Below are 121,896 nucleotides of genomic sequence, written 5' to 3'. Positions count from 1 at the left end.
GCTTTGGCGTTTTAAGAGCACGATGCCAATATTGTATTGGTACTAGTGGCCAGAATTGAGTTTGATTTTCTGGGACAGGCTCACGACGGGTTTACGTTCAAACAGACCTGTTTGCATTTAATTGTGGGAGTCAACATTAGGCTCCTGTATTACAAGGAGATTTACTGTATAACACAGACCATAAGCACTACCGCCGCTGGTTTTATTCATCTTAGCAGAACACTGCATATGCAGATCTGCATGCCCTCAAACAGACATGAGCTAATTATATATTCTCCTGCACTTGCTCCATGTGGTGGGCTGAGGGACGGGTCTCACCTCTGGACCTGGTGGGGACACATTTCAAGGACACTTTAGCAGAGCAAATATTGCTCAACAGAGGATCTTCCTAAACTCTTCAGCGTGGCGTTGTCTCTCTCCCTGAATCTCCTCCCTCGTCGCTGAGGGTCCTGCTGAACCCGGAGAGCCTTCTCTTGCCTACACTCCTCCTCTCATCCCTGCCTCTTATTTCCCTGCTTGGCACTTCCACGGTAAAGTGGCTGTTGCTGTCCTCTGCTTTCGAGGGCTCAGAAGGTGAAGTCACCTCGAGCCCCTGAGGGTGCGGTAGGGTTGTGGGTGTCTGGGAGCTGCTGGGAAACACAAGGGGTGAGATAGGGGACAATGGCCCCAAGGGGGAGTGGCGTCTCAAGGAAACACCCTTTAGGTTTTCAGCAAGCTCCAGGACCAGTTTCCTAGATGCCCTGGTGGGGCATGGGGGTACATAGGCTTCCTGGGGAGTGGGAGGGGGTCCGCTATGTTCTGAAGAGTCGCTCTGAACAGGGGTGGGGGGCTCAGACTGTGTCACCCTGCTGTGTTCTCTGCTGACGGGCGACAGTTCCTCCTCCTCTGGGCTGTCCATTGACTGAGAGGAGAGCGGTGATGCAGGGCTCTCTGGCGTGCAGGACTGCGGGTCCATGGAGGCTGAGCAACAGTAGCCCGGCATGCCCACCAAATCAACCTCATCCCGGCGCCTAGCTCCGGACCTGGCCCGGGGCCTCTGCACACCCACAGTTCGGTAGCTGTGGAGCCCCAGTGCGATCTGTGCAGGTCCGGGGGAGTCGAGCAGAGGGGCGTGGCCTCTGGTCCGCCCTGCACCGTGGAACAGGCGACTCCACAGATGCCCGAGGCGGCGACGCGAGGAGGAGGAGGAGGAGGAGGAGGTGGAGCGCCGTGTCGAGTGACGTCTGATCTGCCTGCGCATCGCCAGCCGCAGGTTCTGTAACACGGAGGCCTGGAGGAGAGGAAGATCCAGAGAAACTATAACTCTCACAAGATATAACATGTCCATTAACCATCTTTAGATGTGCTGGTACGCGGATATTGTTTCCTTATTATCCAGTGCTTATGCTAAGCTAAGCAAATTTCAGTAATTGCTGAAACATAAATTAAATTCAAAAACAGATACCACACCGGTATGCTCAACAATTCAGGAAAATAGTTCCCAGAGTGAATCACTGTGTGTGTGTGAACGCGCTACCTGAGTGGGGTTGTACACTGGGAAATCCTCCACCGGAGGGATGAGACCCTGGGCGATTAACTGACCATACGAAGGGGGGGCCTCCCTCTGGACAAACTCTGCCTCCATGCGAGTCATCTGAGTCTCAAAGGCTCTGCAGGGGAGAGAGGGAGAGGAAGAGGAGGAAGGAGGAGAAAGTATTGAAGCGATGAAGACAGAGAGTGAGCGAGTTTAAGGTGATTAGGAAAACAACTTAAGGAACCTTGTTAGTAGTATGCTCAGCAAAGTCTGTGCCATCCATCAACCACAATAATATGTGACAACAAACTGTGGGACAATATGCTTTTGGACCCACGTATAGGCGGAGACTAGATTTATTCAGAAACAAAGCATTGAATAAATGAAATGGAGGATGAAAAACAAGTACATGACTTGCAAAAGCAGTGTAAGGAGGGCGACCGGTGATAAACGCTGCTTATAGAAATAGACTGAGTGGCCGTGTCCCCACCTGTACTCTCTGCTCCTGAGGGAGTGGAGCTTGAGGGCACAGCCGAGGGCAATGACCAGCAGGAGACTGCAGACCAGACTGCCGATCAGGGCGGCCGTGATCACTTTCCTGGGCACCGCTGCCAAGCAGCCCCTCTCGTCGCTCCCGTCCAAGCAGTCCTCCTGGCCGTCACAGCGCCACGTCTCAAAGATGCACAGGTTCGTCCCGCAGTGGAAGTTTCCGGGTTGGCAGTCGTAGCAGTTCTTCTCGTCCGAGCCATCCGGGCACCTCTTCTGGTTGTTGCAGCGCTCGGCGGCTGGGTAGCACACGCCAGCGGCCCCCTCGCAGGGGAAATCCCCGTCTGGGCACGTCGGGCAGGCCTCCTCGTCGCGGCCGGATGGGCAGTGCCAGTAGCCGTCGCAGCGCTGGCGCTCAGAGTAGCAGCCCTGATCGCTGCCACAGGGACGCTCGCCGGGGAAACAGTAACCTTTGACCTGGGAGGGCAGAGGAGAAACGTGTCACTGTCTAGACACAGGGAGCGCTTGATTGATTGTGGTCTCTGCAACAACAGAACAGCGGCACTCTTCTTTCAAACACACAAATAAGAAAAGGGGGAGAAATGGTGAAAGGAACCCAAAATCAGACGTTTGAAGCATATAAGAAAGCTTAAAGAAGGAGGTTTAAACTGCAAATTGTGAGAGACGGAGATGAATGAATGGTTCACATCTGGAAACAGTGGAACTCGTTTTCAGTTTGCAGTACCTGGTATGTGGCGTTGAAGCCATGCCCCGGGCTGTGAGGCTGGGCCATGTACAGAACACTCATCTGTCCCCGACTGGACTCGAGCAGCGCCGGGCGCCTGTTGTTATGATACGACAGCACCTGTAAGAGGTGCTCTGCATGCTGCAGCAGGCCATCGTAGACATGCAGCGAGTCCCCGGGCCCCAGCTGCAGGTCCAGCTGCAGCACGATGGGCTTGGGGTCCTGGGTGTCCAGCGACCACGAGCACCTCAGCTCCGCCACAGCGCTCCTGTTGGCCCGGAAGTAATCTGGGGAAGCGAAGGAGCCGTAGAAGTTGCCCAGGCGTTTGCCGCAGGCGGTGTCGGGGCAACCCAGCTCGTCTGTGCCGTCGGCACAGTCCCGCGCTCCGTTGCAGCGCAGGGTGGCCGGCAGGCAGCGGGTGGACTGGGCCTCGGTGCACGCAAGGGAGCCGAGGGGGCAGAGGCCGGGACGGGCCTCGGTGGGAGGGGGGGAGCAGCTGCGTTCGTCCGTGGCGTCGCCGCACTCGTCCTGACCGTTGCACTTCCAGGAGCGAGGAAGACACTTCCCGTTCCCACACAGGAATTCGTCCGACTGACAGCTGCTCTGACCCAGGTGACCTACAGAGAGAATACGTTGGCAGATTGCAACACCAGCGGTTAACGCTCTGCAGATCCTCCCATACATACACATTGCATAAAGAAATGCACTTCCTTATCACTGCCTAATGGGGTTAGTTTACTCCCCACTTGTTCATGTTGATACTCTCTGTCTGAGTTAATAATATTCCTGATCCAGTGTCTCAGGCCTCAGTTGTAATCTGCAGGGCCGCACAAAAAGAGACTATGATTCCTGAAAACATGCAGACCAGTGACAGCATGCATTTTTCACAATTTCATAGAGTAAAGCAAAAAAAAAAAAATGGATATAATAATAGAGTACGGGTGGGATAGGCTTATAGTATTGCTTCGCCCCAAGGCCACAGCATGGACCTGGAAGTCAGCTCATAGTGGCCCAAAACTGACACACATATTGTCACATTCCGACAAAAGAGTTGAGCAAGCAGCCTCGGTCGAGCCAACACTGTCGAGTGACACTGTAACACATTTCTATGCAACATAACAGGAATATAACTACGGCTATGATGAGACACAGGGACTGAGAGGGCATTGCAATTTAGTAAGTGTACTAAATGACTGCATGTAGAAATGACAATATGGCATTTGAATCCATCACATGTAAAGCTCTTGTCATTTTGCTTCATCTTTACAGACGATTTCCGTATTTATATTTGAAATCACATTATTTTTCCAGTTTACCTCTGATGTAGGAGAGACGAAAGCCCTGGGCCTGCCCGGAGCTGTTGGCCTTAGAGTGGAAATAGAGCCAAACACGCCCCCTGGTGGAGATGAAGGGCGGAGGCAGCATGGAGCCACACAGCCTGGATTCCCCGTTCCTGGTGGGTGTCAGCAGGAGCCAGTCTCCCAAACAACTCCCCGACTCCGTCACGTCAAAATTACGGAAACTAGAAGCAGAGGATTGGGGTTATCAGGCGCTTCCTCCCCAACAAATGCCATGCGCAGACTGTCTGTGTGAGGGGCTCTACCTGATGGTAATGACCTCTCCCTGGCCTCCCTGGATATGCCAGCTGCAGTTGACTCTGGGGGGGTAGTTTAAAGGCCACGAGGGGCTGTAGATGACCCCCCTCCGCTCTGTGTGGACCTCCACCCGCTCACTGCAGCCTGCTGGGTCGCAAAGACACAGAGGAGGATGGGAACACACGCATATGAATGAGGTCGGGTCCTACAAGCCTTTTGTGGATGTTTGTGTGTCATCACCAAAACACGGACCTGGAAGAAGTGTTTGTTATTTCACACTGTTAGGTCTTTATGAATGATATAATATATAATAATACAGTATAATGCCGTGAAAAGATCAAAACTGACAATGCGTTAGTCCATCTCTCAACACTGTTGCACCCAAGCTTATTTGTTCCCACTGAAGTTGTACATCGTTGAAAACTACTCACAAATATCCAGTTTCATTTTTGAAGAGGCGAAATGATTTACTCAAACAGATTGCCGCTGTAGATTTGGCCAATGTTACTGAAACAAGAGTAAATAGTGTGACCATTGGGGGACTATTTTCCGGTGTGGATTAATATACGATATATCAGGCTTTGTGGTAGCTACACAGGTTTTGGTCTCTTCAAGGGATTTGTTGAGAACGAGAGAACTCCACAACATCACCAGACTTTGCACACATACTGTATCTGTAAACCCGAGACCTTTCTCTTAACGGCGCCTTTTACGCAACCACAAGGCATCCGTATCATCTTGAACCCTGAAGAGGGAAACTGCATCAACCTCTCACAAGAGAGATATGGTCTATTCCTTTATTCATGATGAACTAAGGATTCTGCACGCTCAGCAGGATCCACCCTGCTACTGCAAGAATACACTCACATATTACTTCCTTCCTTTCAACTCATGACCTTAGCATACCAGTAGCAGGAACGGTAACGCTTCCGCCACACTGCTGCTGAGTTCTACTAAAACGCATACGGTTTTTATTTGATTCCCCTATTTTGTCTCGGATCAAAGCTGTAACAAACGATTCCTTAAAAAAAACAATTGACCTTAGTGCCTCTGTGCTGATCACCACATGGGGCCTAAAGCAGAAGCAGCAGTCCAACCGGCAGCTAAGGCGACAGCGTCGCCCGCTGCCATCGAACCATCGCTCCAGGGACCAACGGTGAGCTGGCCAAGAGGAGCACCGGGAATAACGGCCCGAACTCTTTGGAGTGCACGCCATGGGTCCTCTTTGTTCTCCAATGAGTACAAGGTGTCAGGTTTGTCTCACAGGACGTCTTGATGTCGAGGACAGGGATGCATTAATAAGGGAAATCGTGACGTAAATATTGAATCATTTGGTTTTAAATCATCTCTTTACTGCTTAATGCCACCGCAGGAATGACAGGCGTGCAGGAGGAGGCTGTCTAACAAGCCTCTTAATTAACCAGAACCACAAAGACAGAACATTAGCTTTAACGATGATGATCCAACATCCACACACAGCAGAGAGTCTGCCCACCTCTGCTGAATATGTCTGTGTGTGGTGTGTGTGTGTGTGTGTGTGTGTGTGTGTGTTTGTTTCAGGCTTTCTTGATGAGTCAGTTAAGTCAGCAGAGGGAAACAAAGAGGGGTGGGGGGATTATTTAGAGCTCAGTGATGGATCTCCACTACCCAGACACGGCTACCGAAGCACACGCACACACACACACACACACACACACACACACACACACACACACACACACACACACTGGACCAAGCAGTCTGGCAGTAGAGCTGCACAATGTTGCTGTCTGATGGTATTTTTTTTATTATTACAGCAGATGCCTTACATTTGATTTTCTATGATCAACTACAAATGTAATGACCATTCTGTACGAGTGCTACTGCAGTTCCCCTCTGCTTCCAAATTCAAGGGTTGCCCAAAACAAATCGTCGTCGTCATGTGTAGCATCAGAAGCTAAATAGGATTTGAGTTGGTTGGGCTACTGTCTGTACTTTCTGCCAAACCTATGCATAAATGCTGGTCCGGCAACAGTTTGAAATCAGATCACAGCAACAGTTACTGTGAAGGAAAAGAAACAGCAGTTTCTCTACTCACAGCAGCCTCAAAGGACCAGCATGCTCTGCGGCTACGAGACAGCAGTAGTTGAGTTTCTGAATACGGGGTGCGATTCTGGCTTTTCTCTTAACTGAAGACTCTGCTCTTTGCTCCTCTGATGTGCTGTTTATTCTTCTGGTATGTTCAACCTGATTCAATAAACTCAGCTATAATTAAAGTAAATCACAACAACAGACGAATGATACTCTGTTGTACTGCATATGTATATTGTATCAGTCAGCGGTGGAAGTATTCAGACCTTTTACATCAGTATAAATACTAATTTAACAACAAAATAATCCATTACATGTAAAAGTCATGCATGCAAAACTTTAAGTAACAGTACAGAAGTAATATCAGCAGAATGTACCTGAAATATCAAAAGTAAAAGCACTCATGCAGAAAATGTGAGCGATATATCATAATAAATTACATTATTTAGATTATGTTACACGTTTTCATCGTGTATTTTTAGGTAAAATACTAAATTTAAAAGGCAACGAGTAAATATAGCTGTTGCAAATGAATGGAGTGTAATACAAAATAACATAAACCAGAAAAGTACTGTACAAGAGCCTCAAAATAGTACTAGTAGTAGAGTACATTGAGTTCCACCACTGACAACAGTACGGAGCACCTGAGGCACGAACAGGTGGATTAAGTTTTGCGTTTAGAGTTCATGTTGCTGTGATGCAAAATCAATCCCTTCAAATGTTCCAGCCGTGTTTTTGGTTGCACAAACAAAATGTCTGAAAGTTTGTCTGAAAACAAAAAAAGTGAAACTAAGAGATACTGGCTTCACGAACATAAACATAAGGTTTTTCTGCTTCCTCAGCTATAAAGCTTCACAACTGGAGAGAGAGAGAGAGAGAGAGAGAGAGAGAGAGAGAGAGAGAGAGAGAGAGAGAGAGAGAGGCTTTTCTGTGTGTGTGTGTGTGTGTGTGTGTGTGTGTGTGTGTGTGTGTGTGTGTGTGTGTGTGTGTGTGTGTGTGTGTGTGTGTGTGTGTGTGTGATATTTTCAAAGCCCCCAACACTCATCCCACCGTCAGCCTTCATCCTTTATTTTCATGCCAAATAAAGTACAGGATATGATAACAGGGAAGGGGGGGGGGGGGCGGGGGTGTCTGCAGAGAGGCAGTGATGTAATGCCGATAGCAGCATCACATTTGTGAAAGAGCATCCATGTTTCCACGCAAACCCTGATCGTTTACCCACCACAGATCAATACCCGCAGAGGACGACATCCTCGTATTCTACCTCCATCCGATCACAACAATGAAAACACTGTTGTCTTCACCATCACATCACTCTTTAGCGGAGTGACACAGGAGGGAGCAGCGAGCACAACAACATCCACTCCTGTCCGGGTGTGGACACCAGGTTTAATGAGAGTGCTCTGCTGTGGTAGTCAGTGATATACAACGGTAGTGATGTTAGAAGCGTTTTAAACTATAAGAGCTTCAATGGTGATAAGAACCACCAACATACACTCAATCCACTCACTCAGATTCCTTGGTGATTTGAATGTCTGGCACACAACCATACAGCACTGGTAAATAAACACAATGTGTGCACAGATTTCCATTTCAAAGATTACAGCCCTGTAGATGCATTGTTGTTTGCTCACCTGCACGGAGCAGAGCGGAGCGGAACCACAGCAGTCCGAGCAGCAGCTCCGTCAGTCCCATGGTCCGGCGGGGACCAGCTGCTTTCATGTCGGACACAATGTCCGCGGTTTGCTCGACATGTGTGTCCTCCAGCGAAGCTCCCGCATCTGTTTGCAGCTCTCAGACACACACCAAAAGGTCCTCCGCACCGTGGAAAGGCATTGTGTCCTTTGCAGCGGTAGCCAAGACACCAGGGTCAAGCGCTGCGGTGAACTACGCGATTTCCGGTTGACGTCTTCAAAATAAAAGCCACACGTAATCATCAACGTAGCACATTGAGAAACTTCAAACATTCGCAATTAAGATAACATTTTGAGTAGCTACATACTTTTATGGGAACTCATATCCAGGTGTTTTCTCATCAACTGAACCTCCACACAGGTTAGTGTGATGAATCTATGTAGCTTATTACGGTAAATATACCCTAAAATATACCCTGACTGATTTACATCAGGCTAACGTTACTATAATAAATGGTGACAATAATCGACAACAGATGTGTTCAGATGCACAGTTCTCAGTCTATGTGGACGGGTTTGACCTGCTTTGCACATCTGCATGGATATCATCATGTGGAAAATCAATAGCATTGAAAAGAAAATATAAAAAACATCATCACAAAGGCAAAATGTCAAAGTGCATAAGTGTTTACAAATCAATGGTGAAAAAAAAACGTAAGGAAATGTAATAAAGGAAGGTTTGTTGCCAGCGACAAAGGTCGAACACTTCACTTGACGGATATCTTGCAGTTGTAAAAGTTTGATATCAGTTATGAAGGATTTGGTCCTTTTAGCTTTAGGTCACAAAATTGCATGGTGCAAATGTATACAGACTAAAGTAATCGGTTTTTGTATTTTGAAGACATATCAATCTAACTTCCGCTCTGATGGTGGGCCCCTCTGTGTTCAGCTTGCCGCATCTAACAGGACAAAGTGGTCCTGATTATTCTTTGTTTTTATGTTTTCTTCGCTCCTCACTCCCGGATTGAATGTAACAAACAGTTGTATAGAAACTGTAGACATCGGCCTGAAGTGTAGATTACAGCAGAGACGGCGTTTGCTTGTGGAAATGAAGAGTACATCTAAAATACGGTTGCTTCATGATTTTCTTCACCCAAGCCCTCCATTGTAGTCTGACGGATTCTTGGTTCAGTAGGCAGTCTCGCTGACACCCCCATGTGGCCAGATGGGTGTACTACAACCCCCTCTGGCAAAGTACTTTCAATTTTGTCATTTTTCACACAAGCCACGGAGCCTGTGTCTCGAGAAAATAAAATAGCATGTTTATTAGTGATGGATATACTCACTGTCTGTCAATATATGTCAGGAACTTATACGCGAGGAGAAACCGTTCAAAAGGCACCGCTGGGATTCGAACCCAGGATCTCCTGTTTACTAGACAGGCGCTTTAACCAACTAAGCCACGGCGCCGGTACACCCTCTAACGAAAAAGGCGTTTATGAACGCACATAAGACACCACAACGTTATAGTTTCATTTTGGGTTTATCAGGCACATTTCGAAACGTTTGAAGAATCACATTTACATCGAAAATGTGGTCATGATATAGCGGGAGCTTGCAAGACTGGCATTCCTACGGATATTAGTAGCGTACGTCAATTATGCTAGCTAATTTCTCCTGCTTGTTAGCATCCAGCTAAAGCCGACTTCTACATCGTGTATATTATATATATATATACACATATCAGTCAACAGTCAGCATTAACTCGAATTGCTCAATGCAGAACACGTTCGTCAGTGCATATGACGTTGCCTCTTTCTCGAGAACCGACGTCACAGTCGACACAGCGCTTTTCAGTCCGGGCCGTCAGCAACACAGCTGTCATGACTAGATTAGCATCACCCACCCAAGTGTGAAATACACACCGCTTTAAGAAAAGACCTGCCGCGCCAACAAAAGGTGTGATCTCATTCACCTTTCTGGGGTGAATGACTGATGATGGAAACCTCGGAGAGATTCTAAAATGAGCGTCAAGGCATTTGGGTCAGATGGCGTTTGCCGTCAACAACCATTTCTGAGAACAGTTGATGACTCACGCCGACACTAAGTGTGGATTAGCTCTGGTCAGTGACTCATTGCTTGAGGAAAGGAAGTTGATTATTTTCCAGTGTAATGCTTTGAGCAACACAATCCAAACTCTATGCAACTCCTATTGTGTGTTGGTGACAGCCGAAGTGTCAGAGCAACATACAACTAAGGGCATTTACATGTTCGTGATTGTTCATGAGAATAAAACAAAGCAGGTGACGCCACATGATATTTCAACAATTTATTCAACAACTTTATAGACATTTTCGTAAGAAGTGTGCTGCTTTATTTGATGTTTCATAAGTGCAGGAACCAAAGCCTTTTACATGCACATGGTCTGCACAGATACAGGCTCTAAGATTTTCATCTTCACTTTCATTTATTTTTTTAAAATCACAGCTTTGAACACAGCAGCTGATGAAGCTTGCCAACAACCAGTCCAATGATATACACAATAACCAATTTTTCTGTTTTATTTAAAATATAAAGCAACGAAAAAAATAAACAAGTAAAAACCTACAAAGAAAATAAAGCTGTAAAAATCAGAAACAATTCCTACGAGTCCGAGGATCTGCACGTCACATTGCCCAGCTGCTTTGTCTGTGTATGCACATTGGTTAGTTCTTAAATGAATTTTTGTAAATACTATGAAAACAAAATGCAAGTCACACACACTCAGCAAACAAGAAACATTCCTTTCTTCGACTTATCTGGAGTTCCCACTTGGGGGGGGGGGGGGTGACGGAGGAGATGAGGGGGGGGGGGGGGGTGGAGTTCACCTTGAACACCAGATCAGAGTCCTACTGGTGTTCACCGGGATAACCATTTGTTTAGATACATCTTAAATACATTATATGACTTCTACCTGAAGTTGCAGTTTAAAGTGTCTAAATCTGTTTCAGGTGCAGTGTAATAAGTCTCTGGCTGCCCCAGTGAGAGTTCTTCAGACAAAGATCAAAATAATCCCAGCACACAATAACATTAACCAACAACTCCAGGAGCCATAATTCAATATGTTTATTTGATCCGTGTCTGAAGAACTACCGAGCCTCTTCAGTCTGACCTACCTCCTTGTTTACTTTGCAACTCTTGCATTTTCTCCCCAAGTAGAACGTGTGTGTGTGTGTGTGTGTGTGTGTGTGAGAGAGAGAGACTACTGGTGGGCACACTGAACCCCCGGCCCGTGGTGGCCGCCCTCTTCGTCGGAGCTGTCGTTGTAGGCCTCTCTGCGGCTACCCGACGTCGAGCTCTGGCTGACGTCATAGTCCTGCAGGTCGACCTCCTCCGTGTCCGCCGTGATGATGGGCGGCTCCGACCGTGAGGGCAGCATGTCCTCCAGCTCCTACACGAGGAAAACAATCATCGTGATGCAGCTGTAACGGGGCCAGTAAGTCTTCAGTGTTTTCTAACAGCGGTGTCAAATGCAGTGATATCAAATTAACCATGTTCCGTTCACTATCACAGACGACTAAGAAAGCAAGAAAATATCATTGAGAAGCCGAAACCACTAACATTTTGCTTAAAACCGACACTTAAATGATTAAAAATAGTCTGTTCTGAATGTTTAAATATTCACTGCAATGAATCAAAGAATGAAGACGACGATAGACATTTAAGTAAAAGGAGTAACGCGTCATACCACAAGTTTCTCAGGGCTGATCCAGTTGTTGTCGGGGAACTGGACATCGAACTTGACGTACAGATCTCCCTTCTCAAAGGGGTTTCGGTACTGTGGCATGCCCTCTCCTCGCACCACCCTGACTGAGCCTGGAAAAGACAGCATGTTGTAAACCACGGTTCATTCACAACGGGCTGTTATGAAATGCCACAGATGCAGCAAACTATATTACAGCCGATTCCACATCCGATTTCAGGTGTGTAGTCCTACGTGTACAGGCATACAAGTGGACAACAGAAGCCTATGACTGCAAGCGTTCGACACCCTCCATCGCTTTGGGGGAGAAGAGGGAAGAGAGACGTGTTCGACTGGTAACTTCTGACAGTCTTTCCAGAAGTCCACTGAGGATGTTGCCTTCGCTCGCCCCTCATTTATCAACTACCATTGATGTGTCCTTGACTAAAGGCACCCAAGTCCAGCACCCCTGGAGCTGCTTAGTGCCTCCTAAAGGGTGCCTCCTTGTTGTATTCGGCTCTCAGCGGGAACCCAGTGCGTCATCATTTTCATTCTGAACTCTGCCCGATGCGAGTAGAATCTAGCCACCCATGACTTTGCTGTAGTGATGCATGGAGAAGAAACTCTTCACACAAACGTTTTGGCAATACGGCAATAAATGTGTGCTTTGGTGTGAGGGCACGTTAGTGTAACTAAGCTTTTACCTTATTAATACATCATGTGTACATTGGATTGATAATTATTAAGGGTTAACCTGGTTCAATGACTTTGCCAGCGGGGTACTTCACAACAATCTGTCTTTCGTCCAAGTGTTTGAGCATAAACTGGAAGCCGCACAGCGCCTCCACCAGCCCGAGCTTGTGGTTCATGAACAGGTCGTTGCCGTCTCGCCTGAATGTCTGAAAGCAGAGGAAGAGAGCGTTACAAATACAAGCTGATGACCTTTTTCACACCAACATTATGGGCCATTTGTCAATGTCTAACAAATCTCCATTGTATCGTTAGTTCCGAGGACAAAGGAATTGAATAACTGACCAGTGTTCACACAATCCAGTCAAACAGACAGCATCTGCTGGTGAAAAGCAGCATTGCAAAGACAACAGAGTGAAATGAGAGTTCAGCATTATCATATAATAGGGGTGCAACGGCTCACAAAACTCACTGTTCGGATAATTTTTTGGATCAGCAAAGAAGGGGGGGGGGGGGGGGGGTTGGACATATATAACTTTGCTTTCCATTTATTGATTAAAATAACTTCAAGAACACTTAAAGCAAATCACTTTAGGCTATAGTCCTACATGAAAACCACAATATTTAAGGTATTTATTTTCATAAAGATGAGAATTTATCGAAATTATCTGGGGAAAGGGTGGCACCAGATGTGTGTCTGTGTGACTCTTGGAGGGGGCGTGTCTACAGCACGGACTATGAATCTCCACTCCTCCGTGATGAAGTGAGCGGTCAGTCTTTTCCTCTTCATAGAGGAACGATCTTCATACTGAAGTGGGTGCGTGAGGGCATTTCGTAGCGTGGCTCAGGCTCAGGCCTGAGGCGCTAGACCACTCAGTCAAGATGTGTTGGTGGACCCGCCCTCAGCTGTTGCCGATTTGACTAATGTCCCGTTTTGTGTCGTGCAAAGTTAAAACGCCATCACAAAAACAAATATTTACGAGGGGACGTCTGGACCAACAACAGCTAGAAAATTGCAAAAAGTTCTTTGAAACTTATGTTGCATCTGAAATCATGAGTGCTGGGCTACTATAGGTTGGCCAACATTCATCATGCAGGTATCCACTCAAGTTATTCCATGTCTTAAGATTGTACAACACACAGCTCTGACAGCTCCCCACTGTCAAGACAATCTGGTGTCTTAGCACTCAGACAGTGGAGAGGTTTGAAGCACCACCAGCTGGACAGTGCCAAACGGCTCACTGGACGCTGTAACCCAGTCGCAGGAATTGTAAACAAGTCATATTTTCCTGACCTGCATGAGGAAAATCTGATTTGTAATATAACTGCTTATGCACACTCAAAAAAAAAAAAAAAGTATACATTTGGGTTATTCAACACATGTGAGACCATGCGTGACTTTTCAGACTCAAAGCAGTTACACTGACTTCTTAAAAAGATTAAATACACTACATTAGCACTCCCTTAAACACTGCGTATAAAGAAACTAGGAAGGCAGAACAGGGATAATAGATGCGTCACCTGTCGGTTGTATTGTCCTAAGCTAGCTTATTGGAGCTAACATGTACGATACAAGCTGTGAAAACTCTGCCGAAGGCTCTCCTCCCACTGCTTCCCAATGTAGTTTATTCTACAGGACAAACCTGCCATCTCTTATCCAAGTCATGTTGGGAGGGTTCTCTTGACAGACAAGTAGCCTATTTTGACTTTGTTTCACAATCTGTCACACAAAATACCAAATACTACCAAAACAGCAGCATTGCTCTCAAGTCGTCGTGCCAAGACAGAAGAATGTCTTGCCCCTCTAAATCTAAGGCAGGTTATGCACACGTTTCTTAAAGTGCTTTAGCAGGAATGAGGAATAAAACAATAACAACCACAAAGACCAAGCTTAACGCATCAAAGGGACAAAGCAAAGCTTCAGAATAGCAGACAACAGCTGTCAGAAAGCATGCTGGAACTACGGCGTTTGTGATCTCAGTTGAGTTTGGCTTTTACTGTGAAGCAGCTTTTGAGAATTGTTGAACTATATTCATCGATTGTAATAAAGGTTTTACACAAAACGGACTTGGAAAATAAAAATCCTACAGGAACGTTGACACTTTTTTTATGAATCCAAGATATAGACACTTATTTTTGTAGACGTCATGCAACACGATGAACCTTTACCAGACAGTTCTTTGGGATTTTTTTGATGTATATTAAAGAAACAAATCCACTCCTATACAGCTATATACACAGTTGTCACCTTTTCATGGACAGGAAATAATGAGTGGCTGACTTGTATGGCTGAGTGCATATGGGAAACAGGACAGGCCCTCCTACTTCGTTCTCTTTCTCCTGCAGGACGAGGACTATATCCCCCGGCTCGACGCCAGGTGCCTGGTCAGCCTCCCCTCCGAAGGTAATTTTCTGGCCGTGCTTCATGCCTTTATCGACGTGTACCTCCAGAATCTTCACCTCTTTCACCACTTTCTTCCCCTCACATTTTTTACAGCGGTCCTTCTCGCTGATAACTTCACCTGGAGTTGGTTAAATGAGACACAGTGAGGGATGTGTGCAGGCCAGGCCACAGTAATACACAGACTACATGCTAGATCTCACTTCAGATCACTTACCTTCTCCGTTACAATCGGTACACACAGACTGCATCTGTTGGACCATTCCTGGGGCCAGCTGTCTGATCATGATGCGCATGCCACGCCCCCTACACGAGGTACATTTTTGAACAGCGCCCGTCTTGCCTCCCTGCCTGCACGCAGACACACCCAGAAGTGGATTCATGTTAGAAGAAACATCAACACTGCAATAGACCTCATGATCAAGCAGATATCAACACCATGTTGGTTATACAACTTACCCATTACAAGTGCTACACAGTACATTCTTGCTAAGTTGAAGTTTAGTTGTCTTCCCGTTGTAAACGTCCTCCAGTGACACCCTGTAGAAAAAGTGTGGTTTTAGATACTGCTAAGTGACATAAAAGACAGTACAACATTGGCTTGTAGTGGACACCAAGGACTTTTTAACTAAATCCAATAGAAAAGCATTTTGCACATAAAGAGCATTGAACTCAATTAGCAGATACACGAGTGGACAATCTTAGTCTTACTTGAGTGGATGGACCATGTCCTCTCCTCTCCTCCGACCTCCATTCCTTGCACGACCCCCCTGGCCTCCCATGAATCCAAAAAGTCCACCGCCAAAGATGTGGGAGAAGATGTCGTCCATCCCCGGGCCACCCCCACCTCCTTCCCGCAAGCCTTGCTCTCCATAGCGGTCATAAAGTTCCTTCTTTTCAGGGTTGGTCAGCACCTCATAGGCAAAACTGATTTCTTTGAACTGCGTTTTGAGAGGACAAAAAAAAAAAAAAAAGAAATGTGACAAGTTGTAATTTCAACTGTAAGATTGGTTTATTTTCTGACCGATAGTGGACCCTCTTTAGCCGATTATTAACTGGCAAGATCAGTGCCCTGCATGCAGGGGTGCTGTGGTAGAAACGCCTAACAAGCCGCCCAGCTGCAATGATAACCGATGCACAGACCTGGTTAAATCCATCATTTACCACCAGCTGCTGTGTATGTGACAAACAGGCAACAGAGTCCCTCGTTCACCTGTCTGGGAGAGTTAGCAGCCATGGTGTTACGTGTATTGTTGTGGACACATGCAGCCACTTTCCCAGAAAGTCTCCATCGCATCAAATAGTTTAGCTTTAACATTGTCTGCTGTGTGTGGAGGAAACCCAGACAGAGTATGCCAGGCAGTGTATGGAAAGCAAAGTGTAACATTAGCTAGTGTCTGAACAAGAGAGAGTGAGCGTATGTGTGACGATGAGTATGAAGTTAGCAGTAACCTTATAGCTGTGAACCTCTATGCAGTGTGTAACTTTACAGGTTATTTGTCAGTGAATCAATGAGACAACTCCTTGTTGGTTCCTACTGATTAAAGTGAAGGTGGTAGCAACAACTCTGGCTGAGGCTCAATTAAGGTGGACCAGCTGTTCTCCTTTAATTGACAAGACACTTCTCGGAGTCTAAAAATAAATATACATTTTTCTTTTAACAGATTGCATTAATTTGTCAAAAATGATTATTATCTGTAAGCTGTTAATTATCAACATCCCTACCGTCAGAGCAGCAGAGCTGTCTGACAGCAAATGAACCACGGTTGAGGACCTGCAACGATTTACCATTTATCCTTTACCTCATCGCTGGTGGGAACAAAAGGGACTGCATTCCCAGGGAAAGCGTGCATCAGGTGGCAATATCCTTACATAGGAGTCATTCCACAACAATCACATGCCTCATCACGCAACATCCCATAAACTCTTAAAAAGGTCCTGGAGTTAGAAACCATTAAGACAAGTAAATCTGTAAACTTATTAAGAATTTGAAAACTAAATGTGAATCAATTTATACATATAACACAACCTAATTTGAACCAGTCCTTTCATGAATGATTAAAGTTTCAAATGTAAAGATAGAATTGCATTACATGATTAAATCAGAAAAATCTCAAATAAAACAAAATAAATCCAGTCAACAGGATGACAATGCCTACAATCAACAACATCACTGCAGAGTTGAATCATCATCTCTCTGACATTAGCACTGGACACTATGAGCTGGATAGCACTCTTTATTAGTTAGTTTGAAAGTGTTTTCCACAGTACAAATACTGCCTCCAGGCTAGTTCTCCTACGGTGACATGTCCTATTGCCAACAATGTGATCCCCTGCAGAGAAAATGGCACTGAAACGATGGAAGAGAGGCCCTCAATTCTTAATGTTTCCACCCATTTTCCAAAAAGCTACATTATAAGTTAATAACAACATTATGTAGAGCTGTGGGAGGTCTGTGATGATAGGGGGCAGACGAAATTGAAGCGCATGTTGAAAAAAACAAAAAGAAATGGTTACAGAACATAATATCAATGCTTTAATCTTATTGGAAAAGACAGATAACACAAAAAAAAAAAAACAATTTAAGCCACCGTCAGGACGACAGAACCCATACAAAACTCTGTTCTATAAAACCTCACTCCAAACACAAATTTGTAATTTAACACATTAAAAATAGCCCGAAGAGTAGCTCCAGAAAGTGCCTTGTTCAAACCAACAGCGATCATACACAGCACTCTGAAACATATGCCTGACATATTCTTGCTTGCTCCCCATTTCAAAATTCAAAACGGAGGGGAAGGTCACACAGGTCTTACCTTGTCACCAGCATTAGGGTTCTTGTCAGGGTGGTATTCTTTGGCCAGTTTCCGGTAAGCCTAGAAGTACACAACAGAAGGAGCCTTATTGGCGAATACCATTATCATTGTAGACATGCCTCCTTTACTGGAATCACACACTGCTATGACACCAATTCATATGAATGACCTTTATCTACTGTTTGCGCAATCACACGTGCCTCCCTGACGAAACCAGATGTTCCAGCTGGCAAAAACACCACCGTCACCTGTAACTGCGTTACACATGTTAATTAACGTGATGTTTAAGCCCAATGGTTATGAGTAACGGGCTATCAGCTTCCTTGTATTACGTCAGTTACTCAGTACTAATAACTAACGTTACATTATACCCAGAAGTTAATTACGATTGTCAAAAAAAAAAAAAATGGTACATCAACATGTCCGACTTTTTAAGTGACTAACGTTAATGTAAACGTGCTTGTGCTAATTAGCATATATTGCTAACAATAACCGCAAAGTGACAAGCGTCTGCCCTCTCGCTTAACGTCAATAATGTTGAACAAGAGCCTGTAAATAGATGCTAAATACAGAACTCCCACGTGAAACCTTAGTTATAACTTCATGGGTTAGCTCACAAGGAGATGGTTAAAATGGCAAGTAATGTTTAACTAGCTGGTTTATGCTAGCGGAGGTCTGACTAAACGTTAACATTGTAACTTTATTTTGAGTGTCACGTGTAGTAGACCGGCTTGAGATGGAAAAACGTCCAGGCCCCACTTCAAGTAGTGTTGCCAGTCAAAGATTAACCGCGTAGGGTAACGTTACTGTACGTTAACCTTACTAACGATCGATACTCAACTCACGTTAAACGTCAGCTAAAGCTACTAAAAACAATGTTGTCACACTCACTACACAAACGTTTGTCTGTCAGGTGGCCAACTGTTAGAAGAACAAACCAATGTTAGGTTACCTCATTCCAGAACCTTCGACCGGCTTAACGTTAGCTAACTACATGACAACCATCTGAGCTAAAGCTAACGTGAGGTCAATAGCTAACGTCACAATCAAAGTTAACTCAACCTTCCTTATGAATAATGTAAGTTTCATATTTAAGAAAGACAATGACAGGGTATGTGTTGGTTGTATCTCCGATAAAACAAACACCGGATTTGACAGAACCCATAATCGTTCAACGTTACAACATCATCGTCACATGAGCATCCAGGCCAGTTAGCGTGTTAGCAGGCTAGCCCAAGCTAACCTAGCTGCGCATAGCAACGCATTTCCTGATTGTAGCATTTTTAACACTTTGGAACTCGAGACAGAAACGTAATGTAACTCTGTAGTCTGTTCAGTCTTTCGTGTGTAATTACCTTCTTCAGCTCATTCTCAGTAGACGATGGAGACACTCCGAGGATGTCGTATAGTTTTGTGTCTACAACAGTCGCCATGGTGTGGCTGTGGATGTCGCTTCAGCAGGAGGTGGATGGACAAAGAGAAGGAGCCGGTGGAAAATGTTTTACTCGCCTCGTGTCTCAGTTTCCGGAAAGTTAGACGCTCCGCGTGTACGCTGCTGCCTCCCGGCTGCAGGTGTGATGAATGACTGCTAATTTACCTACCGCCACACAGACTTCAGCTCGTGTCTCAAAAATAATATCACCAATCGGCTCAACGTAAGTAAATACATCGAGAAAGTATTTGATCCCAATTAATGTTCTTGCAGATTAATAATGTTTTTTCATGTTTCCTTTAAGGTTTTTAACTAAGTTTAAATACTCGAGAGTCAATGCCACTACAACTTTTGCAGATGTTTTTATAAAAAATATTCAATCGCACGTTGCAAGATCTGCCGAATTAATATCATTAAAATTACCATCCTCTCGAAATTGTAATGTTTGTATCAATGTATTTCAACACGTATTTTTAGTTGTTGTTCCAGCATGGATACAATTATCTCGGAGTTCATTTTGAATTTAAAAAGAAAATCCAGAACAAGGAAGGCACTCTTACAGAAACCAAAACCAAAAGAGGAATGGGGTTGCCAAAATGTCAGCCATATTATAGGTCTAGTCAGGACGATGACCTACTGGCTAAAAAAACCCCTCTATATGACAGAAACACTTTTAGTGACAATTTGTTTTTAATATGCAGGTCATCAACTTTGTTGAACACAATAATCCATCAAATCTCAACTCCCAAAAAAACAGACTTCCAGTGACTTTATGCTTTGGTGAGATCCTCACACTTAAGGAGAAATATCAAATATATGAGAAACTGCCTCAGAAGACTTGTTAAACAACTATGGACCACTTGAAATCAGCTTTGCAGGAAACATTATCGTTAGCCAGCCACTACCTTCACACCACATAAAGCGTGGTGTGCAATAACAATTCTGCCTCCTTGGCCATGGGGAATTTAGCTGAGAGTTGGATGGCTGTGATGCTTTTTGAATGGTTTTGTTGTGTGCATGTGGGGCTGTAAAACAGCTGTTAAGTTGAATACCCTCAGGTGTGCTCTGCGCACCTGCTCCTGTTAGTGCTTAGGTGTCGGGGAAATGATGTAATGCGTTTGTTCTGTATTGTATTCCACTCTTTTTTTTTTCTTTATTATGAAATGCAGATTGAGTTTGTGAAAGATCACTGAATAACAAGAATATGGTAAACGGTTTATTCGCATGTTATCTTGACCAGATTAACATTCATTTATTTACGTTACTTACTTCACAAAACACTAGGCCAACTCATAACTCATTACACCTCAAAATGACACATTCTTAATATTTCCAATCAATACGCATGAAGTTTTACGGGGTCTCCAAATAAATATAAATTCGATTTTGGATTAAGTTCATGAATTCAAACTAGCAATGCCTGACTTATAATAAGTCAACGTTAAGATGTCTCCACTTCTAACTAGTCCTAACTGATTAAGGATACTTTTCATCAATCAAATAAAGATTTTTTTTCAAACATTTTTAAGCTGATGTTCTGACTGGACAAGTTTTGAGTTATATCGTTTGACAAATCTTATGTATAACTGACTAATGGGAAAGTATTTAAAGTTAAGCTATTATCTATCTGACTCATTCAAATGCTGTTCATCTTAATATTGTATAGAAAAGCAGAGTTTCATGTCCAGACTGTTGATTGGAGAGCAGTTTGTCTGCAGGTGACTATCATCCCAGCATAATATATTATAATATATTGGACCAAATCATCAGAGCCGGATCCAGTTTCTGAAGGTCACATATTTTGAAAGGGTGCTTTGATCATTAGACAGGACAAAATGCATCATGCCAGCAAAGGAAAGGGTGAGTGGAATATGAGAGTATAAGTGAGTGACCGAAAAATAACAATATAAACCCGTTTTCATCGTGCAGTCAAGACGATCAGCACCATCTCTACGCATTTTGTTTATTGATATTTGAGGCAGAACTGATCATATTGCAACAGCTGGAATGAATCATGCTTACATTGGGAACATCTAACCCTAAACTACATCTTGAGGTGTACAATGCTTAAAGCATCTTTGATGCAAATAGGCTACTTCTTTTCTATCTGCGTGTCAGTGTGTGTCTTACCTTGCTGCCACATCTCCAGCCTAGTGGTGGTGCCATTTCCATCTTTCTTGGTTAAAGTGAACAGAAAAGCTCACACAGGGAGGTGAGTAAGCTCTCATTTAATTCAACAGAATGAAATTATACAACCAGTGGGTTAAAATCATAAATGAGTCCCGTATAGGCTACATCTCCGTCTCATCAGGGTAACAGGTTGTGCTTGTTTTTACACACTCAGTTCATGGGGACAATGAGAAGGTACATGTTCTCCTGGTAAGGGTGGGGTTTGGGAGGGTTTCTATTTTGATTCAGTCAGAGTCTCACAACCAAACATTTCCTGTTCCATAAACGATCACTCACAGCCTGAATGTCCATATGCTATGAAGCTCAACGAGCAGAAATAGACTTTTTTTCTCTACTTCTTACCAAAATAAGACCGAGTCTCTTCATGTGCTCTTCCTGAGGAGAGACTGAACAGAGCGTACCCTCTGTGTATGTGTGAGGTAATCATGAAAACCACAGAATTATTATAGTAATATCACATCTTTAACATCATATTTCTGATCATCAACAACAGCAACTCCACCCTCATCAACACCATATTTCATGGACAAGTCATCTTCATAAAATCATCTGAGCAAAAAGATTAAAGAGTTAAAAGCCAAGCATCATCATGAGGCTGGATATATACTGGTTTTAACAGTACAGTACACTGACAAAAATAAAGAGTCAAATTATTAGAAGACGCACTTTATATCATATATCTGTGCATGTCAGGTGAATAAATGTAGAAAGTCAGTCCAGGGCATTTCTCCATCTTATTCTCTCCTTGTTTCTGAGCAGTTACCTTGTCTTCTAGGCTCCCAAAGAGAGAGAAGTCTGGGTCTGCATGCGAGAACCCTCTTCTTATGTGTTTTATGAAAAGGAGAGATTAAAAGAGTGTCAGACTGGAGGAGAGACTAGATGTCTCCACCCTCCCTTCGCTCAGTATCCTGAAGAATAGAACCAACAGTCCAGTTTTATCCCCTTTTTGATTCTTGGTTCGTATCTGCCAATTTCCCAAACTATCAGACCAGACTTTGAGTGCAATACTTTTAATACTGCTTTGAAAGCAAAGGCAGAAGAGGAGTGATCAATTTAAGATTATTGTGACTCTCCTGTCTACTCTTCTCTCCTGACATGAAATATGAGCTCTCTCTGGGTTCCCTTTCTCCGGTCACCATCTAGAAGTCCATGGACATGGAGCGCTGCTGTGGGTCAACCATGGTGGTACTGTTACGAGCGCTGTTTCCACGGACACTGAGGGTTCCGCAGGCTCCTGCCATCCCCCCGCCGATACCTCCAGTGATGCCACTAGGCCCCGCCATGCCCACTCCTCCCACCATACCCAGTCCCCCCGTTATCCCCACCGCTCCTCCGATCCCTCCTCCTGCAATCCCTGACGCTCCTCCTCCTCCTCCCATTGCGCCACCCATGGCTCCTCCTCCCACCCCTCCTCCTCCTCCTCCTCCACGGCCGTAGATTTCACACGGGATTTCCTCTGTGACGCGGTCCTCGATGACCTGCTGGTCGCAGTCGTGAGTCTGTGCGTGCTGCTTGTAGCCGTAGCAGCTCTTCTTGTAGCTGGCGGTGGAGTTGAAAGTCTTCATGGGCGGCGGCTTGGAGAAGTCGTGGTAGGACAGCTCCATGGAGCTCAGGGTGGTGCGGCTGTGCTTCATACTGCCGCAGCCCGTAGCCACCGAGGCCTGCGAGCCGCAGTGGTGCTCGTGGACACAGCGGGACATGGTGGAGGAGCGCCGCAGCTTTTGGAAGCTGTCCAGCTCCTCAGACAGGTCAGCTAAATCTGACGATATCTCCTTGTCACGTAGAGAGAAGAGCTCGTAGTGGGGAGGGTCGAAGACCTCCTGGAAGCCCGCCTTGTTGAAGACACCGGGCCGGCGAGCTACGACCTTGAAAAGAAGAAGATCCATTCAGACAGTTCAATTGTAGTGGTTAGAAGGCCACTAGTTCACACAACACGTTCACAGTAAACCTGTGGGTAACGGTGTGAATTCAAACAAAAACACCTGCTTCGGTTTAGGCAACAAAACCACTTGGTTAAGAGAAAATATCATGGCTGGGCTTAAAATACCGACGCAAACTTAGTAAAACCTAAAATACAAAATTAATATGAAAAGCATGTCACTAAAGTAACTTAGAAATATCTCAGAATACTTTGAGACACAAACACCGGCCTCCTTGTTGAAAGTCCTTTGTTTGAAATGCACAATACTTGTTTGCGCATTATTTACACACATTTAAAACATGAGCTGCTCGGTGTCAAAAAAGCCAGAGGTCCTTTCTAGAGTCACCATTTTGCCCAATATTCAGCAGTCATACATGGAGAAGTCCACTACAAAGGAACACCAATTGTTCTTACAGAGAAGTCTCAATAGATGAGCAATAAATGTGTTTTTCACAAACTTGACTAAGAAGAGATGAGGCGGGTTAACAGTGGTTAAACCAAAAAATGAAATCACCTTTAACTCTACGATATACTGCAGTTATATTTGATGTGGCGTGTAATGGTGTAAAATCTACGGGTGGATTTTGTCTTTCTTCCCCGTCTCCAGAGCAACTATCGTGGCCCCACGTCGTCTAGAATCCCACCATCGCGTTCAGTTATGTGTCTTCTTTCCTGCTCGACAAAAAGTCAACCACAAAAGGATGAGCTACCTTTTTCCTTGGCTGCTTCATCTGGACCAGGATGGAGATGATGAGAAGAACCAGAACTATGCCTGATGAGACACCAATGACGGTGCCGTGGGTCTTAGTGATCTGATGAAAAAGCCCCTGAGATTGCTTCTCTGGAGTGGGAAGGGGAGAGGAGAGGAAAGAATAAGAAAAAGAAATACAAATATATGTTAAAAAAAAAAAATGGAACAGCAACCCTGAAAACCTGCAAGAATAAATCCCAATTAACCATAATAACCTCAATTAGTAAAAGCTGACAAAAAGAGGTTGATCACCTTTGCAGTGGTTCTCATCCCACGGGTACACACAGTTCTGAACTCCATTGCACACCAGGGAGTTGTTTATGCACATGTTGCTGTGGCAGAAGAATGAATTGCCTGAACAGGGCGCTGCAGGCAAAAGATAATACAGAGAGATAATATAATTCAGAAAACAACAGGAAAACAGTTGTTTAACTGTGAAAAGGACGGGAAGCTATTTTGATAATAAAACAACAAACAACAATAAAAGATTGATAAATTGGCTGTAGAAATCTGTTGAAGCGTGTAATAAAAGACTAGAGAGGTCTAACAAAGAGTCCATGCATCATCATTTCCTGCAGACACAACATCAGGGGGCAATGAGGGGAGGAGATGGCAGCGTCACCGCACTGCAGCCTTAACGGCAAAGGAGTTTGAGAAACAGGAAAGGGGGGGGGAGGGGAGTGGCAAAACTGGGAGTAGGCAGAGGAGAAACATGGAAAAGAGGAGAAGCTGAAAAGAACGGCAGGTGGTGGTAGAAATGGCTTCATGTGGTGTAAGTGGTCAGGCTACAGTGCCGTGAGACTTCCCACATTAAAGTGACCGTCTGCGATGGCAGAGACAGAGATGACTGGTAATTGATGCTGGCTGCTGGGCTCCAGAGATCGATGCACTGCCAGTCAGGAGGAAGAGCTGCACGGCTCAGAGCAGATGTCTGGGTTTTGCGATAGACAGTCTGGGGCTGGAGATGCGGAAGTCGGTTGAAAAGCTGTGACATAATATTTCTTGTGTTCTGTAGTTTTCCCCCCATTAGACCCGAGGATGTGTAGCAGGCCGGCACAACGTTTACTATTGATCATTAACACTGTGTTGTGGTTGTTTTGCTGCTTTGGTATCTTGAGGGAAAAAGAAGAATCAAACACGGATCTCCCATTTAACAGGTGAAAGTGTATTGAAACTATCAACTGAGCCACCGGCCATGTTTATTAGTTTGAAGACTATCTTTATTTACCTTGAACGCAAAGCTTTATTAGTCCTGGAGATGAACTGGACTGGTGTGATGTCTATCTTAAGTCTAATGCTTTGTTCGGTCAAAAAGACAACATCTTTGTCAAACCATCTCCGGAGTGTCTTTTTGATGCATTCTGTAGAATCACATTTCCACTATGTGGAACTAAAACAGCATTTTATGATCAAATTGTTTTGCTATTTTGCCTTTGCCAGGTGTTGACAACAACAAAATTCCAATTTGAGACATATGACTAATGAGTATTTTTCTCTCCATTTTTTCCATCTCTTCAATTGAGTCAAGTCCAGCCAATTTTACTGATATAGCTCAAAATCCTCAATCACAAATTTCACAAACTCCACCCCAAAAACCCTTAACAGGGAAAAAAAACAAAAGAAATCTCAGACAAGAGGGATCTCTCTTCCAGGAGCGGCAGACATGCAGTAAATGGTGGGTGTGAAAGTGGATCGAAATAACATGAAAATATAGTGCGTAGTGTGTAATATAGTGCGTGTGTTGTGACGGAGCGTCCACCCCATCTATCTCCCAGTGAGCCTGTAGATGGGGTCACTCCCCTGACATGGGATCACTTCCAAATCCATTATAAGTGTCCCGCCTTCAAAATGTAGCATCTCACAGGGTGTCAACAACGCTTCACCCACTCACCCCTACACACACACACACACACACACGCACGCACGCACGCACACAGCGAGTGAGTATTCAGGAAAGTCTTACGGTAATACATCTGCTTTACATGTCAGAGGGGGCTCTGTTGGAAGATTACTGCACATTAAGCGACGATGGAGTGCAGAATGCAAAACTCATCTTGTTCTCTGAGTGACAAAGATGAATGGTTCCCTCTGACCTCCAAGTCGACTCTCAGCCAGTCGCTGACTCTGACCAAATAAAGTTTGGGAGGTACTCAAGAGACTTCAGACTTCCCGGAGATGAACTGTGTGATCAGAATTAACGAGGATCCAAATGGTCTTAAGGACTCGGAGTAAAAAAACCAACCCCTGCTGAATATAGAAGGCCATTAAATTCTGACTGCAATGGTTATGGGTTTGCTGAAAACAACATTAGCATTCGCCCAGGGTTTGGAAAGTGTGCAGGAGAATGTGACAATTAATATCTGAGACTATTCAGGCATTTCATGAAAATATTACGGTGCGCCAACAGAAAAACTGTTTCCTGCAATTCCTGCTACTTTATGTGAAACCTTGAACAGCATCTGTTAGAAAGTTTCTTGTCCTTCAGAAATGATGGCGCTTAATGCATAATTACTTCCAGTAGAGCCATTAACCCGACTCAGCTTTTCTTTTCACCAAAACAGATACATTCCTGTGGTAAATGGCCTATAATAGGGACAGTATCATGCTGCGACATGCGTATCAAAAATGATTTGATGCTTTCAGTAATTAAAAAATGCTGGAGTAAATAATTAGTTTTCTCATATCTATGCTCCAAACATGGCCCAGTGTAATTAGCTTCCCATGCTGAAAGGACACTTGACACACCGTGTCCGTTCGTGACTACTGACGCAGACGGAATGCAGGACCTCGTGAATCAACTGTTCTTGGGTCTGTTTTCTGTGTGTGGGTGGATAAAGTCGTGGCTGTTGCAGTAAAGTGGTGGCATATGGTGCTTTTGGTCCATTACAGAGAGTTACACAGTCACAAGGGGCAAAGTAAACTGGAACAGAGCTTTTTTTAGTGAGATTAGTGAGCTCTATTCTTTTGAATTGCACACAATTCAGACCAAAACCGCAACAAGGACATGGAATCGGATCTACCTCTATCACAAGACCTATCATCTTGCTTCGTCACAATGTCATATGTTGAACGAGATACAGGCCAAACAGATAAACAAAGAGTTCAAAATCAATACGTTTAACACCAAAGAGGCACTCAGGCTATGTCGATCTTCCTGTTGTTGTGGTTGTATTAAATTAAGAAAGAGCTACAGAGAGCCACAAAGAGAAGATACTGAAGTGCTAAGCAATAGCATAGCATCAAAACGGTAACATATAATGAATGAAAATGATACAAGGCGTAAGAATGACACAATTCAACAGATATGGTGGAACAAGATGGGAAAACAGGGTCAAGGCTGAGGTATGTGGTCAAGAAGAGTGTTACTCACGGTCAACAAATGAGGTGAAGAGCATGCGGAATCTGCTGAGGCGGCTCTTCTCATCAGCCCACATTCGCACTACTCCCACGCCGTTATCCAGCATCACATCATTGGCCACGGTGCTGCAGAACTTGGCCTTGAGGTTCTCGATGGCGCTGCTGCCATCGTACACGGCCACGAAGTTCTTCTTGCACTCATTGGAGTGTTCCATCTGGTACTCCATGAAGCGCAGGTAGATCTGCAGATAGACGGGAGATGCAAATGAATGAACTCCACAGCAATCCTTGCTTGTTAGCGGTCGAACCATAGCCAGCAGCTGCACTCTTTATGAACGCAAATACGTGGAAAATATTACATTAAATCAGTAAAGCAAATTGACTTACTAAATTTAAAAACACAGATCAGGAAGATAATGGAAAAGATCAAAGCAGAACCCTGTGGTAGACTGGAGACCTGCCCACCTCTTCACCAGAGCATGCTGGGATAGAAACAGGATAAACAGCTTCGAAGATGCATTAATGGACAATGGAATCAAATCAAACAAATCTAATCCAAGTTGTGAGGCAGGCACACACACCATTCATACACCAATAACTTGCTACTTAGAAAAGTCTGTCTTTGAAAATAATTGTGACGGTGCTGCTCTGTCTCCCACACCCTCCTCTCTTCTCTGAGATGTGTCTCCAGTCAGAGAATGCTCCTGGGACTGGAGGCTAGTGAGCTGAACCTGCACCTCCTCCGAACACGAGAGAGTCTGGCCTCAGACTGAAAAGACGTGCTTATAAAGTACTACTCTCATGCGATATTCTACTGACTTAAGATTTGATGGAAATATCAAAGAACTGACAAAAGTACACCAGTGTGTCCTCCAAATCCAGGAAAAAGGCCCTTCCTCACAGGTGTAACTAATAATGTTAACGATAAGCCACTTCAGGTAGCGAGCATGTTCAATAGGAACTGGCTGATTTTTTTTTTTAAAGTGTTGTTGTTAACTGTGCTTTTGTTACTGTCAAAATGTCTTTTGTGAAAATTGAGATACAACTTGTGTTTGTGCACGTGTCCTGTGTTTGAATAGACCTTTCTCACAGCGGACATTTTTTTGTCAGAGCAGGAGAAGCACAGCTGTTGCTAATGACATTAAAGATGACTGTTCTATTGTGTCCCAGTAAGACCTGAGTGTGACAGTGAGACTGCATGCACAATAAATGACAAGACCCCGAAACCGACGCAGCCAAATGTAATTTAGCCATCGTTAAAGTTATGATTTACACCTGTGCTTTTCCTACTGAGGCATGTCTAACTGTCTTTGTTTATCAGGCCAACGACAGAGCATGTGTGTGAGTCATGCGTGAACATTTACATGCGTATAACACTACATATGGGTGTAAAATGTGTAAAGGTAATTGCTTACAGTACTCCGTGACAGTATATTGTGTAATTTGTGACTGTACATCTGCTGTTTTCATTCGATGTGCATGAATTTGTGTGTGCATGTGTGTCATATACGGTATTGTTGTGGCAAGTGAGTAGTATAGGAGCGTGCTGATGACTCATTTAGTCATGAGGCAGAAGCAGAGCAGCAGTGAATCAAAGCTAGGCAGTTTATGGTTGTAATTTCAATGGGGTTTCAGATACCCACTCATAAATATCAGGATTTATGAGAACACATCACTGGGCTTTCACTCTTGGCTTGAAAATGTACTTATGAATCTCCAGGGCTACATTTTCTCAACACAATCTGCCTGCATTGCTTTTTCCCATGCTGCCTCTTTGTGTATTTGCACTGTTCATTCCCATTATGTGTTAAATTACAATCACAACAGTGACATGGCCACTGGGAGGCTTTGTTCTCAGTGACTGGAGAACACAGCTGTATGCTGTATGCATTCATAGAGTATGTGATAATAAGAATAGGAATTCTCCATTGAAACACGCACTGACAAACTGAAAAGGAATGATAATGGGAACATGGAGAACAGTGTCATGGTGAAGTGCTGGTGCAACTCTACAAACTGCTGAACGAGCTGTTCTTCAGAGCATCTCCCCAATTCAACTCTATTTATATCAGACTTCATGGTTCATTTCTCAATGATTTCTCATCAGATTTCTTATTTCGGGTGACTATTTATATCTGGGATAGACTGCATGTGTCACCAGCTAGATGATATTTTGTATCACTTGTGGCCCATAGCTTTGAACAAAAAGCAACTCCATGCAGGTTTTCACCATTCATACTGATTACAATAATTACAAAACATCAGCAATGTGACCGAAATAAGCATTCAGCTTTAGAATGCACTCAGAGGGATGTGCAACAACACATGTCAGGGTCTACCAGGGTAGTGAAATGGTAGAAAATAACTGAGATAACTGAGTGTTAGATGATTCAGATGTAAAACAAATATCCCTCAAAGATGAGATGAATACAATTAAATACTTTAATATATCGGGAGTTCTCAGTGTGTTTTAGTAATTTACATCATAACTACTTTGAGTATGTTAAGGAGTGCGTTTGTGAGCTATTTTGTACTTTGAATTTAAGTCAGCCAAAGAGTCATAGACCAGGCCGTGGGTTGGTCTCTATTTCAAAATGGAGAATTCTCAGAGTACCAAACATGGGTTGAAGGAGAGGATAGAAGCAACACATGCCGGTATTCCTGATGACTAATACGGTCCTTTGTACTGACCTTGGACTGAGGAGGAGCCCTGATGGTCCAGATACAGTCCAGAGCATCACCAGGCTTCACTTTCTCTTCATCCTCCACCTGACTGGAGCGAATAATCCCATCCCATCCACCGGTTTCAAACTGACAGTCTGTACAAGGACGGAGGAAATAAGAGAAAGAGAGATGTAAAGGACGGGGAAGGTGAGAAAGGGGTCACACGGAAGCACATGAGAGAAGTAAGACAGAAAAAAGAAGAGTGGGGAAACAGAGAGAGGGAGAAGAAAGAGCAGAAGATCAAGGGGAAGGATGAGAAGAGGAGCATGACAGACAGGGACAGACGAAGGATTTTATTGAAAGAAGGAAAGGATTTAAGGTGGAAATGAAGGGAGCACAGCGGATTAGGACAATAAGAGGACAGAGGAACAAAGGCAGAAAGATCAGGATGAAACGTGAGTGTGTGTGTTCCTTCATGTGTTTTAATGTGTCCATGTATGTACGTCCTCTCACTTGTTGTACAATTGTGTGCTTGTCAAGGTACATTTGCACGTTCAGCATTGACGTCGGAGGCAGAGATCGCCTCCGGTAAGCTTCTGAGCGAAAAGAGCTCTTCAAATAGGATCGAACACAAATCGGCGAACGACTGAAGAGCTTACCTGGGATGGGATTCAGCAGTCCGCCCACGTGCAGATGGAAATCAGGGTCTGAAATTATAAGATTCGGGAGGCACATTACTCTCACACAAGATAAGATCCCATTAAGCCGAGCCAGATGAAGCAGAGAGGGGTCTCTTTGAAGCTAATATCTGTCGCCTGATGGCAGACACTGATTTCTAGGCATATTGGGTTTAGATTCAGGAGGTTCTGATGTCTGCTGTAGGGCAAGAGAAGGAAAGGAAAGAAGGCTATGATATTGTTGGAGATGGGTGGATTCTTACCTATATTTTGGGGGACTTTGTAAAAACAAATGAACCAGATTCCGTTCTTTACATATATGACCCAAAACCTTTGATGCAGACAGAAATCAGCTTGAAGAATCTGAGATTGCACTGTGGAATTACAGTACATTAGCTGCCAATATACAATTTGGGTGTCCCTACCTGCAATGAAGGTGTACTTAATGCGGAAGCCCAGGCCTTCCAGCTCCTCGTCGCTGGTGAACTTGATCCACATGAAACGTCCCGTCGATGTAACCAGGCCCGGGTTCTTTCCCCCACAGAGGCGATCGATGAGCAGCGAGAACCCAAATGGCCCATCGCGGATTTCGATGTGATCGAAGCGGCACTCGAATGATGGCTCGATGTAGTAATTCTTATCAAAAGCTAGCTGAATCCTTTGTCTAGGAAGAGCTTTGGCAAACAAGGGAGTGGGGAGAGAAAGGAAACAAAGGGGCTAAATCCACCACAGGAATAAAATTAAATGTTGCTTTTGCAGGACAAAGAAAAATCTGGATGGTATTTGAATGCATAAAGTAGAGTCAAATATGAGTTCATCTGGATTTTGAAGCTGAGCACTCGGGCTATTACGTCTAACCTTTTAACCCCTCAGCCGACTGTGTGGAGAGAAAACTTTTTTAGAAGACTTAGGCAAAGGGTACAATAGGTAAGCAAAGCCCCTTTTCAAACATGGAATTCATGACATTGCTGATCTTATCCATCTGTTAAAATGATGGCCTTTTGTCATTTAGACACAGCTGACTTTTACTGTATGTAAATGTTCCCCACAGCTTTAATCAGCCATTCATTATGGAGCAACATTTTTGGCACCTGGAGCACGAGAGGAAGCATGCAGCGCTAAAGAACAGCACTGATTTAAAAAGGTATTAATATAAAGGAAGGAGAGTTGTTTGTCCTCTCACTGGCTGCCTCACTGACCATTGTGAGCACAGGGGACGCTCGCCCCACTTACATGTACTTCACATGTTCAGCGTGTTGGATAAACCAAATGAAGTAGCTGCTCCGCCTTAACTTCCTAGCAAGATTCTGTCTCGATGCTCTCCCTAAACAGCGCATCAAAAAATCTGATTAACATCGATGTTTGACCTATAATTGAATCACCCTGACTGTATTTATACTTTGGTTTTGTGCTTTCCAATTGTAGTTGACAGCATTATAAGCACATCTCTGCATCTATCAACTTTGCATGCATAACGCATGAGAGAGCAGAACAAGATTAACACTGTCATTTTCTTTACATTTAACATAAACACAAAGGTACATATTCACATATGCACGCATCAGCAGCAGCATTCACTATGCACACAAGCATACACAAACATACACAGTCTGATATGTCAGCACTGCTATCTCTGAGTGAGGGAATCCAAAACATTGCAACCACAGCAGGAACTGCAGTTCACAAGTTCACCTGTCATGCAAATCCACAGAATGTCTACGTAGTGCATGTCCAGAGCTCTTCAATACCATGACCCCCACACACAGAGGAAGTGTTTATCAAGGGCAATTCATGCCTGCCTTGGGGGATGAATACTACGATATAAAGATGCTGAGGACGGGGCTCTGAATCATCTCTGGCATGGAGAAGCCAAGCATGCCCCGCTAGAGGGGGGAAAAGAGGGCAGTACATGTGTATGTTACAGTGTGCGACTGGATTTTGTCTCTGTTCTTGTCTTTGAATTTGAGCCAGAGTGTTCTACCTTTCTGCTTGAGCGGGCAGCTTGTACGTCTGCACTTCCTGCTATCAGTGTGTTCATTCCCTGGTGCGCTGAGTCTCATTCTCTGTATAGTACACACACACACACACACACACACACACACACACACACACACACACACACACACACACACACACACACACACACACACACACACACACACACACACACACACACACACACACACACACACACACACACACACACACACACACACACACACACACACACACACACGATCTATTGAGCTGATGAACCGGGGGACATGACATAATCAATGAGTCTTACAAACCACTAATTATGAGTGCCAAACGTGAGCATCTCTCTGTCTCTGAGAGGCAGAATAAAAGGCTGAATATGAACATGACTATGAATATAGTCATTCAGACCAAGTAATGGCAAATGATAGGTTCCGTCTGTCGCCCTGCAGACCCACTGCGATGTGCTCCTGCACACACCAGTAGCCTGGGATGGAGTCAGGTTTTATTCATCAACAACAGGTCTGGGCTTGATCTGTCCACAGGGGGAGCCCTTGAGCCATGTGTGAAATCTCTCCTCCACCACTGCAAGCCAGTACCACACACATCTCACCAAAAGGTGGACTTTAACTTCACGGACCGTACATCAATTTAGTGTGAAAACCAATCAACCAATATGCCAGACCTTATCTCCTATAGCTGCTAATGATGCTACTTCATTATGTCTCCCGCGCGGCATGCCACCAGATCACTGATGGATGTGGTATTTCTGGTAAACACTAAAGCGTTGACAAGGGAGCCGGCAATTCAGCTATTTGCCACCGAAGCTCAGCTTTGTAGCAGATGTTCGTCTGTTTTATGTTTCATTCAATAGCGGAGTCTGCTGGCACAGCCTGCCAATAGAGATGAACGCAGCACTACACTGATTCGGCCAAAAGTCAGGGGCTACCCACAATGCGCCACTCGCCATCATTTTCAAAGGGTTATATCTGTGGGGGTGAAACAAACTCAGGATGGCTCATTTGAAAAATGTCAAGCTGATTGCCCGCCAGCGAAGGAACAGAAAATCCGATAGGGGCGAGGTTATATGAAACAATGTCAGTCAGACTAATGACATTCACTGAAGAAGGCAATATGCTGAAAGGCGGGAAACTGTGTCAGCTGTTATGACGACAACAGCCATCGAGCAGAAGATGAAGTGCTCAAATGAAAAAGGAGCCTGCTTTACCTTCCAGAATATAAACACACTCCTTGTTGGGCGGGTAGGTGTTGGGGTAGTTTGGCGACGTGAACACCCCGCCATTGATGTTGCGGACCCACGTGCCACAGTCGTTCTGGTTGGGGCTCTGGCCGCCATGTTCGCTTGGGGAGTCTTGAAGCAGAAAGGGTTATTGAGTCAGGGGATCAATGAGGGAACGATTGGAAGGCAGGGAGAGTGGAGAGAGGGTCGGCGGGCGCCAGAAAAAAAAAGGGAAAAGGCAAGCAGGGAATAAAGAGGGAGGAATGGCAGGACAGAATTAAGTCCTATGATTCAAGTGGAGATAATGCCCCTTATTCGGGAGAGACAACATTCGTGAAACAGAGGAATATTTGAGCTGTGGCTTACCTTTAGTTCTCTGTGCCAGAGCGAAACCCTCTTCTATTAGAAAGAAGAGTATCCACACTGCAAAACAGAGATATAACACATTAGTCACAGGTGATATAATACTGCATTTATATCCTCATGTTCAGAAACGAGAACATGAGAATCCATTCAACAGCCACAGAAAATGTATGCGTGTGATCGGCTGCAATATTGATTTCACCTGGCCGTGACGAATAACAAGTTCAATATACATTTTATATTTTCAACTGAATCCCTGGTTGAATTGGTACATTTCAAAAATGTATTGCTGAGGAAATGAGGAGAGCTGTGAGGGAAAACATAATTCATCATATCAATTCATGATATCATTATATCACTGTCAAAATATTTCGAGGATAATTAATATAGTCTCATATTATGGTTGCTTTAACATAATATGTAGTTGCTGGGGAACTGCAGAGACACTTGCACTAGTGGTAGGTTAGTCATTGCTGTCAGAATGAGCACATGCACAAGCAGTACTACCACTATAGATACAGCAGGATTATTGGAGGTAGTCAAATAAGTAATAGAACAGAAAGTGTGCAGAGGGAATTGGCTCTCCGTAATAGCAGTAATAGCAGTAATAGCGGGAGCAGCAAGAAGTAGCTCATTAAAGATAGTTTTAAACCATCAACTCTCATCCAAACCACAAGACTCCAACCTGCTAATCTGCGGCCTCTAGGCACCAGAAACATGACGCATTAGCAGAAAAAACAGGATTACAGGCTCCAAGGCTTACGGCACCGATGAAGGGACCCGCTCACATCGAATTAGATCGCGAGCCTGGCACGTTGCATAATGGCACACAGGAAGGAGGGATGGAGGGGGGTCTAATGAAGAAGAATGCATGGTTAACATAACATAAGCAGTGAACACAACCGCACCAATGAGCAGGCATGTTCGAATGGACTCGTTTTGAAATGCACACGCATGTGCGGCCCCCCAGGCCCCGGGTTCCTCATTACTTGCTTCTCCATTGTCTCGCAATGAAGTATCCTCGGTGGGAGGATGAACGACCACAGGCACATTTAGAGAGCAGACCACCCAAACAAACTCAAGAACCAATAGACGCTGTAGGGTCTCACTGAAGCTTTTTTATTTGTTTGTTTTGTTTTTACATTATAAGCCAGTCATTAAATCATGTAGACAGCGAAGACACTGTACACTGCTGCGGCCCTCAACGAAGCTAGGAATCTTGTCATCCTTTCAAATGCTTTAACAAGCAACGCTTATTTTACCTGTAAGAGTTATACACTGAGTAAGAGCTGCCTCGAGCTGCAGTCGAAGAAAATGTGTATCAAGCATATCAATATTTAATCACCTTATTTGGCAAAAGTTGCATAATTAATGCAGGCATTTGTAACATATTTTGTAATATGAATAAATCACAAGCGAAATAGAGTTGCAGACATTGTCACACCAAGATAACAGCTTGTGAACGTTTATAAGAATGGATGATGAATGATAAGTTATTGACAAAGAACGTCAATGAACAGGCTTTCCAAAAAGCATCCCTCTTAATATCTGTTGCCCCCCCCCCCCCCCCATGTCGATACACTGTATATCCTGTAGGTTGCAGCTGAATTCCTTAAAATAAATATTCCCGACATTTAAATGCTTCATCGCATCCCACTGAAAGCAGTTTTAGCTGACCTCTGGTCATTTAACAGGAGGGGGACATTTGCCATGGGGTCAACCCCACGATTCTAGGTCACGTCATTTCATTTTTACATCACTTCTCCTTACAAGCCAGATTGAGGCTGTAATGTGGTTTTTCCACCTCTCGAAAAAAAACCAGCCTTCTGTAACACAGGACTAAAGGACTGTGATGATATCATAGGGTCCAACGTTAAGATACTAAAGATAAAGCTTCATATTCCAGGTCCATAGAAACATGACTTTATTTTTCGTCGGTCGACATGCTTTGTTACAGCTCAAATTAAGAATGAGCCATTGTGGTTTGTGACAGATCGGCTACACCTGTGGCCACTTAAGCTAATTAGGCTATCATTAGGCCGAACGGTGCACATATGAATAGTTAGGCAAACTATCTAGTTCGCCTAAAGAGTGGGCTAGGTAACGGCCCACGAACACACACTTTACACCCCACGGCTAGTTACTGCAGTAAACTGTCCACACCAGGCAAAGACAACGCTTCACTGAACTCAAGAGGTGTTGCAGTCGTGTTCTGCAACTGGCGCGTGCCTCAGGTGTTGATCGCGCGAGACAGCGGCTGGAGCCGGACAGCATGCGATACGCGCGCACACGACACCGTCTGGCTCAGAATTTGGGAGGAGAAATAATTCATTGTTGTAGGACCACAGTTGCGAGCCGTTTGAAGTGGTGTGAGCCGCTGTGCATTTTATTCATAATTAAATTTTAAAGAAAATATTCGAAGAGACATGATGGCACCTATTTGCAGTAAACAGCTGCAAACGCGCTTCACATTTCTGAGGCCAGTATTGTGACAGACACGATGTTTTTGTCAGTGAGATAACGTTAGATGAACACGGTCAAACTGTCCGCTGATGGGGAGCACTCAATGCAGGTGGACTTCAGATAGTATTTGACCGTCGCTGTCCATTTCTATCATGAATCACAAATAATCTGATCGCACCCACGTAGGCTGTACGGACAGAGACACACCTCGCAGTGCCCAAACTGCTAAACCTCTCTGGTCCTGGTCCCCTTTTTACATTACGCTGAAATGACCCAGCGTACCGGACCATGAGAATGAAGGATCCTTTTTTCTTCTTCTTTATTTAATGACCTGTTCAAAACTAACATGCGACGTTTAGGAACCATTTGTTGTTTGGCTATTTTAGTTGATTTTCATACTGTTCAAACCAACCAGACGAACCGGTCTGGCTTTTGCTGAATCTTAGAAAATTGGAAGCCGACCAACAGACGCTGGAACTTGAATTGGGCAGTCAGTGTTTATTGGCATGTCAATCAGTGGGGTGGGCAATAAAAAAGAAGACTTAAACAGGCACGAGAGGGCAAGTTGATACCATAAAGACCAATACAATAGACAGAAAGAGAGGTGTAGCAAAGAGCGGTGGGAGATTAGTCAGTTTGTATTTATTTACCTGTTAATTAGCGTTCTCATTATCAAAGAAATACATTTAAAGTTGAGTAAATCTAAATCTGTTCTGAAACTGAGCCATAGTGAGCATTTTTATAATTTCATGCCCTAATTGCTCTGGACGTGTTGAAATCCACATCACCTGCAAACAAAACATCCTCCGTGCAAAAAAAAAGGGGAAACGGTAAAGCGGTAGATACATTTAATTCAAGCTTAAAACAAACTGTCGATTCTCTCTGCCCAGTGCACCGGACCTTGACGCGCATCGCGGATTCTCGAGCGGCTCGTGTCCAACTCACCTCTGTGCATTTCCTCTCACGGTGTGATTCCAAACCCAAAAGCACCTTTCAATAAAAACGCACTCCTTTTATGTCCATTTTAGGGGTCCACGGGGCTCTTCACGAAATCCAACTTTTCTCCGACAACCGTAAATCCATTGCGCAGAGCCACGCGCCAAGGAGGGAAGCAGCACCAGGCTCCTCTTCGGTCGGCGGGTCCCGCTGCGTTTGGCTGGAGGATGAACGTTGCTGCGAGCCTCTCAGCTGGGCATCGTCACCGCGAATGCAGCTTCTTCAGGCGGGACTACCGTGGAGATGTCATGTGGAGGATGGACTGATCCAGGCGGGCTGACGCGCTCTAGGAGAGGCAGGTATCCAAAAGACGCATATGGATGGGTGGTGTATGGAGAGACAGAGAGGGAGAGAGATATGGAGGAAGAGTACGGAGGAGGAAGAGTACGGAGGAGGAAGAGGAGGAGAGTCCGTCGCTGTCTGCTCTCCGTCCGTGTCTGAACTAAGAAATGCTGCTGAACGAGGCTCATTTAAGCCGTGGGCGCTGCTTATATCAATGAGTGGCTTGTCACGAGCATATAGTCAAAGTGCACACAGTGAAGAAATCCCGTTTCCGGTCCTTTCTTTCAAAGTAATCCACACTGCCAAACTTGTTGCAACAAAAAAGTGAATTCTAGAAATAATGCAGGCACTCAAAGAAAGATGAAAACATATATGGCACACAAAGTAAATCATAACAGTTTTTAACGAAACTGTTATGATTTACTTTGTCTTGTCGTAAGTTAATTATTCGGAGATGTACTGTCTAACTAGGGTTTGTTGATGTTCCTTTGGAAAATGCACAGGTTGCAAATCAATACATTTGCATCATGCATAAAGGCAAGTTAAGTTTATTTGTATAGCACATCTCAACAACAAGGTAATTCAAAGTGCTTCACATAAAACCATTAAAAGCATCAAAACATAAGGCAAAAGAATAAAGGGAAATGCTGGATAATTTGGCTTTTATTAAAATAAAACAAAGTACAACAAATATTTTGTCCATGAAGTGCTATCCGCCCACTGTTTGTAGCCAAGTTTTGTGATGAATCAAGGCCTCACACAGGCTGCAATATAAACCAGCATCTATGCACTACACCAAAGGTGTGGCTGTCAAATGTAATGTAATCAATATATGTGGACACTGTTTCATCTCTCTTTTTGGGTTCATTTATATGAAATATTGTATTCTTAACGAGCAGATGATCCCTAAATGCTCCGATTATAATAAGACGATATATATGTTCAACAACACTCTCTGTATGGTTTTGAAGTTTTAGTTCTGAAGGTGGAATTTAAAGACAAAACTCTTCTGTGCAACTCAACGCTAGCTTTTTTTCTTTGTTTGTTTCTATGCTTTTGTTTTTGAAGCTCAATCATCTCGTTTCCGGTTTAGTTCTGTCTCTCTCTGTCCAGCCTAACACAGCGTGTACCCTGCTCCTTGCTTCAAGTCTCTCTCTCTCTCTCGCTCTCTCTCTCTCTCTCTCAGCAAACACACACACTGGAAGCTATTGACAGTCAATACCGTATGTATTGATTCCCCCCCACCCCCGTGTGCTTTGCATCACTTGTGATCAGCTTAAAGCCTTCCAAACTCTCATCTGCCATGCAGGGAAGGTTTACTCTCACCATGCATTATTTAGCAGGGCGGGTCCTGAAGTGGGGCTGTCGAAAGTAAGCATACAGAGTTAATTTAAGCAGGAAAACCTTTATTTCCAACCTCAGTAAGTAAACACATTTAGTAGCTTGAACATTCATTTGTAAAACAAATCGCCAAAAGGAAATAAATTACAACCCGCAATTAATGATTCGTTTAAAAGTGCAAACCGCTTGGAAAGGCATGAGCTCATTCTAGTGAAATAAATATCTGAACACACTAAAGCGCTTCGCCGGAAATGAAAACCCCGTCTGGAGTGAACTGTGCCTTATTCAGCAGTTCAAAATGTGACCGGTTGTGGAGACTATTTGCTGAGCCTCCATGCAGGAGCATTAGAAATTAGCGGGATGCAACACAGAAACTCATTTTTCTTTTTCCTTTTGATACGATCAACTGACAAAAAGACAAATTTGCACTCAGCAGACCAGAAGGCAATTCATCATGTTTCGGTGAGATTGGTAGCAGAGCGATGTTCCACAGAATCACAAAGCTCCGTGTGTCCGTATCGTGTTCACTTTGCAACCAGTTGCTGCTGCGGTTGCAAAGGCTGAGATTGATATCACAGAAGACAGTTTAATTTCACAGCTCATAAAATCTGAAGAATTTCTTAACTATATCTCAATAAAAGGAAAAAGACAGACACGGATTTCAAGTAACATTACACATTTTAAACACTCGGTGCCAAAGGTGCTTCCCTTCCAGTGAATAAACAAACAGCTTACAATATTGGAGTCAATTGTCGGACGTTTCAACAGAAATCTGTGTCATATTTTCAAAATGATCCTCGAACAAACACCACGGATCATCATGCTACAGCCGGTCCAAAGAAATCCCTGCTTTATCTCCATGAGGATTTGTTGGAGCTCCTGTACGTCTAACACCGGAATGAATACATTAAATGGAACATTAATATTTCACATCTGACTGAAGGACTGAGAAATATCAAAAATAAACGTTTTGGATCCGTTTATTGGCCCTTGAAACGAGACAGAGAAAATGTGTGTGTGACGGGGGAAGGACGGTGAGACGTAGGCGGAGAGATGACGATCTCCCATGATGCAGTTCTCCTTCACATGGCATCGAAATGGAAGCGGTGGGCTTCCTGCCTCTTCTCCCGGTCGTCCGCTTTCTGAACACACACATAGAGAAACAAACACAGTCAAGAGTTTGTGGTCTAACACTTCATTCAGAAAAGATCTCCTCTTCTTGATTTAGCTGCGTCACCCGTTGCACACTTAATAAGCAGCATCTTGCGTTTCGGTTATGTTACGTACCAGTAAGGCCAGCTGACGTTACGGGTTCTTGCAGGGAAAATGCATTGATGATTCGATGATTCGTTGAATTAACCGACAGACGTGTAAAACTGAGTTTCTCCACAAAAGAATCACCAATTAGTTGACTGATGGACTCAGAGGGAGCAGCTCTCGTAAAGTTATCCAGTTGAGTTGAGTTGGCTTGCTCCCGTGTTGCTATCTGAGTTCAGGATTTAAGTCGGCTCTCAACTATCTAAACCTCCCCTCATCACTCGTGGACCAGTTTTGCATTAATTTATCCAAGATTTTGTAAAAACTTTACAGACAAAAATTCAAAAAGCACAACAAAACATTTTACTGACAAAAGCTAAACTAAACGAATAAAGACAAATGACTACAGTGTGACGAAAAATAATCAACACTTTTGACATGACATGACTGGACTAAAACCAAATCAAAACCAACTGCCAAAATGAACACTGGCGTGTACGTGCGTGTGTACGTGCGTGGTACTACATTATTGTTCCAAAACCTCAGGCTGAGAAAAGAGCCAAACAAGCTGCAGCATGCCATTCAGTGACGACTTTAGGCTGGAACGGCAGCATCTTCAATCAGTCAGGACTAAAGTGCTCAGTGCTGAAGCCAGTTGTGATAGGCCAGGCCATACTGTCATGTGGCCACTGATTACACACGGCCGCCTAGCTTCATGGACCCACAGGTAGATTAATGGAGTATCAAGTCCCTTTTGCTTGTGTAACAACCATAGCACAAACTAATTCATTGGTTAAAAATGGAGAAAAAAAAGGTGTTGTGGGAGCGAGCAAGAAATAAAGTATGGTGAACTCTGTGGTCTAATTATCACATCGGAGAAACCAAACAGATGCTCAATTACAGCTACAGCCAGAAAATAAAGTTATCTGAATGATCATCATCTCAGTAAATCCAAGTCACATACAGACTCAGGAGGGATTGTAGAAAACACGGAATATAATAATAAACCAGCTTAAAAACACACACACACACACTTATCCATACATATTTTACACGATTGGATCATGACTGACGTGTTAGCAGTACGGTACTTTTAAGTTCACATCTTCTTCAAGTCTGTTTTAACACATCACTCAGATTCCCACATGTACATTGAAATAGCTATTGTAATCATTCATCTTGTCCATCAAGGTCGTACAGTGAAATGAAGGAATCTTCCCTTTCAAACCTGACTCCAGTGTAAGTCATAGAGTCTGGCTTAATCAAACCAAGCAAGTTTTTTACAAAGTTACAAGCTTTTTAGGGTAAATTTCCATTGGGCCCGTGCAGCAACATTCTCTCCAATTTCTCTTGAATTTTCTCTTCTGTTGAGAAAAAATAGAACAGAAGTCAACTCCAGATTCACAACATGTTTTGTTCTCACCACTCGCAACATTTGCTCTTACCTAGGAGCAAAAATAAGAAAACAGCGGTGGATCCCAGAAATCAATGGCTGCTTATCAGAATAAGGACAAGTCGTGGACACAAACAAAAACAAGAGGTAATTTGTCCTCATGTCGCTTCCTGCATGAGGCCCAATGTTTCCTCGCCATGGCAAAGAGAAAGTAACACAAAGAGGGCATTTTACACTTGATTCCACTAACTCAGACTCTTATTAGCTTTTGCTGAGCTTTGCACTAATTCCACAGAAAGAGGACTGAGTATTTTGCCCTCCATCTCTTATATTGTAGTTAAAATAGAGGATATTTTCACACCCAGTATGGCTTTCTACATGACGGCTTGTGAAGATCTGTAGGTGGCCCAGTTGGAGCTAACTTTACATACTTTATATCCTCAGTAGATTCAACTATAACAATGCATCATATTTAACAGATGACGTGTTTTATAATTAAAATATAAGTATTACGCAGAGTAACTTGCAACTATAGCCGTCAAATGAATGCTCTGGAAAACACTTTCCTCAGAAGTGTGGTAGAGTAGATGTAAGTAATGTACAAGTAACTCACAATTGTACTTACGTACAACATTCCCTTTCAAAAATACAGATTTAACGTTTCATGAGAACTTTTAGTCCCTTTAGTTTCCACGTCTCAGAAAAGAGGGGCCATCAGTTCATGCGGCGGGACGTTGTAGTGGGTTCTGATGGGGACCAGGACTAAAGCAGTGAGGCACGCCGTCGTGCTGTTTTTTGCCTTTTGACAGAAGTTGAGCACCAAAGAAAAATAAAGATCCCATACCATCTGCACTGGTGACAGTGGAGTCAATAATGCGTTCACATCTGTTATTTGATACCAGAGAAGAACCGACGATGGGGGAGAAAATGGGCATCAGAGTATCTGAAAGGAACAATCCCTTTTTCTTAATTCATTCCCTCAGCATTTACTGTTGCAGGAGAGCAGCTCATGTTTTGTTTAGAACACAATCTCAGCACACTCGTAAAGGACTTTTTGACTTTTAAAGGACAGCCGATCCGTCCCTGACGTCGACTAATTTGCTGCAACCAAAAGACGGGCGGCAACACATTTGCTGCATTTTACTTTTTCATCCCGTCAGTTTTGATTTTTAATAAAGCCTTCATCTACCGTCAGGGATACCAGCGCCTCATATTGATTGATGTTGTGCATGATTTATTTTTATCCACTTGTTTCGGGCAACATATTTCTAAGGAGCAGATGGATTGATGCAATGTTCTTTCCTGTGGATAGCTGAGCCACTGGGCTGTGCCGCTGCTGAAGCCTGGTCTAATTGACTATCAAGGGGATCCTACACCAAATTGTCATCCTGAGGCCCGACTCATCACGATGCAGCGGAGCATTGATTTGTGTCCACCTCAAGGTTTTAATGACGATGCGGTGGCGACTGTGTCTGAAAGCAGGTGGAAAGCTACCGTGAGGTACGGCGTAGTCTCTCTGGGCTCTAATGTCAACTCATTAAGTCTGGCCTGCATGAAGACCACGAATATTATATTGTCTTGCAAGTTCCCGGGAGTTGTGTAAAAGCCCTGTTAGCTTGTTAGGCAGGGCGGCAACGTCTCTGCCTGACTTTATTATTAGAAGAGGAAATACCAGAAGTGGCGGCGCAAACATGCAGAAATGCCAAATGCCAATCAGCGGGGCTCGCGCTGACCTCACCGGACGGCCCGCCGCGAAGAAAGAGCTGGAAGAAGACGAGATATCAGGGAGGATGCTGGCGACACAGGATTCCCCCTCTGGATTGTTGCCGAACGTTTCGCCACATCAGCCTGTCGGTGTGCCGGTCTTTCGGTGATCAATCAAATCAAAAAGCTGTCAGCGGGCTGAACACAGTGACACCGGAGGTCTGTCTGTCCGACCCCCCCAGATGAGACAAAACCGCTGCAGCACCGCTTTAGACCGACGCTGTTCGACTGCTTCAACTAGAAACGGCAACGTTTTGATTCATGGGTGTTATGTTTCGGTTACAGGGGGGGGGGGGGGGGGCGCGCAGTATATCACAAGTCTGTACCGATAACGAGAGCGGCAGCATTATGGATTCTATTACAAGCTAAACAAAACTAATGTTATTATCATTATGACGAAGTGCCCTTTTTTGAATCTGCATTTAATGAAAAGTGCTCATCTCTTTTTCTCCGAAATGAAATGCTTCCAAATCCCTTATTTATGTGCTTTTAATGTATCTCATTGCTCTTTTTATCTGAGCCTTAATGTCTTGTATTCACTTGCAATGAGAATATATAGCACTTTGTTTTCAGGGCATGCCTCGTTGACACACAGGTCCATTTTGGGTAAAGACGTCCCCTTTACCAGCTGATGCTGTTTACGGATTAAATATGATGTCACCCATATCCATAGGCGCACCCATTGCCTCTCCACTAGTTTATATGAGTGACCTTACACTACATAACCACATACCAAACCCATCATCATTCATCCATGTGTGAATACCCAATTGGCCGCTTTGCACTGTATGTGTATGTACTTCGGGTGTCTGTGATTGGTTGTATTTTATATCATTTTCTAGTGTTGGGCAGGAGGTCCAGAAAGTCAAAGTCTCATTTACTCTTCTGCACAGGCAACGAGTGGCGAAGTTGGCAAACCTCCACGACGTGGACGGGCATGAGACGAAGAGATGAGGAGTCGTGTTAGAAAATTCTCATTCTCTTCTAAAAAGCCAAAAGCCTGTGCGGCTAAAACGGGAAGAGAGGAGTCAACTATTCTCTAAGGAGCATTGAAGTGTGAAACATCTGAACGGCGAACAGGAACAGACGCTAGAGATTATGTGTGGTAGAAAACCAATAATCCATTCAGCAATTTGAAGTCGGTGTTAAATGTACACTCAGAAATTGTCGCATGTTTTTTTTTTTTGTCTTTCTGAAATGCGAAAACAAAACATTCAGAATCAGCCTCGGCTCTGACTCATGCGTGCGACCATCTTCCGTTCCAGAGCAGCAGCGGTATGAGAGGCTCCTGAGTATAAAGACAAGTTCAAATCATGAATGGCCTTTAGATAAACCAACAGCAACAATGAATGATCCACAAGACTCCCGTGTTTCTGTTTTTAACATCGATGATACAACTAAGAGAAACATTTCAGTGTGGCTGAAATACTCCCAGAAGCAGCTCCCACTATCTGTACCGGGGAGGGAGTGAACAACGCAGACATGACTTTGACTGGTCAGCCTAAGCACATTACTGCGATCAAAGCCAAATGCATTGCTTCTTTGTGGCTTCAAACCCGTCATTCTGCCTGTGTGAACACGGCAGATTTGATTTCATGTGAAGTTCACTGACAGCCGCTGCAAGACGTTTTTTTTCTTAAAATTATCATTTTCTCCCTCTTTCTTCCTCTCACTCTCTTCTTTCTCAAGAGAGTGGGAGGAAGACACACACACACACACACACACACACACACACACACACACACACACACACACACACACACACACACACACACACACACACACACACACACACACACACACACACACACACACACACACACACACACACACACACACACACACCCTCCTATCCACCTAAGCCTACTCGGTGTGTGCGTGTAAACGCTCCGTTCAGGCACCAGTCTCTTTCTTTCTGTTTTTATTTAATTTCTTTTAAAATGCAGCTTCGGTTCAGATGAAGCTGATGCTCACGCCCACGTATCCCAAAAAAGAGGGCAATTAGAGCGTGTCTGCGTGTGTGACCATGCACACATGCCATCCTGCGTGAAGACACACACAAACACACGCAGACGCACATTAAATGCGCACGCACGCACACAGACTCGTGCGGCAGATGGCTCGGAGAAGATGCCAGCAACGTACTGCACCGCTCAGCCCAGCAGACAGCGTTGCCACAGTGTGTCGACGAAAAAGGGGGGAAAGTACATTTGCGAGAATTATTGTTAAACACTATTTGTGTGAGTGTGTGTGTGCGTGCGATTTAAACAACAACCGGACCAGCAGGAAGCATAAAACGCACGCGAAAGCATGCATTGACCCCCTTGAGGGCATTCTTATGGCAATAATGAACAGCAGATCTGCCATGCTGAAAGGACAGAAGCAGGCAATTACAGCTGAACGTCCTTCCTGGTTGAGGCCAACGGAGAGAGAGACAACGATGGGCGGAGGAAGAGAAAGAGAGAAAAAGAGTGTGTGTGTCTCTCAGTGGGAGGCTAGAGGACTACAGGACAGGGACAGCGAGACCCATCTGCTGTTGGTTGACCGCTCTGCTCTCCTTCTCTCTCCCTCTCTCTCTCTCTCTCTCACATACTTGCACTCTAAAATACCGGGACGAAGGCCGACATTAACCATAACATTGAATGTGTGTGTGTGTGTGTGTGTCCTGACCTTCTCTTGCCAGTGGAGGATGCCAATAAAGACGAGGATGAAGACGCACACTCCGATCAGCGCGATGGCTGTCAGCAACACGCTGTTGCTAGGAGTCAGGTACAACTTAGCGGTCCAACTTGAGAGAGAGACAGACAGACGGAGACAAAACAATGCAATTACCAAATGGCACACATTAGCAGAGATTGTGTCTTCATCACGTTAAAATAAATAAATGAACATCTTGTTCACTTTCTTGTCGCAGCTGAACAGAATGAAGCGCTGCTGCTGCTCTTTCTGGTTTTCCAAGAACTTTTAAAGTATTTCCAGCAAATCCGACCGCTTTGACATATCAAATTCATCTTCTCACAATCTGTGAGCTTAAAACAGCGTGTGAGAAGAATACCGAGGCACCTGCTTTTTTCTGGTTCGATCTCGCTCACGGTGAGCTTGTTGGTGTGTGTCTGTGCTGGCGAGTTCACAGTGTTGTGTGGTTGTATGGAGGAGGGTGCTCACGTGTGTGTGTGTGTGTGTGTGTGTGTTGAATAGCCATCTGGAGCTCCTCCCGGGGTTTGAGCTACATGTTAACAACGTCATGAAAACATGAGAACACTTGCTGCGAGGTGTGTGTAGAACCAGATTATTTTTGTAAAGACAGCACCACGGAGACACTAACCGTGTCGCGTAACATTAACTTGAAAATATCGTTTAGTGCCTTCAAGATGAGGCGCTTAAATCGTTGAATGGTATCCTTAGCAACAAGTGTCAACGGGGCTCCCAGCAAATTACACAGCTGTGAACCTGCAAAAGAGGATTCACAGTGTGCCCCGGCTTTGCCGCGCTAGATCTGCGAGTGCAAGTGTTTGCGTACCTGTGGGGCTGGTTGTGTGGGATGGGGATGACGATGAGCTGAGAGTTGGGAATGATGGCCGTCCACTCCTTCTTCCTTATTTCCTGAAAATACATGGAAACAACACGTGAACCGGGTGTGCACATACATGGTAATGCATTGTGGCAACGACATCAGCCAGAGGAAGGAAACATAGGGAGTCACGGGACAAACGACAATGAATGTTTTCAACCAGTAACCAGAAAATCTGTGTATATAGACCAGAAAAAACCATGAAAATTAACTTTCTATCGAAAATAACTACGCAGCAATACCAAACAGTTCAACAGCCCCTACAGTACATTACAAACAGTATTCCGCTCTTACATTTTATTAAAATGCATTCGGTCATTTTAAACTCTAATACAGTGCATGGCTTCATTTCCCACTGAAATATTAAAACAGGCAAAAATTGCCAAATACCTATTTAGGTTTCTGGTCATGGCTTAAGAGCACACCTAAATATTACGATGAAAATGCAAATGTGAACATCTAATGTTTAAACAATGCACATATTGTGCAATTTATTAGAAATATGCTCAGGCAATATTCTAGGTAATTTAAAAAATGTAGGCCATTTAAAAGCAGCCAGTGGGCCGCAGTTTAGATCTGAGCGTTCACGTGCAGATTTCCACAGAGGCATGCACACACACACACACACACTCTCAATATGTATGTTGAGTCCTCTGGGGCAGAATAACAGGGCCCCGTGGTTTTCCTTATCTGCTGTGGAGTGGCTATTTTAAGCTGTGCGTTTAACACACAGACAACCTGCTACATGTAATAGATGACTGTGGGGAGCAACAAAGATCCTGCTAGCGGGCGTATGTATGTCTGTGCGCATATCTGCACGCGTGATTAGGTACGTCTGTTGCCGGGTGTGCTGCGAGAGAGTTCGGCCATCTGCAGAACAACAAGCCAGGCCCTCAGTGACCGTCTAGATAAAATATGCATCGCCTTTTCTCATCCCGTGTCTTCGCTCTCTGTGCTGCATGTGTCTGGCTGGTATCCTTTGTTTCCATCACATCCCACCTTTCTCTCTTTGTCTCACTGTGAGCGGCCACTCGGGTGTTCGACTGGGCAAGCAGCGGCTGTTCAGACGAGGAGTTAACCATCACATCTCAGCTCACATCTCAAGTGAGCTGAAAGAGCGTTTGCTTGCGGCGCTGTGTTTGACTGGCACAGTTTGACTTTGCACAAGTTCAACTTTCATTTTTTTGGTACTTTGCCACCTTGAGGCTCAACACCCAATGAGGACGTCTGACATCAGACTGACACAGACTGTGTTTAACCTCCGCATGGAACAGGAAAAGCCCAGCATCATCAGCACCTTCTGTTGGCTCTGATGAGACCCAATTGGTCTCATGTCCTGATGTAGCTCCTTCTCAGACTCATTAGAGGTGAAAAGGGCAGCGTGATTAACAAAGGAAGGAGGGGGGGGGCATCATATTAATGAATTAAATGCTCTAATCACGCTCGTAGCTGTGAGGAATTTCCAGTCCTACATTTGGCAGAATCTGGAAGCGCCGCTGCGCTTTAATTGTGGCTCTCCGTTCTCCATCAGTCGAGAGGGGCCGCATCTCGCAGCTATTTTGAATACGCGCGCAACAGCGGCGCAGCTCTTCACACAACGAGCACATTCTCGCCGCCAGCCATTGTCGCTTAGCTCTTGGAAAGCGCTGCCGTCGGTGCAGCAACTGGCGGGGGAGCAGAGCTGGAGACGAGTCAGCCTTCGCCGCCGCCGCCGCCTGGGAGCGGATCCGAACTGGCTGTTTGGAAGTGAAAAGTGTTCCCAAGTCTTCAGAGAGAGGCACGCTGATTCAAAGCCAGGGAAACTGGCACACGGCGAGAGAGCAGGGGGAGGCAGATACAGAGATGGAGGATGAGGGAGACAGACAGAGAGAGAGAGAGAGAGAGATAGAGAGAGAAAGAGAGAGAGAGTGACAAGTAGGGGACTGATTAGTGAAGTAAACCACTTTGAGCAGCAAAGGGAATCCCGTGGGTGGAAGATAAGTGAACAGGAGGAGAGAGACTCACAGAGAGAGATGGTTGAGGGGGGGGGGAATAAAAAGAGAGGAACGATTGGACGGAAGCTGGAAGATATCCAAGTAGATTTTACTGAACCTCTGTGAAGCAGCAGGCAGACTCATTGTTGGAGGAGAAAATTGTAAAGGGCACAGCGAGGGAGACAAGGAGACACATATAAGGACTGAGAAAACAAGAACGAGAGAGAGAGAGAGATAGATAAAGAGCGAGTCGACAGACAGAAAGATCCAAACCTGCCGACTGAGCAGGGCGGAGGTCAGGATTTCTCCTCGTTCCAAGGCAGAGCTTTCCAAAGCTTCTGCTCCTAATTACAGGTAGATTTGATGGAGTCGCTCCACTCCTTAGTCCCTCTCGGTGAAGAACTAAAAAAAAACGACTCGGTATAATGGGCCGCATCTTGAGGCATTCATTAATTCAGTTTGCAGAAGGAATGGGCGAGGAGGAAGGGAAAAAAAAGGTCACATTTACTTGCGTAGTGAGAAGGAGCAAGCAGAAAAGGGGACAACAAAGCAGCTTGTTTAAGATGAGTGTTCTCGGTGCACTACAAGCTTCTGAGTCGCGGACCGGCCCATCTGCAATTCTAATCAGCTGCTTGATGAAGATCTTGGTACCACACGGGAGAGGGGGGGGGGGGGGGCTGTCGTGCCCAATATATGCAGTGGGACAAGTGCAACGTGAGAGAGCGAGAGGAAACTGAGATGGAGATGAATGCAGAGACAGTGAGAGAACAGCACTGAAGGGCGCTGACTATTTCTGACTATTTCTGTTCAAGGGGAGGTCGCTGCACCTTTGTCAGTCCCCTGAGTGAGTCCATCGATCATCCCATATGGGATTCGGAATCTATCTGCCAAAAAGAAACAGTCTATTTAACCTCTCTTCTTCTCTTTAAAGCTAATAAAAGAGTTTTACTTTGCTGGTACTTTGGCGGTCCCTGTGGAAAAAGGCGGGAGTGTTTTTTCAGCACCACAGTCCCATTGGAAATCCTCTCATTCTACTGCTGCAGAGGTGTGACAATCTGTTAAGCTAAGTCCTGGTTCCGGTTCCCCCGTGCCTCCCTTCCGATGCTCTGCTCCAGGACAGATTTTGTCCGATGTTGCCAGAATCGGACCCGGCGGCACCGATGGCGAGCATTAAGAATAACTATAGAAATAGACAGCCTTCTTGCTGAAGGTCTCGTCATATAGTGGCATCACCATCAAATTGAGACTGTTTCATGAGCAGTTAAAGGTTCCTCATAGTAGCATTCAATCACTTGATGGGACAAGACAAAAAAAAGCTCAATCTCGCCTCTAGTGCCTCAGTATGCCATCATGTTTATCCGGCCCAAGATGGAGTCTTTTGCGGGCTGCAAAATGCAAACTAAAATAAATATGCAACTAGAATAAAACAACTTGCTTGTGGATAGGATCCATATATACACAAGCAAACCAAAGAATGGAGGGAATGAAGAACTGATTACAATGTGATCTGTTTTTGTGTGTTAAGATATTACATTTCAATCAATCATTTCACAAATGACAAAGAAATCAGAAAAGAAAAACATTTTGTGGGCTACAGGTTTTCCCTATACTCTTGTGCTTACCTCATTTGTAAACATTTTGGAGACACAATCATTTGAATTGACATAAACGCCGGTTATCACATATTTTGCTGCATCAGCTGCTGCTTGAAGAAGAAAATGAAAACAACCTCAACCGTTCATGAAATGCTTTTGCAGGATTTGGGAGAGAACGCTGTTCGTGTTCAGCATAGCTATCGACAAGAAAAGAAAATACATGGAGGGAAATCCCTCTTCCGAATCTTTGCAAAATACCCTTCAAACAAGTCTCACAAACCTCAGAGGAAATGTGTAACATTGTGAAATCGAGTCTGAGCTATTTAGCTCTCAGCTTATGACTTTTAACATGTTTGAATTGCGCTTAAAATGAATTAGTCCATTTGATTTTTGTTTTCTTGGAAAGTTTTCATGATCCTGAGGATATTTTCACTGGCCTCTCTTTGTGTTTTTTTCCCGTAGACTTATTGCAGAGACATTAAATGTCTCAGCCACGCCCACTGTTATAATCAGGATATGTTAGGGGGGTCAGAAGTGACTTCATTGGGCACATAAGTGGCATTATACTTGTTGTAAGATTTAAGACTTATTTAAAGACTGAAACAAATATTTTGATTTTTTAAAATTCCCTTTCTCTATCTGCTGCAGGTCTCAACCCCACCTCTACAAAGGCATCTTCCCCGAATATTCTGTGAGAGCGTACAACCGGTGGTTGTTCCGACAGGAGCGCTGAGAAGTGTCCAGGTAACACAAGCCTCGTATATTTCCTCACCGTCTCTCCAGGCTGCCGGGGGATGCCGACGAATAGGTGATCCAGGAAGTTGGCGCTCCGTCCGAGGCCCAGCACAGTGTAGGGCAGCTGGAGGGAGAAGTGAGCCGACTGGCTCAACTGACCAGCTGCAGGAAGGGAGAGAGAGAGAAAAGGCATTCTTTAATGGGATAAAAGCCTCATCTCAAAAGAGCATTTTGCCCCAGTGCTTTGCTTTTATTCATTTGTTAAATCGTGGTCAGAGGATGCATCCTGCAGAGTTTGGTGATACCCGTCCGTTTGTTTTTGTGCCACCATAAGTTTGATACGGTCGTAGCAATCAATTTAGTTTTTTTTGAGAAAAACTAAATGGATTGCGACGACCTTTCATACAGAAATGTATGGTGTCCAGAGAAGGAATCCTAATTACTTCGGTGATCCCCTGACGTTTCCTCCCGCGCCACAACGAGGTTAATATTTGCATTTTTGTGTGAAATGTCTCAACAACTGTTGGATGGATTGCCATGAAATTTGCGCACACGTTCATGTTCCACTCGGGATGAAATGTAATAGCTTTACAACCTTTTATCTAACCCCATCGCCAACATCCTCCTTGTGTTATGACCAAGTCCAAGCAAAGTAACTGCAAATTCTAACACGCTAAATTCATCGTGAACATGCCACACAACAGCATTGTGAGCTTGTTACAACACAACGGCACTTAATCATCAGCAATTTGCACTTCTCTAAGGTGTGACATAATGGGAATTGTATGAATTTGAACCCGGAGCCGGAATCGGCCTTGCGTATATTTGTATATGTCGATCTTTTTTTCATGATACTTTGTAATTCCTCAGCTCAACTTATATCCGTCTCATACATATTTAGTGCATTCTGTGAACAAAGCAGTCCATAAGCTCTGCACATGTTCAGTCAAGACTTTGCTGCTCATTACAAACGATTAACGTGCCAGCTGTGCGTGTAAACGTAACCCCCGTTTGCTTTGGTGACCTGTAGCTGCAACTTCCCTGCTTTCCCAAAGGAATCGTTAAAGCTTCAGGCAATACAATCCGCTCCAGCCTAACCAATCAGGACTGTCGGGGACAAGACTCAAATGTACAAGTGAACGCGATGCGAAAGAAACACTGAACAGGAGCGGCCGAGCCAGAGGAACGGCGGCGTGAGACCTTGTGTTCTGACATAAACAAGCATCATAAAAGATACAAATCAGAGTGAGACACCTGAGGCCAGCACCTCTCCCCCACTCCTCGCAGAACCTCCCTCTCCTCCATCCTGTAATCGCTCCCTCCTTACTTACTATTCTAATCCTACCCTTCGTCTCCTGTTTCTCCTCTCTGCTCATCTCTCTCTCTCTCCTCTCCCCTGACACGCCACTTCGACTTGGCCTTACTCGTTTCGCTTCCCCCTCCTTCTCGTCTCTCTCTCTCCCCTTCAGCTGCTGGATCTCGCCCACGCCACCCGACATAAATCAACCTCTACGTGGTAAACAAAGCGAGGGAAGGAGAGAAAGAGGGGTGGAAGAAGCAAGAGAGAGAGTGAAAGCCTCGAGGCAGCCAGTGATCAGAACTAATGTGGATGGACTGGTATTGCAGGCCGAGAGGAGCACAACAGCTTTGCTTCTCTCTTGATTTTTCTGAATCTATGGCTAACCTCAGTTCAGTTAAAAAAACAACAAAAAACACAGGTCTAAACGCAGAATAGACCCATCGACTTTTGCCGCCTTTCACCCGACAAAGCTTTTCATCTCGCTTGCTCTCGCCCTACGTATCCCTTTCTCCCAGCTTGTCTAGGTTGCTGTTGCGAAGAGGCAGCATTATTGCTTTAATTGCACACCGCGGATACCATAGGAGAGTGGGAGACGGACAGAAACGTTGTCCGTCTCCAGGAAGAGAAATGGGCAATATTCTGAGTTTCATGGACATTGACTTGTTCTGGGGCAGCACAAAGCCCCGGCTTCTACCAGACATTTCAGATGAATCCTGGGGTATCTGACATTTACTGAGAGAGAGTGTGTGTGTGTGTGTGTGTGTGTGTGTGTGTATGTGTACACTGTACGAGCATTGTACCAGAGCAGTTAAGTGGAAAGCTGTGTTCTGCTGTATGGGATAGTATACATGTTTTTTGAATAATAATCTAGTAAATTCACTGAAACAGAAGAAAGGTGAAAAAAGGAAGAGATATTAACTTCAGATTAGACAACAACTGTTGCCTTTTAGCCATGCTAGCAGTGTCTAAGGGGTGGCAATGTCTTTCAGTCCATCCACACTGAAATACCTCAACTACTACAAAATAGACTTTTACTGCAGCGCAAACATTTATACCATTGAATGGATTGACAGGGAATTTGGGAGAGACATTCATGGTGCCCAGAGGATGAACACTAATGACTCATCTAGCGCCACCAGCAGCTCAACGTTTTCACCTATCCAGTGAAAAGTCTCGAACACACATGTGTGTTTGGTCATGAAGCAACATCAAGGACATTTCCATCAGCTTCCCCCCAGAGTTTCAAACCCTTTGTCCCCTCAAAGTTGCATTCCTCAGCTCATCGATCAGCTCACTGATTGGCTGAAGTCCAACAAGCCCCACCTGGTCCTATGCCCCATTGTGCTAAACTTCACACCTCTCCCTGCCACTTTCACACCACCCCCACTCCAGCACATTCCTCAAACCCCATCTCACAGACACTTAATGCATGAAATAAAACTTAAAACCCTCACAGAACCCAACTGAACCTCGGAGGAGACTTTGCAAAACTGAAAGCTGTGGAGGTGGAAACGTTGTTACGGTGCTCTGTTCAAGTCCAACTTCAAGTTCTTCATAAAGGCCTTTCAGGACTTTACATGGAACAATGCTGCACACACACCTTACTCATCAGTCATAAAAGCACACACAATTTAATAAGGCAAATAAAACACTTGTTCAATAATGTCTACATACTACAGCCGACCTTAGACCCTCAGTACATGCAAAGAAACCATGCAGGAAAACAATGTCAGAAACTCTGGAAGCAGTCTGGAAGCAGTCACATCGAATGCACAGTAACATGGACAGTGACCCAGAAACAACCTCCAGCAGCCAGATGAGTGTTCGAAGTTGTTCGTTGTGCTGCTCATGCTGAGCAACTCCGCAGCCGCACCCGTCACCTACGGACACCCATAATCCCCTTCACCTACTGCTGCTTTTATTAAGAACCACGAAGCGGCCTTTATGGGAACGCCACTTGTTGTTGTTGATATCCTCCAATCGAGTGGCGATGGATCCATCAGGGGAAGCTGTTTTAAATCAGCCAGCGGCCGGCGGCCGCTCGGAGCTCAACCGGGCTGGAAAGAACAGGATTTTTTGAGGGGATTGGACATTTAAGCCAGTCTAGGTTTGATCTTTTTTGACAGCCTGCTGCTCCTTGTCTGTGGACAAGAGGGGGATGGCTTGCACTCGGCCACTCAGCAGTGTGTGTGTGTGCGTGTGTGTCTGATGGAGGATCAAGGAGGGTTACATTGCAGACAGGGAGCCTGGCTTAGCGTCTGCCGAGTGCTGTGCGTGCGTGTGCATGCGCGTGCGTGTGAGAGAGAGAGAAAGTAGACAGGCTAGGAAATGTGGCCACGGCTGGAGCAAAGCCATTTCACAACAAGGGGAGGCTGGCAAAGCGAGTGCTCTGCAGAGCAGTGTGTATCGGAGTGGCCGTGTTCTGTGTGTTTCGTCCCATCTCCTCGAGGCAGAGCCAGCGGAGGCATTGGCAGAGATTTCCAGCCTGTACACATGACTGACAGCCTCCAATCCATCTCTTGGAAGACAAAGCAGATTCAAAGTAGCACATGCAGCCGGCCTTGGCGTGTACGTCTGTGTGCACTTTCCAATTTTAATGGAGTTCTGAACACACACACACACGCACACACTTATGTGGGCAAGATATGCATCGCATATGACGAGTTAGTGATCCAAAGCCCGGCAGATAACACGAATAAGGGAACGTTAGGACCGCACACACACACCTAAAAGTAAATATACAGATTCCTAAATGTTGCAGCCAGATTTGTGATGAGAGAAAGGGGTAAGAAAAAAACCTAAAGTACACAGGAGGATGTAGAAGAAGCTGCTCTTCTCCATCTGAGTGCTTTCTTTATGAATTCAAAATATTTTGGTGTTTATGTCCCTCAAAAGTATTGCCACAATCTACACAGCGCAGTCTCTCCAGTGGACTGCACTTCATCATTAACTTAACCATTCAAAGATTCAGGTTAATATATAGGTACATATATAAAGTTATTAGATAGATACAAATACTTTAAATGACTGTTTTAATGCCCGTGGAAAGAAAACACGATGACGTTAGCGCATAACTGGAATAAGAAAATGCAACTTCCTGCAGAGTTAACAAGGTGAGCTGAAAGCTGAAACATCTTTTCAGACGTACGAAGACAGTAACAACACAAAGACGAGGTTTCTTCAGAGTCTGAGTGCAGCCTTGATAGATTCATTGGCCTCTACTGCACATTATCAATGTTGGCGATGTGTAAAGTGGCTACTTGACATGAGCTAAAGCCTTACAATAAATAAAAAAATAAAAAATGCTTCTTAGAGGAATACGCTTGGAAAGATTCCATTAAGTTACCACAACAGACCTTTCACGGTTTGCATTGAAGGAGAGGTAGAAGCAACGGAACATTTGCTGAGTTTTGAACTGTGTTCATCTTTGCAAAGCCACTTGTAGATGAAGAGAAGGTCTGTGTCATCATCATCAGGATGACATGCCCCGGTTTAAGGTGAAGGTCTTTTACCTGCACACTATTATGTGAACTGAGGGTCCCATTGAATGCTACGTCTCCTCTACGTCGATCTCAAATTGTTGCTCACACCTGTATGCTCGTCATTGAGTACAGAACACATGATGCACATGTAAGCAGGGAGGAGGAATCTGGAATCGGTGAAATTAATTTTGATCGGACTCTAATTATCGTTCCTCGTTTTTTCTCTCAGCAGATTGCCGGATAGCGAGCACGATGGCAAAACTCTCCCCCTGATACTGAAGCCGACAAACTTTACTTCCTTGCGGGCATAATACAGCAAAAATGAAAAATAAAGCAACAATGTGAGCAACATTAGAGAGAGAGACAGACACAGAGAGGACACGGATGCCTCTGAGGGAGCTACAACATGTTAATGTGTGTGTGTGTATGTGTGTGTGTGTGTGTGTATGTGTGTGTGTGTGTGTGTGTGTGTGTGTGTGTGTGTGTGTGTGTGTGTGTGTGTGTGTGTGTGTGTGTGTGTGTGAGAGAGAGTGTTCATCTGTCGAGGGGTTTGTGACACATATCCTCATGAAAAACCTTGTACTGTCAGGTTTTTACCACCTCTGGGCAGACAATGTGACATCTAGCGTCAGTCTGAAACTGAGTCAAGTGTGTGTGTATTGGCACCGAGGGAAATGAGCAAATCAAGAATAAATGAGGAATCTGAACATGAAACCCCGGAGTCCTTGTGCTTCCTCTCCTCACAGGTTTCCATGGAGCATGGTTTCATCTGGACCCTGGTCCTTCCTCCTACCAGGGCCCTGCTGACTCCAACTGCTAATATCACTTTTATTATTACTCACATTACCATTTCATATTACCGATACCATTAATGCACAGTACTGATTTTGTCTCTTCACCAGAGTCTCTGTGCTTTCTCGCCTCACAGGTTCCTGTGTATCCGGGTTTACCTGGACCAGGTGTTGCCTCCTGTCGTGGTTGTGTCATACATTGCATGTGCTGTAATTACATTGAATGTGTTGTAATTCACTTGTCATGTTCTACACATGACATCTATTGCACTTCTGTCCATCCTGGGAGAGGGATCCCTCCTCTATTGCTCTCCCACAGGTTTCTTCCTCTTTCCTCCCCGTTAAAGGGTTTTTTTTGGGGAGTTTTTCCTGTTCTGATGTGAGGGTCCCGGGACAAGAGGATGTCAAACGTGTACATATTGTAAAGCCCTCTGAGGCAAATTTGTAATTTGTGATTTTGGGCGATACAAAAATAAATTGAATTGAATTGAAACATGTGTAAAACATGCGTAAAACACAACCACGTGTAAATCCTAACATCCGGATCCAACGAAAGGTAAAAAAGGGTCAGAAACATAATTGGCTTTCAGTCCACACGCTCACTCTCATACTCCCCAGGGCTTCACAACCCGAAGAAATAGAAGAAATAAAACGTTTTTAGAGAAATTCCTAGAGCCTGTCGCTATAGAAACCATTCGCTCCCGTGGCGACGATAAAAGGAGCAAATTGCAGAGATAATAACGTGAGTGGAGCCACGAGGTAAAGAATACGCACACAAGGTCCGCCTCGCCAGGAGGGAGCCCCAATCAGTGCCCATACAATGGTGTCAAGATACGGACACTGATTCGTGACCAAAGTCGTGTGTGTGTGTGTGTGCGTGTGTGTGAGAAAGAGTGCGCATGGCCGTGGGGTAATACGATGAAGGACCTGGAGGGCTTTATAGTTGTTCTGTCCTTATCACCACCCAGCTTTGCACTGCCTCTTAAACACTACAGCTCAGAAGCACGTTGACACCTGACGACGACCGAAATCACACTGTGTGTCTGAAAGAGAGAGAGAGAGAGAGAAAGAGAGAGAGAGAAAGAGAGAGCGAGAAAGAGAAAGAGAAAGAGTGAGAGAGAGAGATAGAGAGAGAAATAGAGAGAGAGAGAAAGAGAGAGAAAGAGAGAGAGATAAATAGAGAGCGAGAAAGAGAAAGAGAGCGAGCGATAGAGAGAGAAATAGAGAGAGAGAGAGAAAGAGAGAGAGAGAGAGAGAAAGAGAGAGCGAGAGAGAGAGAGAAAGAGAGAGAGAGCGAGAGAGAGCGAGAGAGAGCGTGAAAGAGAAAGAGAGAGAGAGAGAGGCTCCATCAAATGTTCAGTCCCTGGTCCATGACGTGATGTCACACATACTCTTTGTTTCTATATGTTTCAGAGATAACAGTGCGGCAACAACTAAGAACAGAACAATAGACTGTTATGAGAATCGAAAGGGAAGAAAAACAAAACAGAGATAAAAACTAAATTAATTCTACAAGTTTAGAAAGTTTTCAGAAATGATTGGAGAAAAAAAAAACATTTAGAGAACATTTAGAGCAGGGGTGTCAAACTCATTTCCACTCTGGGCCACATCAGCATCACGGTCGCCCTCAAAGGGCCGGTTGTAACTGTAAGACTGTATAACTAACTTCTCCCCAACATATTGTTAAATAACTCTCTCTGCATTTGATTATTGTTTCTTCAAGTGTAAACATATTGTACATGCAGCTATATAAATGAAAATGATATTTAAACATTTCTGTTATTATAACATAAATCATTTTAATTGAGGGTTTAGAAACCCACATGACTCTATCAAAGATCAAACTACTAAAGAAAATAACAAAGACAAATATCAAACATAAGTTATGACATTAACTTTGTTCAAAGCTGTTTGTGTCACCTCTCTGCATCACCAATGTTCCTCCCTGTCGTCGTCCTGTGCATGGCAGCTACATCCAAGAGCTGCTCACTGAGAGTCAGGTCTGATGAACATGGATAGATGATGTATCCGTGTTGTCTGTGCTTTCATCAACAGTTCATTAGAAACACAAGTACCTGCTCGTCTCTTAGCTAGCTGTGTTGTTAGATTGCTGCTAGTTCATGAACTCTGTCTGCGATGGTGTTTCTTCACAAACTGACATTTGTAAAAGTCTGTATCTGGTCGGAGCTCTGCTCACATACCTTCAGCATGCACTGGGCTGTAGCTGTGTAAATATATTCTGCTGTGATTGCAGTCTGCCTTTTAATTCTTGGACAGTTTGATGTTTTTCTTGGAGGCTAAATTTAGCTCCGTGTTTGGTGTCAAAATGCCGACGTGAATTGTATCCTTCATCACCGACACTGCCTCATAACACAGAAGACAGACCCGTTGTTCTCCTTCAAGCACAAACATGTATTCGCTTTCACATCTTTCATTACATTTTCTTCCCTCTGCATCAATGTTTCTCTTCGTGGACATTTTGGGATTATTTGTCGATCTTTTTCAATCGTTGGAAAACCGCTTTTCGGGCTGTTGCCTCTCCTGTCCACCTGTTGTGATCATTTTAATGTCGGTACACATACAACATGCTGTCTCATAATTTCAACTTTCTATCTCATAATTTCGACCATGGGGATACTTTTATTTTCAAGTCTAACTTTTAATTATTTTTCCAAAACAAAAAAAGAATCTTTTTTTTTTTTTGCTGGCGGATTCGCGGGCCACATAAAATGACGTGGCGGGCCGGATTCGGCCCGTGGGCCTTGAGTTTGACACGTGATTTAGAGCGTAATAAGCTGACCTTGCCGTTGCCAGAATAATTCATAAATAACTTCTATTCTGAGGAACTTTTGGAGACAAGACTCAGCACATAATGGAGCCAAGCGCACCAACCAACAAAACCAAGTGAGCTTTCAACGAGATGCGTTTCAGTTCGGCGCATCGCAAGATTGGCAGAAGGAATGGAAGCTCGACAGTGTGGCAACAAGAATATCCACTCAGCCAGTGCTGAGAAATGTTTGCTTGTGAACTTCCACGATGCGGTGAAAAAGGTAGCTTCATGAAGTTTAAATGCATTGAGGAAAGCCTCTCATTATTTTTTTTTAACCATTACAATGGCATGTTTCTGCCCTGTAGTTACACATATTTGGGCTGGTATATAAACAGACGGCAAGCAAGACGGAGAGTCTGTGACAAGGTACATCCTACATTAAGACACGTACACTCTGTCTTTTAAACACATTTAAACTCGAGGGTCTTTGGGGACCCATTGATCAACGGATTGGCAGAAAACAGCGGTGACGAATTCAAAGTTTAACAATCTCTTGACAACCTATGGAGAAAGAGATACAGAGGAGAAGTTACAGGGTGAGCAGAGGAAGAGAAAGGAGATGAAAGTGAGAAAAGGGCTAGAGGGGAGAAAAAAAAGATGAGGGAAGAGGGACGGAGGAGGGAGGCAAAGGAGTGAAAAACAGATGAGAAAAAGCATGCTAAGCCCGATCAACAGTAATTCTCCATGTCTCTGTGGAGGGTTACCTCTCCACTCGATTTTTTCCTTCCACACCAATATTTCCTCCCCTCCTCTGCGCTGATCTCCCCGTGTTCTTCTCCTCCCATCTCCTATAGTCTTATTTTCGGTCGCACCCTGAATTCTCGCTCCTCTCCTTTTGTTTTTTCTCTCTGCAGCTCTGCTCCTCTCTCTCGGCTTGGCCCTCTCATTTTCTCCCCTTTCCGACCCTCCACATGGTGAATTCTCCCCGTGTGTTTCCAGCACCATCTTCCAAACACTGTGCTAATAAAAAAGGGGTTTGAGAATAGGGTAACGCTCACTGTTGGACCTCACGAGGTCTCGGAGAAAACTAAAGGTATAACCGTGGCCGAGGATCGGTATGATGTCAAGTGCAATAAGCTGGCTTCTTACCACACTGATTGAGGCAACAGCAAGATGCGGCAAAAAAAAGAAAAAAAAAGCAACACGAAGGGCTTTTCCAGTGAATGTACAGGTCAACACAGCTCAGCGCGCACCATTGAATTTGCATCCAAGTTGTTTTGGTTCTAATAAATGTCTGAAAGGTTAAGGTATGATACATATGTTTGCTGCAGGTTAACATGTGTTTTTTCTTAAAAGGTTGTGCATGTACAATGATTGTGTGTGTGTGTGTGTGTGTGAGGGAGCCGTTGCTAATCCCCTGAACTCATTAGCCTAATTGGACGGTCTGCAGAGAGCTCCACATTGATCTGGGCCTGTTATGATTCTCCTCTTCATGAGCGCTCACTTTTCTGTCCCCGCCTCTCTCTGTCAAATGTCCTCTTCCTTTCTCCTCTGTCCCCCCTCTGTGCCGCCAACCAATCCGGACTTGTTACAATTCTCTCTTTATGTCGGCTGGTGTTATTGAATCTATTTCAATTTGCAGCTTGGTGGCACGAACAGCCAAATATGGCGGGTCAAAAGAAGCCAATGTAATGACGGGCTGGTGGCAACGACAATAACTGGAGCATATTTATGTATCAAAGAGAAAAAAAAAAATCTAATTTTGACAAACCACAGTTTCACAAGAGAAAAAGACATGAGCTTCTCTGTTATATCTCCCTGCGCATCAACAGACGAATGTAAGAGTGGCTTGTCAATACTTTGACAAGCTGTAAAATAAGGGGGCTCCACAATTTCCCAGAAAAGCTGTGCAGACTGCAGATTGCTGTTGTGATACTAAGGCCATTAGCCAGTAATCTAGAACACAAGTAAACAAACCTGTTAGTCTTCAGGTTGCATAAATGGCCAAACCACTTGAAAAAAATTCACAAAATGAGCTTCACTTGCAGTCGCATAGACCCACAGCACAGCAGCACAGAGCAGGGAAATGTGTTTACCAACTGGAAATGCAGTGAAAAACAGCTCAAGTCACGTGTAGATAACGTCTTGTACATTCAATTATTATTAACAGACAGACTGTCAACATCTGTTGACGTCTTCAATACCACATTAAACTAAAAACGGCAAGTGAGAGTGAGTGAGTGTGCATCTCTGTGTCCGTCCAATGCTACTTGGTGACTCACACTTTCTCAGATAACACCTTTTATTGCCTGTTTTATACGACTCCTCACTCACGACTCTTAACGGGTCAACAGTCGGTAGGGGCCGTTAGTGACAACACAGCGGAGTGTTTTCTGGCAAGATTCTATGACGTGTCTTACACGATACAGTCTGTGGTCTTATACGACGACTTTGAGCCGATTGCCTGCATACATCGCCGCTCGTTTTTGACTTGTTTGACGACGCCTTACAGGACAGTAGTGTCTACACGGAGGGTTAGCCAAGTGTGGGTTGCGTTGATTCAATCACACAGTACAGCAGTGGTCGTTGCATACACACCTGGCGGAGATCCGTACGCTACTTAGTGAATCGTTCTATTGTTAATTATGACTGTCACCCTGAAAGTTACATGTAACACCGTTCCCCTTTCGACGAAAGACAAATGGATGAACCGGTGTGACCTGGAAGCCTGAGGGCGACGCAGTACGGTGTTTGTCCTGTGCAGTGTCTCTGAGCACCCACAGTGAGAGAAATGAAAAGGTTGTTAATGAATAACTATTCATCCCCACCACCACCCCGCCCCTCTCTCTCTCTCGCTCTCGCTCTCTCTGCAGGAGTTACTCGATAATGAGGTGTGGTGTTGTCAGAATCACAGCCCATCCTCATTCATCCAACCTGCTTAGCATGGCACACCGCTGCTGGGCGCGTACACGGCCTCCTACACGTTCATGCGCATAGACACAAGGTCAAGAGACAGATGTCAGGGAATGCACGCACGCACACATGCTGACGCACACACGCTGACGCACACACGCTGACGCACACACATGGCCACAGATTGTGCGCAAGCTTAGGAAAAATACACGGACACACATGTAGCGTGCGCGTACACCTATACAGGTAAACATACTGTGCGGATGCCCTACACACAGAAAACGAGTTAGAAAGAGAACCTGTCAGTGTTGCTGTTGACCTTTACTTGCCAGATAAGAGGGTGTTATTATCACAGAGTGTGTATGCAGTACATATACACAGTATGAACTATACGTGTGTGTGTGTTAGCATTGTCTCTCTCAGGTATCTCACCAGACTGAGATTGCTCCATCTCCTCTCTGCCTCCCACCAGCCCCTGACGTCCTCGGTCCTCCTTCCCTCCTCTTGTTCGACAGTGATTCCATTCATAATACTGTGCCTTCACGGGCCCTTGTCTCCATCTCTCAGCATATTACAATCTCCGTCTCCTTTCCTCTCTCCCTTTCAGCAGGGTGAAGGGTAAGTGAAGATCGTTGGGCCCCAGCGGAGAGGCCCAGACATTGTGTGTGTGTGTGTGTGTGCGCACCCCATCATTGCTCATCTCTGGCAGCCTCGCTGGCTGTTCCCCGAGCTACAAGCTACAGAATAAATACACTTTAAATCATCTACACACACACACACACGCACCGCCCCCCCCCCCCCCCCCCCCCCCCCCCACACACACACAGCCTGCTCCCTGGCAGCACTCTGCTGCTGTTAAATGAGGGGTCTGGGGAGTTGTGCCGGCAAAGCCTTTGGCTGCTCCTCCTCTCTCCGTGCACTCCAGTCAAACACACAGTGGGAAAAATAAGCCAAAGTTATGATGGGCAGAGTGTAATACGCCAGGATATTCTCATGTTAAATAAATGGGATTCAGCTTTCTGAACAGCAGCAACATAAAGGCACTGTCTGGGGAGACTTTTTCCAGAAAGAGATGTACCGTCTGAGTGGACAAAATGTCAAGACCTTCTCTTCTTCTTCACATGAACGAGATGAACAGTAGAATACCTTTATTAAAAATCTTTGTGCCGCCAGTAATTTAGTTTCCAGAGTTCCACGTCCACAGTCTCTGTAGCTTCATCTGTACGAGCGGGCACTTTCACACCGTCATATTAGTTTGTTTCTTACATTTGTCATTCGATGCATTGCTAGAAGAGACGATAAGAAATACTTTGAATTGTCCCTGTAGGGAGTTTTTTTTCACAGGTCAGTATTTTTTTTCTGAACTGTTGTATTTGTCATGAGTACTTTCAGACAAACCATGTTTTTGCATAGAATAAAGGCATCAACCAATCACGCTGTGCGGAACAGACATATTCAAAATGTACACGATTGGTTTTTTTTACAAGAGGCTCTAAAAATCGTATTTCATGAGTATCAGTGGTCCGAACCAAGAAGGCAAACTTTATTACTCCTTTTAAACTTGACAAAGGCAGCGCAGACCAGACCTAGTCCTTCTGTTCTTACCTTTCACAATAAAAGCCCCAGATATATGTTCACTCAGAACATTATGCTAAAAGGAAACTCAATAAAACAGCTTACAGTGACTTTTACAACCTTTTACCCCCATAAGTTCCATAGCAGTCTGTACCAGAGGAGCAATCTGTGTTTTCAACTGTACAGACCAGTTACCACGCCAGGCTGTGATATTGTAGACAACAGTGTGCTTCTAACAACTTGCCTGGCCTGCACAGAGCCCTGACCTCAGCCACGTCCAACACCTCTGGGATGAGATTAGAACACTGACTGCCAGACTAGCTCAAAGAAATGCTCTTGCGGCTGCAGCCAGGATAAAAAAAGAATAAAAATCTCTCAGAAGAGTGGAGGCTGCAGAGTAAGACCCATGGTTGGGTAAATAGGTAACGTAATGTGTCCACATACGTTTGACCATATAAAACAAGTATAAACGTGAGTAACTGCCTTTCTAAACTCTCAATGTTCTTTTTGTTGAGACTAAAAAACACAAATATTACTGGATCCTTTTCAGCATCTCACTTTAATATGATTCTAAAAATCTCCTCCGCATCCAGTGTGATTCTGTACGACTCTCCATCTCCTCTGCAGTAGGCGTGGGTGCAGGTGGCGATAGCCTCCCCCCATCCTCCCCTCTCTCCCCCCCTGCCTCTCCGCTCTTTCTCTCTATGCCCATTTGACTGCATATTTTAAACCGGCAGAGTGTGTGTAGAGGGGGAGTGAAGCTGTGGGTTTCGACACGCTTTAAGACAACTAAAAACAGGTCGGCTGGTGTTAATATTTTGTCCGCTCGGTGTTAATATTTTGTCCGCTCGGTGTTAATATTTTGGGGCGCGGACGCAGAGCATCTAATTGAAACGTCCGCGGCCTTTGAAAGATTAGTTTCAGCAGCGTTTTGTCACCGTGAGCTCATAGCAGTCTAATGGTGGTGAAATAATAATGATGTTGGACGCTGATCTGTCTCCTCTTTCTTTAAATATGTATCGACTCCAACTGTGCCGACAGATAAATGAAACAATAAAATCTGACAAAGTGGAATTATGCTGCACACAGGAATGCACGCACACACACACAACAGACTATATATATCCCTGACCCCAGGCTGTCAGTGCATCTTGTCCTCATCCAGCTCCGTATCCTTCCCACAATGTAACGTCAACTGGGTTAACTTTGGCTAATACGGCACAGCATCGCTGTCCTCCATGTCTCGTCTCATCTTTCTATGCATATATTTGTCTCTCTGTGTATCTATCTCTCTCTACCCTTGTTCGTCTGACGTAAAAGAGCAGCGCGGTGTTCATCAGCTCCGAGGCCGCAGGAATTTGTCCTCCTACGCAGATGCGGTGGCGCTACGAGCTACGACATAACAATCAATAAAGCTGGGGACGCTGACATTAAGGAAATACTTGTCATTATTCATGTGAGAGGGTGGGGATTTGTGAATAAAACCTTGCCGTGGTACGTTGTGTATGCCGGAACAGAACCCAGCCAGATGTTGACAGGACTGCTGATATTAACGGAAGGGAGTAGCCCTTTGAGAATACATGCAGTGGAGCGGTTTGAGATTGAAAATTCATGTAAAAAAACCACTCACAAGACAACAGAAATTCACTTCCAGCACCCTCGATCGGCCTGTTCTAACTAGTTCCCTTCACGATCGTCATCTTTCCTTCAGAGATTTGTTAAAAGAAGTAAACAACAGGTGCACAACGTCACACATCCACAACAAGTCTCTATATACCCTGGACCCTGATAAAAATAAGGAAACAAATGAGGAAGCGACAGTTTGTTGAATGTTGCTTTGCAGTGGAAAAAGGCCGACAGTGTTTTGGAGGCTTTCACAGTATTTGTTCTGTGACAGTCCTGCAGAAACTTTGAGAAAACTGTGTCCCGTAAACAGTGCCACTGCATTCACGCCAGGCTGAATATTTGATCGACTCATCTTTAAAAAAGAAAAAAGTGTATTAATTTTCCTTCAACGTTACATATTACAGCATTTTACAAAATACCCTTGTGGGTGAGACCTGCATTTAAACAGGTATATAACTACTTTAAAACTATTTAAAACATGACAGCCTTATCACACTGATTTATTCTCTTTCAGTTACAACAGCTGCCCTTATTGCTTCAGCCTTTGAGGCATAAAAGCTATTTTCTCATTTATAAAAAAAAGCAAATAAAATCAATATACCCCTCTTCTTATTCTCTGTTTTATCAAAATCCTTCAAAACAAACGCTGTCGTGTTCAGCTAAGGACAGCTGTCACTGTTAAAATATTAATAATTCTGACGTGGATGTAAAAAAAAAGCTCAGGCAGTGAACTGTTCCAAAAAATAAATGCTTCTGGAAATTCTCTGTCACTGAAGTGGATAGTCTAGAAATGAATGCTTCACAAGTGTCTATAAGAACCGGTTCACAACTTATGGAAGAGGACGTGGCTCAAGTATCATGAGTGAAAGAGGAACTCTTTGAAAGGGGAAGTGACCATATTTGGACTGCGGAGGAGTGATAAAGGAGGTAATAAATCAAGTCAGAAGGAGGGTCATTTTCTCACAGACTTCTATACAATCAGTCTTTTTGCAACCAGATGAGAAAATGCAAGGTTAAAGCAGTTCGGCATTGGTTTCACTTTTCAGAACTGGAGGCTGCCGCCTCTCACAGCCACGTCCCCTTATTGCCAATTGGCATGAACACAACGCTTCAAACCCACACACTTGACCTTCATGCCACATTTCAGCCACCTAGGGCAAAAACAAAAGGGTGGGGACATTTTTGTGGACCGACCGGCCGAGTGCAGTGTGAGCTGTAGCGCTCTCTATACTTTATATATATCTTATTACAATGAATACAAAGTCCTTACCTGAGGCGTTCTTCAGGTTGCCGTTGGAGTCCGTTGTGGTGTACATGACATAGGGACCTGGCTGGTTAACACCAAAAGGCTGCGAAAACATGAAACACTCGTGAAAAAACGGACACGTTGACATTTCGCAAGTTTCTTTTCACATTAGCCGTCTGTCAGTGAGGGAGAAAGAGGACGGGGAGAAACCAGCAGGGAGGGGGTGAAAGAGAAATACAGAAAGACAAGAGAGAGAGTGGGCAGAAAGACATGTTTTTCAGTTATTTTCATCAGGTGGCGTTTATACGAGAGTGACGGCTGCGTGTTAGTGCGCGGACCCAGTCTTATCTCTTCGTTGCGAAAGTATGCCGAGAGATCTGCCGAGCCGTCGCTGGCTTTACCTCGGCTCATCACGAGCAAACATACACGCTGCAGGAGAGTCTTGGCCCTTTATGCTGTGACACTCAGTCGGGTGAGGAAGGAATGAAAAATGAGGACAAAAAAAAAAAAGAAAGAGAGAGATGAGAAAGCCACAGCGGAGCAGATCAGTGGGCACAACGAAAGACGACGAGAGGTGTGACTAAGAAGGAGAGTAGCGGGAGAGTGAAATGAAAAGATAAGAGGCGGTGATGGATGGAAGACGAGGGGAGGAGAAACAGCCGCGAGCTCCACTCGTCAAATGCATTCATCGTACCTTTCAGTCAGACGTCAAGCGAGTGGAAGAGCGGAGCGACAGAAAACCAAAACAACTCTAATACCAGCAGCCTCTTGTTGATGTCAACGCTAATGTGTTTTGCGAAGGGCTTTCCACTGGTGAAAGGTTACATAAGGAGAGATGCTACTGGCTGCTGTGTTTCTGTCAGATTTCTCTGTCCACCTACACATGATCATCATGACACCGGCTTTTTGGGATGAATAAAAAGGGGCTGGAAGCTAACTGCTCCATCAATCGATGGCTACGTTTAACTCCAAAAGTGCACTGTGGTGTAAGAGCTTATGTTCAATGCAAAACCTTATACGCCCTTCAGACTGACGCAATGATGCGGGTCGTGTGTCATGGGGGTCTATCTGTATGGCTCAATGCGATTCAGCCGCCCCTCGGACGCAGGTCAGAGGCAGTCCAGTACCACGTATTATCTCCAGTCAAACGATACCTGCAATTGATCCTTTTTGCGCCCAGATCTAGAAAAAAAAAGACTATTTGTATGGTTTCGCTCGCGGCCAATCATCTCAAGCTTCCTTTGATTCAATGCGACGTGTGATTGGCCCACTACCGCAGCAGTGGCAACCGGTACAGCCAGGGTTGCCTGCCTGCACGCGGCTCTAAACACGGAGATGTATGAGCCAACAGCTGGCAGCAAACGGTGGTTACAGCGCTAACTAACGACGGCAACAGGGCTGCGTCTAAAATACACATTGGCGCTGTCAGAAAATCATTTCAATGAGTCCGCAGCGAGGGGGAGGGGGGGGGGGGGGGTTAAATGTAATTTTGTATTTGGCAAGAAGGGTGGTAACCAGAACAAAAACGATCTGCATCGGCTGATGTGTCTCATGGCTGTTTGGCAAACTGTATCAGCTGCAAAAATACGTGATCTGGTAAAAGTTGTATTTTCTCCTTTTTATTCTGCTGTCCCAACCCGTGACTCAAAACCGCAATTTTTTATCCATTTCACGCCTAATTTCAGCCGCCTTTAATGTGCCGATTTGATATTGAAGTCTCGTATTTTCTGTGTTTGATTGTTTTGAGTTTGTACACTGTTGTCTTCTGACCATGTGTTGCTGCTGGGGTTTGTTAACCAAGCTTTTGTTAACTAAACTAATTGTAGAGTCCCAAAAGGAGCTTAAGGTGGGTTAGCTGGGACCACTGTGAGAGGCCGAAGTTAACCTCATCACGCAGACATGAAGTCTTGGATGCTTCATAAACTATCAGAAAGTGAGCAGGAAGTAAACCACGAAAGGATACCTGTTATTATAAAATCATGAGCGCAAACCTATTTTCAGCAGACACCGTCAGTGTCAAAGTGTCCCTGAGCAACAACAAGCAACAAATCCCAAAATGTATTTACCAAGGACAGGATTTGGAAAACAGGTACACCTGGCACTTATTTGCCCTTCTATTAAAAAAAATCATACTTTATCGGGAAACGTGAAAGATACAACACAGTAAGTTTGTATACTGACTGCATTAGGAAGGTCTCCCGCTTGTCTCCATTAATAATAAAAAATGAATGGGGGAGGAGTTTATTTTTGTGCTTTCCATGTTTTTCAGGCTGCACTTAAGGATAGGCACTTTACACAGAACGAGAAGCTTATTCTGCCTTCCAGCTCAAAAACACATCACCAATTCAAATCCCCTTCCCTAATTTCCTGCATATAAAGTTGATCCTCCCTATAGACATGAAGTTTGGCCAGCAGTCAGGATATTCCAGCACATGTCTCTCTGTTCCTGCTGAAACATTGTTGATCAGAAACTCTGGAGGAACATAAAGATGTATGCATGGGAAGATAAGTGCAATGGGGAGAAGTACACCCAGAGAGACACACCTGGTCAGTGATCAGGCAGATAAGAAACTATTTCACCTTTGGTTTTTTGTTAATGTTGTTGTTGGAACAGTGGACGAACAAAGACAGATTTCTCACCTTGACATATTCTGGACAGTCATTGAAGCAGAGGCCGCTGAGCACTGAGGAGGACAGAGATGCCAGAGTTAGACATGTTGCTCTTACAAGTCCAACACGGTGATGGAGCCGCTGTATCAACACGTATCAAGCGGGTCAATCTGGCACATGGAAACAAACTCTTCTCACACAATGACTCAAGTTCCACAGTCGAGACAAAGGAAAACAAATTCATATTAACCGTGCCTAAGCGTTCCTCACATTCACGTTCCATTACCCGTAATTGAATCCTATTTTATGTGCGCGAGGTGAATGGAATGTGGACAAGGCGGACAAGCAAAGAAAGGAGGGAGGGTTGTAAATAAATCGTCAGCGGTGAGAAGCATCAAATAAATGTGCATGCTATTAGTGCTGCGTGTGCGCGGAGACGTGTATGCCTCAGAGAGCATTTCCGCTTATTTGTGTGTGCAAGCGGAGCGAGGACAAAATCCGCAGAATTGCTAATCAGTCATTAGAGAAGTGACTTTATTAGCATACTAATGGGGTCCTGGGTCTAGGTTGCCTTGATTGGCCTGATGGGAGTCATGCCGAAGCCCAATACTCCGTTAATAAGGTCGGCCCCCGGTGCTGTGCTGAACAGCAGCCAAAATCAATGCACCTATTCAAAGGGAACATCACAGCGCCCCCGACTCACTCGTGGGAGGACGAAGCCCTCGCTATCGGATTGTTCGGCACTAATTTGCCACAAACATGTTAATCACAAACTTTCACGAGTGGGCACTGTAATTATTTGATGGAGGATTTTCAGTGACGTAAAGGCTCTTTGAAATGGATTTCCGATGCGGAGCATCGACAGGTGACCTGGACGTCGCTCTGATGTACATAAAGGTCACATGGCTCTCCATTCGTCCAGTCATTGTCCGTGGCTCCCTCATTGTGTCACTTTTCACTGGTTACTCTTGTGCATTCTTCTGCACATGTACATGGATCAGGCCATGGATCAGATTACAAAAAAATACTGTGCACCTTTGCTTCCCGTATACTAGGGGTGTAACGGTACGCGTATTCGTATTGAACCGTTCGGTACGGGGCTCACGGTTCGGTACCCATGACGAACCGAAAACGTTTGAATAAAAAAAAATAAAAATGTAAAACCTTTATTTAACCAGGTAGTCCCATTGAGATTAAAAATCTCTTTTGCAAGATGTAAGTAACAATACTACATAACATTAAGGAGCAGTTTTTGTTTTTTATGCTTATGTGTTGCTAAGAAGACACCCCAGAAGATGAGTCACTCAGGTATAGTTCCATCATTGTTCAAAGTCAAAGAATAACTTTATGATGTTAGTTGTAATGAATAAATATATTTTAAAATCAAGTACATTTCTCTGGCATTTATAGTTTTCTACTGCACCGAAAGTACCGAACCGTGGCTCCACTGTATCGTACCGAACCGTGAATTTTGTGAACCGTTACACCCCCACCGTATACTGTTTACTACGTTATTCTTTGGAAATAGGATGAAATATTCTGCCTGTGTCCATTGGTTGGTCTACCACTTTAGTCCAGACTGAAGCGTGTCAACAACTATTGGATGAATTGTCATAAAATGTGGTCCTGAAAGGATGAATCCAGATGACTTTGGGGTTCACTTTTAATGACTTTTGATGTACGTTTCCTTTAATGCCACCATGAGTTTTACGTTTGTAGTTTTTGGTGGGTCGCTATGAAAGTTAGTGCAGACATATGACGAATTGAAATAACTTGAGTGATCCCTGACTTTCCATCCTGCCCCATCATCAGGTCAAAAAGATACTTTGTATTTAATGTTGTACTATTATACTAATTTATACTAATTACTTATCCCGGATGAGGATGGTGCATCTGCAGTGGACAGATTGAGGCAGAGCCAGGATGCCACTGAGCCATTATGTGCTAAAGTTAATTGTGAATAGTGTTCAGTAATTCTGTGCTGTTGATTCGCTGGGGGGGTTTTGGTGGGCCGCTCTGAGTCCAAATGCAGGGCCATTTAAAAAAAATACCCAGTCCTTCCCTGACTTCTGCCATCACTTTGTGTCAAAACACAAAAGGATTTTTTTGGTACTTTTAAAGCTTTGATTCAAAAACAAGTGGCATACATGTGGCAAGGGCAAATTTGCCTCTTTGAAGTTCACAAGCTTATTAATTACCGTACATGCCTGAAGGGGAATTCAGATGGAGGCAAACATTTGTTCCTTGACTCTAACCGATCACACTGCGTATAGGCTACTACTTAACATCCTTGATGAACAGGTTTCAGCTTAATTTCATCTGTGGAAAACACGCTTTGGTTTCTTATCGAGGCCTTTGTTGTTGTCACTTAATTAAACACTGCGTTTCAAAGCACGTTCAGCAATCACATAGGTATTCTAGAAAACTGTCAACATCAGGGCTACAAAATGTTTTTCCAAGTCAAGCATATCAAAACAAGCCTGCAGTGACTATTCATTGTTTAATGAGACTGTAAAAACTTCAATAATGGCTCTGTACATTTCCTCACTGTGGTATGTGAGAGGAATTTGAACCCTCTAAAGTGACAACAATTAGTGCTCAAAGCCCAAGGCTGGTTCTGGCTATTTTATTGCAAAAGAAGTTGATTAAAGCTGAGCGAAAGTAAAAAAGAAAAAAATCATTAGGTTAATGTTTCATCTAAAAGACCAAAGCTTGGGAGTGCCGAGTGCACCAAAGTGGCCAGAAACAGCCCTGTGTGTATTTATACTGCAAACCCCACATCAACACCTCACAGGCTCTGGACCAAAGTCATCTGCGAAGGACGCCGATGATCAATAAATCGTAGGGATCGGTTTATTCATTGCTTGTTTGAATTGCATGCTGTTCGGGGTCAGGCTAAAAGCATCACTGTCACGACACTGTAAATCAATAACGGAGAGAGATTAGACCGTCTTTTGTTGGAAGTCAGTCTCATTTGGGTATTTAGAGGCCGAGGACATGGGACGAAAGACACAAGACTGGAGCGGGACTCAAAGTTTAGTCCGCTGCATTCACTCTTTATGCATACGTGGCAACCATAGACCGTATGGAAGAAGTGGACGTAGTTGCAGTGACATCACCCATTGGTTTTTGGACTGCCGATGTGAAGCCTCGAGTTAGGCATTTTGACCATCGCCATCTTTTGCAACCAGTAAGCGGAAGTGATCATATTTGGACTGACGTGTGGAGTGACGTAGAGATGGAGTGTACAGCTCTGGTAGTGGTAGCGACCTGTCAATCACAAGGTAGCCCCGCCCTAAAGCATACCCAGCTTTATCGGCTATTTGACTCTAAATGGGACCATCAATTATTAAATGAACATCATGCTGTATTGAAGAATACTTGAAATTAGCAATTGAGACCATAAAGTCATGTTTACAATGTACACTGATGTAATAAACCGATTGAGAAGTCGAGTCATTTTCTCATAGACTTCTATACAACCAGAGGAGTCGCTCCCTGATGGCCATTAGAAAGAATACAAGTGTAAGGCACTGAAGCATTGGCTTCCCTTTTCAGAACCAGAGGTTACCGCCTGGTGGCAACGGGTCAGTCAAGAACCTGGAGTGAGTACAAATGCATTTCCCAGAGTCTCTGCTTCTCTGTTGTAACACAAACGGTGAACTGGAGTCACTGTCAGTGTTAATCTGGCAGCAACCTCAGAAATAGAGTCAGACTGACGTGAAATGCATCCTTAAAGAGAGAGATGAAAGACGATGATGTTGGTGCATGAAGGGACCAAGAGGAAGAAACGACGTCGCGCAGGTTGAATACAAATATACCTTGCGACAAAAATCTCGCTCGTGAAACAGGTGAGATGAGGTGTTCACCGTCCATTCAATTGACACAATTTGATCAGAATTCATGTGCGTGGCGATCTGTGTTTAAGTGATGGGAAACAAAACGCAGAGGTCCTTCACAACTCAGTGGGCACGCCGTCGCTCCAGGAAGTAGAAGAGTCTGTGTTGGAGTGGGCATTCGTGTGTGTGCATGTCTGTAACTACACTGAATTTAGTGCTTCTTCTGTGAGGCCGCTTGGTCTGTACTTCAATCTCTGGTTGACATGTAACAAGCACATAACGGCTCTTCCAGGGCCAAGACAAGACCTCTGGAATAGCTCACACACCCCCCCCCCCCCTCTGTGGGACGGAGCTAGCCTATTTTCTACTGTAATATTAAGACTGATGGCAGCGCCTTCGCAGGACTAACCTAATCAAGTGAGGACGAACCGGCCTGTGTACTCTGTGTACTCTGTGTGTGTGTTTTCATCATATTGACAATGAGTCAGCCAGCGAGCAGCGTTTCGTGAACAGTGGTTTGAAGAGTGTTGTAGATAAATCGCTTCTTTGAAAGTCTTCGATTGTGAAACGGGGAAAGACGGGGAGAGCACGTTTTACGTCTACATGAGAAACTATCCATCACGTACATGCAATGTTGCACCATCAATGGAAGTAAAAGGCAGTTTCCAGTCTTCCGAAGGACCAGGAAGCTAGTTTTGCATTTAAGGACTTGGGCTTTGATTTACTTCAGCGGTTAAAGGATTTAGTTCAGGGGTAGAACTAGAGCTTTGTGTGGGCCTCTGTGCTCTTAATCTGTGCTGCCAGTTTGTGACCTGGGACACAAGAAACCAGGTCATTTCTCACCACTAAGAATTAACTCATTGGTGTAGAGTGCTTCAGTGTTATTACTGCCGTCGTGTCTACTTCTGTGCATGCGTGTCCCAGACTCCCAACATGGATAGTCGCGTATTAAATGCAGAGAATCTATTTATTATATTCAGCACAACACTGTTACTTGGTGAAGCCAGCCAGGTTTGAATGAACGCGTTCAGTGACATTTGAGGTGTCTGGGGCTGATATTATAAAAATATTATACACAGATAAGAAATCGGAACATTTAGAGTGTATGAAGTTCTTCTTATGCTTGTTACAAACATTTAACTTTTATAGGTTGCAATAATCATGGTCTTTGAGTGCAACCCCCCCCCCCCCAAAAAAAAGAAATAACAGCAACATGAGCAGCGCAGCAGATAATTTCATGGGACATTAATCTCTGTAGGCGCACTCTTTGCCACTCAAAAGTTTCTGATGCTGTAATACTAGATGCTAAAATCAGTGTAGCAGTATGTTGCATATAGTTAAGCTCTACTTGACAATTCAACATTATGTCTGGTGTGTCACAGAGAGGTTACATGTAGTTGTGTCCTCATTGGCCTCAAAGAAACTACAGCGAGCCATGGTAACCTCATGCACACGTCACCACAGTCCTGAGCCGTTGGGTCAGCTGACATCACACACACACAGAGCAAAATGCGATGAGCAGACCTCGACGGGGGAACATGACGTGCCGTGTCAGCGCTAGTGGCTACAAGTGCGAGTCAGCGAGAGCCAAGCGGAGCCACGCAAACACAGCAGTCTGACAGCTGAGCGCCGCTTGCTCCGAGATGCTCATCACTTCTCGTTGTCCTCAGGCTGCTTTTGCTGACTGCAGGGCCTCTAACAGACATGCATGGGCACAACACATGCGCCCCCCTCCCCCTTCCACACACACACACACACACACACACACACACACACACACACACACACACACACACACACACACACACACACACACACACACACACACACACACACACACACGACAGTGAGCCGACATCTGGTCTTAACATATAGCAACTCCAGAAATGACGACCTGCCAACAGCTTTGTAATCCATGTCACAGGGATGATGTACAAAGTATTGTTACATGTGGTACGTGCAGCATGTACTACATATCTGTGTGTATGCGCGCACATGTACAGAAATTCTGCTTCTCTGTCTGGTGAATAAAAGCCGATGCAGCACTGAACCTTTAGATATTAGTATGAACGCTTTGCCATAAAAAAAGGACATTTAACTGTTTCTTAACAAATATCTCAAGTGAAACTGGTTTCCTCATGTGTGCCTGACTGAATAATAAAAGAATGTCCCTATAAGCCCTCATTAGACATACTTTGATGGCTATTGTCTTGTCTGGTCGAAGTGTAAGTAAGACAAAGCACTGCTTTGCCGTGAGGTTTGAAATCCCAGAGGAAGCCCCCCCTTGTCACTTTGGGTGACATCATTATAGTGTTGTTGTAGCCGACTGTCTCCGAACAGCTGGCAGTGGCTCCCACATTGTTTCACTTTTGGATGAACACCACAAATGCAATGTGACCACCGCATTAATTGCGGTCACTCTTCTCTTCATCGAGACTGGATTAGGTTGGCAGCACTTTACAATAACATGACAGCAGTGCCGCCTCTTTTTTTATTGTGTGATCAAATGTGCTTTTCAAAAATTGCAAATTAAATGTAATGTATACGGGGGGAAAAGAAATTGCATAATCTGAAACAGAATTATCCAAGACCCAAAAAACAAATGCCCTTTACAAAAAAAGCAACCTCTGAATGATAGAAAAGTCGCATAAATCACATTTAGTGTACTTTTAACGCCACAGTCAAGTTCCCACAGCTGTAAAAAGGAAACGGACTAGCCTACAGCACTGGGTCACGAAGGCTAATGTTAGCCTTGCAAAACCAGCCCACAAACTCTCCTCCCGTTTGTTGTGGCCTGGTAAGGCTAAGTGGGACTGTACGTGGGTTAGGAGCGCTACCAATGGCCGCAGAGCAAAATGTATTTTCAGGCATTCGAACTGGACAACTCCAATTCAAGTTTTCATCTGCTCATATGCTCGCCATAATTTGCAAATTGTTCTTGCTTCCTCAATTCCTCAGTGGATGGACAGTAAAACAATTCTCAAATTATTATTAAAATGATTATATTCTTATGAGCCTGCATGTGACATAGGAAGGGGATTCAAATCTGAATGGCTTGTCGAGTGACTCACAGTTCGTGGGTTGGAAGGCCCTCCAGGTACCCAAATGTGCACTGAAAAAGTGAGATTTTCATGATAGGTCTCCTTTTAAATTGATTGGTATCACAGTGGTGTCCTTGCTGCTGCTATTCTCACTTTTGGTCAGGATGTGCAACGGCTGATATGATTGGCAAAAAAAAAGGTGCCTGGGTTGATGAATTCCTGCTATTTGGCTTTTGAACTAGAATCTTCCACGAGAGGGATTACAAGACACTACGCTGAAACAGAAAATGTGAACGACTGTTCCCTGAATGACTGAATATAAAATGTCTGCAAAATGTCGTAGACTGTGCTGTGTCGCTGGCTTGTTGAGCCATTACGACTTCAACTGTGAACAGAAGCTGGTGCAACCTGCTATTTTGACAAACACGGGAGCAGGTGCTCCCACTCTGTGTGCCGCAGCCGACACCGAAAAAGTATTCACACCGATACACACGGCCTCCAGGCAAACCCTCCTCTGGACGACAGAGCCACACTGAGACTTCATGTAAATCTCCTTGTCATTTGAATGACATGAAAGGAGGGAATAAAAGGCAGCGCTTGACTGACAGGCCGAGAGAGGCGGAGAGCAGGGGGGACAGGAAACGAGGCATTTGCCAAAGAGAGGGGTGAGGGCAGGAGGACGGGGTGAGGGCAAGAGAGTGAAAGAGGCCAGCAATGAGGAGAAGATGGGCGAACAAGAGAGGAGAGGGGAGGAGAGGAGATGAGGAAATGTGGGAAGGTGAGAGCTGGGTTTGGTGGAGGAGGGGGGTGGGGAGAAGGAGGAGGAAGTATTTGGGCATGAGAAAAGCTCCCAGATGTTTCTCAATGCAGCTAATCTGCATCCTAATAAATGAGCAGGAAACTAATCAACTCATACAGTTCTGCCTGCCACTCTCTCTTCTCACCCTCCCCCCTCCAATCTGAGATGCTCATGCAGAGATACCATTTCTAATTTTGGAGTTGATGATTTCTCCCATCTCCTCCCTCCTCAGCAGTAATCATCCGTCCATCTTGTAAACACTGTGCGCTTCATTGTCTCGTTCAGATCAAAGTGGAACCACTTTGCTTTGTGAAAGACTCGACAGGGACGCAGGTCCTTTCTACGTTCCTTTAAAATCCAAAATAATAAACGTATACACGTCTCTTCAATGATGGGGTCCAAAACGGAAAGAATCAATTCTATTTCACACCTCGTGATGAATATACGGGATTGAAATGTGGTCGCCCTGAACAAACTCGAATCGAAACACTGGCAGCATGATTAATGATCAGTTGATGAGCAGCCACGTTCAAAAAGCAATTTATAGTTCACACTGTCTCGCTTCAAAAACAAGCATCTGTTTTACTTATGATGACACTTCACAGATGATAGCGCGTCTGCTACATGCAGGACCCACTCGGTTACGAGATTTATTGAGTGAGCCGAGACAATCGAGATTGTACTTGGTCTGCCTCAGGTCGTGGAACGGGTCTTGGTTGCCGATGTAACAATCACATGGTCGTCATTCTCCTATTCCAACGTCAAGAAGGCGAGTCTTATCTATGCAAGCCTGTCCGAGACAGACACTGAAGACGAGGAAGGAAACACAAACTTCAATGAATAATAATGAACGAACGATCTGGACTAGATAGTGGTGCTAGGGGAAAGAATAGGGGATCAAAGTTACGACAATTCATCCTCTGGGACCATGAATGTGTGCACCAAATTCCACAGCAATCCATCTAATAGTTTGCTTCAATAAAAAGCTAAAATGTCAACCTCATGGTGGTCCACGAGGTAGAATCTGTTGTTATGATATGCCAATATGTCAATAAGCAAAATAAAAACAAACAAAAAACATGTCAGCGTTGCTCCACAGTCATGACAAAACATAGAGTATCTAATCTGCAAAACAAAATTAGCAAAATTAAGTGAATGTCAGTGATTAGCACACCCGAGCAAACGCAAACTTTGTAATACGCTGCATTACCTGCCAAGAAAACACGCACAGGGACTATAAATGAAACCGCCTTCAACAAACCACTTTGAGAAGAAGCTTCCATGGAGGGGCTAAAAAATGAGCTACAACCCTGAGCTCGCTCTCTCTCGCTCTCTCTCTCTCTCTTTAGTACCTACTAGGGGTGTAACGGTACGCGTATTCGTATTGAACCGTTCGGTACGAGGCTCACGGTTCGGTACGCATGACGAACCGAATACGTTTAAATAATGCTTATGTGTTGCTAAAAAGACTCCCCAGAAGATGGGTCACTCAGGTATAGTTCCGTCATTGCTCAAAGTCAAAGAATAACTTCATGATGTTAGTTGTAATGAATAAATATATTTTAAACTCAAGTACATTTCTCTGGCATTTATAGTTTTCTACTGTACCGAAACGTACCGAACCGTGGCTCCACTGTATCGTACCGAACCGTGAATTTTGTGAACCGTTACACCCCTAGTACCTACATATATATATATATATATATATATATATATATATATATATATATATATATATATATATATATATATATATATATATATATATATATATATATATATATATTATTTTTTACCAAATGGCATGCTAGCTGCCAAACGCGGGCCAGCAGCTGTACAACAGAAACCCTCTAGCCTGCTCCTAAATAATATATGCACCTGTGGCAACAGAGGCACGGGTCTTGATGGCACGCCCTGGTGTGTGAACTACTGCATGTCGGGGCGCACGCAAGGATGAGATGTCAGACCGGTACGGGTTCAGGTCATCTCCGTGTGAAAAAGCCCAGCAAGAGTCCAGGATGAGAGGCAAGGCTGCTGTCCGAGAACAACCTGTGATGGATTTATCCCGGGAAGTCCGCGTACATCGTGGGACCTTACCTTTCACTCACAAGCTGCACACACACCGAGTCGGACACAAAGCCAATCCTTCAGCTGGTGTTGTTCAATAATGGTCGGGGGAGGGTTGAGCGATGCCATCTTGAGAAAACAGGATTCCATCTTACAGGACGGAGGACTGGATCAGGCTGTCTACAAAGACCCGTCACTGGCTGACAGAACGTGTGGATATGGAGTTCACACACTCAGCCTCACTTATTACAGTGCAATGCTATCAGAGACGCCTGAAAAGAATCAACAAATTTGCCCTTGAGGGGAGTTTCACGGGAGGTGCGAGGCTATTAAGGTGCAGTCGAGCTCCCGTTCACAGGGGAGAGGAATGAAATGTTGACAGGGTGCAACACTTGACGGATACATTTTTATTTTGACTGCTCGGCGTTTGCTCGCTAGTCTGCACGCACCTAGATGTAGCAAATGCGACACCGAACATGTATGAAATATTCACAACCAAACGTGTAATAACTGATGTCGAATAAAGGGAAGAAGTGTGTGGTGGGGGGGGGGGGCTGACAGTGTTTGCTATCGACAGGGTGGATGTGGGGGAGAGAAGACAGGCATTTTGGTGTGGGTGTATCAGTGTGTGTTTTGTTTGATGTGCTGCAGTGAGACAAGACGTGGATAACAAAAAGAACAGCGGCGTTCAGAGAGGCGGCACAAAAGGAATTGATTCGGGGGGGGGGGGAGTCGTCAAGGTCTCACACACACACACACACACACACACGTAGTTAATTCCACTAAAGAGCTAGCTGACGAATGCCCTCTTTCCGTTTAAAGATGCTTAATCTTTCAGGCCCAGGATGGACATATGACGGTATGACCACAGCGATTACATGATGTGGTCCATGTAGACTTCTACTGGGCACCTGAAAACCACCGACTCCTACACTAGGTACCCTGTGTTGATTTTAACCAAGCGTTCAAACAAATATCCAACAAATACTGAGATGCAAAGCAGGACGCACGACATCATGGATGTCATTTAGCTATTCTTCCTGTACCATGTACACAAAGACATTGAGCTCAGTGGTTCTACTTCCTTCACTGTAACGAAGTCCAATCTGTTGCGATACCACAAGTGCTCCTCATGGAGATAACTTGAACGTTGCAGAGTTGAGCACGTTCCAGGAAACCATTTCCGGTTGATAAATGCCAAATATGACTTTAGTATACTGTGAGAATCTTGTCATTTTGTATTGTAATATGAATCGATTCAGTTTAATCCACATTATTTGCTTCTGCAACCTTTGTTTTTCGGTGTTTTTCGGCTTGGAATGTCTGTATTCTCAGTTTGCTGTTTATTAGTGTTTATGTGCATTTCTTGCGATTCTGAAAGCAGAGGAGCAGTTGTAGCCCCTCCCTTTAAAAAAGAGAAAAAAAGAAGACAGAACAACAACTGTTCTGCAACAGAAAGGGATGAACGACACTCCTTTTCCTCCTAATGAGCCGAGCAGAGTGACAGATTAAACTGTGCGGCGGCCCACCCTTGAGTGGAACTATTTTTGCTTTCCTCAAATGTCACTGGGTACTGGTACTAACGCTGTACCAACATTATGACTTCAACAGACAGCGTCTTGAATTTCACTCAAACGCTGTTACAATAAAAGAAAAAAGAAAAGAAAAAAAATTCTGTTAACTGAGAAGGAAAAGCGGCGAGCCAAAAATAAATTAAAGAAAAATGTTTCTGAGCATCGCACACAGATATTGACGCTACAGCTGCTTCTAGTCAGACATCATTTGTGAATACCGGGTTTAAAGTGCGACTGAAACGCAGCATATTGCACCATATTGCTATTTCTTCTGAATCAGTGAACATTGTGTCTTCTGTCTGTCGTTGCAGCAGACAGATTCAAGGTTATTTTTCTGGCACTTCTGACACCTTCATTAGGCAGTCAAAAGTGCAAAGTGACGGGTTACATGGGGAGAGAGGGGGCCTGACATGTAATTAAGGTGCCAGTCTGACTTCACATCCAGGATTTCTAGCTACACGGTGTGAAACAGTAGTACAACACTACATCACTAACTTAATTAATGGCTTTACATTCAGCACTTAGCTATTTTCATAACTATATTTATGTTCTGAGAAAATCTGGTATGAAATATGTACTAGTTAACAATGTCACACAAGCCAGAGGTTCTGAATTTAGGATGATTTCATCACTTCAAGTCAGTCTGATTGCAAACAGCAACGAGGTTCAGAGCCTCTTAATGGAATCTTCTCGTACAATATGTCAGACTTTTATTGTGCCCTTTCCAACAAGTAAAACATAATCAATTTCAATTTGCAGCCCATTACTCAGCTCCCACTCTCGTGTCACGAGCGGGGCAAGTCCGCTGGGAGTCGTGTGCCTTACCGTGCTGTACTCACAGTATGTCTTTGTTTAAAGTCATATACGAGATTAAAGAGGAGAACCAGGGAGAGAGGACTGAGAGGAGAAGTCAGTGGCCGTTTTAAATGCAGGTTGAAATGGAACAAAAAGCTCAGACGAGACCCCCCCACCCAGATGCTCGTCCGACTGAGTAGCCCGAGGCTAGAAATCGAAATAACATGACGGATGATAGTCGTGGCCATCTGCTTTCTCGGTCTGGGAAAAGAGCTGCTCATGTTCAATCATTCTAATTGGTCTAAGGGGAACGGTTCCGGTAAAAAAGAAAATACATGTAACCATAAAATATTAAAATTCCGGTCGTATTTCTATGAATGTGATGAGTGAAGGAGAAGAGGACAGAAAGAGGCAAAAAGGGGAGCTTTCTCTTTCTTCATGCAAACTAGTGGAGGCATGTGGAGAGGAGAGGGGAACAGGGCGTACTCTGCGAATCAGTCACTTACCCATCACTTTAACGAAGTAGGCATCGGCTTCGTAATTGTTCTTCAAAGCGTGGATGATCAAGTCTTTTTTGCCCTCTGCCTGGCTTAGAACCAGCATGTCTAATATACCCTGCAAATGAAGACAGGCACACAGATAAGGGACAATGGAGGCCTGGTGTGTGTGTCTTCTGATGTACATTTTTATCCCTCTAACGCATTGATTCGGCATTATCTTATCATCTCTTCATTCTTCCCTTTTTTCCCCCCATTCTCCTCACTCTCTCTCTCTCTCTCTCTCTCTCTCTCTACCATTCACGCATTCTCTCACAGGGCGAGGGAGAGGCAAACAGAGAGAGGGAGCTGAATTTAACAGACAGGCCGCATTAGCAGCAATAATTAATTCTGATAAGACAGGCACGCACGGCAGGCTGCAATGCAGCTTCTGTGCTGTGTGCAGTCGCACATTCTGGGTGCAACCGTGTGTTCAAACCAGACACAAAGCAATTTTTTTACACATATACATATCTATATGCATATACGAGTTGAAATGTATCCACAAGCTTGAGAAATTCGCTTGAGGCTGTGTTGCAAAAAAGCCGTTGAATCAGAAATGGAGGTAATAATGTATTATTATTGTACCTCATATTTTTACAGAGGCCGACAGATCATACGTGTATAAATGTACGTGAATAAACAATAAAGCTGCTGCCCTATTTAAGCTTAGATGACGTTATTTTGACTGTTGATGGAGCAGCTACAGCGTTAGCATAGCATATTCCCGATTGATCTGAACTCCATTCAGAAAACAAGCTTTTTAAAAGTTGTTTGTCGTCTTGCGGACAGACCTGACAAAGCATGAATTCAGACCTTTTACAAATCGGCATCGTGATGTTCTTAATTTGCCATTCTTTTGATTGATTTTGTTTCATTAAATCACAGCACAATTGGTTTGATTTGGGGTGCATATCGCTGCAGTAAACCAGATCAATTCAGCAGATGTGTGACTTGCTAGATATAGTGAATATTTATTGATTTTGTCTCCTCAATTATAATCTATATGTGATTAGGACTGTGTGTTTTATTTGTATTATGTACCGTACCTCTCCAAGGGTGCATCATTTTCCTTTTCATACAAACACAACATTGTCACCATGGACAGAACTTATTGAAAAAGACAGTCGGTGTAAAAATAACAGCATGTATAAGAAGTGAGAATTAAGCTAACTTATAGTCCTTTGTCTTGTAAATACAAAGTTGGCAGTGATGGAGTAAAGTAGGATCGCACACAAGCTAAAGAATGGGCGGTAAACGGCATTACTGATTAGGACCGAGCACTAAATTGAACAGGACATTGTTCTGTCCTCAGTCCAATTCTGTAATATTACTTCTGAGCATGACAGGAAAAGCATGAACTTAAATCATTTTGTTGATGTCAAAGCTTTACACATACGTAATCCACTTTTCTGCATTAGAGAAATCAAATAGTCTTGTGTGCTCTGTGAGATTTATTCATTTTCTTCTCCATTTGGCATCAAAATATTTAATACTGCAGACAATCTCAACAAGGGGATGATATTTGTAGTGGCATATCTAACTATCTGACAGCAGTGCCATTGTAGATGCCAGCGTTGGACAGATAAGAGGGGACGGACAAATGCTGTGGGACATTTAGAGGAGAGACAGATGCAGTACAAGGTGTGGAGAAATGGAAGAAGGTGGTGCTGTGTGATCAACGACGTCAACTCAACTCAAACTACTCACGTCCTCGTAGATGTCAAAGAACGTTGCCATGACGGCATTTTTGATGGCTCCCAAATCTGACTGGTCCCAGAGGACTTGGAACATCCTCCCAACACGATGGCAACTGGCGTTGTTACAGGGCACGTTCTCCAACAGGAAGGCCTGCTGAGCACTGGGAGGCAGAGAGAGAGAGCGAGAGAGAGAGCGAGAGAGAGAGAGAAAGAGAGAGAGAGAGAGAGAGCGAGAGAGAGAGATTTAAAGTCACATTTAAACACGCCGGCATGGTGGTATTTATAATCTGACAATTAGCTCTCCGCTGACTCCTCGCATATCATTTCTGATGCTGACCCCGGTCCTTGCAAACGTCCCCCGCCAGCCCCATCTTCCTCCTGCTACGAGCGGGAAACGAAGAGTCTGAGCAAGACATTTCTCCATCGACGTAGTGTGATGCAGTGTTTTGGTTTGTATCACAACGACTGGGGACTGATGCTTTGAGTCAAACACCAAATACCTTTTTTTATTATGTACTGTAAGTGTCTCTGACTGAACTTTAAATGGTGACCTTGTGGAATTTGTGGGCTTTCATAACCAAATGACATTTGTTATAATTCACTGCGTACAAGCCTTGAACCAGAAAATGAGTCCTTAAACTCAGCTCGGTAACACACACTCTGCCCGTAACGCCTACTTACTTCACCTTGAAGGTGCTTGTGTAAAGTGTTGCCTGCCAGTGAATAATAGAAGTCAGGTGCGTTTAACTGTAAAACCGTTATTGAAGAAGCTCGACCGTCTACAACTAGCAGTTAAACAGCGATCTCCAATCTATGATTACTCAGCACGCCATTGAGAAGACTGTTCATAACCGCTCGGTTTACCACCTTACTGTCGATCACAGAAATAACATTAGTTTTAGGGCTGATTTTCTCTTTTCAAAATAAGAGCCCTGGTGTTTAATAGCACTGCTCTCTTGCTCCGCTGCACATATGTCGATAATAAAAAAATGACCTTCCTGCACTTATAGCACAACTCAAAATCTTGCATGCACGTATTCGTAGCAAGACACAGCAATATGGACATTGAGCAAACTTTGCATTGCGGTGACCACACCCTGTATTCAACAAGAGGCGAGTCATTTACTAGAGCTGGAATAAAACCCAGCCACTCTGGGACTTGATTTCATTTTTTTCTCCATCTCTCTACCTGTACTTTGTGTGCTCAGTATCTGTCACCATCTCCCTTTGATTCTCAGGGGGGGGGGGATTGAATCCCCCTCTGTCTCTATCTTTGCGTCTCTCCGTCTTTGGAGACGGCTCTCTGTACCTGTTCTTAGATCTTCGTGGGAGTGGCGATGGGGAAAAAAATAAAACAACAAATAGGCTCTGGTCTAAAAATAGACAAAGTGTAAAAGTCCCCCCCTCCCTCTCACAGGTTTTTAGATGACTCCCCACTCTATCCCAACACGTCTTGGGAGGGGAGGTGAAGCAGCCAAGAGCCTGGTGGGACATCTGTCATCTAGGAGGCTTTTAAAAACTTGAAAGACTGCACGAGGCAGTGTTGGAAAAACATCAAATGTGCCGCACTGTCAGCTAAAAAATACTCCTCCGTCACAATGTCGGAAAAAAAGAAAATGTCGCAACGTATAGAGCGTGTTCCTGGATAAAACGTTGATTGATTACTGTTATTAACGTGACGCTGTCACCCACCCTGAAAGTGGGTCGACTATGCTTGGGCGAAATGCACATTTGTGGAGAAAATTCTAATTGAAGGGATGTATGATGCACTGCGAGACGGAGACAGATAGATGGGTTTTCTTGTCTTTACGCGTCTCTAATATGTGACGGCACTGAAATTATCTTTAATATTATGACTTCCACTAATGGAGACACAGACAAAATTCGGCATGGAAGCCGCATGTTCCAGTAAAACACAGGCTGGCGTCACCCAAGGGGTCTACTTCATAGTTGAAATGTGCTCAAACGCTCTAAGCCTGCTTTTAAAATGGTTGAAGTAGTTGAAGCAGTAACAGAGTGCCATTGAACTAGATTTGTTGCTGTTGTATTGTATCATTGGAACATTTTCACAAAGTATCTAACGGCTGCTTTGCTTGCCGTTTTTTCAAACGGCACACGTGCTCTGGTAATCGGCAGCAGGCACGGTTCAACAGTCCAGCTGGATTTTGGCAGTGCAGGATGGTCTGATGTTAAGACCTTGTACCGTCAACCTGCATGAACGCTGGGATTTCACAGAAAAAAAATAATAATTATGGATATTATGATGCATGGCAGTAGAGAAGATACGTGAAGAAGGCAAAGTTCTGTGAACAACTTCTAAAATATCACACACATTTTTATAAATACAGAATAAACAGCTATGGGAATTTACATTTGGAAATAAGCCAGACATAACTGGACTGGTCTGACCAAAACGTGATGTAAAACATCCCTCTTTCTGCCAGTGTGTCACACCTGCTGCCTCCCTCCCATACAGACTGTTCTCGTGCCGACGTCACGGTGTTAGCTGGAGGCAAAGCAAAGGAAAGACTGGAGGCAAACACGGGTCGCCTGAGAGTTGCAGGCTGAAGTTACACATCAAAAATATCACCTTGCTGTGTTGTTGGTCGCCAGAAGCGAAGGAGCACCGCTCCAACTTTCAATGAGTAAAAGACAATATCAGCAGAGCGTTTCACGGATGGAGAGACAATGCTGCTAAAAGTTTAGCCCTCTGCTAACTTCAGCCGCAGCCGTGAGCCTTTGGCTGTGGTGAACAGAAGCTAAACTATTAGCAGCATTGTCTCTCCATCCGTGAAACGCATTGGTGCATATCGTAACTGTTTTGGGGGGTTTCCTTGCTGTGTTGGCAGCTGTTGGCAATGCAAGGTGCGTAAATGTCTGGCCATTGAGTCAGCGTGCAGGGGTCGGCCAGTCTGGTCCCGTCGGTAAATGTTCATTTCCTCAACTAAAACTCACGCTCCAAGAGAGGGGCTGACTGTAGAAACTTTCTTCTGTACTTGGTGTATTACAGTATTGTTCATTTCATTTATAATTTTAGACGGCACCATGAATGGCGAAAAAAAGATCAACTTAAAACAATTATCAAGCCTCGTGGGATTTTACCCGTTCAATTTATTACATGCAACTGAGGGACACAAATTCACTTAAAAAATTTGTGGCAATATTTTAAATGGTCCTTTTAATGTTGTTCACTTAGCTGGAATCAGCAGCATGGCATTGCAATACAAGGAATGTATGCAATACCCTGGTTATTGTACTGGGGGGTGAGGTCGGGATTTATGACAAGCATCTGTTTTTAAAACACTGCAAAGTACAGGAAAGGGCAATGAATTCCTGAAGCGGACACATAATGCCTCGAGCACACGGACTAAGAATAGCGTCGGTTCAGATGACAAAGTCTTTCAGGATGTCTGCATCTCCATGTGCGCTGGGAGGAGGGGCGGGGCCTGGATTTACTGACTTTGGCTGTGATTATACATATACTAGCTGGAAGTTCAGTGAAAGGTCATTCTGTGTAATCCATCAATACAGCATATGCACGAGCCCCTTCTTCCCTTCTCATTAGACTCAACACAGCAACCACTGAATGAGATCACTGAGGACCTGCCACTGCAGCACCTATTGGCCAAGACACACTCCTAATGGTGAGCCCTGATTGGCAATTTTCCAGGGACAGCACGTGTGTGTGTGTGTGTGTGTGTGTGTTTTACCCATCTTGTGGGGACATACATCTAATTACAGTCACATTGTGGGCACTGGCCTTCCTTTTGGGGAAAAACTTGGGGACAAAATGCCCCATAACTTAAATTATTACATTTTTGGGTGAGACTTAGTTTAAGGGCTAAGGGTCAAGATTAGGTGGATAGGGGTTATGGTAAGTCTCCAGAAAATCAATGTCAAGTCCCCAAAAGTTGTGAAAACCCAACTGGGAGTGTGAGTGAGTGTAGATAGAAATGTAGCTGTTTAAAAGTTCCAGGCTGAACTCGATTGTTGTTGACCAATGTGTGTGTGTGTGTCCTTTCTGAGATTTTTGTACTTCAAAAGAAACTCTCTCCAGCACTCCAGGGGTGGTGATGAACTCAAGGTCATGACACACACACACACACACACACAAAGCAAAAACAACTTCCCTCCCTATCGGTTAGTTCTGTATTGACTGCAGCAGGTTTGACTGTAAAGCACCTAATATTTTTGAATGCAGTTGCACATTCACAAATCCTTATTGAACTATATCCAATCATCATTAAGACAAAGATTACCCAAGACGGTCCTAAAGATCAGTACTGGGCCCATCCGGACATATTTGAATGGATCCTATCGGCTTAAATAAAGGTGATCAGGAGCTGATCCTTTCACTGTACTCTACTGGGTTTTTTGTCCAACTCAGCATACTAGTGTTCCAATGCTACTCTAGTTTAGACAGCTGGACACTGTCAGCATTTCACGTGAGTGAAAAACATTGAGTTGATTGAAAATGATTTAGTTGCACTGCACTAATTGGTTAATACTCTGTTGATGCCACTTCTAGCTCTCCTCTCTTTTGTATAATTAGCAAAGAACATAAAAAAACATCCAGTTAGCCGTCGCTAACCCGCAGATCGTACCAGTTGTTGCCTAATACACGTTCATTCTGCGAGTAGCTTGATGACAGGCAAAAAGAAAACTTGCCATTTGTCAGGTTTTGGTGCTCTCTGCAAGCTGGCGTTTATGCTCAGCCACAGTTTATTTGGGAGGGAAGAAAGTCCACTCTGTAACAGCACTCCTGTGTTTTTGCTACAAGACCAAAGGTGTTTAGGAGTCACATTCTCCCGGTGAAACTTCTTCATTCACCGTGGAGGCATGCGATATAAACTGAATAAAGTTTTCTTCAAGAACTCAAGGAGACGCGGGTGAGTGATTGATAGAAGTGGTATTCCTTTAAGATGTGACACAATTAGCAGATCTTTTATGCTGCTAGGTATGTATTTTTATACTATTTAAATACCATGTGTACTGAGCATCTTTGGCATTCAAAATTATTTTGCGTTTGACTTTTCAGATTTTATCTTGAGTGTGCACTGGGCAGCTGTGTCATCTAAGTAAATATAATTGTTGGATTGGACCTGCTATCATTGGATACCCAATTGCCCGATTTGGGCCAAAAATAACTTTATATTTAGCTACAAAAAGAAATACATAAAACAAACATTGCTAAAAACAAACTAACTATATATATATATATATATATATATATGTATACAAATATATATATATAGAATACAGATAATTAAGCTTAAGTTTTTTATCGTAACAAAATGTTCTTATTTTGGTGTCAAATTCTCCTGTGATTAAGCAACAGTGAGCAATGTCAGTTCACTTTTTATTATTATTATTATATTGTGACATGGATGTCAGCTTGAAAAAAATCGGGGATAAAAAAATACTATGAAAAACAGCACATTTGAATAAAATGGAGCTTTTAGAGGAAGAGAAATGTGCACTTTCAGCCCGTGTCTGCACTGATGTCAGCGTGTGTGTGTGTGTGTGTGTGTGTGTCTGAGGGTGTGTGCCTGGGGGCTTTCGATTATTGTGTGAACCTCGTGTCAGCGTCGAAGACTGAGTTGGTGTGTGTGCCTGCGGGGACTCCTCCACCGTTCCTACCTCTACCGGCCTCCCTTCTAATTGGCCTCCAGAGGGGCAGTCGGCTGGCAGGAGGCTGACCGCTGATCACACCGATGACCCCTCTCTCTCTCTCTCCACCTCAGACACTCCCAGAGTTCCCTGCTACCTGTCCACCTTCACCTATCCGCGCACTCATCCCTCCATCTCCCTACTCATCTGCCTCAAGCTGAGAGGCTGCACCAACATGGCCACCACCTTCTTGATGTGCCTTCTTTCCTTTTCTTTCTTATTTCCTCTTATCCACTCATCTACCATCCCCCTCCACTTCCATCCTATTTCTTTCCCTTTGTTCCCTACCAATCAGGACACCGGGGACTCTCCTAAAGCTCCTTCCAGCAGTGTGTTATTTCTGTGGTGTGTGATGTGGGTGCATTCGATAATGTTCTTTTGAGTTTTAATGATGAAAGCAACACAGCGGCAGACTCGTCTCTTCTTTCCTTGACAAAATGACCTACCGTCCCTCTCCCAACTCTCTCCTCCATCCTCCTACACCACTTCACAAACCTTCCGGCTCTTGATGAAAAAGCCTTTCAGGTTGGTCCGCTTTAGATTTGAACTTTGTATTTAATCTAGTTCACCGATTGAATTAATAGATTTTTGTGTCAAAACAACACAATTGAACAGTTTTCACTTTTCTCTGGTTTACTTTATTCATGTCATTTGAAATAATGCTCTAATATTTTTGGGAGGAAAATAAAATAAAGTTTTAAAGTTGAACGTCTGTTGCGCAGGCTTTGAGCGAGGATGTCATGCTTCATGACAACCAGTTATGATGACTTGTCTTATCGTCCCTTTATAAGACTGTATACAGTCTGGTAATGGCTCTTTTCAGTAAATCACTGTAGTTCAATCTATAAAATGTGCTCAATACATACTTGTACGTCCTAGTGTCACCGCTCTGAACGAGGCACCTGCCATCGCTCGCTCCCTCCCCCCTTCACCTCCCACTCCGTCGTGTTACAAAGTCAGCTGTCTTGTGATCCTGTCCTTACTTGTCTTTTTGTTCACAAGATTACAAAACAACAACCCAGAAAATGAGCTTGTTTCCCAATGACGTAAAACAAGAGAAAAGACAATCTCGATGTGTAAAACAATCAAATTTAAGTCTTGCATTCATTCCCCTTCCGTCACTTTTCTTAAGAGTTGCCACCAGCTGCAAATCCACATGTATTGCAATTCAGATTAAGGCTAGATTAGTGTCGTTAGCCTGCCAATAAACCCCGGCTGGGAAACAATACAATCTTGCATAATCTCTGAATGCTAGAGGAGCCGAGTTCGTGGGTGGAAGTGTGAGAGAGATCGATGCTTAAGTCTGGGTGTGAATTTGGGCAATGGGCTTGAAGTCCCCATCTGTCGCTGCTGTACAGCATCCCCAGAGGCCTGCACACTGGCTCTGCTAATGTCTCCACAGGAATATTGTTCCAAAATGACTGACTAAGCTTCCGATACAGTAACAGACAGCATGTGGACAACCATGGGAATAAAAGAAAGAAAAGAAAAGAAGACATGTTTTCAGTTCTGCTGGATTATGTTGGGTGATCCAGCTTTTCCCTGGATGGCGCTGCTTTTGAGGAATCAAAGCTGATTGCACATTTGATCACTGATGTCAACTGTACACACCGATACCAGACGGACTTTGACACATTTAGAATGACGAAATTGGTCCTCCACTATTGGACAGACTTTCCTGGTATTTTGTAGAGACATTCATGGTCTCCAGAGGATGAATTGTACTAATTTAAGCAATCCTTCAACTGTTTTTCTATCGCCACCTCTAGGTTAAATTGTTACATTTTCTCAAATGCTTTTGTTTTTTACTAAATGCCTGCAAAACAAAGCGTTGTTGTTCTTCCTCACAGCCTCACAGGGCAGGCAGTGTCGTCTTGTTGCACGTTCCTCCTCACAGATCACCAATCAATCAATCAAGCTCTTGTTCTGTGCCCTTTCCCGTTGACTTTGTGGGTGCTGCTTTGTTCTTTGTTTGTCACTGCTCAGGCTAACTGGCTGGTTAAATCCATTCCAAATAACATGAAAAAAATAATACCGGTTGGCCCGCTGTACTGTGATGAATTCAGAGACCTATCAGACACTGGGTGCTGAGAAAGGTTAATTGAAACCATCACAGAACCTGGATATCAATTGAATAACTGCTGTGTTATATCAAGCCATGACAGAGGACCAGAGATGTATTCATGTGGCCACAATGGAGATCATAACTTCAAAGAAAAAAAGATGCGCTTGCTGTTAAATGAAGCACACATACAAACACCTCCGCAGACGCTTGCTGTAATAGCATTGTAGCGTTGCACACTCACAATGTGGCATAATGACATTCTTTTAAAGTAATCATCAAATGGCAAACCCCCACTTTAATTATGCTATCAGTGAACAGCTCCCTAGAAAGCAACTTCATTTGATTTGTTTAGGAAGTCATGTGAGGCCAAACCAGCCGCCCACCAACGTTGGAGGAGAAAATATCGTGCTGGAGCTACTCCAGGTTCCCAACCCCGGTATTAGCAACAAAACCGGGAGACCAACGCAGCTACCCTGCTCCCAACACACAGAGAAGGATGGACTTTAAATGGCATTGCCTAGCAACAGCCTGCTAAGCTCTTGGCAGCTGCTCAGTCAGGCTGCATACTGATGGATGGAGACGCACACACACACACACAAGCATATACGATGAGAGCAACACAAAACTTAATGTGATGAAATCTCACCCAGGCATCGAAAAAGGTGAAGAGCAGTGAGCTTTACGTAACCAAGAAACATTAATTGATGCTCCGCTGCACCTGAGTGAGCACAGAATGAGGTGCTGTCTTGACTTTAACTTCATCTCCGAGCTCGTCACATTTTATCCGAACTGTAGACGTCACAAGTTCCCTGCTGTGACTTTCTCCGACCATATCTGCAGTCCATCACCAAGAGCCTAATGAGGATGCATTATGTACTTCATTTCCTGCTTGTTGATGCAAACCACCACCCGTCTAATTCGAAGTGTCTTACAATTGTTTGTGACGAGTTTTCTATTGTTGATTTCAATAACTAAGGACCCCTTTACACCTTGCATTGAAATATGTTTTGTCTGCAGGATGTATCTCGATATGATGAAACCGGATTACATTTAGACCTGGTGTTAACTTGTGTCTCCAGCGTCCACATGGAGATCCGATCACAACGCTGAATGGGCTGAGAGGAGGACTCCGGAGGCAGCATTACACACCGCAGTAGTGCTGAAAGCCTGACAGCCTGTAGTGCCATACAGAATCACGATCGTATCATCAAAGACCGCGTGTCCGCCATCGTTTACGATTTAGACCTTTTTCCCCATTTCCCGGTATATTCAAGAGATGATTAAGCCAACATTATTTGTCCACTGCAGTGACAGCTAGCGGCAACAAATGTGTTTGTGTGCAGCTAATTAATGATCTTGAGTTGGTCCCATAAAAAAAAAAGCAATATAAATTGCAATAACATTTCGGATGACAAAACATTTACAATTACATATTTTGCCCCAAAATGTTCAACTCAACGGTGGACAAGCGTGACCTGATAGTTTAAACCTTTCTCCTGCTCCAAAAGACGTTGAATGAGGACAGAGAGGTTGGTTGTGATTTTGCTGCGCAACAACCTTCAAGCAGAGGTTAACGACACTATTCTGTTCCTGGCAGACACTCACTGACCTATAGCCTGGAGAGTTCGACGCATGGATGTGTGTGCCATATCTTCCTCCAGCTATTCCTGTCTTGTGGACTCGCACACCTTTCCAAAGACACTTGTGAGATCTGACGGTGCGTTTGCGATGAACAAGAACAGTTCCGGACGCCGGTGACTGTAATCACCAGTAATACGTGGTGTAGTCAGGACATGGCGGTGTGCTGCCATGTAGCGGTGTGACATCAACAGAACAGAAATCACTTGAGTTCAGCCGTTTCCATCCGTGACCTCATTTTGTATTCCAGAAATAGCTCCCTCTCACCACTTACTGCTACATGCATGGCTACATGTTACATGCACAGACACACACGCCACACACACTCAGGCAGGCGGAGCAGCCAGGTGGAGTGTGACATTTAGACCATTCCTCCTGCGATAGGGGGCTCTTATGAAGCTGGGGTGGACCATTTCAACATCAAACACTCACAGCCAGCAGGGTGCTCTGTCTCCCTGAGGGCAGTCGATGAATGGAGAAAGAGAGTGTGTGTGTGTGTGTGTTTTCTAGCTCAGTACAGAGAGCGGCTGGGCTGCCGGCTGCTCTGACTGACAACCACAGTGCCTGTAAAAATAGTCCGGTAGTCGTAGCCACATTTGCGTTGCGCTCTTTGCTACGAGGAACCGACACTTTTCTCACCGTCATCCCAGCGGAGGGCTGTAGAAAGCTGCAGGAGCTTCGTGCTCCATCAACATCATGACATTACTAACTCAATTTAATAAGGATGGGGATACAGGAACTTCTACGAAGCACTTTTACACGATGCCGACTTCTTTTCGGAAAAAGAAAATTCGCCGCCAAGAGCACATTTTGTGCCGATGTGGAAATCAAGTGCTTTGTTCAGCTAATGACTAGTTGCATTAGCTGCATGCAGTGCCTCATCAGCGCTACAGTCCTGGAAGACATCGCACAAACCACATAATTCAGCTAAAGTGCCTCCACTCTCACTCTTAGCTACTAAAATTGCTACTAGCACTGCTGGGAACGCGAGATCATCACATTTGTTTCATTGTTCAAATCAAGGGCAGGCTGCTGCTCATCACGTCTGTGATTGGCTCGTAAACAGTGCATGTCACATTCCCTCATGCAAAAAAGGTCTGACTTTATTTACTGTCATGGGCTGATTTTGGTGCAGAGTTCAGAAGAAGTTTGACAATGTTTCCGAGTAGATGTAAGGTGCAATAGGCACTGCATTTGCAGAACTACGCTTCATTTTCATCCAAAATGCCTAGTAGTGGTTATCAACAAGTGACATTTCACCATTTGTGTCTTGTTATTCACCTACTAATGCATTGTGTATCTGACTGAACATATCAAATTCTTGACAGGGTGTTTTTTCAGCATTTATACACCTTGGTTCAAGGCTAAAATGACAGGAAACGTTGAGAAAAGAACCGTGCATAACATGGTATGAAGCATATTTGGAAGACCAACACTAGTGCGGTTATAAGCCTGCGCTACACGAATCGCATTGCTTTAGCAAATACTCAAATAATCAGACCGTTCTCCTGTGCTGACACAACACAACCGTAGTATGGACGCAGCAGGTCTTTGAACTATTTAAATGTTACTCACTCGCTACAGTATTTATATTTTGGACTCATTGAACAGCATGTTATCAGTATACATCGCTAACACGCCTCCATGTGTTGACAGCTAAGTTGCTCCCATCGTCGAATCATTTAGACTCTGAGCAGTGTCAGTGTCCCGTCCCAATTAACAAAACATGTACTTAGTCTCAGCGTCGAAGAGAAGACAGCGCGTAGCCTCACGAAGGGGATAATCGCAACTTCTGAAAAAAGAAAAGTCGCACCGCTCTGAACCGCAGCAGAGGTGGAAGCAGCTGCACGCTCAAAAAGTGGGAAGAAAGGAAGAAAGGAAGCAATTACGAGAGAAAGAAACGGGCTACGGAGCCCCATTATACTAATATCTGGGGATTTTGCTGACTTTTTAGGGGATTTTGAAGTCAATAATTTTTCCTCAGTGCTGACTGAGTTTGAATAAGTAGACACCGATGCAGTCGGACGACTGATCCCCCACCCAAACAAGGTGACGAGGAGAGGATTCATCCATTGAGGAAGTTCTCCTCTCTGTCTCCCTGCACTTCAAGCTGCATCCTCCACAGACATTAACAGTATTTCACACACACACACACACACTCACTCACTCACACACAATCCCTCAGAGCCCTAAAACCTAAACATTATTGAATTATTTTTTCAAAGCAAATTGTTGAGCAAAGAAGGGGCCATTGTCTTTATGCTGAATGGCGTCGGTCTGCGTGTTCCAATGGAGGAAGCATTTCTGGTGGCAACACGGGCTTTGTTGTCCACAATGAGGGAGCGAGAGAGGAAACGTGCACATGCCGCTTTCTCTCCTGTGTTGAAAGAGTCAAGTCAACGTCTGTCACAATTGAACAGCAAAAGCGTCCTTGATGATTCTGCACAGATCGTGCGTGGAGAAATCCACAAGAGATGGACAAACTGTAGCCTCATGCACAAAAATCACTTTTGCTCAAACCAGAAACTCCACAGTATTTTCTGTGTGTGTGTGCGCGACAGGTCGCATTTAGCTGTAAAAGAGATCTGATCATTATTTTTTCTCTGGTCGCAGCTAAAAGAGCAAGAGGCAGGCAGCGCTGCTAACTGCTGCCCATGCCACACTCTTCACTTTAATATAAACAGCACAAACACTCCACACACCTCATTATCAGAGGAGACTTTAGCACTTCTAGACAACGGCAACAAAACAACACAGCACAGCGCGGAGAGTTGACTGGCGTAAACATTTCCACACCACTACGCATTGAATATTGACACAAGCAAAGAAAAAAGGTTGAGGATAGCTGTGCACACCTCACTACCTCCGTCCACACACACGCACAACAAAAAAAGAAGGATTTTCTGGAGAACATATTGTTTTAGTGTCACTGTTAAGTGATGGCAGTGAGGCAATGACCTCAACAAACTCAGTTTCTTCTAATCTATGAAGGCACTGAGACTGTATCATTTAGAAGTGATTATCATAGTATTTGAGCAGGTGTGAGAATGCACATCTGTTTGATATATGCGAGGCAAAGTGTCCTAAACTCACCTCAATCTCAGGTTCCTGAAGCCAGTCAGAGGCAGACATCAGGAGACTCTGTCAAACATGTTTAATATTTCGGCCACAATCCTGGTACAAACAGACCAAACATGTACATCTACGTTTGAATTTGATTTTTGAAAAGGATCTCTATAAATTTTTTATTTTTATTTACTGAACATTGGGGAAAACAATTACATATTTATTGATGGACTTTCACCCAGGAGTCCGCTATTCATATATCGAGTGAAACTAAAAGTCAACGTTGAAATTTTGTGGCGTCGGTCTTTACTCCCTGCACCAACACCTCAGACATTCTCCGTCACTTGCCACTTTCAAAACTGCACTTAAAACTCACCTATTCAAATCTGCTTTTAACCTCCAAAGTCAGTCATGTATGTTTTCTTTCTTTCTTTTCGTGTTTATTTTTCTTTCTTACTGTTATGTCATAGATTTTGTTCTTATTATAAATACTTTATTGTTTCTGTTTTTACCATGTAAAGTATATTTGAGTGCCTTTTAAAGCGCTATATCAATAAAATGCATTATTATTATTATTATTTAGTCATGTGAACAGTTCTCGCTGAGATACTCCAGCAGTATAATGTAATGAAGCCAAATCAGTTTGGCTTGTAGAATCAAATGTTTTCTGATCTCGGCAGCCCACAACAACCTGGACAGGTTGTCTTATTTCACAGTTAATGAATTGTCAGGCGCTCCAGATACCGAAATGCATGTGCACGAGCCAGTGATTCCATAGCCACATGAATATCCACAGCAAACAGAGGGGAAATTGAAGAATATTCCCCATCTTGGTAATCAAGATGATTTTTTTTTTCTGGCAATATAGAAAATAAAACCTTCAACATAGTGATTTATACATTACTGATATCCTTTAATTATTCATCCCTTATGAGACAACAAGGCAGTCCTAGAAAGAAGTACGACAAGCATTAAATGAATGAATATTAAATGAATGAATTATTCATTCCTCAATGACACTTCTAAGTGACAAAAATCGATTGCAGCTGCAGCCTGATGGAGAAAAAGCAGTTCTCCTTTATATTCTAGCTGCTTGATTTATAGCCATAAAGGAAACAACATGTACTAATCTTAAGATTCTCTAATGAATCGGTTCCATCTGCAGCGATATGACCGTGATGCCTCTGAAGAAGGGCAGGAGCAGGTCATTGCCATGCTGTGTCGATGCTCACTGACTCGCACACTTTGAAAATTGTCAGTTTGAAGGTTTCATATGGTGGGAGTGACAGACGAGTGAAATATTTCGTGGAAGCAGGTTGCCTCTTGTTGTTGTATCCCTGAGGCAAAAGCAACAAATTCACCTTTTACAGGAAGCGAACATCATTCTTGCTAAAAGATATATGTAACATTTCCCCATTAAAATGTCTAAAAATGACTTGACCGATGCTATAAATTGTGTTGAGTTGGTTCTAACAATGTTCAAAACCCAGAGAAATCTGTAATTTCACAGAAGGAAATGGTGCGTGTCCCCTTTACCTCCTTTAGTTGCTCTACCTTTTGGGGAAACACTGGAAACACCAGATTATACGTCAGAGAGTGAGAAAGGAAGTCGGCGAGCCTTTCTATTTTGCATTGCCTGTATGTCTCCCTCCTCATGCTAACAGACAATTATTCACTGCATTTTGCTGAGTGTCGTTAAAGCTGTCCCCATGAAAGCGCAAATGTACGGGTGGACCGAACAACCCAGAAAGAGAGAGGTAAAACAAGCGTAAATAGTGGTGCGGCATTTCTAAGATGGAGAGAGCTTCGCTACAAACTAGGACTAGAGACCCAAGTAAGCAAGCTAACGTTATATTAGCTAACGCTATATTAGCTAACGTTACTTAACGTTATATTAGCTAACGTTACTTAACGTTATATTAGCTAACGTTACTTAACGTTACTTAGCCAACATTACATTGGCTAACGTTACATTGGCTAACGTTACATTGCTAACGTTACATTGGCTTTTTCAAAGCCAGTGATTCGTCGTTGCGCATGTGCCCGAGTGGGAAACCATGCATCAACGGCCCATTGTAATCTGTTGGTGTCATCTGGCCAGTGGCCATCTGCTCAAGTTAGAAGTCACTGTGGATGATGACAACGTTGAAAAAGCCTCAGATCTGTGGTCGTGCTAATCTGGCTGAAAGGGAGGCAGCCTGTAAGGTTGTTTTTCGATCGCTTGAGAAACACATTCCGTTGTGTACATTAGAAGCGCACACATGTAATTATAGCTAAGTTGCTACAGGCTGATAACACATTGACCTATGCGCCGTTTAATCAGTGGATGGATGTGATAAAGTGAAAAACATGATTACTGCTGAGCATAATGCCGTTCTATAAGGCCTGGTGGCTAACACATACAGTCCTATACCTCAAACACAAGCAGAGTGTGTGAAGAGCAGTCAACGTTGTTCCCATAAAGCACTGATATTTACTGGTGTATCTACAAGACACTGAAACAGCAGGTGATACATTCTACATTCTATAATTACAGCTGTGTCATTTGTCATCTGAAGCTTCTGCACTTTTCAAAGCATCGTGTTAATTTGCTTGCTGTAGAGGTAAGTAGGGAAAAAAAGGAAAGAGTAATAGGTATGATGGGAGAAATCCAGCTTCACTTTGCATGCGGTTGTACTTTGTTTGTCTAAGGGACACTGTGCTCTGCAGCAATATATATTTAAAAAAAGAAATTGTAATGTTAAATTTGATTTACTGTAGCTTTATGGCTTTCTTGGGTACGTCTAAGTGCATATATAGGGCTTGAAACGCACCTGTAAAGCATGATTTTACTGCTGGACAATTATATTTTGAATTAAATGATGAGGGGAAATATTCTAATTGTCTATGGGATTCATGACAAAGAACACAATACTGATATTTAGCAAAATATTAAAATTGCTGCATGAATAAAACCTTCCAGAATGAAGTTTTCAGGAGCGTTTTCCAGCTTCCTTGATTTCAAACTTAACATATATAACACCTATATGCATATATTGTACATACAACATGAACAACACCTCAACCTAGAACATGCCATGAGAAACAGTTCTACTTAGCCGACGCCTAGTAGAGGGAAAATAAAAATAAAAAAGCAGATGAATAGTCAGACAGCTCTGCCGTCTGAGTCTTGCCTGGAGAGTTAAGAATCGGGAACATAAGCGGTGTATGCTATGCAGAGCCGCGCTGTGTCATCTGCACCTGAAAGAACTGCACTTAATCATCAGGTTTTCCTGCAGAAACTCTCTCACACTGATGTAAGATAACAAAAAGAATCCTCTTTTTTTCTGTTTTGTTTCTTTTTCAGAGACTGTATCTCGGTCTCTCTTTCATTGTGTCTCCTCAACACCCCAAAAAGCTTGCTTTGCTACACTGAAACACCTATAGGATCTCATTTCAGCAGTGAGCGAGAGCCCTGTAGTCTTTGTTGTGATCTGTGTGTGTGTGTGACAGAGCGAGAGAGTCTGGAGGCACAGTCTGTCCTTCGAACCGGATATAACGTGGACCCCCGAGGAGTGCAATTTCAGGAGCTACCGATGGAAATTACAACACCACACTGACATGAAAACATGAACGCACACGGACGCGTACAGGCACCCTGAAGCCGTCTGGCAGCTCCTAATGGCTACGTTTCCACACAGCCTGCGAATGGATTATCTCGTGCTTCACCATGTTTACAAGGACGGGGTAATAGCTTTGTAGTTTGAAGTCGATGAGATAATCCATAACTTGGAAATGTACGAAAAATGTATGCATTACTTCTGCCTACTGATTGCATCCAACACAGCTCCACTTAAACAGGAAGCGATGTGATGGATGCTTCTGGCCACATCGACAGCATGTATTCGATAAACAGAGAAGCTGAGTCGTTAGTATGAGCACGAGAACAAAGTATGTGCCACTTAAATAAATTCAAACTGCAAATGTGTCAATAGGCATTTCAATTTAAGTACACACGCACTGAAAAAAAAAAAGAAGTAACATTTCCTTGAAAAAAGCTAGGTAACAATTTGCACGCAGAAATTGTGAGTAATTTTTACTCAGATATTCTCAAGTTAAGTTTACTGACTAGTAAGAATTGGTTTTTATCCAAAATATGCAAGTAACTTACTTGCAAATTTCTCCCTTAGACATAAAATGTACTTAGCCTTTTACAGTAATCTTTACTCAGGCTACCTTTGGATCTAATTACAAACCCCAGTAGAAATCAATTAGGTGTTTCATGTATATTTAACTAGCTTTTCTTTACTTTTTCTGTTGAGAAATATTAAGTAATATTTACACAATTTATCTTTTATCTACTACTTCTCTACACAACTATTCAAATATGACTGTTGCATTTTCTAAACTGCGCTACTGTTATTTTATAAAATTGTCTTAACATAAGGCTTCTACAAAACATGAAACATCTTCTTTGAAACTGCAGCAGCTTTACTTGTGAACTGTGAAAGAGGTCACTGCTGACCGACACACACCAATACCAACATATATAATGTGGTTGGCATTGCCAGACAAAACATTTCTAAATCAGTGCTGCCAATAACAAATGTAAGGACACAAACACTTAGTCATTTAACAAACACTTTTAATTTGAAACGATGGGTATTGCTTGACAACACTTAGATACACAGATGAAGCCCATGAGCAGAAGGCAAGCCTTTGCCACACTTTGACAGTCATCAAGAACCTCTTTTCCCTCGATGACGACGAACACATGGTCAGGAGTGAAGCCTTTCTGTGTTGCATTTCCATGGATGACAAGGCTCTTCATGACATGTTGAGCATAGTCCTCTTCAATGACATCTTTGAAATTCAAATTTACAAATGTTCATTTTTACGTCTTCGAGTCTGATGTGTTCTCAAAAAAGGACAATAGTGGGGGAAACTAACAAAAATATTGAATGTGTTCAAATGCATCATTATGTATCTATTCTCAGTGTATATGAGCCCAACATAATTTTATATAATATGAATATATGACATCTAAACTTTACCAGACTGGGTGAATCCAGCATGGGTCTTGATTCCTGCAACTCCGCCCTTTGTCCCAAGTATCTCCAGAGAGTTGGTCGTGCAATTGTCGAATTTCGACAAAAAGGTTCGCTCCAGATGAACTGTGGTTATTCTTCTTAACTCCTCATTGATCTGAAACAAAAGACAATAAAAAAACAACATGATCAAGATGAGGTACCTTGCTAAAACAATTAATGCAGTAGTCCCGCCACTATAATGTACGATTGAGCAGCAACACAAACTACGGCCTTCAAAATGAATCAGGGTGTTTTTCTAAGAATTCAAATGTATATGTCAAGTTAAACTATAATACCACTAAGTTGATTTTACCTTGCGTCAACTTGCTGATGTCAACTTGCTGAGTGTCAACGCTGTTTAATATCCTGTGAAATATATAGAGAATTATGTTAAAACATAAACACACAACATTAAATCTGAATTTGACTTAAGTCTTCATATCGATAGCATGTTTTATCCCCACACAAAAAAACAGCACATAAACAAGTCACCATAACGTTAATACTGAGATACACAGCAGGCCTGGTCATGTTGATATGTGACACTAACTCAACACAGTACTGGAACCTTGTTTCATGACCACAGCCTTCATCATCAAGGACACCGTATTGGATAGAGACATAAGAGACAAGTTTAAAACTGATGACAGAAATATAAGTTACTGTAAAAATATGTCAGAATATGATAGTGACAAAAATATTGTTACGTTTAGCACACGACTGTGGAAGTTTGAGTCTGTTCCACAACGAGGAGGCCAGAGCACGTGACACGCTGCGATAATAAATCTACCAAAACTGGTTTACAATTAAAAGGATTTTAATCCCAACGATGCAGTATGATTACAGTGAAGTACACTACTTCTATTAAATATTACAATATTAACCCACTTTGGAAAAAACTCTCCTCTGGTCCCATGAGACACAGCCCTCCCTGGGAACCACATGCTAAAAGAGGCAGAGAAAAACACTTCCTATTCCCGCCCTCATATCCGTCCGAAACTCCTCCCCTTCCGTATATCCCAATTCCTATTGGCTAACTTCCAGGAGAGTATTCTCCTGTCTGACTGTCAGTTATTGTTTAATCCCTCTATGATAAACATTCCATATAATAGATAAGACTTTGCAACTTTGGCAAAAGCTTCATGTCTTTAGTTCTACTGTTAGCTACTAATCCTAAAACACTTTATGCTTATCTTAATTATGCATTTCCAAAACACTTATGATTGTGACCAATTATGAATTCTTAAATATGAATCATTAAACACTTTTATTGTAACTTCTAAACACAGTTCTGCGCTCAAATTTCCTACACGACCAAAGTGTGCTCGTTACTGCTCAGCTATGACTCCCTGTCTTGTCACATTTCCCTCATTCGACCTCGGCTGCAGTTGAGGATGAGAGAGAGCGCGCTGTGTGCGTGACTCAGCACAGCACCTGTGTGGCAGAAGTGGGCTTCACTTCACCGAAGTAATTCAGCCCCCCTCCCCCCACGTCGACGGAGCGCAGCAGGTCGAGCACCATGTCGAGCACCATGTCCCCAGGCCAACAACTTTTCAAGAGAGAACCCTGTAAAGTCGCGACCAAAAACAGCCACAAAATGTAGCGCCGTGAGCAATGTCTGTAATGCTGGCCCAAGTTAGCTAGCATGATAGCCTAACTAGCTAGCACGCTAAACTGACCAGTTCGCTTCTCTTCCATATTCACAACTCAAACACGGACTTGACCGAAGGCTCAACAGCAACGTAGAGCATTAATTAAACATATAACCTACCCCAATGGCTCCCATCCATGAAGTTCCTCTCCTCAGGTGAAACTCAGCCTTCCTTCTTCAGGTTCTGCTGTTCCGTCGTCTCATTGAAGAAAGGAGCGCGAAATTTCCTCTGACGTCACCCCGAGTACGCGCTATATGTTGCCAGGTTTTACTCGTATTACCAAAGTACATTTTACTTTGTTGTGTCAGGTAGTGCATTCAATCCAGTAGTTTAGTAGATATTACTTGGTGTGAATGATTTCAATTTACTTATAAAAATGAGGATACATAATTACAAACAAATACCAAGTAACACATTAAATAAAAGGTGATATTTTAAAGTAAAAGCACTGAAATGATAATTTCTTGTAAAATTTACAAAAAATAATCGAGGTAATAATTACAGGGCCAAAAACTCTTTCTTTTCAGTGCACGCTAAAAACTCTTGACACAAGCATTATTCCTCCAACACGGAGAGCACTGCAACGAGCGGTGTGCAGTCGACTCTTTTCCTTCAGGATCGCTGGGTTCCTGCTGGACAAATGATCAAATTATGATCCTCTGAACAAGACAAGTGGACGAGGCGAGACGGAGAGTCGCTGACAGGTGGTGAGGGCGAGGCGTTCAATTTACAAGTCTGTCTATTTCTAGTTGTTGACCTGTGGCTGTAAGAACGAAATCACAGCGCTGAAGAGTTTGAAGGGTGTCTGGGTCACCCTTAGGGACCGGCTGAGCATCTGATCATGATATCTCCTGAAGGCCGAACATGCTGAGGAGGTTTTGTATCCCATTTGGCCTTTGAAGGATTTGGCAGCCCCCATGAAGGGCTGGAGGCTCGTGACTGCGAAGAAGGACTCTTGCTGCCTCCTCCCCCAGACCCGAGTGGCAGAAACTGGATGGATGGTTGACCCAAGTACATTGTCGGTAAGTTGCTCGGTCTAATAAATAGTAAAATAAGTTGGACATTCAGCGGAAAAAGAGTGAAGGAGATAAATATTTCCTTCTGAGGTAATATCACTGGTTTTGTTAAAGCCACGCCTCACAAACTTGATGTCGCAAAATGACCTCATGCATCCGTAACTGACTATTTATTCCTTCTCATCGTTCTACCGATTCCGCCCGATTACTCTCATATCTCACCCTCCCTTCCCATTTTGAACGTTTGAAATCAGCATTCATTTCGCCGGGAGGAGGAGTGACACCGACTGGCAGGACTTTTGTCTGAAAAGCCGCTGTGAATAACCGCTTGGAAGGAAGAAGGAGTAGAGAGACGGAAAGCAAAGAGAGAGAGAGAGAGAAACAGGGGAGAGGGCTGGAGCGTTAAAATAGATCAGATGTGGGCTGTGCACACATTTGGTTCGCAGAGGGCATTTGCTTAGAGCTGCAGAATCTAGAAAGCAGGCGAGTAGACAGGACGCATTTGATAAATAGTCTAAACGAAAAAAAAAACAAGCACGCCCCATTGCTCAAAGATGACTCCTGGAAGCCGTGAGACATCTATGTTTAAAAGCACGCCTAGTGCTGGATGCTATGTGTTGCAATATGTTCACTTGTTAAAGGCTTAGACCAAAAGGAAAATCACTGAATATATTTAGCGATTGTGAAAGAACTCAGATATAGATATTCAACACACTTCTCGAACCTTTTAACCTATAACCTTCCTCCTGATGATGATGACGGTTTTAAAAAGGGTCAGAGTGTATCGGGGAGCACTTCCGCAATCACGTCCACGGACCAGTGTGGGATTACAATGCTCCGGTTTAAAATGAGAAAAGAAAACGTAAGGAGAAGCTATAGCTTGTGTGATTACAGCTGCTGAGACAGAAGTAATTTCTAGATGAGGGCGACTACAAAGAGTTACGCCCGACAGGACTTACTGCTGATTACAAAGAGAAAGTAGGGTTCACATCTACATGTGTGTGTGTGTGTGTGACTCTTTTGAAGCTATTACCCAACATCTTACTATTCCCAACACCAGCATTCAAAAACACACACACACATACACACACACACACACACACACCACCGAAACAATCAGTATGCATAGACAATCACAGCCATGACCCCTTCAGCTGTCTTATCTTCATCTCTGAGTCCAGATAAACCACACATAGGTCCGTCCACACACACACTAGTGTCCGTGGTGATTTTTAGAAGGACTGGCTTATCAGCTGCCTTGTCTGAGAGCTGAAGAACACGCTCACCTTAGCTGTTTTCTCTCCCACTGGATGGTAATCACGTCTTTATTTTGCACAATGTCACAGATTGCCATTTGCGCCGTGCAAAACATTTCAAAGCTTCGTATCCTGCAGTCAACGACTGTTTTTCACTGTGTCATGAATGTCAAAGAGTCAGCAATCACCTTAATTTATGCCTGATTTACACTTCAGCTAATAACTTATGGTTTATTAATGAGAAGATTTTAATTAATCAACTTTTGAAAACTTCTGTGCTTTGAATATATTGCTATGCAGAGAGAAAGAGAGCTGCTTCTCAAAGGTTGTAATCTTAACTGCAGAAACCATTTTGAAAAACACTTAAATTAAACATGTTTTCTTTTACCTATGTGCATCAGCATTAAAATGGATATTCATAATGAGTTGCATTTATTGAAATCATTACATTTCATCATCCCTGCCTCACGTTGTTTGATCATTCATATCAACAGGGTGACATGTTTCCTCCCCCCCAGCATGAGAACAAGTACAGTCCTTTAATGAGTAAATCCATCCTCGTGTGGTGTCTCACAAAAAAGAAGACAAATCTAGTTTTGAAGCTAAACGGATTTACATAAGCCATTTAAGTACGCATCTTGAGTTATTAGGTTCCAATCAATCTAGAATACTATAGTGAGTATAATCTCATCAAAATGTGGACTGTAACACGACACATCCGAACGTGGGCGACAAATGAAGCAAGCGTTTGTGGGCAATGAGGCGATATGGATTTGCATGAAATCCGTGATTCATTCACGAGTAATAACAAAGCAACCGCCGTCTATACGTGACTGTGTGCTCCATGTGCAGTCCCTGGACCCACGATGAAGCGAGGCACAGCACTGAAACGGTTAGTTGGAGTGGGGTTCAGGGACCTACTTGACAGGATTCCAAGGGCTCCCCTGCCAAGCAAGGATTAGCTTCATTTCAGAAATACCTCATTCATTTACTCGACGTTAACCTTAAGGTCCCAGAGGAAGCGAAGCCCACGCCACCTTGTGTGTGTGTGTACCATCCGAAAGGATTGATGATGGCGCAACCTTTCCCACGCAAGTGTTTTTTTCACCGAACAAAGATCTGTCCTACCTGCCGCTGGTGTTGCGGAGGATCACCAGGGCGTCAGGGAAGCCGTCCAGGTTGTAGTCCCCGAAGTGCAGGGCCAGGGGTTGGCTGGGTTTCTCTGGCACAAAGCTCCAAATCGTTTCCTGTACTGGATTTTCATAATTCTGTTGTTGCTACTTCTTCAGAAAGTAGTATAAACATTTTGAAAGGGAATACTAATAATACTAATAATAAACGGTATTTGTATAGCACCTTTCGTACAAGAAATGCAGCTCAATGCGTCACAATGACAGAGTGAACATACAAACAGGTAAAATAAGATGGAATAGAATACATAGAATGCATAACATGGAGAATATAACCCACTGAATGATAATAAGAATAAAGTCAGTACCCAGACAGTGTTTTCAGAATGCACATAAACATCAAAGAACACTGCAGCAAGCACCATCGAGTCTCAACTCTCTTCTTCTCTGTTCGTATCTTTTGTTCCATCGTTGGTTTGAATTTTCAGGACGAGTCAAGTATTTTGCCTGGAGTTCACTCTCTACCAGTGGCGAAAAGAAGGTGAATTCTTCCATTAGTATGAAGAAAAATTCCCAAGCAAACAAAATCTATTTGACGTGAAGGCCACTAAACTGTTTTCTCTTCACTTGACCATCATTTTTGGCGACAGCGTTGTTTCCACACCGGCATAGTGATGCATGTTTTGGCAGCGCTTTTCCATCAGGCGTCTCTTGGCAGACACAAATATTACAAAACACAAAAGATAAGTGCAACGCACAAAGACGAAATAACCCCACATTCAATATAAATCGGTCTTAACAATAGACTTAGATATGTCTGGCACTTCATGTCTGGGGGTTGAAAGAAAGTGGAGGAAGTAAACTTTAAAGTCGGGGGCGACTAAAACCTACAACATGTTATCCAGGTTTCACCACCCCCGCTTCTTCCATACGGACTGACAACTTGTACTGTGCTTGCATCATGAGCTCAGATCACAATAGCTCAAGGCATGACGTGGGTTTTCGAATGTAACGGTAATCCCACAACATGTAAATTTGACTTAAGCTACGACGAGCTAAAAACAGGAACAATTTTTATGCTACTAACAAATGCTTGCCTCAGTGGATGAGAGCAATGAATCAATATGATTGAAGTTCAATCCTAGAATGGCCACCTAACAGCAATCTCCATCCTCGTAGTGCCTTGAGAGTAAACTCGGACTCCAGCAACACTTTGAGAAAAGCATTGAGTCGAGAGGTAAAAAAGCAAATCACATTATTTGCTAGAATGGACTTGTGTACGCTCAATTTAGCAAGTCCTCGGTGTGGGTCCCAAAACGAAGCAGAGTAGAAAGAGCAACGCGTGACTGAACCAATCTGAACCGAGCAGAAGGAACCAGTCTGAAAGGGATTCATTCATAACAATAACAAAACTCAACCTCACTATAAATTGTCATTTGGCCTAATAATAAACCACAGAGAATCAGCTGCTTTGTGTGCTCACGGCCTGCAGTGTCGCCTTTAGTGCCATTCTCTTTACAGCAGTGAGCGAGAGCCCTGTAGTCTTTGTTGTGATCTGTGTGTGTGTGTGACAGAGCGAGAGAGTCTGGAGGCACAGTCTGTCCTTCGAACCGGATATAACGTGGACCCCCGAGGAGTGCAATTTCAGGAGCTACCGATGGAAATTACAACACCACACTGACATGAAAACATGAACGCACACGGACGCGTACAGGCACCCTGAAGCCGTCTGGCAGCTCCTAATGGCTACGTTTCCACACAGCCTGCGAATGGATTATCTCGTGCTTCACCATGTTTACAAGGACGGGGTAATAGCTTTGTAGTTTGAAGTCGATGAGATAATCCATAACTTGGAAATGTACGAAAAATGTATGCATTACTTCTGCCTACTGATTGCATCCAACACAGCTCCACTTAAACAGGAAGCGATGTGATGGATGCTTCTGGCCACATCGACAGCATGTATTCGATAAACAGAGAAGCTGAGTCGTTAGTATGAGCACGAGAACAAAGTATGTGCCACTTAAATAAATTCAAACTGCAAATGTGTCAATAGGCATTTCAATTTAAGTACACACGCACTGAAAAAAAAAAAGAAGTAACATTTCCTTGAAAAAAGCTAGGTAACAATTTGCACGCAGAAATTGTGAGTAATTTTTACTCAGATATTCTCAAGTTAAGTTTACTGACTAGTAAGAATTGGTTTTTATCCAAAATATGCAAGTAACTTACTTGCAAATTTCTCCCTTAGACATAAAATGTACTTAGCCTTTTACAGTAATCTTTACTCAGGCTACCTTTGGATCTAATTACAAACCCCAGTAGAAATCAATTAGGTGTTTCATGTATATTTAACTAGCTTTTCTTTACTTTTTCTGTTGAGAAATATTAAGTAATATTTACACAATTTATCTTTTATCTACTACTTCTCTACACAACTATTCAAATATGACTGTTGCATTTTCTAAACTGCGCTACTGTTATTTTATAAAATTGTCTTAACATAAGGCTTCTACAAAACATGAAACATCTTCTTTGAAACTGCAGCAGCTTTACTTGTGAACTGTGAAAGAGGTCACTGCTGACCGACACACACCAATACCAACATATATAATGTGGTTGGCATTGCCAGACAAAACATTTCTAAATCAGTGCTGCCAATAACAAATGTAAGGACACAAACACTTAGTCATTTAACAAACACTTTTAATTTGAAACGATGGGTATTGCTTGACAACACTTAGATACACAGATGAAGCCCATGAGCAGAAGGCAAGCCTTTGCCACACTTTGACAGTCATCAAGAACCTCTTTTCCCTCGATGACGACGAACACATGGTCAGGAGTGAAGCCTTTCTGTGTTGCATTTCCATGGATGACAAGGCTCTTCATGACATGTTGAGCATAGTCCTCTTCAATGACATCTTTGAAATTCAAATTTACAAATGTTCATTTTTACGTCTTCGAGTCTGATGTGTTCTCAAAAAAGGACAATAGTGGGGGAAACTAACAAAAATATTGAATGTGTTCAAATGCATCATTATGTATCTATTCTCAGTGTATATGAGCCCAACATAATTTTATATAATATGAATATATGACATCTAAACTTTACCAGACTGGGTGAATCCAGCATGGGTCTTGATTCCTGCAACTCCGCCCTTTGTCCCAAGTATCTCCAGAGAGTTGGTCGTGCAATTGTCGAATTTCGACAAAAAGGTTCGCTCCAGATGAACTGTGGTTATTCTTCTTAACTCCTCATTGATCTGAAACAAAAGACAATAAAAAAACAACATGATCAAGATGAGGTACCTTGCTAAAACAATTAATGCAGTAGTCCCGCCACTATAATGTACGATTGAGCAGCAACACAAACTACGGCCTTCAAAATGAATCAGGGTGTTTTTCTAAGAATTCAAATGTATATGTCAAGTTAAACTATAATACCACTAAGTTGATTTTACCTTGCGTCAACTTGCTGATGTCAACTTGCTGAGTGTCAACGCTGTTTAATATCCTGTGAAATATATAGAGAATTATGTTAAAACATAAACACACAACATTAAATCTGAATTTGACTTAAGTCTTCATATCGATAGCATGTTTTATCCCCACACAAAAAAACAGCACATAAACAAGTCACCATAACGTTAATACTGAGATACACAGCAGGCCTGGTCATGTTGATATGTGACACTAACTCAACACAGTACTGGAACCTTGTTTCATGACCACAGCCTTCATCATCAAGGACACCGTATTGGATAGAGACATAAGAGACAAGTTTAAAACTGATGACAGAAATATAAGTTACTGTAAAAATATGTCAGAATATGATAGTGACAAAAATATTGTTACGTTTAGCACACGACTGTGGAAGTTTGAGTCTGTTCCACAACGAGGAGGCCAGAGCACGTGACACGCTGCGATAATAAATCTACCAAAACTGGTTTACAATTAAAAGGATTTTAATCCCAACGATGCAGTATGATTACAGTGAAGTACACTACTTCTATTAAATATTACAATATTAACCCACTTTGGAAAAAACTCTCCTCTGGTCCCATGAGACACAGCCCTCCCTGGGAACCACATGCTAAAAGAGGCAGAGAAAAACACTTCCTATTCCCGCCCTCATATCCGTCCGAAACTCCTCCCCTTCCGTATATCCCAATTCCTATTGGCTAACTTCCAGGAGAGTATTCTCCTGTCTGACTGTCAGTTATTGTTTAATCCCTCTATGATAAACATTCCATATAATAGATAAGACTTTGCAACTTTGGCAAAAGCTTCATGTCTTTAGTTCTACTGTTAGCTACTAATCCTAAAACACTTTATGCTTATCTTAATTATGCATTTCCAAAACACTTATGATTGTGACCAATTATGAATTCTTAAATATGAATCATTAAACACTTTTATTGTAACTTCTAAACACAGTTCTGCGCTCAAATTTCCTACACGACCAAAGTGTGCTCGTTACTGCTCAGCTATGACTCCCTGTCTTGTCACATTTCCCTCATTCGACCTCGGCTGCAGTTGAGGATGAGAGAGAGCGCGCTGTGTGCGTGACTCAGCACAGCACCTGTGTGGCAGAAGTGGGCTTCACTTCACCGAAGTAATTCAGCCCCCCTCCCCCCACGTCGACGGAGCGCAGCAGGTCGAGCACCATGTCGAGCACCATGTCCCCAGGCCAACAACTTTTCAAGAGAGAACCCTGTAAAGTCGCGACCAAAAACAGCCACAAAATGTAGCGCCGTGAGCAATGTCTGTAATGCTGGCCCAAGTTAGCTAGCATGATAGCCTAACTAGCTAGCACGCTAAACTGACCAGTTCGCTTCTCTTCCATATTCACAACTCAAACACGGACTTGACCGAAGGCTCAACAGCAACGTAGAGCATTAATTAAACATATAACCTACCCCAATGGCTCCCATCCATGAAGTTCCTCTCCTCAGGTGAAACTCAGCCTTCCTTCTTCAGGTTCTGCTGTTCCGTCGTCTCATTGAAGAAAGGAGCGCGAAATTTCCTCTGACGTCACCCCGAGTACGCGCTATATGTTGCCAGGTTTTACTCGTATTACCAAAGTACATTTTACTTTGTTGTGTCAGGTAGTGCATTCAATCCAGTAGTTTAGTAGATATTACTTGGTGTGAATGATTTCAATTTACTTATAAAAATGAGGATACATAATTACAAACAAATACCAAGTAACACATTAAATAAAAGGTGATATTTTAAAGTAAAAGCACTGAAATGATAATTTCTTGTAAAATTTACAAAAAATAATCGAGGTAATAATTACAGGGCCAAAAACTCTTTCTTTTCAGTGCACGCTAAAAACTCTTGACACAAGCATTATTCCTCCAACACGGAGAGCACTGCAACGAGCGGTGTGCAGTCGACTCTTTTCCTTCAGGATCGCTGGGTTCCTGCTGGACAAATGATCAAATTATGATCCTCTGAACAAGACAAGTGGACGAGGCGAGACGGAGAGTCGCTGACAGGTGGTGAGGGCGAGGCGTTCAATTTACAAGTCTGTCTATTTCTAGTTGTTGACCTGTGGCTGTAAGAACGAAATCACAGCGCTGAAGAGTTTGAAGGGTGTCTGGGTCACCCTTAGGGACCGGCTGAGCATCTGATCATGATATCTCCTGAAGGCCGAACATGCTGAGGAGGTTTTGTATCCCATTTGGCCTTTGAAGGATTTGGCAGCCCCCATGAAGGGCTGGAGGCTCGTGACTGCGAAGAAGGACTCTTGCTGCCTCCTCCCCCAGACCCGAGTGGCAGAAACTGGATGGATGGTTGACCCAAGTACATTGTCGGTAAGTTGCTCGGTCTAATAAATAGTAAAATAAGTTGGACATTCAGCGGAAAAAGAGTGAAGGAGATAAATATTTCCTTCTGAGGTAATATCACTGGTTTTGTTAAAGCCACGCCTCACAAACTTGATGTCGCAAAATGACCTCATGCATCCGTAACTGACTATTTATTCCTTCTCATCGTTCTACCGATTCCGCCCGATTACTCTCATATCTCACCCTCCCTTCCCATTTTGAACGTTTGAAATCAGCATTCATTTCGCCGGGAGGAGGAGTGACACCGACTGGCAGGACTTTTGTCTGAAAAGCCGCTGTGAATAACCGCTTGGAAGGAAGAAGGAGTAGAGAGACGGAAAGCAAAGAGAGAGAGAGAGAGAAACAGGGGAGAGGGCTGGAGCGTTAAAATAGATCAGATGTGGGCTGTGCACACATTTGGTTCGCAGAGGGCATTTGCTTAGAGCTGCAGAATCTAGAAAGCAGGCGAGTAGACAGGACGCATTTGATAAATAGTCTAAACGAAAAAAAAAACAAGCACGCCCCATTGCTCAAAGATGACTCCTGGAAGCCGTGAGACATCTATGTTTAAAAGCACGCCTAGTGCTGGATGCTATGTGTTGCAATATGTTCACTTGTTAAAGGCTTAGACCAAAAGGAAAATCACTGAATATATTTTGCGATTGTGAAAGAACTCAGATATAGATATTCAACACACTTCTCGAACCTTTTAACCTATAACCTTCCTCCTGATGATGATGACGGTTTTAAAAAGGGTCAGAGTGTATCGGGGAGCACTTCCGCAATCACGTCCACGGACCAGTGTGGGATTACAATGCTCCGGTTTAAAATGAGAAAAGAAAACGTAAGGAGAAGCTATAGCTTGTGTGATTACAGCTGCTGAGACAGAAGTAATTTCTAGATGAGGGCGACTACAAAGAGTTACGCCCGACAGGACTTACTGCTGATTACAAAGAGAAAGTAGGGTTCACATCTACATGTGTGTGTGTGTGTGTGACTCTTTTGAAGCTATTACCCAACATCTTACTATTCCCAACACCAGCATTCAAAAACACACACACACATACACACACACACACACACACACCACCGAAACAATCAGTATGCATAGACAATCACAGCCATGACCCCTTCAGCTGTCTTATCTTCATCTCTGAGTCCAGATAAACCACACATAGGTCCGTCCACACACACACTAGTGTCCGTGGTGATTTTTAGAAGGACTGGCTTATCAGCTGCCTTGTCTGAGAGCTGAAGAACACGCTCACCTTAGCTGTTTTCTCTCCCACTGGATGGTAATCACGTCTTTATTTTGCACAATGTCACAGATTGCCATTTGCGCCGTGCAAAACATTTCAAAGCTTCGTATCCTGCAGTCAACGACTGTTTTTCACTGTGTCATGAATGTCAAAGAGTCAGCAATCACCTTAATTTATGCCTGATTTACACTTCAGCTAATAACTTATGGTTTATTAATGAGAAGATTTTAATTAATCAACTTTTGAAAACTTCTGTGCTTTGAATATATTGCTATGCAGAGAGAAAGAGAGCTGCTTCTCAAAGGTTGTAATCTTAACTGCAGAAACCATTTTGAAAAACACTTAAATTAAACATGTTTTCTTTTACCTATGTGCATCAGCATTAAAATGGATATTCATAATGAGTTGCATTTATTGAAATCATTACATTTCATCATCCCTGCCTCACGTTGTTTGATCATTCATATCAACAGGGTGACATGTTTCCTCCCCCCCAGCATGAGAACAAGTACAGTCCTTTAATGAGTAAATCCATCCTCGTGTGGTGTCTCACAAAAAAGAAGACAAATCTAGTTTTGAAGCTAAACGGATTTACATAAGCCATTTAAGTACGCATCTTGAGTTATTAGGTTCCAATCAATCTAGAATACTATAGTGAGTATAATCTCATCAAAATGTGGACTGTAACACGACACATCCGAACGTGGGCGACAAATGAAGCAAGCGTTTGTGGGCAATGAGGCGATATGGATTTGCATGAAATCCGTGATTCATTCACGAGTAATAACAAAGCAACCGCCGTCTATACGTGACTGTGTGCTCCATGTGCAGTCCCTGGACCCACGATGAAGCGAGGCACAGCACTGAAACGGTTAGTTGGAGTGGGGTTCAGGGACCTACTTGACAGGATTCCAAGGGCTCCCCTGCCAAGCAAGGATTAGCTTCATTTCAGAAATACCTCATTCATTTACTCGACGTTAACCTTAAGGTCCCAGAGGAAGCGAAGCCCACGCCACCTTGTGTGTGTGTGTACCATCCGAAAGGATTGATGATGGCGCAACCTTTCCCACGCAAGTGTTTTTTTCACCGAACAAAGATCTGTCCTACCTGCCGCTGGTGTTGCGGAGGATCACCAGGGCGTCAGGGAAGCCGTCCAGGTTGTAGTCCCCGAAGTGCAGGGCCAGGGGTTGGCTGGGTTTCTCTGGCACAAAGCTCCAAATCGTTTCCTGTACTGGATTTTCATAATTCTGTTGTTGCTACTTCTTCAGAAAGTAGTATAAACATTTTGAAAGGGAATACTAATAATACTAATAATAAACGGTATTTGTATAGCACCTTTCGTACAAGAAATGCAGCTCAATGCGTCACAATGACAGAGTGAACATACAAACAGGTAAAATAAGATGGAATAGAATACATAGAATGCATAACATGGAGAATATAACCCACTGAATGATAATAAGAATAAAGTCAGTACCCAGACAGTGTTTTCAGAATGCACATAAACATCAAAGAACACTGCAGCAAGCACCATCGAGTCTCAACTCTCTTCTTCTCTGTTCGTATCTTTTGTTCCATCGTTGGTTTGAATTTTCAGGACGAGTCAAGTATTTTGCCTGGAGTTCACTCTCTACCAGTGGCGAAAAGAAGGTGAATTCTTCCATTAGTATGAAGAAAAATTCCCAAGCAAACAAAATCTATTTGACGTGAAGGCCACTAAACTGTTTTCTCTTCACTTGACCATCATTTTTGGCGACAGCGTTGTTTCCACACCGGCATAGTGATGCATGTTTTGGCAGCGCTTTTCCATCAGGCGTCTCTTGGCAGACACAAATATTACAAAACACAAAAGATAAGTGCAACGCACAAAGACGAAATAACCCCACATTCAATATAAATCGGTCTTAACAATAGACTTAGATATGTCTGGCACTTCATGTCTGGGGGTTGAAAGAAAGTGGAGGAAGTAAACTTTAAAGTCGGGGGCGACTAAAACCTACAACATGTTATCCAGGTTTCACCACCCCCGCTTCTTCCATACGGACTGACAACTTGTACTGTGCTTGCATCATGAGCTCAGATCACAATAGCTCAAGGCATGACGTGGGTTTTCGAATGTAACGGTAATCCCACAACATGTAAATTTGACTTAAGCTACGACGAGCTAAAAACAGGAACAATTTTTATGCTACTAACAAATGCTTGCCTCAGTGGATGAGAGCAATGAATCAATATGATTGAAGTTCAATCCTAGAATGGCCACCTAACAGCAATCTCCATCCTCGTAGTGCCTTGAGAGTAAACTCGGACTCCAGCAACACTTTGAGAAAAGCATTGAGTCGAGAGGTAAAAAAGCAAATCACATTATTTGCTAGAATGGACTTGTGTACGCTCAATTTAGCAAGTCCTCGGTGTGGGTCCCAAAACGAAGCAGAGTAGAAAGAGCAACGCGTGACTGAACCAATCTGAACCGAGCAGAAGGAACCAGTCTGAAAGGGATTCATTCATAACAATAACAAAACTCAACCTCACTATAAATTGTCATTTGGCCTAATAATAAACCACAGAGAATCAGCTGCTTTGTGTGCTCACGGCCTGCAGTGTCGCCTTTAGTGCCATTCTCTTTACAGCAGTGAGCGAGAGCCCTGTAGTCTTTGTTGTGATCTGTGTGTGTGTGTGACAGAGCGAGAGAGTCTGGAGGCACAGTCTGTCCTTCGAACCGGATATAACGTGGACCCCCGAGGAGTGCAATTTCAGGAGCTACCGATGGAAATTACAACACCACACTGACATGAAAACATGAACGCACACGGACGCGTACAGGCACCCTGAAGCCGTCTGGCAGCTCCTAATGGCTACGTTTCCACACAGCCTGCGAATGGATTATCTCGTGCTTCACCATGTTTACAAGGACGGGGTAATAGCTTTGTAGTTTGAAGTCGATGAGATAATCCATAACTTGGAAATGTACGAAAAATGTATGCATTACTTCTGCCTACTGATTGCATCCAACACAGCTCCACTTAAACAGGAAGCGATGTGATGGATGCTTCTGGCCACATCGACAGCATGTATTCGATAAACAGAGAAGCTGAGTCGTTAGTATGAGCACGAGAACAAAGTATGTGCCACTTAAATAAATTCAAACTGCAAATGTGTCAATAGGCATTTCAATTTAAGTACACACGCACTGAAAAAAAAAAAGAAGTAACATTTCCTTGAAAAAAGCTAGGTAACAATTTGCACGCAGAAATTGTGAGTAATTTTTACTCAGATATTCTCAAGTTAAGTTTACTGACTAGTAAGAATTGGTTTTTATCCAAAATATGCAAGTAACTTACTTGCAAATTTCTCCCTTAGACATAAAATGTACTTAGCCTTTTACAGTAATCTTTACTCAGGCTACCTTTGGATCTAATTACAAACCCCAGTAGAAATCAATTAGGTGTTTCATGTATATTTAACTAGCTTTTCTTTACTTTTTCTGTTGAGAAATATTAAGTAATATTTACACAATTTATCTTTTATCTACTACTTCTCTACACAACTATTCAAATATGACTGTTGCATTTTCTAAACTGCGCTACTGTTATTTTATAAAATTGTCTTAACATAAGGCTTCTACAAAACATGAAACATCTTCTTTGAAACTGCAGCAGCTTTACTTGTGAACTGTGAAAGAGGTCACTGCTGACCGACACACACCAATACCAACATATATAATGTGGTTGGCATTGCCAGACAAAACATTTCTAAATCAGTGCTGCCAATAACAAATGTAAGGACACAAACACTTAGTCATTTAACAAACACTTTTAATTTGAAACGATGGGTATTGCTTGACAACACTTAGATACACAGATGAAGCCCATGAGCAGAAGGCAAGCCTTTGCCACACTTTGACAGTCATCAAGAACCTCTTTTCCCTCGATGACGACGAACACATGGTCAGGAGTGAAGCCTTTCTGTGTTGCATTTCCATGGATGACAAGGCTCTTCATGACATGTTGAGCATAGTCCTCTTCAATGACATCTTTGAAATTCAAATTTACAAATGTTCATTTTTACGTCTTCGAGTCTGATGTGTTCTCAAAAAAGGACAATAGTGGGGGAAACTAACAAAAATATTGAATGTGTTCAAATGCATCATTATGTATCTATTCTCAGTGTATATGAGCCCAACATAATTTTATATAATATGAATATATGACATCTAAACTTTACCAGACTGGGTGAATCCAGCATGGGTCTTGATTCCTGCAACTCCGCCCTTTGTCCCAAGTATCTCCAGAGAGTTGGTCGTGCAATTGTCGAATTTCGACAAAAAGGTTCGCTCCAGATGAACTGTGGTTATTCTTCTTAACTCCTCATTGATCTGAAACAAAAGACAATAAAAAAACAACATGATCAAGATGAGGTACCTTGCTAAAACAATTAATGCAGTAGTCCCGCCACTATAATGTACGATTGAGCAGCAACACAAACTACGGCCTTCAAAATGAATCAGGGTGTTTTTCTAAGAATTCAAATGTATATGTCAAGTTAAACTATAATACCACTAAGTTGATTTTACCTTGCGTCAACTTGCTGATGTCAACTTGCTGAGTGTCAACGCTGTTTAATATCCTGTGAAATATATAGAGAATTATGTTAAAACATAAACACACAACATTAAATCTGAATTTGACTTAAGTCTTCATATCGATAGCATGTTTTATCCCCACACAAAAAAACAGCACATAAACAAGTCACCATAACGTTAATACTGAGATACACAGCAGGCCTGGTCATGTTGATATGTGACACTAACTCAACACAGTACTGGAACCTTGTTTCATGACCACAGCCTTCATCATCAAGGACACCGTATTGGATAGAGACATAAGAGACAAGTTTAAAACTGATGACAGAAATATAAGTTACTGTAAAAATATGTCAGAATATGATAGTGACAAAAATATTGTTACGTTTAGCACACGACTGTGGAAGTTTGAGTCTGTTCCACAACGAGGAGGCCAGAGCACGTGACACGCTGCGATAATAAATCTACCAAAACTGGTTTACAATTAAAAGGATTTTAATCCCAACGATGCAGTATGATTACAGTGAAGTACACTACTTCTATTAAATATTACAATATTAACCCACTTTGGAAAAAACTCTCCTCTGGTCCCATGAGACACAGCCCTCCCTGGGAACCACATGCTAAAAGAGGCAGAGAAAAACACTTCCTATTCCCGCCCTCATATCCGTCCGAAACTCCTCCCCTTCCGTATATCCCAATTCCTATTGGCTAACTTCCAGGAGAGTATTCTCCTGTCTGACTGTCAGTTATTGTTTAATCCCTCTATGATAAACATTCCATATAATAGATAAGACTTTGCAACTTTGGCAAAAGCTTCATGTCTTTAGTTCTACTGTTAGCTACTAATCCTAAAACACTTTATGCTTATCTTAATTATGCATTTCCAAAACACTTATGATTGTGACCAATTATGAATTCTTAAATATGAATCATTAAACACTTTTATTGTAACTTCTAAACACAGTTCTGCGCTCAAATTTCCTACACGACCAAAGTGTGCTCGTTACTGCTCAGCTATGACTCCCTGTCTTGTCACATTTCCCTCATTCGACCTCGGCTGCAGTTGAGGATGAGAGAGAGCGCGCTGTGTGCGTGACTCAGCACAGCACCTGTGTGGCAGAAGTGGGCTTCACTTCACCGAAGTAATTCAGCCCCCCTCCCCCCACGTCGACGGAGCGCAGCAGGTCGAGCACCATGTCGAGCACCATGTCCCCAGGCCAACAACTTTTCAAGAGAGAACCCTGTAAAGTCGCGACCAAAAACAGCCACAAAATGTAGCGCCGTGAGCAATGTCTGTAATGCTGGCCCAAGTTAGCTAGCATGATAGCCTAACTAGCTAGCACGCTAAACTGACCAGTTCGCTTCTCTTCCATATTCACAACTCAAACACGGACTTGACCGAAGGCTCAACAGCAACGTAGAGCATTAATTAAACATATAACCTACCCCAATGGCTCCCATCCATGAAGTTCCTCTCCTCAGGTGAAACTCAGCCTTCCTTCTTCAGGTTCTGCTGTTCCGTCGTCTCATTGAAGAAAGGAGCGCGAAATTTCCTCTGACGTCACCCCGAGTACGCGCTATATGTTGCCAGGTTTTACTCGTATTACCAAAGTACATTTTACTTTGTTGTGTCAGGTAGTGCATTCAATCCAGTAGTTTAGTAGATATTACTTGGTGTGAATGATTTCAATTTACTTATAAAAATGAGGATACATAATTACAAACAAATACCAAGTAACACATTAAATAAAAGGTGATATTTTAAAGTAAAAGCACTGAAATGATAATTTCTTGTAAAATTTACAAAAAATAATCGAGGTAATAATTACAGGGCCAAAAACTCTTTCTTTTCAGTGCACGCTAAAAACTCTTGACACAAGCATTATTCCTCCAACACGGAGAGCACTGCAACGAGCGGTGTGCAGTCGACTCTTTTCCTTCAGGATCGCTGGGTTCCTGCTGGACAAATGATCAAATTATGATCCTCTGAACAAGACAAGTGGACGAGGCGAGACGGAGAGTCGCTGACAGGTGGTGAGGGCGAGGCGTTCAATTTACAAGTCTGTCTATTTCTAGTTGTTGACCTGTGGCTGTAAGAACGAAATCACAGCGCTGAAGAGTTTGAAGGGTGTCTGGGTCACCCTTAGGGACCGGCTGAGCATCTGATCATGATATCTCCTGAAGGCCGAACATGCTGAGGAGGTTTTGTATCCCATTTGGCCTTTGAAGGATTTGGCAGCCCCCATGAAGGGCTGGAGGCTCGTGACTGCGAAGAAGGACTCTTGCTGCCTCCTCCCCCAGACCCGAGTGGCAGAAACTGGATGGATGGTTGACCCAAGTACATTGTCGGTAAGTTGCTCGGTCTAATAAATAGTAAAATAAGTTGGACATTCAGCGGAAAAAGAGTGAAGGAGATAAATATTTCCTTCTGAGGTAATATCACTGGTTTTGTTAAAGCCACGCCTCACAAACTTGATGTCGCAAAATGACCTCATGCATCCGTAACTGACTATTTATTCCTTCTCATCGTTCTACCGATTCCGCCCGATTACTCTCATATCTCACCCTCCCTTCCCATTTTGAACGTTTGAAATCAGCATTCATTTCGCCGGGAGGAGGAGTGACACCGACTGGCAGGACTTTTGTCTGAAAAGCCGCTGTGAATAACCGCTTGGAAGGAAGAAGGAGTAGAGAGACGGAAAGCAAAGAGAGAGAGAGAGAGAAACAGGGGAGAGGGCTGGAGCGTTAAAATAGATCAGATGTGGGCTGTGCACACATTTGGTTCGCAGAGGGCATTTGCTTAGAGCTGCAGAATCTAGAAAGCAGGCGAGTAGACAGGACGCATTTGATAAATAGTCTAAACGAAAAAAAAAACAAGCACGCCCCATTGCTCAAAGATGACTCCTGGAAGCCGTGAGACATCTATGTTTAAAAGCACGCCTAGTGCTGGATGCTATGTGTTGCAATATGTTCACTTGTTAAAGGCTTAGACCAAAAGGAAAATCACTGAATATATTTTGCGATTGTGAAAGAACTCAGATATAGATATTCAACACACTTCTCGAACCTTTTAACCTATAACCTTCCTCCTGATGATGATGACGGTTTTAAAAAGGGTCAGAGTGTATCGGGGAGCACTTCCGCAATCACGTCCACGGACCAGTGTGGGATTACAATGCTCCGGTTTAAAATGAGAAAAGAAAACGTAAGGAGAAGCTATAGCTTGTGTGATTACAGCTGCTGAGACAGAAGTAATTTCTAGATGAGGGCGACTACAAAGAGTTACGCCCGACAGGACTTACTGCTGATTACAAAGAGAAAGTAGGGTTCACATCTACATGTGTGTGTGTGTGTGTGACTCTTTTGAAGCTATTAC

At 43.6% G+C, this 121,896-nt stretch overlaps 4 protein-coding genes across 4 annotated transcripts; all 4 read right to left on the bottom strand.

The window, feature by feature from the left end:
* Positions 1-397: 397 nt before the first annotated feature.
* On the bottom strand, positions 398-8,260 carry lrp3 (low density lipoprotein receptor-related protein 3; the record flags this gene model as incomplete). Its single annotated transcript, XM_079286570.1, has 7 exons — positions 8,044-8,260; positions 4,348-4,486; positions 4,061-4,266; positions 2,745-3,361; positions 2,004-2,476; positions 1,517-1,649; positions 398-1,270 (listed from the first exon to the last, which is right to left on the bottom strand). The coding sequence occupies exons 1-7, from the start codon at positions 8,129-8,131 to the stop codon at positions 398-400; spliced, it is 2,529 nt and encodes an 842-aa protein (XP_079142696.1). The 5' UTR covers positions 8,132-8,260.
* A 2,097-nt stretch (positions 8,261-10,357) lies between these two features.
* On the bottom strand, positions 10,358-19,140 carry dnaja2a (DnaJ heat shock protein family (Hsp40) member A2a). The gene is made up of 9 exons (XM_079285326.1): positions 19,027-19,140; positions 17,672-17,731; positions 15,567-15,796; positions 15,315-15,395; positions 15,073-15,206; positions 14,780-14,976; positions 12,519-12,663; positions 11,771-11,898; positions 10,358-11,473 (listed from the first exon to the last, which is right to left on the bottom strand). Exons 1-9 carry the CDS (start codon positions 19,102-19,104, stop codon positions 11,285-11,287), a joined length of 1,242 nt encoding a protein of 413 aa, XP_079141452.1. The 5' UTR covers positions 19,105-19,140; the 3' UTR covers positions 10,358-11,284.
* A 3,292-nt stretch (positions 19,141-22,432) lies between these two features.
* Positions 22,433-37,861, bottom strand: neto2a (neuropilin (NRP) and tolloid (TLL)-like 2a; the record flags this gene model as incomplete). Its single annotated transcript, XM_079293967.1, has 10 exons — positions 37,652-37,861; positions 34,247-34,303; positions 33,869-34,012; positions 31,089-31,337; positions 30,646-30,693; positions 30,014-30,141; positions 27,336-27,564; positions 24,218-24,331; positions 23,925-24,055; positions 22,433-23,158 (listed from the first exon to the last, which is right to left on the bottom strand). The coding sequence occupies exons 1-10, from the start codon at positions 37,659-37,661 to the stop codon at positions 22,433-22,435; spliced, it is 1,836 nt and encodes a 611-aa protein (XP_079150093.1). The 5' UTR covers positions 37,662-37,861.
* An 835-nt stretch (positions 37,862-38,696) lies between these two features.
* Positions 38,697-111,523, bottom strand: LOC306790360 (T-cell immunomodulatory protein-like; the record flags this gene model as incomplete). Its single annotated transcript, XM_079286559.1, has 11 exons — positions 38,697-40,467; positions 46,410-46,527; positions 47,260-47,342; positions 51,651-51,775; positions 67,341-67,419; positions 69,957-70,000; positions 82,548-82,656; positions 84,288-84,438; positions 106,838-106,961; positions 109,955-110,105; positions 111,425-111,523. The coding sequence occupies 11 exons, from the start codon at positions 111,521-111,523 to the stop codon at positions 40,408-40,410; spliced, it is 1,143 nt and encodes a 380-aa protein (XP_079142685.1). The 3' UTR covers positions 38,697-40,407.
* Positions 111,524-121,896: the final 10,373 nt, after the last annotated feature.

The sequence above is a fragment of the Melanostigma gelatinosum genome (genome assembly GCF_949748355.1).
Source record: "Melanostigma gelatinosum genome assembly, chromosome: 2".
Lineage (NCBI taxonomy): Eukaryota > Metazoa > Chordata > Actinopteri > Perciformes > Zoarcidae > Melanostigma > Melanostigma gelatinosum.
Note: the sequence above shows the minus strand (reverse complement) of the source record. Positions and strands in the feature narration are given on the sequence as shown.

Bases quoted from the DNA above. Each gene is read 5' to 3' on its own strand.
- dnaja2a (XM_079285326.1), bottom strand. From the start codon at position 19,104: ATGGCGACTGTTGTAGACACAAAACTATACGACATCCTCGGAGTGTCT. The intron at 15,396-15,566 runs GTAAGACTAAGA...CTTTTTCTACAG, and splicing joins GACATGGTCCATCCACTCAA to GGTGTCACTGGAGGACGTTT. The intron at 11,899-12,518 runs GTTAACCCTTAA...TGTCTTTTCCAG, and splicing joins TGGCAAAGTCATTGAACCAG to GCTCAGTCAGGGTGGTGCGA.